The sequence below is a fragment of the Lupinus angustifolius genome, chromosome LG20, assembly GCF_001865875.1.
Source record: "Lupinus angustifolius cultivar Tanjil chromosome LG20, LupAngTanjil_v1.0, whole genome shotgun sequence".
NCBI classification, from domain to species: Eukaryota; Viridiplantae; Streptophyta; class Magnoliopsida; order Fabales; family Fabaceae; genus Lupinus; species Lupinus angustifolius.
The window spans coordinates 4,108,104-4,219,117 of NC_032028.1; the positions used below are offsets into that span (position 1 = coordinate 4,108,104).

Sequence of the window (111,014 nt, forward strand, 5' to 3'; positions counted from 1 at the left end):
CTATATCATTCACAGATGTGAGGCCATTCTCAACCAAAAGACATGGAGTGTTATGTATCTTTCTATTTACTATTATTATTTTGTAGTTGGCCTTATCAGGATATATCAACTAGTGATAGGACAAATACAAAAATGTTTAGTCAACCAATCACCATAAAAAAAAGAAACACAAATGAAAGATAATCATAAAACATAAAGTGAGAATTTAAGGGTCTTAACTCTTAAGATAATCACTAATTGATAATCAATTGTCATATGCATTCAGAAAAAACTAAAAAATAAAAATAAGTTCTACCAGGATACATTAAGATTAAGACAGGATAAAACATAGCCTTTTACTGCTGGAAACTTGTCAGAATTAAGGTAAAACTACACACAGGAAGAATGAAACATTACCTAGCTGCTAATCCAACACAAACAGTGGATACATCGGGTCGGATATGCCTCATTGTATCAAATATAGCCATACCTAGCAAGAAAAATATGAGGCATTTCGTTTTTTAAATACAATATAAGAATAATACTCTTTTTCAGTCCACATGTACATCAAAATATACTGAAATAATGCAAGATAGAGTTAAATAAAATATTTATTACCAGCTGTAACTGATCCTCCTGGAGAATTTACGTACATGACAATATCCTGTTCAACATCAGTATATCACAAATTTGGCATATGACTAAGAGCTTGCACTACAAAACTGAGTTTAACACGGTAGAATAGGCTAAAGACAAACACTGGCTAATAATCATATCAAAATGAGTAAATACTAAAATATAAGCATTTGATGCCACATTCCATCGAAGGATCACTTTTTATGAACAAATCTTTGTTTGGGTATATGAACAAAGCTATAAAGGTAAACCTATGTTGCACTTGCATGGATACAGATGAGCATCTGACTATCTGGTACAATACGATACAAAAATAAGATACTTCTTTAAAAAAATATGAAGATATGGGTATGGCAATAATATTAAATATGATGACAGTTAGCTATTTTGTGCCATGATTTTGAGTACAAGATTACAAGAGTAGTATTTGTTTGAATAGTAAAACTTAGAAGAGACAGGAATTCCCAAGACAAACAAAAAATAGATGCATGCCAAAAATATGAAAGCAAGGGTATTGTATGAGTATGGATTTCGGATACAGATAGAGTACATATGAATACATCACCAGTTGTGGAATATCCATGCATCATAATGGTAAACCATGAGTTTTCAAAAACCAAAAGTTAAGAACAAACCTTGTTAGGATCAACAGCATCAAGGTAAAGGAGCTGAGCAACTATAATGTTTGCCATATCATCATCAACTGCTCCACCACAACGGATTATTCTCTAAATACCAAAATACATTATTAATAGTGAAACACAAAATCATCCCTTCAATAACACAAAATACTAAATCTTAAATAACAAGAGCTAAAAGTTGCCTACATATTGAAAAAGCTGGCTTATAACACTCTGGAAACGCTCCTGCACCATGGGGGGCGGCCCTTGTCCTTGTGCATAGGCAGGGAAATAAGGAGAAGATGGGACTCCCAAATCATCCCTTCAATAACACTTAAAGTAAGTCAATAAACCAGATTTAGTTAGAATCTAAAATGAATAATAGGATTAAATCTACCTTATGGACCAAATACCCCGAGGTGAACTCCTCTCGGGTGTCCAAAATTCATCACCATACACTGCCTTCGGAGTATATTTTTGGTTACTTTTTTTATTCTCTACTGAATTCTTCAATTTCCTGCAAACAACAGCAATGCTTCATTCACTGTATAAGAAGTAAATATCTTTGATAAAAGAGAATACTCTTGAAGAGAAATGTAAGTAGAACTATGCAAATAAAAGGTACAAAATAAGACACTAGGAGTATGCAGGTAGTGTGGATTTGGATAGTTTGGTTGAGAGCAGAACTCATAAGTTCAAACTTCATTGCCACTGCCACACCCAAAAAAAAAAAGAGTGACACTATTGTCTCTCTCAATTGCCTATTCAAACTCCTCAGTCCTCATTAACCAGTGATAATTTTGTAAAATAAAAACCTAAAACAATAATTGGTAAATCGTTAGTGTGAACCCACAATTTAGAGTGTTAAAGGTACTACTAAAAATTTGGTTAGCCAGTAAAATTCTAAAGCCCCTTTTACAGCAGACCCTATATTAATCATTTGTCTTAAGAATAAGCAATTTTTAGATGAATATGCAAGTCAAAAATGAGAAAAGAAGAATCCTTTTCACCCTTATCACTTAGAGAGAGAAATTTAAGGACGCCTTGTGAACTAGGTATAACCTAATTTATCAAAACCTAAATAAATGGGAAAAAATCCAACACCGCTAAATCCAAAAGCCTCGAACTGGAAAATTAGTAAAAACGCGAACTTGAGAAGAAATTACAATTACAATTAAGTTAAAGAAAAGGAAACGCAACACGAGATGAGGGTAATAAATAAACAATTGAATAGAAATGGGAAAAGAACAATACGTGGTGGAGGGGAAAGGGAGAGAGGGAAGTGAAAAGTGGTGAGAGTGAGAAGAGGAAGTGAAGGTTGAAGAAAGAGAAAGAGAGTTCAATCTAAGAGAGGATGTGGTTGAATGTGCCATTGCTGTTGTTAATTGAGGTTCAAAAGAATGAATGACTTATTATCTATCTGGACGGCAAATATAAGAATAATAGTGTTGGGATGAAACTCCAATGAGGCTGATTTCACAATCGGAATATATTGAAAACTGAAAAAATGATTCATTTTCAAAGGTAAAAATTACCTAGATGTTTTATCTTCATCTTAATAAAAATATTTTTCATAAATAAAATTTAATATTACACAATATTAACTTTTGGATTCACACACTATGTTTTTATTTTATTCTAAATAAAATCTTTAACTTGTTTTCCCTTTTCAGTTTAAGGTCACATCCGGAAATATTAATTTTAAACTACCAAAATAAAAGAAAACTAGAATTAAAAAACAATAACTTTGATGATCATTCTAATGGTTTCATATCTAGTAGTGGTATGGTTTAGGCTTACAAACATATAACCAAACACAAAAATTTATAATTTTACATAAATTGTTTTTACCAAAAGCATTTTTGTGAGAATCGTTTCTTCCAAATTCAAAACAAACTATCACAATACAAGTTTGTACTTGTACAAGGTCTTAATTCATTTCCATATTCATATTGTCTCTTAACCAGAATTAAAAAAATGCATAGCACGTAAAATTAGTAGTTTGTAATATGAACTCTCTAGCACAATCTCAAACCATAGTTGCCCTAACCTAAAGAATAGACCTATGAACTACATAAACATGGATGGTGCATCAGCCAAATATGAAAGATGGCAACAACATCAATCAACATAGAGTTTCAACAACCACCTTCTCCTGAAGACCTGAACTACCTTGTAGGATTGGAGAATGCAAAGAGGAAGCTTCGACTTTGAATCCTGATGCTTGTATGGGTTGGTGGGAGGATAACTGAAACAGTAGCCAATGATATCATTAGCAGAGGAAAAGCTTTGTTGCGCTCACATAGCCAAACAAACTTACAGATATCAAAATCTAATAAATATCATGAAATAAGTGTTTTATTTTAAAAAAGAGAGGAAGAAAATGAGAGAAACGAAAATTACAACTATATCACACTTGACACCCAAGTTCATCAATATTCATTCTTCTCATTCTCTTTCATTCGTAATTTATTTCCCAACCATATCTTAAGTTTTACAAGAAGACAGTCTAACAGTTCACAATATATCAAAGAAAAGCCAGGTACTTACAGGGTTTGGAATTGAATATGATTGGGAGGCCCATTTCCATAGGAAAAGTCACAGTCGTCCCAGAAGGACCCATCACATAAAAGAATATTTCATGAAAACTGAATGTTGTACAAAATATATGCAGTAGATAAGGGATGTTTTTAATGTTGCAAAACCTCAGTCAGTTCTTCTCACTGTTTCTTCAATTTCTCTTCCTGCTTCTTCCTATTGGAGTCTTGACCAAGTATTTTTCTGATAGCTTCAGCCTACAAAATATTAAAACGAATCAAGATGGACTTCAATCTTTATGCGTAAAATGGAACATGAGAAAGGAAATCGAGATTAGGAGAGAACAAAACTAACATCAGATTCTCTAGCAGCCTTCGCAACTTGCATTCTACACCTATGGGCGGCCTCAACTTTCTTTAGTTGCTGCTCCACTTCTATAAGCTTCTCATTTTGCTCTATAATTAAGATTAAACATTATGAATTAAGCTATATGATTAATTATATTCTAGCATGAAATTAATAAAAAAAATAAAGGTACAGATAAAAGCTTAATATTAGGTGGTGTAGGAGGTAGTCCATTTGGAAACTCTATTAAACTCGCAGATGCATCTTTGCTTGATTGAAGAGCTTGTTGACGTGTCATAAGATTTTTTTCCTTCTTACTGTCCATCAGCACATCAACAGATTCTTTCCTCTGTTTTTTGTTTTTTCAATCTTCAAGATCACCATCAGACCCCAACTCCTCTTCTTCCTCATAATCATTGTCCTCGTGAACTCTATCCAATCTAAATCTTGTCTTACCATCTTTCCCGACTTTGATGAGGCAACATTTTTCGTGTAAGAGACACTAGAAAGTTTTTTGATGTTTCTTGCTTAAATTTTCTTTGTCTCTGTACATTGCAGAAACTCTTGATGTTTTCAGTTTTTCCAAGTACCGAATCTCATCATCGACATCACTGAATTCACCATCAACTACACATCTCTTTGGTACTATTTTGCTCTTCCAAACTGATTCAGATTTTTCTCCTTGCTTACTTAATTTGTTCTTTCCAGACAATTTCCCCATCGAGGACTCCTCTTTCCCAATACCAAAACTACCCCTTGAGAAATCCTTCCACAGAAGGCCTTGTAGGCCACTATTCTTATCTGAAGCATTGCCGGATGCAATGTTGGCTTGAATAGTATGTGTAACACCACTCAACTTGAGTTTAAACTTTTTAACACGATTCTCATTCCTTAATCCATCCTAAGAAGCACCAAACTGCTCTAAACTCGACTTTCCAGGATTATTTCCACTATGCATGTCAGCATTTCCTGAATCTGATTCTAAGCCATGCTGCAATATTCTAAAACCTTTCCAATTAGCTGGAGCAAGAACACCTTCACTAGAGCGTTTATCATATGAACCACTCTGGCCAGGCTCGTTATTATAAAACGCATGTAAACCACCATCCCTTTTACTCTCTGTCTCTTCCTATGGGATTTATCATATTCAACATTCTCTTCAATAGAGACCTTGCTAATATCATCTGAAGGAGGCGTCAATGACAAGAGAGATAGGTCACAGCCGTCAGATACAGGCTGTGAATCAGGCCTAGCCCTACGAGAAGTTTGACTCCTCTTCCTCCTTGCAGCATTCCTATGGCCATCAAACAGGGGAGTACCGCCCAAATCTTCCATTGATAAATAGTTAATACACCATAGCTTCAGTTCCACCTTTCTCTAACACCGAGAGGACAACTTAGGCAAAATTATCATAAACCACTAAAATATCAGCTACAACAGAATTATATGAAATAATCAGTAAGACAGTAATCACATTGACCCTTCTTTACTGAGAAGATAAAGTATTTTCTCCTCCTATCGCAATAACATAAACTTGAAGTCTTATGGAGAACTTATTTGAATTTACAAAAACAACTTATGAAAATGGCTTATAACATTCCTTTAAAAAAATTAGCTTATTTAAGAAGCACATATGAAGCTCTTTTAGCCTATGCGTTTAGTTAAACTGTTTACCCAAACACGCCAAATTTAAATTGAATTTCATTAATTGAGAACCATGGTTCTGATTTTGTGCTGCAGCCGAATATACAGAGGGAATGAAGATCACAAGGGTTATGGCTAATTGAGGATGCAACACCAAATCATTTTGAACAAAAACCACATTTAAGGTTCAGATGCACTATATTTGCAAGTTTTAAGAGAGGAAATCCCTAGCTCCCTCATTAAAAATCCTACAATTAAAGGTTTAAATGACTAATTCCATCCTTTTGAAACTTAATTTTGATAATTTATTAATAAGAACACAAACAAAAGCAAACTCATGTTGGATCAAGTTTAGAAGAAGCATATAAGAACATAATTATACATACTTTAATGGATACCTCCTATATATTTCTTTAAAATTAATGACTAAGATGTGAAGAAAATTTAAAAAAAATTCCCAATAAATGGATACCTACTATATAAATATATATATAAATTGTGTTTAGGCGAAATCATTCAATTTCAGGCTCCATTATCCCCATGTCAAAAAATAAAAACCCGGTCCATTATGAGTATTACTAGCAATTACGTGGGAGTCTATGTATCATTGCAATCAGTAGAGGCAGTATCAAATTAATTGTCAAATATTCATTAAATATTAATACCAATTTTGTAATAAATGAAATTGATTTTTTTATACATTACCTAGACAAAAACATGGTGGCATTATAATATCATAAGAATTTTTACATAAGATTATATGTTTTTTTGTATAAATTAAAAAATATTAAGGATCAAATAAAAAGGTGGAAATTACTTGATACTCATAGTGTTAATTATATCATATTTTGTCATTATAAATAAAATAAAAACCAAATGTTGAACTTAAATATTAGTAAATAAAAAAACATTAAATGTAATTAAATATTATGAGAACCCCACATTTATTGCAATTCATTGCTTAGAAAATTATCACTCCCTCTACTCTATTAATAATTTATTAAACTATGTACATAATATGAAGAGAATAAAGTGTTACACTGTATCAAAAGAATAAGTTATATTTTTTAGCCAATAAAATTATAACACATATCATTTTTAACAATTTTCTACAAAACTATTTCTAAAAAATAAAATAATAATGTGTGTTATAATTTTAGTAACGGATAACTTATACCCTAATATAAATGATATTTTATTATATAATCTTAAATATCAAAAGATATAAAAATAATATGTTACGTATAAATTTGGATAAAATTCAACCAGCACTCAGTGGGTCCTATAAAATGACTAATGTAATATTTTTAAGGGGTTTCTCAACTTCAGCTATTAGATAAAGAGTTAAATGTACAGATATTGACAAACTAAACTTATTATTTTCTCAATATTAAATACTTATTTCCATTAAACAATTATTTTTAACTCTTTACACTCCCTAAGACCAATGTTAAGAAACATTATAATAATATATAAAAAAAGAAACACAATATTCAATCCCAAATTTGTGTCACTATCCAATATATTTATATCAACTAATATAACTTTATTTTTAATATATTTTATTTAATTAAATTATACATTTTAATTAGTCTGAGATACAAATAGTGACATACCTAACATCATATCTCCATTCCCAAGTATTACCCCCTTAATATATGTATTATCATTGAAAACCCCAAATTAATTACCTATTTAGTGAAAGAGGACATGCCCTTGACACATGTTACCGCATGCACCAAAACCAGTTACGAGTGGTGACACTCACCTACCTCCACTATCATATATTAACCCCTTCTCCCTTCATGGAAATTCATAACTTTTCTATATCTAATTCTCCTGTATTCAAGAGAATAAGATGTTAGGAATGAACAAATTTCCAAGAACGACAAATTCTTATGAGAGAGTGGTGATACTCAAAGAATGTATGCGCAACCATGCTGCACATTTGGGCTTTGTTTGCCGTGATGGTTGCCTCGAATTTATCGGCGGAGGCCGGCGAAGCGACGATGATAAAACAGGAGATGCTCTGATTTGTGCTACCTGTAGTTGCCACCGTAACTTCCACCGTAGAGTTAGTGTATATAAACCCCTACCCCAAAGTAACAAACCAGACAACAACATTAACAGTGTTAATGCAAATCCTTCTATTGTATCTCGCTCCCGCATGTAACAACATCAAAAATGTGTTTCATGCTGGTCCCATGCAAAGTCACAACGCCTTACAACGTAAAATTGTGTGTTTGGGGTTTCTCTGTCTATCTTTTGTACTGTTTTTGTTCAGCTTTGTCCCCTTTTGTTATCTTTTTATTTGAGGACTCTTTCATTTTGATGTTCCTTTTGGAACCATTTTATGGGTTTGAGTACCCTTCAAAAGTTTTTTTGGGTGATGAAAAAAGTTGCTGTCCCTTGACTTTTAATGGCTTAATAGTTTTACCTTGAATTTCTAGATCGATTGTCATCTATGTTATATCTTACATTGTTCTTTCTTCCCCTTTCTTGCGCGCCTCTTTATATATTTTTGTCGTGATTGTTTATTCATACAACTTGAAACCGAGTTCATGAAATTTTGCTGATATTGCAATAACAACAATGAGGAGAATAAATCATCCATGAAAACCAAATATATGTAGGACGTAATATATGGTCAAATATAAACTGTTTAATTATACGGAACTTATTATGCAAGACAAACATAAATAGTTTCAAGTGAATTAATTTTTTTTTGGAAACATCATTACGTGTACCCATAAGGATATGGATTTCTTATGCTCCTGAGTTGTACTATTATCTTCTCTCTTACTAAACTATTATTTAAAAAAATGGCTTGATTCTTTTAAGATAAGGCATAATTTCTGCATATGATTTTAAAACTATTTAAGAGTACAAGCAATTTGGGACAAAGTTATCTCTTTGGTTTTTATGTAAATTCTTTCACATGTGTATTTACAAAAGATAAAAACTAAATGAAAGGTGAAGATAATTTTATTTGTTATGAATTTTTTCAACTTTCATACAAATAACATTTCATTCATTTACAACTGAATAGTTAAACCAATGATTGTCCACTAAGGTCTAACATAACTGAATTGGCATTTCCCTCCCTTCCCCTCCAAAATCCAACTCCCAAACTAACCCTAAATAAGCTTTCAAAGTTTGATTTTTGTTGTGTGATACATTCTTATTCGTACTATGTTGCAAAACTTTTCACTTTACAAACAACATTGAAAACGTATTACTGTCCCATCACAATTTCTGCTCAATCTTCATATTTTCATAGTTTGGCTAAACTGATAAGAAGCAAACATTTTACCACACTATGTTTGCTTCTTTCTTGTTGAATGAGAATCATGATGAAGCTTAAAAGTGATACATGACCATTAATTAGGGACATAGGGTTTCCCACATTTAAAGGTGGTACTTACAATTCAATCATTAGTCCAAGATCATAACAAATATCACTCAAAATTTGCAAGTTTTATTTTCAAGATGTGATTATTGTTCCTAAATATCAAACTAGCAAATAGTATAAGACTCAACCTTGCTGTAACAGATTCACAGCAATTACAGATCCAATCCATAAGCATTCTCATTTGCTTTTTGACGAGGATTAGAAAATCAGCAAGTATTCAATGACCCAGTGAACATCCAGAAACAGTATTTAGTAGGAAAGTCAGGCACGGCTAAATCATCATTCCATTTTTTTGGTATGTTAAACGGAGAGAAAATTTACATATAGGTTTGCCGGGATATAAATCAAAAAGCAGAACATCCTCATTAACCCCACTGTTGATGCTGTTCAAAACTTTCATGTGTTGTCGCAAAACTTACAACATTGCATAAATAAAAAATTATACAAAAAATATATAAGTTAACTACAAGTATAATCCTCTTAGCCGTTGCTATTCTACATCTCTAACAAGGAAAATCTTTGCCAGCTTGATTCTAGGTGTAGCAATGTAAGTTAGCATCTTTAACTCTGGCATAAGAAAGTTCACAAGAAGTCAACATCATTTTCCTGATTCTCCAGAACAATAGAGGCCAGAGCAAGTCTATATGCTACTGATCTTAAATTCCTGACAAGTACATATATTTCCCTCCTCCTTTGCTTCTCGGGTATCTCCTTCCACTGCTCCTCTCTTAAATGAGCTAATAAAACTGCCTCACAAAAGCCCACTGCTACTAGTTTCTTGCTGCAAAGAAAAATATGAACTCAATGAGATTCTTTACAATACAGGTAGATATATATGATATTGTACATATTTTTAAGTTCAGACAAAGGACTAGAGTCCAAAAAGATAGATTTCACAACCTTCCTTGAACACAAGCTGTTGTGACAAAGCCAATAGGCCACCTATGAGATTCTTTGGCAATTGAATCATCTGGTATCTGCATATCCCATTTGCCAGAAGAATGCTCTTTGAAGTACAATCCTACAGCAGACTGAGTCGTTTGGAGTCCCTCTTCACTTTTCTCTTCACTGTAACAACATAAATACAAATACCTAAGAAATTGATATTACGCAAACTATAGTTTTAAATTTTTAATTTCCATTCTAAGCAACAGGAGAGAAACTGTCGCTTAGTTGTCATCTTGTTCCTTAATCTGTGACTAGGTTATCATCTTGTTCTTCAAGGGGTGGGGATGTCCTCAGAATTTATACACAGCATTGGTAAGATTCCATCCAGATTTCACTTTCTTTTGCCCTTACCGCATTCTAGCCTATAATTAATTGAGAGATTCACAAAGGAATAACTCCTAGGAAATAAACACTTACATGTTTTATATTATTATCCTATACCCAGACCAAACATGTTGCCACGACAACAGGAACAAAATTTGAAATAATCAGACTTCTTAATTTCCAATGAAGGAAACAGAAATAATTATTACTAATTAAATAGGAACTCATTATTTCAAAGGTAATTACCCTGAAGTCCACAAAGATATATCTGAAGGAAATGGTGCACAAATAACTGCCCCTTCTTCAAAAAAGCCTTCCTTGAATGGGTGAAGATGAACTCTAAGAAAACATAGCTTGTGGTCATAAACGACAGAGCTTCCATGGCTATTATCAAGCTTTAGTTCACCATTGAGAAACTTAGAGATTCTAGCCTTTCTGTCAGCATAAGGAAACAATAGCAACTGACCAGCTTTGGCTTCATCAAGGAAAGTAGTCAGCATGCAACCTGACCTTGCTACAGTCCCGTCAAAGGAATTATTCTTGGAGTCAGACTTTCGGGTTTTAAAGGTTCTCGAGGATGTGTTTGGCAAAGAGTTGGCATTGGTCAAGTCTTCCCTGGTCGAAACATCAGAGTTCACCACACTGATCTCTTTCTTGAAAGTAAGGCGAACAATATCCCATGGGGGCAAGATAGGAACTCTCAATTGCCTTTTAGAAGGAGGACGAAGTTCGGTTTCTTTATTAATCTCAGCAGCTTTAGCTTCCATAAAGCATGAGTATGCCTTACAATCTGGGAAATCTGAAGGGAACAGTGATAGGCCCATCTGGACAGAGTAAAGTTTTCATTCAATATTTTATTTGATAAATAACATTAAAAAACAGAAACTGTAATTTTTTTGTGAGGTAGGTGAACACTTACTTCACATGAAATCCAGTGCTTCTCTCGCAAACCTATTGCATGTGCTCCATTAGAGATGAGTGGAATCCAAAAGGCTTTGACCCAACTTAAGGGGAGTATAACAGACCATCTAGAAGATAATAACAGCAAATTATTAGACACAACATGATAAGAATTGTTTCGACATAAATTAATCCCTGCATTGCAGGGGAACATGCTTGATCTCAGCCCTGCATTAAAACTTAAAATTATGATGTTTATCTTATTTTTTTTCAGTATATCTTAAAAGTCACATACATATTTGTTTCTTTTCAAAGAATACAAGCAAAGGTACTTGATAAATGTTCAAAAACAACAATAGTAATTTCAAACAAAATAAAGGGAAATAAATAAAGAGGAAGAATTACCCTATAACCAATTCCTTTGTATCGTTTTTTAAAAGCAGAATAGGGCAAGAAGTTGAGCATTGCACCTTGGTTGAAGATTTTTCCTCCACAGGATCTATATCATCAAGGCAGAAATTAACTAAATGTTTACGGCGTTTCTCTTTAGAAAGGACACTATCATCCATTGGGGGATTGAACCCTCTGCTGGTAGCAAACCACAGATCATCAACACCAGACCAGCTCTCATCAAGTTTAGAGCACGATGATGAAGATAAGTCTGTATTCTTCTCCAGCATTCCCCCTTCCATATCATCAAGCTTTTCATAATTAATTTCTTGTGCATCACTCAGTTCCTCAGTTGAAATTGGGTCGGTTGGATCTACAGCCCTTTTTCGGGGCAAATCTCGAGGATCCATAACATTAAGAGATAACAATGCATGAGAAGAGAAATTATCCTCATTTTTCAGAGTGAATGGCCTATTATTCTGAGAAACAATGTCTTCTTCTGTAGCCACGTGTTTCCTTAATTGAAAATGATTATTTGAAATACTGGAAAGCCAACAAGAAGAAAATTTAAGCAACTTTAGATCGTTATTTAAAAAAGAAAAGAAAAAGGGAATTGATTTCTACTTTAAATAACAAACCCTCTAACAGGATGCAATATCTTTTGAAGAAGTTGAAATGTCCCTGATCCCATTAATTCTATTTTTGCAAGTTGACCCTCCAGTGAAACACAGTTAATTGAGATGGCGCTCTTTTCCATCTGAATAATGATTAGTGTAAAAAAATGTAATGAGTTTACAAAAAACATTCACTGTACAGTTTACAAAATTAAGTTATTTGACTTCAGCAGGGAAATTTATTCCTTGGCCAAGGAATGAGGATTTTTATCTCAACAAACATTTTAAAAATCAAATATAGGCAATCAACCTTTTAATTCTAATGGTAATAATTTCAGAGAAAACTTCTTAAGAAATGACAATATTTGAAGCATGATTACAAGGTAGTTAGAAACAAGGATGTAAGGTCGTATGAATCTTAGCCGTGCCCATATTATATCTAAACCATGCTCATTGTGGGAATGAAATGTCAGGGCAACTGACATGTATTATGAAAGCCTTTGACTTAAGCAATTAGAACAGAAATAGTATAACAAAAATAATTGCTAAATGATCCTACTAAATTCACTAAACTCCTCCATGTTTTCATCTTTATCAAGTAAAAATACACTTAGAAAAAATAAAATGAAAGAATAAAATAATAAAGAAATAAGTAAACCTCTTTCTGGCAGGCCAGTTTCAGATTATCATATCCTTCTGCAAAGGCAGAAGCATGTATCCAAACCAAAAGCCGTCTAAATGAATCACCATGCCGTATTATCTCCGATTTTTCACCTAAATCTTTCATTGACTCATCACAGCCATCTAGCTCCATACTCGTATTTTGTTGCGAAATAGGTTGCCACATATAGGTCACCGGAGCAATTGCTTGAGAAACTGGTGCTCCAATTCGATAGAGCTGCCAAGAAACAAAAATTAAATGAGTTTTAATACTGAGGAAACATAGCTCACACAAGTCAGCAGCAGGAACACCCACCATTGCAGACCCATAGTTGATACCAGAAACAACAGAGTCATTATGATTTTCCGGGCACGTTACTGGGGAGGGCTCCAATACCATTCTTAATACGGAAACTAAAGAATCCTGCGGGCATGAAGAGTCAACCTTAAAATAAAACTAACAAGACTAAACCATTACCCTTTGAAGCTGCAAGTGCAACTCAACAATGGTCATACATGTTCAAATCAAAACAGCAGCAAAAGAGGCAAAAATTAAAATTAAAATACCTCAGGGCCCTCCAATTGAATGGCCGTATAATAGCTAGCATCATGCACAAGCACCCCATGTTTAAGGTGTTTCAGGATTGCTCTTGAACCTTTCCCTCTGCACAATCAAAAATCATTGTCAGCAACATATTTCCAAACTAAAGACATGTTTTTTATGAATATGGATGGCATTTGCGTAAAAAGCTTAATTAAGCATTTATTCAAGAAGCTGTTTTGAAATGAGCTAAAAAGGATTGTTTTCATAAGGTTATTTGACACGTTTATTTAAGCTAAGAGTTTATAAGAAATTCAAAATAATATCTCCTTAAGCTAAAGAGGCTTATTTAATAGCTTGACTAATAACTTATTCAACAAGCTCAATTAAGCACTTGTTCAATAACATTTTTAAATTAGCTAAAAAATAGCTTAATTTCATATGCTTCAATGGCAAACTTATTGAAATAAGCTAAAAACTTATAAAAACGTCATAACTCAAGCTACTATCATAAGCCTAAATAAGCCATTATAAACTCTTTGCCTTTGAACATATCACAATATCATATAATAACCTCAAAGGTTAATTGAAAATGTGATCTACCTCCCATGAAGACCGAGAGGAAGGTTATAACCCCAAAGTTTAGTCATTGAGAATCGCTTCGCATGCCAAACATGAGTTCTGAGCCTCTTAGTTCCATCCCCACAAACACAAAAACCATTATCAGGGTTCATCTTAAGTTCATGTCTCCGACGAATACGCCGTGGAATCTTCTTTATCTCCTCATTATTCTCCGAAACAATTCCTGGGTCCTGTCTCTTCTTTTTTCTCGTAGTTTGGTTACGAAATGCAGTTGTTCTTCTTCTCTTGTTCCTTTGAGACCTATAATCATTGTTTACCCTGTTTTCTACTATAGATTGAAGACTCTGAAGTTCTGGTTGTCGCGTTTCTGCGTATTTATGCACATTGATTGCGCGTGGTGGTAGTGCAATTTTAGAGCGCTTGGTTCCTTCGGTGTTCATGCTTAAACAACACTGTCTCCTTCTCGCTCTCTCACGATATTGGTTTGTACTTTGTGTTGATGCACTTTTGATTTTTGAAGCGAAATTAGGTTATATCTAAGGGTTATAAAATAGGATTGGCCCAATAACATTTATTTGGGCCTAATAATTAATTTAAAAACAATTCAAAGCCCAATAGCAACATTCATTCCGGTAATGGAACCAACGTCTCCACCAGCCAAAAGAGAAGGCGTTCGCTTCTTCAACCGCCACACAAAGAAGACGCGCCGCCTGATATCATCATCCTCTCCACTTAGGATTTGTTTGGGTGTTGAATTTTGGAGGATAATGAAGACAAAATGAAGGTTTGAGAGTAATCTTACAAATGTATTTCGTTACCTTCGAGTTTTTCATTTATCTTTCATCCCCTCTAAAATCAAACTAACGGGATGCTTTAGTAGACATCCTATAGCGGCTTCTCGTTGAATTACTACTTAGATTCACGTGCGTACCCAATTCCTAGAAAACATAGTTTTGAAAATAAAATCATGTTTTGTCTAACGGCAAAGTTTCTTGAAGTTAAAACTTAAAAGCCATTTGGTAACATAGTGTTTTTTTAACTTGTTGAAAATATCTACGTTAAATTTTATTAGAAGTATTACAATAAAATTAAAATAGAAAGTTGAATATCATAAATTGTAATGATCCGTTTAGAAAATATTCATCAATAATAATATCCATTTATTTAAAATTTTCATCCATCTCATTCTTATTTGACTTTGAACGTTTTCCATAAAATCACTACCTAAACATGTTGTAGCGTTCCATGAATTTGTTTCAACATCAACATTTCTTTCTTCTTCATGCTAATGTGTTTATCCCGAATTATTATAGAATTTTGTTAAATTTCTCATCTTCAATTTGTGATTTGTGTATTAGAAAAAATTAAATAATTAATACCAGTTATTGTAAAGAACATGGATTAAACGGTTCACCATGTTTTTTAAATTTCAGGATATCCGAAGATCTTTATTCTTTCTTTTAATCTGGATTAAATGATGAAGTGTGATATTTTAACTGGGAAGTGACCTTTAATCCCAATTCTGAACAAAACCATGATTGAAGTACCACTATTTTTGTTATGTTTTTGTAGTAGTGTATGTGTTTTTCTTTGAAAAAGTAAATGATTTTGTTGAAAAGAATCACAAACAAACACGACCTTTAAAAAAAATTATTCTCGGTCCCCATCAAGGGCCTTTTATATCTTCATCGACTCTGTACCAAAAATAAATCTTCATCGACTAAAAAAATTGATATCAGAGGGCTCTATTGTTCTAAGTAAAGATGATTGCTTGTTATTGAAGACAGAATTAAGAAATGGTGTCGGAGCAAAAAAAATAGTATCAAGCAATTGAATACATCATTGCCTCTATTCGTGATTTGTGACTGAGATTATATTATTATCTAAGTTATGGTTTGGGTTCTAAAAGCATGAAATTTCCAGTAAGAATTGGTAGGTCCAGACCTCCACTTAAAAGTGATTCTTCCAAAACGGAATTAAAAATACTTTTGACTAGTGAGGTGAATGAAAGTATATGGAGGCTTAACTAATTTAGGTGGTGACAAGATCACATGATTATTATTTCTCATGATCAGTGTTTCTTTTGTCTAATCTTTATAACTAAAAGGCATGGATTTGGAACATTTCCAACACCATATTGCATTTCAAGTGGGTCTCACATAGGCATTTTGCTACCTTTACTAATGACCAAAAGTAGGTCTAAACGATCAAATAGGTACCTTATTTTATCACTATGGTGAAAGGGGAAAAAATCAAACCTAATATGATTTATAGCTACACTAATGTTATTTTATTGCGTGCTTCATTTTATTTGTTTTTGTTTTTACCACACGGTAAAAAAAATCCAATCCCACGTATGTAATTATTTATAAGACTATCAGAAAATGAAATGACAAGCCATCAATTGCCAAATCATTGATATTGGTGATGAGCTCATGGCGTAGTGATAAAAAAGGGGACCTTTATCCAAAATATTCAAATATCATTGTCTTGAGTTAATAATATTATGTCAAATAATATAAAAATATTAATTTTTATTTTTAAGATTTTTTTATTTAAATGATATTTTTTAATTGACCTAGACAATAAATAAGAATATGCCTAACACAACTCATTGTGTTATATTGATATATCTATTATTAGAGCAACAGGATTTAAGGAACATTTACATGTCACTCAAAGGATAGTTCTTTATCCTAATATTGATTATGCTAAAAAATAAAATTATTATTTTTATGTTATAGATACAACACATGTATGAAGAATATCATGTTAGACATTATTTGGAATTGTATATCATATATAAATAAATAAATAATATCATCCATCAGGTACAACGTAACATAGGCTATAATTTACCAAATTGTTTAAGTTTGATATCAATTATAAGGTTACATATATTTCTATGGAACACTTTTTATGCACAAATTAAATATAATAAAGTATTTCATTATATTATAAGATAATTTATCTCTTAAATTCACACAATATTTAATATGTGTCTTATTTCTCTTTATTTAAGAAATTTTCATTTTAAACTATATCATAACATAAAAAACAAGACAATGTCAAACACTCTGGATTTAAGGAAGTAAATTATTTATTGGTACGAAAGAGATATTTTATTCTCCAAATTTCATATTTTCAATTGTTCAAATCATTAATCTCCCTACCTTCCAGCTTTGTGTTGGAATTGGTAGTTGATTTTTTGGATTAGCAATTTCTGCTTGAAAAATACTTTCCTTATATTCTAATGAAGGTGTCGGCAGCAATACTCTTCATCAAAAGTTCATAGATGTCAGCAATGCACTCATGCAAATATACGTGCAGAATAGGAATACAGCCCACGACAAAGAATATATAAATTCCTACCCGATCATCAAGCACTATAGCACACTGCACCAAGACATGGGTTGTTCCTTTTCTTTCACCATGAATGCAATGTACTAAATTTTCACATTTTATACTCTACGACTGGAATATGAAAGCTTAATAATATTATATTAAGATGTATCATATGTTGGGCATTACAAATTAGAGTTATTATTGTGAAAATTTGATGACTAAAAAACATATAAGTTGATGAACATGTGGACTTAATGAATGTTTTAAATATACAATTAAACTGACTTGTATGTTTATTTTAAATAGTGAAGGAACAAAACTCTATGATATGAGGAAGTGCTCTCTCTTGAGATTGTAAGTCAAAATATGATACCACTCGTATTTCCTTCAAAATATGATATCACTCATATGTCTTTCGGATCCCATGCATTGAACTCCTTAATCCTGATTGCAAGGTTTGTCAGAAAAATTGCACTCACGCAAAAGGAAGGAACTAAGATTGTTTATATATGCATATACTATATATATATATATATATATATATATATATATATATGAGAATTACTAAGTGAAAATAATCATGATCTAAAATTTGTGAGAAAAATTGTGGTTAAAATTTAAAAGCATTAATGATCATACGAGTACTTAAAAAAGTCGTAGTCATATACTCATGTGATTATATATTAATATAGAAATTAAAAATTGTAGATCTTTGTCTCTATCTATTTGACTCTAATCCACGAGTGGCAAACAAATACAGATATTAGGGTATCAAATCTTCGTGTCTGAAGCATGTGCGGGTAAATCAAAATACACGAAGATCAAAACAATCAAACTCAGATGGTTTTATTTTTTAACTTGCCACCATGTGCACAACAGCACAAGAACCTTATTTCATCTTTATGTTTGGCTTTAAAAATTCATTAAAAGGCCAAATTAATTTAAAATGATGGTATATGATTGTTATTTTTTATTAAAAAAATCAATTGCGAAGTTCCTGCGCACCCACGAGTTGGATTTAGCTAAATGCCGGAGAATCCGTTGCCTTAAATCATGTCAATCTTCTAGAAGGTCTTTCCACATATTGATTGTGACATAGATGGAGAAAATATCATCAAGATTTGTTTCATTAATTTTTTTAATTTGGTTATGGAAAGGATAAGTTCATCACTCCAAGTGGGTCATTATTTTTTTAATCAAAAGTAGTAGTTAGGTGGGGTAAGAAATCTTGTATCAAATATACATGATCATGAATCATGAAGCATTGAGTGCTACCAATTAACCATTTATTTTCAGCTTATAAACCGGCAATAATGGAGGTGCTGTTACTGATAACTCAAACTCAAACCCAAAGATAAATCTTTATTTCTCATGACACTATTTTATTTTTTCTCTTCATTTATAGAGGAAAAATAGTTATCTGTTGAAGAGACAAAAAATGATAATAGTAGTAAAGGCAACAACAAGAACATAAACATTTACATTATCTATTTTTTGTAATGAGATCATTAAGATGGTATGCCACTCAATTCATCTATGGTTGTGTTATTGTGATTCCTGCTTTCATATGTTCCTGGTAACAGCTAATTAGTTGTTGGCTAGTGATAATAAGGTCTTATGTCAATGGTCAAAGTAGATATCAAATATGAAATGAAACAACAAATAATTAAGAAAAAAAGTGAATACTGATTTATATTAATTACTAATATCCACTGAAATTATTGTTCCATTAGAAGGGGATTCTTGTCCGCTTTCACATGCAATTGAACAGGAAAGGAAATATTCTTTAAAATAAACCCACCTTAAAAAAAATAAAACTCAGGCATGTGTCATGAAACTATACTGCGCAGAGAATAAAAAATTAAAGAGGGTATTAAGAGAAATAAAATAAAAGTGGGAAATATTAAAATAAATTGACTGAGTACATAGAGGCATAAATATCGGACAAGTAGCGTGGACTCGTGACTGTGGTCAATTTTTAGGCTTTGGGTCCAATGTGATAGGGCTTGTAAGAGAAGATTGTGACGTTTAGCAATATGACAAAGTGGTTTATGTTTTCTTTCTTTATTATTTTGTCCCTTTATTGAGTTCCCAAAACGTATCATAGAAGTAACCCTTATCAAACACCGTCACAAATTGATATCGCAATTATTTTATACCCTAAATTTCCGCCAGTCTGAAAATTTAGAAACAGAACCCGGAAACAGGGTTGATTAACTAATAGTGGTAATTTAAAAAATGCACGTTGTTCTTCGGCTTTTAGGTTAAGAATAATGACAACAAGGCCCACAAGCTAAATTCATTGCAATCCGAATGTTTTCACATACAAGATTTAAAATGAATTTAATAGTGAAAATCTATATATGTTTAGTGTATCATTTATTTGTATTACTTTTTTTTGAAAAGCCAATAATGTTAAATATGAATGGTGGATTATATAGTAATGATATATAAAACTCATACATTGTCAATACATACATTTTTTCTTTTATGAAAATAGTTTACAAAATAAAAATAGCTTACAAAATTACTAAATGATAAAAAAAATAATATATAATATAATCTCATTTAATTTATATTGGAAACCACGTTAAAAAAGTAATAAAAATAAGATTTAGAAAGAATTTAATATCTATGCATTATTAATGTAAAATTTATATATGTTTAGTGTATCATTTATTTGTATTACTTTTTTGAAAAACCAATAATTATTAAATATGAATGGTGGATTACATAGTAACAATGTATAAAACTCATACATTGTTAATACATACATTTTTCTCTTATGAATATAGTTTACAAAATAAAAATAGCTTACAAAATTACTAAATGATAAAACAATTAATATATAATATAATCTCATTTAATTTATATTGGAAACCACATTAAAAAAATAAGAGTGAAAATATGATCAATAAATAATATTATTATAAAATAAAATATTAACGTCCATTGAATTTTTAAAATATAAAAAATGAGAAATATAAAAATTAACATATAAAAAAATATGAAACGGTAGCGTACAATCCCATACAATATCAATATTTTTTCTTGGTGTGTGGTAGAAATTAATTTCACATGATAGTATGAGTTCATAATATTAATCTTCATAAAAATTTAATATGTATAAGTTCTACTTCTGCCCATCCAAGGTCGAATAGTCAATGAAGTTTGTTCAATGTTTTGGATGGTTGAAGTTTGTTCAATGTTTTGGACGGTTGAAATTTATTCCCTTTAGAGTTGTCAAAATAATATTATTTTTAGCAATAAAACACTAGTCTGGAGAAAATAATGGATAAGATAAAATTCAAGTTGTGGCCATGAATTAAAAGTAGACATAAAAGCATAAACATGTATTGGGTTAAATAATGCTTTAATCCAATTTTGTGTTTGGATTATTGATAATGATTTTTAGCTATGCTGGATGAGGTATTTGATCTTCTCCCTGGTTGTCTTGTACATTTGTTATTTTCTGCTCGTAATTTTCTTATTCTTTTAATAAAATTTTCACTTTATAAAAAAATGTATAAGATCCATATTTGATAACAATTTTTTTTAAAAAAATATCACTCACTTAAAATATATTATGCATGAGACATGAATATATGAATCATATTCTAAGTGTTGGCCTAAATTTATAGACATTTTATTTAAGAGTCTATAATAATTAAATATGAATGATAAATTATATAAAAATAATGCAATAACTCTTGTATGGTTAGTAAATACATTTATTTGTCAATATATAAACCCTAATTCTTTGACCAATGTCTAAGAAAAAGTGTTTATGCTGAACCCAGATACATCATTGAGAACGAGAGAGAACATCGAAATATAGCTTGCACTGAAAACACGTACTAAAGAAGTTTAACTCACCACATGCTGCGCAGAAAACAAAGTATTTGTATTTTTTAATTATGAATTTATTAATGATTGAAATAAAATCTGCAGATCAAGTACAAACATCACAAGGCAAACAGACGGGGTACATGCATGTTTAAGGTTGTAATAAAAAAATTGTACAAAATTGAGACACCATGTTGCAATATAGTCTTATATATACTTTAAAGGGGGATTTTAATGCATAAAAGGTTGTGATATATATGCTTATACAATGCAATGGCTAAGCAAATAACATATAACCTTATTATAATGTACTATATTAACTTATATTATTACGGCTCAAGGAGTCATAAGGTGGTCTCATGGTAAAGATGGTGGTCATAAAGAATGAGTGCAGGAGGTTGTGGGTTCGAGTCCCACCATCGTAAAAAATTACGGCTAAATGACCTAATATAACGGACAAAAATTCTCTATTCTAAAAGGACTATGTCCTAATGTCCCTAATTAACCAATAATATTTGTCGAAATAATACATAAAATATTAATTTATGTTTTGTATAAATAAAAGTTCTAATTAAGTAACACATTTTGATTGACATGCAAAATGATTACTTTGTTTTTTGATCTGCAATAGTTTATTAAAAAATAAATAGTTAGGAGAACAAGTGCTACTCCTATCTACAAAAACGTTAACTATTACAAAAATGCAACTAGATAAATTTCAAACTCATTCCAAAAAGGAGAAAGAAAACCCGGCGAGTCGAGCACTAAAAAAATTCTACGAATGAAGGTTAATAACGAACATTACCTCATCAAACTTATAATATTTTATGAATTTTTTTTAATTAAATGATACATTTTTAATTGCATAAACACAAAATGGGACAAAAATGAAGATATATTATCTCTATTCCCTATTTAGATCCCCTACTTAGAATTTCCCCCTAAATAGTATTCCCAAACTCAACCCAAAAGTTCACTTTTTAATGCTTTAATGGAGTAAAATGAAATTTTATATATATATATATATATATATATATTGTAATCCGATCCCTAGCTTCTATTTTCTTATTTTCCGTGTAGCAAAAAAGACCAAAATCTTGTAAGAATCAGAGTTGATCAGTTATTTTCCTGCTAGTGCTTGTAAACGGAGTTATGTTCATATACATATAGAATATAACACATAAATAATGTATATATATATATATATATATATATATATATATATATTTGCATGGGGTATACATATGTAATTAAATAGAATAGAATATTCAAGTGCATTACATTAAATATGTAATGATAACCTTTGAGATGTAAAAGAAAGAAATTTTCCACTTAAACATATATAAGCATGGATGAAGTGACTATGTGAGGGGTATAAGCCTATAAGGAATTCTCCCCACGTGAGATTTGAAAGAAAGGACGATCTATGAGGTCACGCATGGAATACAAAGCTGACCCATCACTCCGTATATCTTGGCCTCTCTTGCTTTCGCTAAAGGGAAACTACCCTTGGATCATGCCAATCTTTCTTTTGGATTTTCTACGTAACCCCTTTGCGCCTACACAATTCTTTTCCCTTCATTTTTCACAGCCTTAACATAACTTTGTTGATTTATGTGTCCTACATATATGTATGTTAAAAAGGACAATAGTTTGTGGCTTGATCAATGTCTTTACGAAAGTAATGTTTGATGGCTTGGTATATGCCACTTTCCAAAACATACTCCACAGGACACCTTAACTAATGATTTTGCCCCATACCCTCACAATTCAACACCACTATTATTATTTCCATTGTGAGCACCACATGAATGTCATTGTGAGCACCACAATTGATAATATGAGCATGTAATTAGAGTGAAGAGTTTAAGGAATAAATGAATAAGGGAATTGATGATTTGAATCCCACTCACTATAAATAGTTAAATATTAATATACTAATGTTTGTCTATAAAAAAAAGAATGTCATTGATATCTAGCACTATCAAACATCACAAAATAAGAGCTTATATTGTTCTTATTATATCATACGTATATTTTACGCTATGTATTTCAATTTTTTTTATAACAAAAGTGTATTATGAATACTAATGATTGAATTCAAGAACTCTTATTATTTACAGCTAAATTTAGAAAAGTATTCATTTAAAAAAATTGTGATATATGAAAACTAGATTATATAACTCGAGACATATTCCAAACTTATCCCAAATTATAAGAGATATAACTTTTAAAAACCAAACCAGTCAAAATGAGTTTCTAGTCTTCCTCGCCTTTACAATTACAAGGAACGACGAATGCTATTGATTAATTTTTAGTGATTAATTAATGCCAATGGATAGACAATTTTTAGTGTTGATTAAATTACTCTTTTGAATCTCAAGAGGATAGGATTTGGGTCACCAATTTCATTGATTGATTTCATGATTTCAAAAAGTTGTAGCTATGTCCCCCCATTTTTTCTTACATTATTCGAAAATTATTTAAGCTTGTTCCTTCCTAAGGACGACATGGGCAAAAGACTAATACGTGCGGCAAAAGTTTCAAGGAATGAAAAGTGAGAAAGGCAAAGTTCAAAAAAGAAAACTAAAGAAAATGAGCATCACATTGGAGGATTTTATGATTTTTTTCAGTGTTCACATGCACGCGAATGAACACTTTTAGAATTTGAAATTATAAAAAGCATAAAATATTTAATTTCATATAACGCCGTTAAAATCCAGAACGCGGTAACGTAGGCGGAACCTCGTTCACACTGTAAACCTGTTTCATGGTCAAACGCTACATATGAAAGCTTCGACCATAGCAAAATCCACAACATCACCTTCATGCATTGAATGCCACCGGCTAAGCTTCTTCCGTACCAGTTCAAAACCTACAATTGCCGGTCAACTCTTAGCTTAATTAGTTCATTCCACACACACCTTTCACTTTCATTTTGCAATCCCAAAATCACCACACACACTCTCTCTCTTTCTCTCTTTCAAATTCCACCAGCTATAAACTAGATCAACCCTACCTTCATCAGTGAGAAATGAAAGATTTTGATTTAGCTCTAAGCATTTGAGAGATCAGCTAGCTAAGTATTCACATATACACACATGGAGAAGAAGGATATGGTAGTGAACATGGAAGGTACAATAGGGAATTCTTCTTTACCTGGTTATAATCCATTTGGTAACGTGTTTGATTTCTGTGAAGTGGAAAAGAGCTCTTTAGGGTTTATGGAGTTATTGGGTGTTCAGGATTATGGTAATAGTCCTCAGTTTTTTGATTTACCACAACAACAATCATCAACTATGTCTGTGCCTAAGATGGTTCCATATGAGACTAATGGGAAAGAGTGTAACTCTGAGGTCTTGAATCATCAACCTGCCACTCCTAACTCCTCTTCAATTTCATCCGCATCCACCAGTGGAGCAGTTAATGATGAACACAATAAAGCTCTAGACCAAGCAGAAGAAGAAGGAGGAGAAGAAGAAGAGAATAAAACCAAGAAACTGTGAGATTTTTCTATATATATATATATATTTTTTTTGGGATTTTATTTAAATTATTTTAAGGGGTCTGTCAAACTTCATTTTTTAAAAGTTGATTTTACTAGTGGGTGATCATAGGATGGGAAGATTTTGGAGCAGTTTAGTATGAAGTATGTTTTATTTTATTCTATATATTACCTACTTTAAGCTTTGATGTTATGAAGGTATTAAGATTTGATGATTTTCTGGGTTATGATTGTTCATATTTGGGTTTTTTAGGTTGAAGGTGAAGAAGACTAATCAAAAGAGACAGAAAGAACCAAGAGTGGCGTTCATGACGAAAAGCGAGGTCGATCATCTAGAAGATGGGTACAGATGGAGAAAGTACGGTCAAAAGGCTGTGAAAAACAGCCCCTTCCCCAGGTAATGTCCACTACACTCTACTTTAATTTACTTGCTTATCCCTTCTTCTTTGATTGACTAAGACCCAAAAAGTTAAATACAAAAATAAATGCTCATGACATATTCAACATATTATTTGTGTTTGAACATGTAGGAGTTACTATCGTTGCACCAGTGCTTCATGTAATGTGAAGAAACGCGTGGAGCGTTCTTTTACTGATCCAAGCACTGTTGTCACTACATATGAAGGCCAACATACACATCCAAGTCCAATTATTCCTCGCTCAGGCCTTACCGGAGCTCCGGTAACACCGGGTGTCTCCGCCACTGATTACTTGACCCAATATCAGCAGCACCACCGTCAACAGCAACTCCTTTTCAATACATTGTCTTCTTTGAGTATCCCTTACAACACTTGTTTTCCTCAAGAGAGACTGGTTTGTAATCCAGGGACAACTGCTGCATTTCTAAGGGACCATGGGCTGCTTCAGGATGTTGTTCCTTCACATATGTTGAAAGAAGAGTAGATGATTGTGATAGCTCTAGCTCCATTATTATTTCTTAATTCTACGTGATCTATTTTTTCTGACTTTTTCTAAGAGACTTAATTAGGTCACAACTATAGTACTAGAATATAAATGTAATTTTTCTTTCCGGTGACGAACAGGTGGTGGTAAATGGTAATTAATATATTAGTGATCATGATCATATTCACATATGATTTATCTTTGAACAAAACTTGGGTACAATTCTTTTTCTGATTATGATGTTGTTTTTCAATTAAAGCTAGGTATGTATAATTATATTGGTATTATACACGTTATGTTTTTTATCGATAATCTGGAACATATATTATGTTTACTGAATATTTGAAGAATAGCACCAGTACGATTGTACCTAATTAGTTTTATCCTTCCTCTTTTTTGCACATAATCCTCATCATGATTATCACTGTAACGTGGTGGACTTTGATCCATTGCAGGAGCTAGAACCTCATGAAGTCTCTTACTGTTTAGTTCTGTTTCAATGTTTTCTCTTAAACCAAAAAGGGAACAAATTTTCATTGCTGAGTTGGGCTGTGTGAGAAAATGATAAAAAAATAGTAAACAGGACTACTGAGTTCTGTGCTTTTACAATCTCCTGATCCCACTCCTACTTTGTCTTGTATTTTTGTTTCTTTTGGCTGAGGGAATGTGCATTGATTTCAGAGGTACAAAACTGTTGATAGTTAAGGTTAAGGTTTTTCAACAGAAACAATTTGTATAGAAAAGCTTAAAAGCTTTTTGTTCCTGCAAATGTTTTTTCTTTTTTCTTTTTTAAATTAGGAGGATCTGGTTGTGAAATATCAATCCCAATATGGATCACTAGGTTATAAATAGGAAGAGTAATTCACAACCACTACCAATCCACTTTGAGCTGGTTGAGTAAATACCCTTCTTTATCCTGCACGCGATGCAATCCTTTCATGGATTTGATTCATTGAAGAGTGGTGGAGGAGAAGAATTAAAAAAAGAACAAAAACAAAAGGAGAAAAGCTTACTCAATATGGTGTAACCCTGTGGTGACTATGATAGGAATAGACATTGATAACGACACATATTTTAGGTTTATATTTATTAAGGCACCAAAACAAGGCATGTTCGTTTTCACATTTAGTTTGTACTGAGAGATTAAGACTCAGACTCATTGTAAGAAGAATAATTGAAGTTATAAGGTTATAGCCGTTTATGGATAGGTATAGGCCAACACAGTGTTAGAGGTTATACACGACACGCCACCGTCAAAACAAAATTATGGGTCCTACCTGCTTCCTTTCTCTTTCACTTCTTTAATGGCAAATGCCCAAATTCATTGCATCCAGTGAAAATCCTTCACTTGTTTGTTCTCCCTTCTTTTCTTCCAAACCCAAAATGGTTCCCTTTTTAATTTACATTTGCCTTTATTATTCTATTCCTTCACACCCTATAAGACAAATAAATGCCATGCAATATGTTTATGTCCCTGCCGACTCGATTGACTCAGCAATATATGTGTATCAACGCCATGGATACAAAGGGAAAAGGGAAAAGGGAAAAAGATAAAAGCATTTCTGATCCCTATAAAATACTTGTTTCTAGATGGTCGGAAAGAGAACCTCGAGAATCAATTAAAATTGGAGGGAGAGTGTGACACGAATATAGTGACAGGTAATTTTGGCACTAGGTCTAGTTTATTTGGGTTCACTCTTTGCATTAATTTAATTAAACATTTTTATACAAACTCGGATATTATGTAGGCTTAATTCAGTTGCACAAACAAGAACCTTGATTTATTTGTATGACAAACAAGCAGAATATGAGTTGATGTTATACATTAAAACATGAATCAATATCAGCTATTACACAACGGGAAGGTATGGTCCCACCACTAAAAGAAATGTTTGGTGAAAATGAAAATTTATATCCTTTTCAACACACTTCCCAGTGTGAAAATGAAAATTTAACAAATTACCCAGCTACCTTTTAGTAATAGAAACAAATGATGAAATCAAATAAAAACATAACCTCGAGAAATGTTAGAAGATTAAATCTTTTAAAATTTCAGAAGGTCTTATAATGACAATAAAATTGATAACAATCTGGGCTTTCAGTAGATCAACAATAAGACTAATATCAAACCTTTCTAAGAATAAGGCTTGTTCTGAATTCTCTTCAACTTGATTTGTTTTGCAGACAATAATAAAATGTCAAATGAAGTAGCAGACCATGACCACAGAAAGTTAAACATCAGATAACAGTCCAATCTATTAATTAAATATATAAGTAAAATAGTTTTTACTTTATCAAAATTATTTGTTACATATAACGATGTTCGTATCTTAAAGTAAGTTTTATAAGAAGCAAAAACTCTGTAAGAAATGGCAAGGGCCTAACCATCTTAAAGCCCAAAGTACCAAGAGCATTCAGAGGAACTGGAAAAAACTGGAATTTAGTTATCTACTTTGAGGAAATAGTGAGAGGGGTTATTATAGTCATTAGTGGTTAACAAAATTAGGATGAGCATCAGCATAATTGATATGGGTAAGGTTTATCTCTTACTCAATCCTAAATGTGCGTTGAATTATTTTTTTGAATCTGAACTTGATCCTAGACTTAAATCTAACATGATCTTAAATGTCGATTAGATTAGTCTTTGAACTTGAACCTCAATCTAGACCATATTAAATATAATGCATACACATTTTAGATAAAATATTCTTAATATTACTTATTAATATGAATATGTAATTTGACATATAAAATAATATATGTATATATATTATTAATCATCTATATACGATGAAAAAATTAGATAATCAACAATACTTTCAACCAAAATGTATCATTAATTTGTACACAATTGAACATAAATACATACAAATATGATGAGTGAATGAGCATGAAATTGGTCAACCAAATTATATTTGTCTCATACTCAATCCTAAGTATTGACTAAATCTAAATATTGAAGTCAAACATTAAATACGATTAAACCAACCCTAGACAAAACCAATAAGAGAGTAAATCATAGACACTTATGAGATATGAAAGATAGAAAAACTTCTATGGAGACATATGAAAGATAGAAAATATTGCGAACACATTAAAAATTTAATCCAATTAAAATTTAGTCATACATAATAACATCAAAAAACATAAATACACTTGTCTCTAAATATAATATAGCGTATGTGTCTTATGCAAAATTTTCTCAATCAAAGATCCTGAGGGTAGAATTACTACAGCAAATAGGAACATGCCATCAAATCATGCATGAAGACCATTAAATTACTGTGTATAATAAAGAAGAGCTGATGCCATATGTTGGACTACACTTCATTAGAAGTTAAAACTCAATCGAATTACATAAAAGCTCTAAGCTATTAATTAACGTACAATATTAAATTATAATAAGATTATAATCTTATAGTTGTTAAAAAATAAAAATAAAATTTAACTAATTTTATTAATATGTGAATTTTAATTAGAAAATTGAGTAATTGACATGTAATGGATAATGCAAAGGACCAGAAAACAGCCACTACTGTCTTTAGTTTGGAAGTGGGAGGAGAGGACAGAGTTAGTCTCTCTAAACACCTTTCAATCATTGACGTTCCCTTTGATTGAAGAAATATTTTATTTAATTTTATAAAAAGCTAGAAAAACCATTGGCGATTATTGTAGTAAAAAACAACCTTAATTTATTTTTTTATTAAATTTTTAAATGTCTTGTCGGTGCATGTGTCCACCTGCGAGTATCGACAGATTCCTAGTTAAGAATGTTTCTAGCATACCATCGATTCTAGGGTTCTACCCTTTGACTTAAGGTACCTCTCTCACCCTTCCCCTTTCTTCTTCATCGCCTATTTTCATTTTATTTGTTTAATTTCGTTTTGCTCTTTATCTCATTTTGAATCCATTGCTTTTGCGTAATCTGTTCAAGCTTTTAGATTTTAATCATTGAAAATTTTATCTTTGGCGTGATTGGCAGTTGGGTTTTTAAAATTGAAACCCCTTGTTGGTGAAATTGATTTATTTATTTCCATCAATTGGATCATACTATGTCAAGAGAGAAAGACGTTGAATTTGACCTAGAAAGTGGTGGTAACACGAGCGAAGAGGATTCAAGCAATAATCTTTGTGTTAGTGAGAGAGAACCCAAGAGTGCTTTTTCTTGGTCATTGAATGGGATTCTCAATTTTGATGGATCAGATAAGCGTGAAAGTGAGGTTGAGTTATGTAACAGCTTAACAAAATCCGATGATGTTGTTGTGGATGATAATGATAATTTAGAATTGTTGGTGGATAAGGGTTTGGACCATGTCCAAGACCAAGAACACATATCTCATTTGAGTAATGGTAATCATGGAAAACACAAGAGTAAGCTCACTAACCCAAGAAAGCCTCCAAAACCACCCTTGCCTCCTAGAGGTCCATCACTGGATGCTGGTGATCAGAAGTTTGTGATGGAACTTGCTGAGCTTGCATTGAGGAAGCGTTCAAGGATTAAGAAAATGAAGGCAACTAGAAAGATGAAAGCAATCAAGTCACCGCCATCGTCATCATCGTCATATGCTAATCTTTCTGCCATGGCTGTCACTGTTTTTTTCTTCCTTGTCATAATTTTCCAAGGTAAATCAACTGTTTTTTTGTTGGACTTATCTTTCACACACTGTAATTATTGTTTAATAGTACAGCATATGCTTACATATCAAATTAGTTCTGTGCCATATAAGTAGCCTTTCAGGTTTGAACAGAACAGCTAAATTATCTCTTCATAAATATTGAACTGTTGATTCATTTTTGTTACAGAAACAAGCATGTGTTCCTTACATTTAGGATGTGTACCTGTTTGTACATTAATTTGAAGCATTGAGCTGCCTTTATTGGTGTATTTGATTGGGTTTATTTGCATTGCAAATTGCAACTGTGGCCTCTTGTCATGATTTTTATCAATGGCCAATACTTTGGGTTTAATATACTTTATGGCCATCTTCTGTTCTTCTCATATTTATTGCTTATGGTAAGCTGTAATTTATCTAAGCATTTTATTGTATTACCAATTAGTTGATTTAGTTCTGCTCCTTCTTAATTTTTTTTTGAGAAACCATGGCCATTTTTTCTGAATATTACAGCGAAGATCTATTCAATTTTGAACTGGGACTAAAAGTTGTTAAGTTGAGTGTACCGTGAAACTTCATCATTACATAGATATATAGTTCATGTGATTAGGGTCTCATTTACTTCTATTGTGGCTCTGTTGTTTTTACTTTTGCCACTCTTGACATGGTAATAGTAGTAACAACTAGTAAGCTTTATTTTAAAATATACAGTACTGATTTGATGGTGATGTTTGTATTTCATGTAACAAGTAACAACTAATAAGCTTATTTATATTTCCCACTTTTGCCATCTCTGATTCAATATTTGTATCTCATGGTCACATTCCACTCTAGTTGTGACTCTTGCCTATGCTTAATGCTTATATATAGCTTTATGGTTTTGAGGATGTACCATGATACTAAGTATTATATATAGCTTTTTGGCTCTGAGGATGTACAATGATACTAAGTCATCACTTCACATCATACATGGTAGACTCTGTGGTATGAATACACATTAAGGTATAAGGAAGGCAGTCCCAAACATAATATGCATATTTTGTGAAAGTATCTGTGATTCGGAATTAGATGGATCCACCTTCTTGAATCTTGATTGAACATCTGGAGACACTGAAAACTTACTTTTGGAGCCAAGAGTTTGTTGATGTCCTTTGAATGCCTTGGAAAGTGCCCCTTCCTTTATGATCTCTTGCTTTGGTTACTGCCTTGCTGCCCTTTAAGGGCCTTATGTTGCTGCATAAATAAATAATCCTTCAGGTGCAACTATAAGGATAAGTAGACATCTAACATTGGCATTTATTAAGTAGATGGTTTAAACTTTGGAATTATCATGTAAAATTTATTTTTCATGATGTCATCATGCTTTTTGCATAAAGTTCTGTGTACAACTTCAAATTCTTAAGGATATGGCTTCTAATGACCATTAAATTTCGAATTTTTGGGTGCTTCTCATTTATTGTATTTGTGAAATACTCATGGCTAAGACTTTGCTTGCAGGAATTAAATCTGCAAGTAGTGCTGCTTTTGGGGTAACAGCTTCGCCCGAGGCATCAGATGAAGGTTTGATTTCAGTTCATTATCCGAAGAACTTCACTAATGAAGGTGATGCATCTGGCTCTCTATACACAAGGTCATATTTCCTCTTCCATTGCTGTATAATTGAAGACAAAATTTTATTTACTCTGGTGAACTGTTGATAGAATTATATCTAAATTGCAGCAACCTGATTGTTTTCCAAATGTCATATTGGCGCAGTTCTGCAGGAAAAGCGATTTGAAGTTTTGAAGATTCTTTCCCTCTTAAAGCGAGTTTAGGCTATTCTTTACTAGTTCGGTCATGTATGTTATTTTGTACAGCTGTTAGGAACCTTAGCTATTTGTCAAGTTTTCGTGTACAGTGACATGATTGGTATTGTTAATAAGAAAAGGATTTCTGCTTATGGATTACTTGTCTCTGTCTTCTTAGCATGTAGTAATATATACACTTAATGGTTTCTGCACGCAACTTTTTTCTAGTGATATTTTACCCCCGCCTCCATACTGTTGACCTTGTTGATTTCTACAAGGGTACTAGGATTGTGTAAAACCTAGGTGTAGTTAGTGTGGTGTTTACTCTGTTTTTCAATAAAATTACATGTGTAACAATTGTTACACATAGATGTTTTCATTTAACTGTTGTACGTGTTATTTTCTTTTTAGAAAATAATATCACAGAATACATAAAGAACCACTCCTAAGTTTTATCCAACAGGAAATTGTGCTGTTTTTGTGGCAACATGCTGATTTCTACAGGGTCACTTGGACTTTTTGTGGAAAGTGTAGTAGGATTTTTTGAGTAATGGAAGATTGTGTTTTGTTTGGATGAAAAATGTGGCCGGACCCTAGAAACAAATGACTACAAGGAAGCCTAGATTAGCAATAATATCTGCACACATTTATTTGCTTATCCACTCTCTTCGAACCCTTCATACACACTCCACATCTCTGCAATTTAAGCCTTAGTTGTGCTAATATTACACGAGAAACCAACAATATAGTGACCATCTTCTCTGTTTGTTTTGCTTGTTTGCTCATCCCCACAGTCCTATGCTTCCTCGTTGGTAATCTCAACCGCTGCCAAATTGCAAATGTAGGCATCAAAGGTCTCTAACTGCTAGAGGGCTCAACAAGTTAGTTACCCAAACATCATCAAGTGAAATAACTTTTGAAGCCAATTTCACTAGTTAAGTTCAAATGAACCCAAGACTGAAGAAGGCACGCACTTCTATCACTATGCATCATATGCGTCCACATTGCAATCTCTAAGAACATGGGTAATGGTCTCATCAAGTTGGGGGCTATGGTGACAAGACTTGTAGCCCATGCCCTACTAGGCCTTGGTTTGATTAGTCACTAACATTCTACCGCACCCTTCTAAGTTATTGTACTCTATATTTTTTAAGCAAGATAAAGGCACAATGTGCATTTGAGAGATACAATTACTATTTACTATTTCTCGAAAGGTTTGTCTTGTGACTAAGTTATTTACTATTTACAATCACTTTAGAATTACTTCCATCTCAATAGGTTGCTAGCTTGGGGTTGAGATTCACTATTTCAATGACTACCTAGTGCAAAGATTTTTATTTAGTGGGGGTTGAGAAGGTATGTCCAATTTTATCCCCACAAATAAGTATAATTTTCAAGGATTGATAGATAAAAAAACTTATTATTGGTGTGAATCTCTCTTTTCTACTATTTTAATAAGATAAAAAAATGAATTTATTGATACTATACGAGTTTTATATATTATTATTGCATCATCTATTATTTATGTCTAATTATTGTTGAGTCTTTAAAAAAGTGATTTAAATGAATATTAGATGATATAGTAACTAATTATATATAAATCTTTATGCTAATAGTGCATAAATATTACAATATTTCAAAAATCATATTAGTTAAAAAAATCAGATAACGTGTGAAGTTATTAGATTGTTTAGATTATAAAAACAGATCTAATTAACCTATTCATAGTCTACTTAAATTTTATTTGAGTAAAATTAATATTGTGAAGAAGATCTTTGCTCTTGACTTTGACAAGGTTTTAATGAAGACGCTAACATCACCAAAAAAAAGAAAATGAAGAATACTTATGAATACAAAAAAGATTAAAGCTTCAAGATAATTAGATTAAGTCTCTATATGTATTTCTATCCTAAAACTCTTAAATATGCAAAGTAGTAATGCTCAAACTATTTTTAAAGAAAGTTGAAACACTTTAAAATACGTAAAACAGTTTTCAAAAATAGCGTGTAACGAGTTACTTCATCTATCTAAGTAACAGGTTACAAGCGTGAGAAAAGAGATATCCAACTTAAAACTGATCAGAATAATCCATTACTGTATTTGAGTAACCGATTACTGTAACAGATTACCAGTGTTTAAATTCACTGTTGGACAGAACATTTGGGTAATCGGTTACTCAATGTTGTAATCGATTACTGAGAGTTGTTACATCAGTTTTTCAGAGTTTTCATCCCAAACGAAATGTCTTCATTCCAAACAATTTCTACTCTTTCATAAAGGCACAATGGCTGATTGGAAAACATATTTAAAGGCATGAGAACTCACAATGACAACAACTTTTTGAACAACTCTTTCACACTTTTCTCACAACTTTCCAATACTTTTCTGAAATAATTTTATGCACTTTTAAAGCAACTTGCACTCAAACTTTCAAAGTCATTTTTAGAATTGCTTGAAGTAAAATGTTTCAAAGTTTCATAAACTTAAAGAGAATTATTAATAAGTATAAAAAATAGTTGATTGGATTGCAAGTGTTATTATATTTCATATACTTGTAAAGACAATCTAAAGTCATCATTTAAATGCTTCATTCATTGTAATAACTTTCTTTCACGAGGTGTGAATAGAAAGAAGATAGAGTTACTTGGAAATGTGTTTTCCAAGAGTATAAATATTAGTGAGTGTGTAAGATACATAGAGATCTCGGGGTGAAATATTGTAATTACAACTCATAATATTTAGTGGAAAATTTCTTGTGGACAAGAAGGTCAAACAGTATAAAAATCTTTGTGTACTTTCTTCTCTCTTATATATTTGATTTTACTTATTAATTTTCTACATATATTTTCCACTGCACGTTAACTCTTGATTTTGCAGAAAAAATTGTTATAATTTTTAACTCAACTAATTCACATCTTCTTAGTTGCAACATCATTCTTACAAATTGAACTAGTTAAGTCGACCGAATTGGAGTTTTTCTGATTGACTCAATCCTCGCTACACTATTTATGAATTAAATTTGATAGATATGTGTATCACAAAGCACAAACGTTGTTTTTGGGCTAATCTATTCCAAATTTCCAATCTAGATAACGCATTTGCTCTCGAAGTTTGACCATTTGGAAAGAATGCGTGTATGATGACAGCAAATTGATAAGAGGAAAGAAATGCAGATGACTTTGTGAGTGGTTTAGTTATGGGAAAGCTGGATCCTTGTAAAATTCATGGAACATGAACACCAAACACACCCACAGGACCACATCATTCGAGAAGATGGTAGACGAGTTCACTATCCTTTTAACTTCGACATTAGTTTTTCTCCTTTGACAGTATGGCATATATGGTATTATGGTCCATGGATCATGGTCTCACAAAAACAATCAAATCTCACGATTGCATGGGTCTTATATATATGCATGTTATCCCCCTCCCTTTCTGTCATGGTTGACGCTACGATGATGACTACTCACCATCAAGTAACTAATGGATTAAAAGAAGCTATATATATATATATATAATCATTTGAAGAATATTCAATGAACTTACGGAGAGTTCAACTGTATAAATAGCCAATATACAGACATCATATATATCCTTTCTCTTCCAATAAAAAAAATATTGTTTAATTTAGAATACAAAATTGGGATTAATGCAGTTTTTGATATATGTATATATAGAGAGAAAGAATTTCATGTGTTTTGTTACATTCATATTTGGATATTAAACATCGGGTTTAGAAGAAGTCCTTCTTAACATTATGACTTTTAAGCGGATTCAACCTTTAATTATGAAGTTTATGTTCCAATTATATAAGGATAATTTTTTCCCAAATTATATAACAAATTCCAGCACGTCCTTTTTTAAAAAAAGGAAAACAAAAAATAGATCGATGAACATTGTGATTCTATCATATTTTTTCTCAAATAAGTGAGTGGATGAGTTTTTGTTGTATTTACTGTCCGGAATGTCAAGTATGAGTAATATGCGGTGAACATAATGTCTTATAAGTGCATGAATCAATAATTTTTGTAATTCTTCACTTACCTCCTTCCTTATAGATGTTGAGTATTTTAGGCTCCCCTATCGCCTAATAAGTAATATTAAAATTATTGGTTTGATTGAGGTGGGTCTGTATGGTTATGATGGATAGTAATTTGACTATTAGATGATTTTATAAATCTAATGCTTTATTCTCACATTTGAAAAGAATAGTTAATTTAAAATTGAATAAACTTATATACATGATAACCGAATGGTTTAAATTAATATAGAATGTCTGAGTTGGTTCCGATGAGAAATTTGTATTTTTTTTCTGCTAGACTCGTTAATCAATTAATGAGTATAATTAATTGATTAATCAAATTATTTGTATAGTTAGAATGTTTTTTATTTTTAGAAGTTTAGTTGGTTGACTTGTAGTTATAAATAGCAAGTGCATTATTTCAAGGAAAGTTAAGTCATATACTCTTCATTTCAATTACTCTCTCTTTATAATTTCATTTTTCTATTAAATCAAAGTAATACACACTTACCAAAAATATCAAAGTAATATACGAAGAATTTATTCTGTTAGTGTAGTTTGACCAAAGAATTATCAAAGTAGTGTAACTTTTTTGCTAATTACCAAAGTAGTGTATTTTTATGGAAATCGGCTATCACATAGCCGTTTTGCATTTTCTTTTTCTCTTGGTCCCACCAAAATCGGCAACCCCGGTGAAGTTTTTATTTTTTATTTTTAACTTTTTCCTGCAAACTCGGCAATGAAGAAGGAGTTTGTCCTTCTTATTTTAACATATATGCCTAAATCGGCAATAGTGGTGGAAGTTTTGTTTTTAATTTTTTCTAGCAGGATTTTGTTTGTTTGTTTTTCACGTGTCCTAGCAGAATCGACAATGTATAAGGAGTATCTCTTTTTTTAATATATATGCCTTAATCAACAATGTGTGTGGAGTTTTATTTTTTTTTATTCCTTAGAGAATTGTTTATAGGAAATGGGTTTTACTTTTTATTTTATTTTATTTCTGTACCCTAACAAGAATCGGCTATTATGATTGAATTTTATGTTTAAAATTTTAGTATAATTTTTATTTATTACTAACCTATTAAACTAAAAATTTAAACATAAAACTCAATCAAGATAGCCGATTCTTGTTAGGGTACAAGTATAAAAAAAAAGTAATACTCATTTCCTATAAACGATTCTCTAAGGAATAAAAAAAAAATTAAAACTCCACATACATTGTTGATTAAGGCATATATTTAAAAAAAAAAAAAGGAGATACTCATTCTACATTGCCGATTTTGCTAGGACACATGAAAAAGAAAAAAAATAAAAAACAAAACCTCCACCACCATTGCTGATTTAGGCATATATATTAAAAAAAGAAGGACAAACTCCTTCTTCATTGACGAGTTTGCAGGAAAAAGTTAAAAAAAACTCCACCGGGGTTGCCAATTTTGGTATGACCAAGAGAAAAAAAATATATAAAACGGCTATATGATAGCCGATTTCCATAAAAATACACTATTTTGGTAATTAGTAAAAAAGTTACACTATTCTAATAATTCTTAGATCAAACTATACTAACAAAGTAAATTCTCAAGTAATATACACATACTTCTTTTCTCCTACATCTTCTATCTTCATTCATTCATTCATTCTCATAAGTTAAACAGATTCTTCACTTAAATCATTAATTAGGTGTAGATCTCGATTCTAATGCTTCAGGCTACCATTTGGCCGGCCTAACATAAATAACGTTGTAGTATTTTAGAACCATACATGCATGCTTACATTTATTTTATTTTATTTCTCTCATCAGCCAAGTGAGAAACTAATTTCTCAATATACATCGTTCATTTAAAGAAAATGGATCCTATGAATTAACAGAGGGTCCAATACTTGATAAGATTGAGATATGTGAACTTTTATAAAAATTGATGGTGCAAATTTTAAAATATTTTTAGCCAAAAGAATATTATAAATTATGAAATAAATCTAGACCCTACATTCCAGTATTGAAGAGAATCTCAACCTACATGTATTTAAATAGAACGAAGATCATTTCCATTAATGTAAAGACAAATATCACATAATAACAAATAACAAACAAAAGATAATATGTATGACGTTTTTATGTTTTTATTTATTATAAAATTATATTTTTTTTATTAAAAATACCAAGAAAATAAATATTTGCAAAGATCCATGTTCATTTGATCAATGTTACATCTCAATGATATCATGTGTGCTTACATTGAGACTGAGATCACATGTCCCAAACAATATCTCGTTCTATGTTCTAAGCTAATCAAAATGTGATTTTTTGTTTTTATAATTTTTTATTCATATTATAAAATATAATAGACTTGGGACAGAGAATGAGACCCAATTAGAGACAGATAATTTATATCCCTTCCATGGAGACTTCATGGGAAATCATGAGGCATTAATATTATTTCAGAGCTTGTATTAAAAAGAGGGCATGGGCTACTCTCAGTTATATCAACATCAAAATCTCACATTTTCCTTTAATTTTCCACCCATTGACCATATCCAGTTGCCAACGCCCACAACAAGCTGCACACACCCAAACACATTGTTTTTACAGAAAAAATTCAAACCGTGTTCGGCTTATCCTATTACTTTATGCGTTGACATGTTCAATTTCTTATCCACCTCTCTTCATAGACATTATTAGAGTATGAGATATGAATGCACTTGAGTTTCTTATCCACATCTCTCCATAGAGTATCAGACTGATCAAATATTCATTTCACAACACTTGATTTTTTGGTAAAAGTGTATGTGCTTAAAAAACGAATTTAATCCTAAGAGAACCCCAAGGAATACGTCAAGAATTCAATTTAATAGAAACTTAATACTATTTAAGATATACAATACTTCCCATGTCCCATTTTATTTATCATTTTTAGATAACTAACACATATTAAGGTAATTATTTTAGCAATTGAAGTAAGAATATTCTAAAACAGGTAAATTATTTATATTAAAGTTAACAGATTGAATGATTACCTAATATTGTTTTATAAGAGGAAACTCTACCGATGGGTTGTAAACATATTACAATTTACTAAACAAATTAAAAATGTTCTTGTGCAACAAGTATTATTAAGAAAATAGATCTCACAACAACAAAGGAATAAGATGTTGGTAGGTCAAATGTTCATGTGATCACTAGCTGGCCTAAGCAAGTCTGCCATGGTGGCCTAATAAAATCAGTTCTTTTATAATTCTAAACCAAACCTTTTTAGTCGGAGTTCATTGGTCCAAAGTTACTATCAGTTGAACCAGATAGTGGGTTTTGTCACTTCAAGTGCTATACATTCATATTGAATGAGACTACTTGAGGGGGAAGTGATACCAAAAAACAAAGAAAATGTTATTTACAATTATAGTTGTATCTTTATGTTTATCATGATAAAATGAATTTACCCTTAAAACTAAAAGAAAAAACTCAACTTCCCTCTTTATTAAAATAGAGAGGAGTCTGACCAAATGGGAAGGAGTCTTACCCATTCATATATTATAGCTTCCTAGGAAGCCAATCTTTCAATAATTGTGATGGCTCATTGGTTATCAAATTTGATTGGGAGCTCACTTCCTAGATCGTCCTCCTTCAGGATGCAGTAGAAAGTGATTTCAATATATTTTCTATACCCCTGGTACTTAATCTAACTTAACTTTTTTCCATCAATTTTTTTTAATAACTCGAGAATCATTGAAGGAGAGTAGTGTAACTATATTAAAAAGACAAGATGGGTGTTAGGTTTAATTACACTTCAACTTTATGGAAGCCAGTATGACTCTTTAGAAATTATTTCACACCATGTAAATAGGAAGCTGAACTCATTTAAGCCATTCCTAAAACTTTGGCTAAAATTAAGTATCAATAAAACCTATTTAAACAGCCCTTCCAAAACCTTCCTTGAAAGCCTTGAATATAATAACCTGTCATGTCTATGAATACTCCAAAACCTTCCTTGATTGAGTTATTTCCGAAATCAGCATTTATCTGGACTTGGTTATTTTTCTATAATAGGTGTATATACCAGTATACTATGCATTAGTTAAGACGTAGTCGTTCAGAAGAATCTATAAAGGATGTCCTCAAGTGGGTACATCGTGTCCCACAGATAACGCAACGTTTCCTAATCTGATAGAGACATTTGATGTTGTTAAGGCTTATATGAAAGTAAACATGCAAATGGGAAATATATAACATGCTTATAGAAAATATATGTAGTATTCTCTTATATACAAGGCTTAAATACAATTTTAGACTCTATATATATTCTATGTGTGACTTTGATCCCCTATTTAATTGGGCAACTTTGACCAGTTTAGATTTATAATGTGCAAAGCCTAATTTCCGTTCAATTTTGTAACGCCTTCATTAACGCCTTTACTTGCATGGTATCCCACTGTCTGATGTGACTTCCATTTAACATTTATTTATGATAATTAATATCTATAACTTCATCTCTTTCCACTTTCTCTCCATCATATCCCATCCGCCACCAATAAATTCTATTCTCCAAATCTGAAAAGCAAAACTAAACATAGAGACAATGTTATATATAAATGGGTAACATTTATTTGACAAAAAAAAAGAAGAGAAAAAAGAAGACAATAATGAAGTAATCATCCCTTAACAATGATCACAGTTACTGCTCTCAAATTTTCAATTAAGGCAAAATTATGCCTGTCTGAAACTTGCATAAGCATTGCAACATAATCTTATGAAAGGACCAAAACAAAAAAATTTGAACTGATATTTATGTTCAACCAGGGCTTATTTTTATGATCTTTTACAAAATAAGAAAGAGAAAGCTACTCGTGCATTGGGAAATTGGAAAGCCTTTGGTCAAAAAAATTCTTGAAAATAAATAGTAATCCTAGTATATCTAGTTATAAGTTATTTTTATCTAATATAATATATACTAAGAAATATAGTTAGAAGTAATTATCACTTTAAGTTTATTAAAAATCAGGTAAACATTCTAAACTTATCTTTATGCAGTTTTCTCTCTAATCTAATCATCACTTTACTCAAAATAGAAATGCAATTATTAAGGGTAGTGGAAAACTAAACCATGTCAAGTTGCTTCTTAACGACCAAGATGGCACAAGTGTAATAATATTGAAAAATATGGGTTTTGATGAATCCATAGTTGACAGTCCTATAAATACAAGGGGTTTCACTCCCAAGAATGGCAGCAGCAGCAAATAGTACCTAAAACATTTTCTATTGAGTCCAATATTGAGATGGCTAAAATGTTCAGAGCATTTTTCTTCAAGTCTCTTTTCTTCTTTTGGTACCGTTTTCTCTTTAGGCAACTTAAGAATCTCATAGGCTTTCACAGAAGTGTTAGCAATAATTCCTATGCATTTGCAACACAATTTAAATACCAAAAGTTCCCTTCATTGCTTAACAGATCAGACCTCAATGACCACACTTTGATCTTTGATGTAGAAAATGCTTTGTTAAAATCCTCTTCTCTATTCCCATACTTCATGCTTGTGGCTTTTGAGGCAGGAGGGTTACTAAGAGCTATTGTTCTTGTTTTGCTATACCCTTTTGTTTGTTTAGCAGGAGAAGAAATGGGCTTGAAGATTATGGTCATGACATGTTTCTTTGGGATCAAAGCAGATAAATTCAGAGTAGGAAGGTCTGTTTTGCCTAAGTTTTTCTTGGAGGATGTTGGATCAGAAATCTTTGAGGTGCTTAATAAAGGTGGCAAGAAAGTTGGGGTTACCAATATGCCTAGAGTACTGGTGGAAAGTTTTCTTAGAGAGTATTTGGAGATTGATTTTGTTGTGGGTAGAGAGATCAAAGTGTTCTATGGATACTATATTGGGTTGATGGATGAGAGAAAAACATTGCAGGCACTGGAGCAAGTTCAGGAAGGGAAAGGGTGCTCTGATATGATTGGAATTACAAGTTTCAATAAGGTTATTGATCAAGAATTATTGTCTAACTGCAAGGTTTGTGTTAATTACTTAATCATATTTATTTTTTCGTTTTTAGAAACCATTTTAAGTGGCATATCTGATCTACTTTAAGTTTTTAGTCTTTGGATTTACCATTACTATAGTTAAGAACTTAAATTTAAAAGTATTCATTTTATACTTGAAAAATAACCTTAATTATATTTTTTGATGAAATTTTTATTCTTAAATTTCTTAATCGGTATCTTTAATACGACTCTTTCATTTTTCTATTCTGTAGCCGTAATAATACAGATTAAAAAAAGCAAGTTTTCTAATTGAAACACGAATTATACCACTTTTAAATATTGTATTAAAAGCTTTGCCGGAACGGTATACTTGTGGGACATCTTGAATTCAAATCTCTTATATTTTTCCTCTATTGTCAAAAAAATATATTAGCTTAATGGATAGTATGGACCCAGACAAAAAAATCTCATCTAATTTTTTTTTTTTTATGAATTCACTATGTCTTGTTTTTTTTATTAACCTGGGGGATATCACAGCCCCAATGAATACATTGTGTTATTTAATTACATTAACAATGTCACAACAAGTCCCATGTAAAATCCCAGCAGTTTTCTTTACCTGAATAGTCGAGATAGAAAATAGAAAATTCAAAGTTGTTTATGTTTTAGATAGTATGCTATTTGGATCTTCAAACTCATACTTTGTTTGTCTTTTTTATGAACAAAAAATAGGAAGTGTACGCAGTGTCAGAAGGAGACAAGAGAAGCTGGCAAACCCTACCTAGAGAATTATACCCAAAACCACTTATATTTCATGATGGAAGATTGGCTCTAAGACCATCCCCAATGGAGTCATTGGCCATGTTAATGTGGCTACCATATGCCATAATCCTAGCCATTATTAGAATCTCACTTGCCCTATCGCTTCCCTATAAAATCTCAACCCCCTTGTTAATATTCACCGGTATCAGATTCACAACTTCAATACCCAACACCAAAACCTCTCATAAAGCAAAATCCAATGGCCATATTTATGTATCAAACCATAGAACATTACTAGACCCTCTTTATATCTCATTCACATTACAAAAGAATTTAATTGCTGTCACATACAGCTTAAGCAGAATGTCTGAGATATTAGCACCAATTCAGACCGTGCGTTTAACCAGGAATCGTGATCAGGACGCAAAAATGATGCAACAATTGCTAAAGCAAGGGGACCTTGTTGTGTGCCCTGAAGGGACCACTTGTAGGGAACCTTATTTATTAAGATTCAGTCCTTTGTTTTCTGAGATGTGTGATGAAATTACACCAGTGGCTATGGATAGTCATGTTAGCATGTTTCATGGCACAACCGCTGGTGGGCTTAAGTGCTTGGACCCGGTTTTCTTCCTCATGAACCCTGCACCTGTTTACACGGTTCAGTTGTTGGACCAGCTGGTACCTTCACTACCACAAATTAATGTTGATGATGGAAAAGAAGGTTCTAGATTTGAAGCGGCTAACGATGTTCAAAGACAAATTGGTAATGCTCTTGGGTTTGAATGCACTAAACTTACTAGGAAAGATAAATATTTGATTTTGGCTGGGAATGAAGGCATAGTTTCTACCAAGAGGAGTGGTAAATCTTAGTGGTTATACATTGTTACATAATCTTTGTAAAGTCATAAAAAACTATTACTTAGTGATGAAATAGAGTGAATGTGTACCAGCTCTTGATTTTATTAGCTCCACCCATAGGCTAAGCTCGTGGGCCACGAGAAAATATGTTATTATTCTTTGTCATTTATTTGTTTCACTATTTGTATTAATTCCCATCTTGTAGTACAAAAAAATGTTGATTCTTATTCACTTGTTCATGTTGATATTTATCTATACTCTTTATTTTGCAATTAATGTAGCTGACTACCGCCTAAGCAGGTACAAAAGGGATAGAGATCATCCAGAATGATGTCTTACTCCATATATCAAGTTAATCAGAATACTATCTTTTATCACTTTTTGTTTTTTAAAAATATTTTTTTATTCGCATGTTAACATATGATTTATTTTGGACAGAAAATAAAACATAATTGGAGACATTCCCGTATAAAGCATATTAATGTCAATGTCTCAAGGGAGAACGATGTGTCAAAACTAGACACTCAAAATTTACAACTGGTTGTGATTCATAATGTACGCGGCTTTCTCGAACACGTCTTTAACACTTGCAATTTTGACACGTTTGTTATGTGGATAAATCACTTTGTGCAACTAAATCTCCTTTTCAGTTTTTACATCATTCTTAAGTAGGAGGACAGTAGTGATTCTCTCTATTCATTAAGAATCAAATATTATAAAAAATAAAGAAAAAATAATATGATAAAACATTTTTATTCTTTCATATATGATGGAATAAAACTTTTGTTACTAAAAATACAAGAAAAATCAAGTATTTAACTCTCAATGGATGAAGAAAGTCCTTGTTAATTTATAGGATGTTAAATAAGATGAAGTTTTCATATAGAGTAGCTCAATTTGTTAAGTGTAGGTATTAACTTTACGTGGATATATTGGATTTAATCCAAGTTAGATTTTATATGTGGTTTCTGTCAAAAATTGCTCCCACTTATTTAATTTTTGTTAATTGGTGTAATGACACAATAACTTATATTTATTTTTATTATTGCTGATAAAAAAAAAAACTTATATTTATTTATCTTCTTAAATGATCATACTTTTGATCATTCTATTATATTGGGTTAACACCCCATTTTAATGCTTTTTGTTTAGCAAAAAAAAATTGTTAAGAATTTTGTCATTTTCATTTCCCACCCCTTACCATTCTATTATTAGCCTCCTTATCAAGAAACTTATTGGTATGCATATAGGAAACATATTAATCATTATTGTACTGGATTCTCAAATATGAACATAAATTTCTAATTTATTTAATTTAAAAATAATAATAATAAATTCACATTGTTAAAAAAATTTGGTGTCACCTGTTAGGATATGAGCCTAATATTAGTGAGGGTTTCTTAGAGTTTTCCTATTTTTGTGGATAAACTTCTTTTACAAAATTGGAGATTGAGTTTTAAAATGTGGAACTTGATCTTGTTTCCATTGTATCTATTAAGGGTTTGAGTGCTTACTTTTTTAGTGTTAATTAAGCTATTGGCGCCCTGCAAGTTAAACAACTTTTGGATTTGGTCCTTACTTTCATTTTCATTGCAATCAGTCTTCAAATGATAATTGTGGACGTGACTAATGGTGTATCGTCACATTAGACTTGTCATGTGGGAAAATTTGTGCAATGTCACCACTTAAATTGATGACGTGGAAAAAATATACAAGGGTTATCCCTACCCACCAACCCAAGACTAGTCATTTGTTGGTGGAAAAGTTCTTCTTTGCCCTATATACCCAATGCAGAACTATCACTAAGTTTTGAACAATTTAGTAGTGCACTTTTATGACGTTTTTTTATCTTTATTCTCCAATGGCAGAGAGCTGGATACATACTGTTACGAGAAAGACTTGTCTTGTAGAAACATATGTATGTGAGACAACCAATAAAATATTGGCAATACATTAAAGATTGAATTTCAATTAAAATTTAGTCATAAATGATAGTATAAAAAAACATAAATACACTTGTCTATGTGTATCTCCATGCTAAGTTTTTTTTCTTCCATACTCTATATACCCAATTGCTTGTTCAAAGCAATTACAGCAGCTAGTGTTCTTTGCAAATTGCATTTGGATTTTGTAACAAATTAACATACGCGATGCATCATGTATGTTAATTTTCGACTTGATGCTTTTTATGCCGTCTTTTGAGTTTTGTCATTTTTCAATATATACATTTTTCAAGCATTGCAAATTTGATCAAAGATTAAATTGAGACTATCGATGGTGAGGAATAAACTCACTTAATTAAATTATTTATATAAACAAACAAGCAGACTTTATTAATGAGAAGCAAGTAAACATGTGGAGAAAAGTGGTAATTCAATCCACATATTGCTTCAATTCTAAAAGTAGTTAAGTAAGCAAAAGCCATATATATCGAGGAAATGATTGTGCGGATTTGTCAACAAATTTAAGCTTATACCACAGTACTCAATTAGTTGTTTTGACTTGTTTATAAATTTAATTTTTATACATTATTAGTTGAAGAAATTACATTATTAATTAGTCATCCGTACATTTAAGAGCGACTCTTTCTTAAAATGATTTTTTTAAGAATATGATAATATGTTGATTAGAATATAGAAATGTTTATCAGGGTGAAAATAACAATTAAGTAATTAACTAAATATTTTCCCTAATGACATGTATGATGTATACAAACTTACAAAGTTTAATTAAAGCAAACCCATTGTAGCAGGTTTTGGTCACCATAAATTGCATCTGTTTTCTTTACACTATCAGGAGCAACTTTTGTTGAAACCGAACTCTATAAATATTCCCATAAATGCTGGACTCTTGAAATGCGCAATATCACGGTCAAATCAAACAGATAAATTAAAGCCCTGTGAGGGGAATAAACTCAGACACTATTTTTTAACTTGACTAACATTCCTGTGCTCTCATAGTCATGGACAGAAATAAATATAGATTTCAAAATTACACCATTTCACGTGGTTAACAAAAATTATATTCTAGTGCTCCTATTGGCTGTTGTGGTGGGTGACATGACGGGTTTGTTTATGGATCCTACCCATAGTTTCTTCATATATGTCTTATTTTATGTTGCTTATATTATCTATCTTACAAAGTCCTAACATAGGAAATGCACCTGTTTTTAATTTTTCCTATCAAAACCGTGATAGCAACATATAAGAACTGTTGATGTAACCCTATTGATGCAAATTGGTGGATAAATGAAGTCAAGTTGGACCGCTATTTCTGCAACATTTATAGTGATCTAGTTAGAGAGTTTGTGCAGTCCTAAAACTAAGAACCCCTAGTCTTTACTTTTGAATGTGACTGCAGGCTTGGTCTCGCTCAACTTGTGATTTGACTGTGAAGGAAGAAAATGCAACACATCCATGCATTTAATACCCTTGTCATTGATAAGTTGACTATCTTCATGTTTCATACGTAAAAGAGAGGGTGTGCAATTTATAAAATTACTCTAAATATAAATCTTTACCAAAGATGGGTGATTTGTGTGTTGATTGTAAAATAAACAAAGTCTATGGGCTTTGGAATATGTGTGGATTGTAAAATAAATCAATGCATAAAAAACTATAAGGAAAACCTACATACTTGAGATTAATTTCTCAACACTCGATAAGAGTATACACTATCGGGTTTAAATAAACAAAGCTTTTCATCATAGGAATATATTAACGTTAAAACATGAAAAGAATAAACTAATTCTTGGCATATAAATTAATATTTAATACTGACATAATAAATATAAAGTTGAAGTGTTTATGATGAAACAAATAAATCACTCATATGTGTGATAAAACTTAAGGTATAGGTTTGCATGCAAGTTTTGAAAGGAAAAAATAAAATGTAAATGAAAAGGGAAACTATGGAAGAGATGTTACTTCAGAATGAAATGAAATGTAAGAAAAATACCAATTTTATTGGTTATACTATAATTTAGAATTTTAAGAGTATGTTAAGTTATAGTAGATTTTATTAGAGCATATTCTGATCTTATGAAAGAGAATTAATCTATTTTGATATTTATGATCTCAAAACAATTGGAAGAGTTTTTCTAAACCCGTTATTCATGTCCATGTCATCCACCCAAAACATGTCTTCATATTTTTGGTGTGCCTTTTGTTTGGTCTATTAATAATAATAAAGAAAAGTATAAAATGCAATTGTGTATGTCCTCAAACATGGCGGCTAGGCCAGTTTTGGTTAGGCGGTGCAACTTTGAGTTGAGCGATGATGATAGTAGTAGGTCTTTGACTAGCTGAATGAAATAGACATTTTAGGAATATAGGAATTTGTTTACTCGTCAACCGCCAACCACACCCTATAACATAACCTTCCCCGGATCATATTTACCACTTATTATTTCTGGTTCTATAAGACTCTTCTCCATTAATGGGAAGGTAAATTATATTTTGTAGTGTATTTTTAAGATCAAAATTGTAACTTCAATAAAAACTGAAGATTATAAATATTGTTATATTTTAATTTTTAGTGTATTTTTTCACAACATGTCTCTTCAGTAATGGAGAGATGTCTAATCTTCCTTGTTGGGTTCAAAAACTGCACTCATTCTAAACAACAACCAATGGGCCTGGGTTTTGGATGAGAGGAAACAAGTGACAACAAATGCTCTTAGGAATTTGGAGACAGATACAGATGCCAAGTGTGCACTTCTAACTGAACTCTTAGTTATAGGAATTATTAAAATGAAAAAAAAAATCGTTGAATGTTGAATTTCATCCAATTTGTTACATATAATTCGAAATATATCTTTATAGTATTATAATTTTTTCACAAATAATAGTGGTTTATAATGCCCGTGATATGTCCTACCATATCGTTTTTTGTTTGAAATTTTCTGTATTTGGAATTTACACTAATTCGAATCAAACTGATATCGAGCATGGGTAGGAATTTAAGTTTTTGTCACGTTATTATATTTCACATTGAGAGCAAACTTTATACTTGATTCACAATCACAAAAGGCAATATCTGTTAGAATTGGGTATATCTACAACACACCAAGCTAGCTCTTTAAAGATAATAATGTAAACGCTCCTAGGGCAATTTTTATTCCAAAAGCAAGAGAAGTCACGAAGGTTTTATGACTAGGGCCAAAACTAAATCAACAACCTTGAAGGTCACCAAAAACTCAATTGATCCTAGAGATTAATTACATGGAGGAAGGACATTTATGTACTTAGGGTCTATTTTAAACTCAAGTTATTTTTATTGTTATGAATAAATGATAATTCATTCTCATGTAGGCTTAGGAATAAATTGATTAAATCAAAGAAGATAAAGTTAAGAGGTTGGACAACTACAATCAAGGATTCAAGTAAAGATGGATTTTTTCTGACCAACAACTTAGTCAAACATTATCTTTTCAACAAACCAACCAGATTGGATTAGATCTTATCTATTTGATAATTTAGGATTTTAAATTTCATTATCTTCACATTATCTTAGGATTAGTTAGGATTTTCATTTGCATTTCAGATTTGATTAAATAAGATATTATCTTTTAGTATTCAAAGATAATTAGGATTTTATCTTTAAACTTATCTTTAGTTTATTCCAGCCAAGGCATATTGCCTATATATAGCTTTGGCTTATTCCTTAATAAAGCAAGTTTAATTTTGAGAAAACCTCGTGTTTATTTTAGTTGAGAGAATTCTCCTAAAAATCCACATTGTTGGCCACCATTGATGAATTCTTATCAAGCTTCCTAGCTCTTGGCGAATAACACTAGCTTATGGTGAATAACACTAGCTTATCAAGCATTCTTGCTTGTGGCGCTTCCCCCTTCTAATCTTTTTCATTTCCCTCACCAAAACAACCCCAAATTCCCCATAATTCACCAAAACCAAATTACAACTTAAAAAGCGCAAGACTTCAAGCTAAAACAATCCTAAGTCTAAGGCATCCCCCTAGAGGTTGTCATCAAGTGGTCATTAGAGCTACATTTATCTTGAAGAATGTCAAGTCCAAAGAGGACTCCTACAATCTCACCAAGGTCAAACTCTGTGACCGTGAGACTCCAAAACATGATGAATGCACAATTCCAAACTCTTCAACAACAATTGAAGGAGTTGAAGATTCATTATGATATGAGGTTGGATGAGAAACATGGCAACCCCAATGGTCATGAAAGAAGAAGGAGGAGGCCTAGAAGAGAGGAGAGGTCGAGACATGAAAGGCATGAGAATATGCATAATTCCTCAAGTTCCTATGATAGTGAAAGGAGACATTGCAGTCGTGGGCATGATGAACCAAATTGTGGCCACAGAAAGAGGCATGGAGATCATGGCAGCCCTGGAAGTGGTCATGTTAGCCCAACCCGTGGGCAAAGGAGACATAGAGATGGTGCAAGTGGTAGTCTAAATCGTGAGCCTAGAGGAGATCTGGATGGTGTTATGATCAAAGTCCTTAGCGTTTTGGGGATGAGTGATCCAGAAGCTTATTTGGCCTGAGAGTTGAAGATGGAACAAGTCTTCAATTGTCATAACTATTCAGAGGCTAAGAAAGTCAAGGTGGCAGTCCTTGAATTTCAAGAGTATGCTATGGTTTGGTGGGATCGGCGCCAAAAGGATAAAGTGAGATGTGGAGATGTAGCTATTGACACATGGGCCGAAATGAAGAGAGTAATGGGGGTGAGGTTTGTACCTCATTCTTACCAGAGAGATGAGCACAACAAGCTACAAAGACTAACTCAAGGATCCCAAACAGTGGATGAATATTTCAAGGCCATGGAGTTAGCCTTGCTTAGATCCAACCTCAATGAGGACCGTGAAGCAACAATGGATAGGTTTCTTCATGGATTGAATCCAGAAATCCAGGATGTGGTGGAATTGCAGCCCTATGTAGAACTAGATGACTTAGTTCAAAAAGCCATTAAAGTAGAGTAGCAAATTAAGAGGAAGAAGTCTAAGTAATCCTCTAGTACTTTAAGGTCCCACTCTTGGAAGGATGAGCTGAAAAGGGAGAGCCTTAAGGCCAAGGAGGACGTGGCCATCCACAAAACCAACCAACCGTGGATGCTAATGAAAGGACTAGAAACGTGAAGTGTTTCAAGTGCCTTGGTCTTGGTCACATTGCCTCACAATGTCCTACAAAAATGACAATGATGACCACTAATGGTGTTATTGAGTCCTAATCTGAACCATCTAGTGAAGAGGATTGTGATGAGGATGTTTTCATGCCTGAAGGTGACATTTCGATGATGATGAGGCTCTTGGGCAGCCAAGTCAAAAGGCATGAGCATGGCCAAAAGTTCAACTTGTTTCACTCGAGGTGCTTGGTCCAAGGCCAGGTGTGCACCTTGATTATTGATGGTGGTAGTTGCGCAAACGTGGTTAGTCAAAGGCTAGTGTCAAAACTAGACCTTGAAACTAAACCACACCTCCCCCTTATCAACTCTAATGGTTAAGTGATGTGGGAGAGTTGGTTGTGGATAGACAAGTCATGGTACCCTTCTCCATAGGGCAGTACCATGATGAGGTCTTATGTGATGTAGCCCCTATGGAGGCTAGCCACATGTTGTTAGGGAGACCATGGCAATATGAAAAGAAAACTAGCCATGATGGTTTCACCAACAAGGTTTCATTTATGCACCATGGTCACAAGGTGGTGTTAGCCCCTCTGAGTCCTAAACAAGTCCATGAGGATCAAAAAAGGCTAACGACTAAGATTGAAAAAGAGAAAAAGAAAGGTGCAGCCAAAAAGAAAGAGGTGGCCGAACCTACTCAAGGAGAAGTACACCCTCCCAAGGCTGAAATTTTTTCTACACTTCGCCATTCTTTGAAAGATCTTGGCAAGGATAGAAAGAAAGTTAAGATTGAAGACAATTCGAGGACAAATTCACTTGAAGGGGGAGGGGATAATGTAAATCCTCCTAGGGCAACCTTTGATTCCAAGGGCAAGAGAAGTCATGAAGGTCCTATGACTAGGGCCAGAGCCAAATTAGCAACCTTGAAGGACACAAAAGACTCAATTGACCTTGGAGATTACATGAAGGAATGACATTTATGTCCTTAGGATTTATTTTAAACTTAGATTATTTTTATTTTATGAATAAATGAGAATTCATTATCATGTAGGCTTAGGAATAAATTGATTAAATCACATGAGATAAAGTTAAGAGGTTGATCATCTATAATCAAGGATTCAAGTAAAGATAGATTTGTTTTAACCAACAACTTAGTCAAACATTATCTTTTCAACAAACCAACCAGATTGTATTAGATCTTATCTATTTGATAATTTAGGATTTTAAATTTCATTATCTTAAGATTAGTTAGAATTTTTATTTGCATTTCAGATTTGATTAAATGGGATATTATATTTTAGTATTCAAAGATAATTAGGATTTTGTCTTTAGTTTATTTCAGTCAAGACATATTGCCTATTTATAGCTTTGACTTATTTATTAGTAAAGCAAGTTTAATTTTGAGAAAACCTTGTTTTTATTTTAGTTGAGAGAATTCTCCTAAAAAACTCATTTGTTGGCTGTGGCCACCATTGATGAATTCTTATCAAGCTTCCTAGCTTGTGGCAAATAACACTAGCTTATGGTGAATAACATTACCTTATCAAGCATTCTTGCTTGTGGCGCTTCTCCCTTCTAATCTTTTCCATTCCTCTCACTAAAAGAACCCCAAATTCCCCATAATTCATCAAAACCGAACTATAACTTAAAAAGCTCAAGACTTCAAGCTAAAATGATCATAATTCTAAGGCAGCCCCCTAGAGGTTGTCATCAGATAATCACACCTAAAAAAATTGGTATGTATTATTGCTCTAGGTCGATCACGAGTGATATATGTTATTCCATATCCAATCTCATACGTTGTCTCTTTATTATTATTGTTGTGTTTGCTTCATTATCATTGGTTCGACACAATATAAGATAAGATTTTTGACAATAGATCTTTGTTCTTGGTACATATCTATTAGCATAGTTGCTGGCAGTTTGCATTTGGCATGTCACAGAAGCTTGTCATCTTCGAATATATAGTTGGCAATGTGATACTTTCACTTGAAGCCCCAATGCCATAACTTCATCAAATTTTCACATTTGAATTTCCAATATGAAGCAAAATATCATCCACATCTATTTAAAAAAAAATCTAATCAAATTAAAAATAACGATAATAATGATTGAAGAGTGACCGTATAAATAATTTTTAATCTAAAGTGCATTGAAATTAAATTCTTAATTTAAAAATATGAATTTGATTAGAAACCTTTATTTTTTGTCAACAAAGCTCACCCACTTTAAGTTAAAAAAGAAGACGTAAATGAAAGTGGATCGAAATAGGCTGAACAATAATCAGCTATGAGAGAAACCTAGAGCACAAGCCCGTTTTGATAAGGCATAAGATCCAAATACATGACCCAAATGGGATAAAATATATTAACAGAACACTGCTCATAAAGGTTGTCGTTTTGTGGGGCTCTCGTGTTCACCGTCGTGCTATTTTTTACTGTGTAATGCAGAAGTGCAACATTTAACACTTCGCTTATAGTATTCTTATAACGGAGTTTGATGTCAAATGTCATTGTTGGGTTATTAGGGTTATGACTTATGATGGTTACGGAGAGGAAGAGGAAAGTGAGCCTTTTCGATGTGGTGGACAGCACCGCCGTTAAGATGCTCAAATCGAACGGTGGTTCCGCCGTTAACGGCGTTTGTAACAGCTTGATTAATCGGTGGAACGGGAGGCCTTATTCGCTTTTGCATTGTTTATGTGGTGGTTATTCGCGATATGCTATTTTTTTCTAGATTGTGATTGTTGAATAAACACTATGATTTTAACGGTGTTTTTGTTCGTTTTTTGTAGTATCAAGGTATCCTCTACCTTTTTTATAATGAACTCATTTTTTTTGGGTTCGTAGCAGGAATCGAACCCATGACTTTTTGGTAGGGATCTAGCGGGCTTTACACCAAATTGTTGTTGATTACTGTTTAAATTAATGTCAGATTGCATTGTTTAAACTTTAAGCATTGCTGTGTATTGGAAAAAATAGAACTAATTTCCCTTTGGTAAAATGGGAAATGCGGAGAATTTAACTGGGAAAAGTTCCAAGGAAAATTCCTAGGCTGCATTTGGACTAATGGAAATTGACAGAATGGGTGGAATAGAATGATACTAGGTTCTGCCGTTTGAACTGTTTAAAATAGGATGGAGTTGAATGAAATTTTGGTATACCTCTATATATCTCTTTCTTCCTAATTTGGGGTTATGGGATGGAATGAGATAGAACCAACTTATCATTCACTCCGTTTTATCCTAAAGTATTCAAACCATAGTATGGTGACTATGTTTATCCCATTCTGCTCATCATTAAATATTCAAAAATAGCCTGAACGACATTATTCAATCAGAGACATTGCCAGTATTAGTAATTTTATTTACACATCTATTGTCTCGTAAATTGTGCTGTCACTGCATGTACCATAAGATGTAATTAGTCAAAAAATGATTAATTATTAATATTTTAACTTCAAACCATTTTTTCCAGCAATCAAAAACTAATGATACTGTGACACAAGTTGTGGGAACATAAAAACTTACGGTTTATCCTACTTATTTTGATGTTCTAGCCAAATTATCCTCCTCTGTGATAATCGATTTCCTTATTTAGTACTCAATTGCTTTGTCCAGCCTAAGGAGGCACAAAAAGCTGTGGATGAAGCGAAAGCTAGGTTTGGGCACATTGATGGAGATCATCTCACGCTGTTGAATGTATACATGTCTACAAGCAAAATAGTGAGTTCTTATTTCTGCTAGCCTTTTCTTTTGTTTTAAATTTTTGCTATTTATAGTGTGTGTACTAATTGTAGGTGAACGGATTTTCGGATGAGGATTTATCTTGGTGCTATGAAAACTTCATCAATCGTTGGGCGATGATATCGGTTGGTAATGTTAGACATATGTGGGGAATGGTAAGTTTTTCCTTTACATGTGAATTATTTTTGTTGTATCTCCATTTATTTCCATGTTGACAAGCTCATTGAAATAAGTTGGAAAAAATATATTAATGAGCTATTTTCTTAAGTTAATTTCATAGCTTAGTTTAGTTCAAATAAGCTATATGTATAATCTTACAAATGCCTCCTTTTATTTATTTATTAAAACTTAGAGTAACATCTTGTTCTCCCAAATCCAAGTGAAAGAAAATTCCCCTCATCAATGAAAGACTTTTGAATATGATGCACACAGAAAGAGACACAATTCAATCTAAATTCCACTCTTTGATTTAGCTGGTAAAGGGTAGGACGACGTTTGTTAACTATATTGATGTAGACCTTGTGGTTCTTTTTTGTGAATATGATGCACACAGAAAGAGACACAAATCAATATGAAGAAATTTTTTATTGTTTTTCGCCTTATTAGAAATTGGCCTAGTTCCTTGTACCAATTTTAGTAACATGTTTTATATTCTTCGTCCTTGTTCTGTTGTATCTTCAGAGTATTGGCTCGTCAAATGTGTTTCTTGGATTTAGTTTCCTCAAAGGTCAGATGCCTCAGAAATGTGGCGATGCTTTGGTCACATTTTATGACTGAATATCTTTAATGGTGCTACTGGAGTAATTGTTTTATATGGATCATCTTATTATGGCTAATCATTTTGCAATTTTTAAGTAGTGTTTTACTCTGGCAATATATCTTCTATTCTTATTAGAGTTGCTTGTAGATGCAACTTTTATTAGTAACTTCTATAAGCTTACTCTAATAATGCAATTTTTTAAGGAATGATTGCATAACTCTATCTAGTCCTTGTGTAATTCCTTATTTTCTTCCCATTGAAGATGTAACTTTTACCAAATATGTCCCTTCTTGGTAAGGGGTAGAGGACTAGAGATCCTATCATAATGGTGAGGGGTGAAGGCAGAGACAATTGTTTTATAAGTGCAAACAACTTTTTATTTTCATTTTTCATCTAGTTTCCCAAACATACAAGTTTAATTATAAAACAGCTTAATAGTACACAATCAACCCCAAACATGCTCTATATAGACCGGAGTTTGAGTACGGTAATAAGTAAGAACTGATACATGAGACTTTAAACCAGGCTCATCTGTCTTGGAACCTCAAAGTTTATGTTTATCTCCACTCAAACTTTGATATAGTTCATCTATTTCCACCTGTTACAATTTCAACAAGTTTGCCACCAATGTTAGTATAAATAACTAGTTATAGAGATTGCAGTAACCAGTAAGAGTAAGGGAATAATAAGAAGAGGATGTCAGGATTACCTGATAATACTTGAGCATGTTGTTTCTTCTCTTCTTCAGTGTTGCAGTCACCAAGTCTCTTCCCATGTCAAATTCCTGTGGGTCTAATATGACCCCTTTTATATGTTCAAATCCCCTCAGCTAGTCCATAGTCAAAGTGAAAAATTAGAAAGGAAACAAGATAATCAGATATTCAAATATGTAGTACCTAAAAGCTAAAACTATAAAAGAGCATTAAGGTTTTAAGAGCATTTGATAGCTAAAACTGGATGTAAAGTATAGTGGTGAAGAGCCAGTGCTCTATTTATTATATTTTTTATATGTAAATTTCACCTTGTTTCTCTCAGCAGTAGACTTGAGCTCAGATAGCACATATTTCTTCAATTGGTCAAGAGAACAAAGTTTGGAGAAAGAAGCAATGTGGCCATTTGAATATGCCCATTTATTGGTAATTTCTTCATTTGGAACTACTACTGCAATCAGCACTGACTTGAAGCTATTCCCATAAACCCAAATCTTCACATCATAAAGAAAATAAATCAGACTAATCAAGATTGAGAGTCTAAGGACTGAAGTACCGAACTCAGTGAAAATACTTACATCTTCAACTATTGGAGTGATTCCATAAATTTTAGATGAGAATGAAGGTTTCAAAGTTATCTTTCAAGTGTATTTCATGATTCTCGAATTTCTATTCCTCCTCTACAAAACTCAATTTACAAACAAACACTTGATATGCTTCACTAGTCCAATACACTATTGTATCATCTAATATCTAATATAAAAACATAGAATACAAAGGGAGAACCTGAAGTATTATAATGGATTAATGGACATTAAAAGTACCTAAAAATATCCCACGCAGTGCTGAAATCAGGATCCATTGGAGGAAACCCATTCTTGGAGAGAAGGTTACGGTATACTGGACCAGCAGATAATTTGCCATTTTCACCTTCCCTTCCTTCCTTAACCTTAGCTGCAAAAGCCTTCATTCTCCTTTGTTACAAAACCTGAACAGTATACAAGCATCACCCACCAAACACTTATAAAGAAAAGGAGCATTAGTTAACTCCCTCAAATTAAATTCTGCCAACCCATTTAATATCTCTGTAGTTTTAGTAAAAATTTAATGTAATCATGCAAGTATGCTGTCAGTGTTTGCAATCAAAAACGACATTAATGAAAGATCATACCAAAGTGACTTCATTTTCCATTCTTGCTTAAAATGGAAGAGACAAAAATAGTATTATGACTTACACACATTGAGACTACATTTATGATAAAACAAACCATAGAAAGTTCAAAAGGGTGAGGGACATAAAAGTCAAAAAAATCTCATGGATGAACATGTGTACCTCGCTGTTACTTGCATGTGCTCAAATAAGTGGAAGTGAGAGTATAAGTAATAAGCTTGAAGGTGAAGAACAAAGTTGGCAAATTTATAGAAAAACAAATGCATTTGGAAATTGGGTAGTTGAAACAAGTAATGAGTTCGACCTCTTGCATTATGATTACCCATTCTGTTGCCTCCATTCCATGTGACCATGGGGTAGCACCGTAGCAGAGCTTACAGAAAAGTGAATTGAAGTGCATAATAAAAGTGAGGTTTATTATTTGTAATAAGTTCGGACATGTATAAATTTGATGTACATATATTCTCTTACTTTATGTTTCTCTTACCGTGGATAAAATGACGTATAAATAAACAATTAAATGTCATAGACTCTGCCTCTCCTTCATCTTGAATGTAAAACTTTTGTAAATATATATATATATATATATATTAATAGTATATGAATTTCATATATTGTATATACATCATTCAACATTTATGTTTAGTTATAATTAATTTTTAAAAAATAATATAAATGAATAATTGATAATATAGTGAATGTGTATATTTGTCGTTAATTCTTTAAAAATATACAATAATAAGAAACTCATCCTTAAAAACTAATAACTTATTTTAAATAGAAGTTGATGACTTTAAAATCTTGTTAGTGTAATTTTTTTATAATATTAATATATTATTCACTATTGATATGTGTTACTTTTCTTTGAAAAACAATGCTTATTAATATATGGATGTTGAATGATTGACTCACAATAAAGGAACATTTACATTTTCACTATATACATATTAAATTCATAGAAGATTTATATTTATTCATGTCATAATATAGATTTGTTTGCCTACTTAAAATTTCTTACTTTGGATTTTCGTACTTATCTTTAGAATTCTTTTTATTTTAGAGTATTTGGCCTTAATAATTAAATATTTTCTAATACTAAAATATAAGTTATTTTTTTAACCACTAAAATTAAGACATGTGTATTATTTTTTTATTTTTTAGAAATATTTTTATAGAAAATAATTAAATATTACACATGTCATGATTTTAGTAAGTGAATGAGATAATTTATTTATTAATATGAGGAGATACTTTACACTCTTATTCTAACTAGAATTTGGTTTTTGTTCTCCTCGTTAAACTTTTGGATGGAAATAAGGGTGGAAACAGGCTAGACTTTGCCTTAAACAGACCGAGCATGTATAGCATATAGGAGTCTGGCTCTGGCCTGTTAGCCTGTTTAATTTTTTTTTCAAAGTCTAGGCCTGACCTGTTTAAAAGCCTGGTCTGGTCTGTTAGCCTGTTTAAAGGTCTATTATACTATATTATATTGAAATAGATGATCATGTCTATATTTAAATAACAAATATACATACTTTTAAATAGATTTTTATAACCCTAACAATTAAATTATATTTTTGTATATATTTTTATATTAAAATTACATATATAATAACATTACTTATATATTAAAATTTTAAAATATGAACATTATTATATAATATAACCAAATAATCGGCATGTTAGGTTTAATAGGTCATTTAGATGGCCTAAAACCTAACCTGTTAAACTAAATAGGTTTCTAAAAAGTCTGAGTCTGACCTGTTTATGAAAAAAACTTGGTTTGTCCTAACTTGTTATAGGACAGGTAATAAGCCTCTGGTAGACGGTCTAGTCTGTTTCCACTTCTAGATGGAAATGCTAACACGAATGCACTAAATACTATTTACAAATAAATAAAAGTATGAGAACTAAAATCATAATGACTCATAACTCATAAAAATTCGCTGATTTTAGTCTCACTGCCTTTCTCTTTTTTAAGTATGTTGTCTTTGATCATAGGCTAAAAATTAAAAAACACATAAGCTAAACTCAGCGGATGACTTTAGAATCAACTAAGATGATCAAGCAACAATGGAAATATTTATATCCAATTTTTGAAAGTACTCTTCAAGAGTTTCCTTCTTCTTTCTTTAAAATAATAAAAAGTTCTTTAGTATATGTTGTTGGGTACATCTTAAGAATTACATTAAAAATGTTTTTTATGGAAAATTTGAGTAATCTGCTTTAAAAATTATAATTCCCATCATTTCCGGATGAAATGTACACTCGATGGAATCCTTTATTTGTGCTCTAAAGCTTACTCTAGGAAAAAAAAATGTGTGTATTGACTATATGAATGATAACTTAAAATAACATTTATATAAGGTTGGTGTAAAAATTTATACACAATCATTATATCATTTATCACATTTGAATTATTTTAAAGGAATTAATAATGATTAAATATGAATGACAAATAATACAATAAAAGTGTACTTACAATGTGAACATATAATTATTTCTCATAGTTTTATTCCAAGTGAAAACATTTATGTTTGATAGGGTAATTTTTTTTTAAAAGCAAGTTATTTCATATGCTATAATCAAACTTAAACTGTTACTTTAAACATATACTATACAAATTTGGTAACTGTGACAAGTTCTTACGGCTTTCCTGAGACAGATTTGTACTTGTATAATAATGTTGATAAGATTGTGTCCTAATCATTTATCGTTCATTGACACGTTGACCAATTGGCTTTCGCCCAAGTAGTTCTGTTGATAATAGTACTAGTACTATGCATTCATGTCATAATTCCTTACTATTTGGTCAGTGGAAGTAGTTGGAGGTAGTTTGAAGAGTGACTTTAATGCTAGAGACTACACCAGTACTGCTAGTTAGTAGCTAGTATTAATGATGCACTAGTTAGGTTTATCATCTGGACAAAATTCCTTCATGTTTGTGTAATATTTTTTAATGAATTCATATACTAGAATGACATGTGGCACAAAAATCAATATGACTGTCCTAATTTTACATTATTTCTTTAATAGAAGGAGTAGAAAAATGTTGAAATTGGAAAAAAATACTACTCACCTCTCTTGTTTTCTTGTCCATACAGCCATACTACTAGCCAACAAAGCAATTGATTTTATGTGAAAGAGTAGTCACAAATGCATTATAATGTTCAAGTTTTAATATTTAATTTAAAATATATATATTACATTAAGAAAACATTTTATTATTAACAAATCATTAGTCTATTGGTGTAATACTTTATTAGATTCCAAAAAAGATAAAAAAGATCAAGAATTCAATTCTCATAATTTGCTATTGTTAGAAAAGGTAGCAACACAGGCCGAAAGTGATTATTAATTCATGACTCATATATACATGATAATTATTAATTATTTAATTAGTAATAAAACATTATCTTTTCTATTTCTCTCATACCACATTATAAAATATATTATACTTCTTACATCTTTCTTTCTCTCATCTCTACTCCTCACCAATCTCTCTTCTTCTATTTTCTCTCATTCAACTAAAGAAAGCATTCAAGTTGATCAATTAGTTTATTAATAAAAAATAAGTAATTTGTTGGTATTCTTGATTATGATATTTTCTAAAATTTCGGGTAAAAAATGAAGGTACTTTAATTTATTAAAACTTTCTCTGTATTTAACAAAGTTAATATATGTACATCCAGCCTCCTAAAAAACAACAATATTACAAAATCAGGTGTGAAACAATTAGACAAAAATAAAATTAGGGCAAAATAATATCAAACTGGGCTCCCATTTTTCATGGCCCGAAGGCCCTCACCCCTTATTCCCCACCTTATTATGATTGAGCCTTCATTTGAAAATCATATTTTGTTCTAAACTTATTATTCTAATCAGGCACCTATGTTATGTGACATTATCATGTGATATAATTATACGTACATTATACTTTTCTGTTTTCACTGCAATCATAAGCCATGATGCATCCATCAACAACTAAAATATGATGTCGATCATTTCCACAAATATCACTTGTCCATAAGCTACTGTCAACATTTGTATTTGTTTTCCACGTAGTTATTCTTCTTACAAAAGTGTGTATTATATTCTATTATTTTTTCCCTTGCAGGTAGATATATATCAACTACATCCACCATACATCGTGATATTTTTTTCTGATAAAAATGTGTCGGCAAGACAAGATGGGAAGAGAAAAATGAATCTTTTAACAACTAATAATTGATAAAATGAATTATTGTCATCTTAGGCATGATTATTAGAAAAAAGACTGATATTTTCATAAATGACATCTTTTCTGCCGGAAGAATCTTTAAGTATAAAAAATAAAAACAGATTGAATATAAAATAAAATGAAATATAACTGTTTTCTTCAAATCAAATTATTTTATTATATTAGAAGTTAAATTACACATGATTTAAGACATTCACATTATTTATTATTGAGAAGGGTGTGTGTTTTTATAGTCACTTTTCGGAAGTGAATTATCTAATCACAACCTCTAGTACGAGGTAGTATACCTTGTCAAAGATAAAAAAACAAAAACAAAAAAATGTGTAGAAAAAAACAGAAATGAAATATGCTGCTAAAAAATTGAATAAGTAATTAATTGAGATAAACTATCAACAATACTTACTAACTAGATTAGGTTCATGCTATTTCGTTAAATTTTAGGACACTGAATACGCTGATTACTCGTTAGGTTGATGATCAGTAATCTCTGCCACTTCATAAATCACATTTCTAGAATGTTTATTTACACTTAAATAAATTTTACTTTATAATATTTAGGTAACCTTACATAATATATATCAAAGATACCCGGATAACTACATCATATATTTATCATTTCTCTCATATTTCATTAGACCTTTCAATTCTCCATAAATGAATGATACTTTTAGAAATTAAAGTTAATATTTATCTTGATAAATTTGAGTTACAATTGTTTTTACTTATTTTCTTAATACTTGAAAAGGTTCCGTACTGTCATTCTGAAGGTTCTTTACATATTCTAAACATATTATATATGATTTATATATCAGTACTTCTTTAAAGTTATTACATGAATGATAAATGATGTAGTTAATAATACAATGTAATTCTTTTACATATAATGCACAATCATTAAACTCTTATATAAAAAAAATCATCAAACTCATTTAATTAAAAGTTTCTATCTCATATATCAAAGTTTAGAAAAATTCAACATTGTCAAGTATTCCCTTTATATGCATCAATAATAACATACTATATATTTTTTAGATTATGAAAAATTAAGATATTTCATTATATATTTAATATTGCTCAATTGCCCTCAAATTTTGAGACAAATGATTTAGATGATATATAGTTATTAATCAATATATGGATAGGGATATTTAGATTGATAAAAAATGATTAATCGTGTAATAATTGACATATTTTAATTTGATATAAATAGATCTATATACGTGTATATATTGAGATTATCTTTTGTGCCATAAAAGAAAACAATTTTGTGATGGAAAATGACACATTTAATAAAATCAAGAAATAATAATGGGTTTTGTTTTTCCACATATGCCTACCATACCATTTCTAGATAGTTTGTGATCAATCTTTAGTTCTAAGATTAAAATAATCCATAAGAAGGTGGCTACTAATTATTTTAGTATTATAAAATCAACACTAAGTATGATTTTTGGGATTATTGGGCCTTGTAAGGTTAAGACTTAAAATATCACTTCTACATATCTTTAAGATGAATTTAGGCAGATTGATTTTTCTCTCAGGCAAAGTAACCATTGCTGAAATTTAGAGTAAATTATCCCTTATTGTGGAAACATATGTTGTAATTAATTAGTTATGCATTATATTTTTTACTATTAATAACTAACAATGATTAATGAAATGATAAAGGATAAAAAGTTAGTGGAATGATAATTAGCAATGATTAATGAAATAATAAAAGATAAATAATTTCTTCCTGAAATAATAATTAGATAGACTAATGCATATGTATGTTTAATAAAAAGTCCTAGAGTTTGATTTTTTATCATCGTGATAAATTAAATAAGATATGTGTCATGATTTTAGTAGTTAAAGAAGATAATTTATTTTCTTTTTAAAAATATATTTTATTTTCCTTTTATAAACCAAAGCAATACTCACACAAGTATAATATTAAAAGAAATAAATTGCTTCCAACCAATAACACAAATATAAAAAGCAAGATCGATGTTGTGAAACCCGAACCAGATATAAAATCATATGGTTCTCATAACACCGGGGCAAGACTACAACCCTTATACATGGTACTTGCCTTCATAGCTTATAATCCCACCTATTCTGCCACAGACTGATTTTATAATATGTCATTAATAGATTTAGTCAATCGTAGGTCTTGATCTAACCTAGTGAGCCCTCATGATCAAACGCACATAAAATCAACAATTTTTTTATTTATGAAAACTATCATTCCCCACATGATTACGTATTTCACCTGAAAAAAAATAAAAGTCCAAAATAAAATACACTGCCGGAGAAAGGCAGCATCCAGATAAAGGCTCAAGCCTCTACCTACTGCTATTGCAAGGGGTGGCAGGTTATATAAAACTATGATTGGAGACCAAAACGGCGTTTTTTGTCCAAAACATTTCGGCGAATAAAATGTTTTCAATACATTTTAAAATTGTTTTGATGATTGCAGTTAGTATATAAATATATCACCTTGTCATCATCCTTACCACCATAAAAATACACCCACTTGATGAACATTATTAGTAGATTCTAACAACCACGGCTAGTAGCAGAGACGCAGCGTCATTCATTCACGTCATCACACCTGTAGCATATTCTTTAAAAAAAATTATGAACAGAATTTTGGGGTGGGGAAAGTGAAGGGTTTAAGGGACAGAGGATTACACCATTATTAGGGTTACAAATTAATCCAGCCGGGCAATGATATGTTGCCCTCAAACATATCTTAAAGTCTATATCTTGAACTAATTATAATATAGTAAAATAAAAAAAGTCATGTTTAATTTTTCAACTGATATGACATGTTATAATTGGTACAAAATAGACTTAATGATATGTTTACGAACAACAAATCCTTCTCCAAACTCGAAGGCCTAGCCCTTATCAATGCTAAGCACTTTTTATCAATAAAAGTGTAGATGATTTAGATTTACAAAAATCAAAAGGATTACAATTTGTTCATAACTTATAGACCACTTATAATATATTTATATATTATTAAAGTCTTTACTCTGATAATAAAATAACTTCCGTTGACAATGCTAACCATTTATAAACTTGATTCAATTGAATAATTGATGTACAAATAGCCCTCTTCCGCAACTTAAGCTGAATTATTGCTATGTTTAGTTTATTATACTTTGTTGCAGTACTCATTGGTTTGCCTTAATTAAGCACTGCCCCGGGTGACAATGTCACATGGCAAAATGCTCCCGTGTAACTGATCCTAAAAATTTAATCAAGTTTTCTTCTTTTCTTTCTGATTTGCCTGTGTTTAAGATACAACGTTCAGTGCTGCAGAGTTTACTAATTTGTATTCCACTTTTGCCCGCGTTTTGAGGTGAACCATGCATGCATGTATCCCATTTCATTCAACTCTTATGATACGGGAAAACAATTATATATCCTGGACCAACTTAACTAAGAACAACTTCCGTGTCGCCTAATTATATGCTCCCTATATTATTAAAATAGTAACATAATAAAAGAGAGACGTGTAAAGTGTTACTATTGATTGCGGCATGCATATAACAACCTTTATGAATCAAAGAAAAAAAGCACACAAAATTAGAGGATAGACCATAAGAGTTATAAGGTAGTTTGATAGTTAAGGTATAGAGGTTTAAAGAACGGAGTTGAAAATATTATGAATTCAAGTCTCACCTATAATAAATTAAAAAATGAGTTATAAAATAGTTTGATAATAAAAGAATAAAGTAAAAGAGATTGATGGTTCAAGTCTTACACAAAATAAATAGTATTATATTAAAATTTATTAATAGAAAAATGATAATATTAATATCGATAAATTAAATTGTTGCTATACCAGAATATCAGATAATAGAAGTGCAAGAGAAAATAATCGCTACCACAACATCCCAGAGAAATGCAAGAAAAACCATGTGATCACACTTTGGTGTTGAACATTATATATATGTTCTACCCCGGATAAAACCGAGTGCTCTCTAACTCGTTCTAGACAAAACCTACATTCGATCTTGATCATACTAACCTGCCCAGGGTAGGCCAGACCCACCTCAGACAGGCCCACTTATATGTATGTCATAATGCTCCTGACACGACATAAATGCTCCTGACACAATATAAATGCTCCTCCGACCCATTATTAATGCGTCGTTGACTCGCACTCAGTGTCAGCTAGTAGGCTGTCTGTCACGCTGCCTACACATTATACTTGTCCCCAACAAATCGACAAGAGCAGATCCGCAGGACAAGTAAGGACGATCAGAGTGCATCCCCTGTACCTGTTAGGTACTGACCAATAACCAAATGTCATCTCAGCACTCATTGGACCCTGTAAATAAGGGAGATCATACAAGGAGTATAATGAATTCCTCATTCTCTCATTTATTGCTCCAACTTTTCTCTTATTTACTCTCCTTATCTCTCTAGAATACTTAATTGACTTGATCGTCGAAGAAACTTTTCAGGTACCTTCCCAGACGGATTCAGACGACATTACGATCGGATCACATAATCCTTCATCTTCAGTCAGACATTCATCATCTACCACTCTGTATCCATTACCGACCATTCCCTCTTAATACCAAAGAACAATATCATGTATAACTTAGATCACAGCCGTTGGTGATCATACCCGTTTATGTTAACTTTAACTTACAAGAGCGGGGACTTGATATTGTTGACCTGAACAATCATCAATTACATTTGTGGAGCATACAAATAAAAAAAAATTGACACATGTTTTAGAAATCTAAAAGCTGAAATTTACCAAAGAAATTACTGGAAACTATCACAATCTGTACTGGCAAGACTTGTAAGCAAAAAATTAGGAATAAATGAATAAAAATTGAATGAGTTAACATTCTCTTCATTAATAAAAAAATAAATACTTTTATAAAATAAAAAAAATATAACTTTTAAAAATACATTTATCTTTTTATTTATAATAAAAAATAAAATTATACTTTTAATATTAAAAATAAATAGAAAAATATATATTTGTGTTATTCAAACTGAACATGAAGAGGTTTTTTCTTTTTGTTACACCAGCCTCGGGTAACACAACTTGACAAGGGTTGCGTCCACGATTCAGAAGAACATGATCCAAACTTAAGAACCCACCACCTCCACCTTATAAAATTAAAATATAATTAATTAAAAGCAAGATTGACCCTCCTTCGGGCAACAGTGCCCAGGTATATTTATCATATGTTTGATGAGATTAATAATGAACTTTCCGGTTCTTTCAATTTTTAATTTAAAAAATGAAATTAAATTATGATCGTTTGAGCTACAGAGGAACATGTTTCAACAAAAACCGCCTGAGAGAAAAAAGATATCCGACAATGTCTTATGCAAACTTTAGAATGCGCAGATGGCTAGATTCGTAGTATGTAGTTGTTGGTGAATAGAGTCCCCACCATCATCCATACTCACTTTGACCGGATACAACGAGTCATGCTTCTCTTCATTAATGAAAAGGTAATACAAATTTTTCCTTTAATTTTAATTATAAATTTATGTTATCATAATAAATATAATGTAATAATATATCACATTTTTTTTTATTTTTGACACTACTTGCCTCTCCATTATTAGAGAGAAGTATCATTCACTTATAATACTATTACTCTCGATATACCTATAGCAAAAGAGTTTAATATATATAGGGTAAAGTTTTTATACACATTATCCGTATCAATTTTTATATTACTTTTATATAAAAGTCAATTATTATTAACATATAAATAATATGTATTTTATTAATAATATTTTTTTTACATAAGTATATAAATATTAAACTTTACTAGAAATATCTTTACCTTTGGTTATTACAGCTGGCAAATTCAAGTACATCTAACTAATGAAACATATCATCATCACACTGGATTAATTAACGTAGGCTAATTTAGCGTAATCAATTATTGAAAATGTAATTAATATGAACTATCCATATTTCTAACATTTTATCTATCACTATTTCACTAATGAGCATTGTTATTAATATTATAGTGGTCATTAAAATGATTAGGATATTGGATGGTAATATACTAGTTTAACCGGTGGTTTATTAACTAAACCACATATTGACAAAATTAGATAAGCATATTAATATATTAATATTAATGTTCAGAAATTAATAAAAAATAAATATTTTTTTTATTTTCATTAAGAAATTAATTTTAAATAAGGTTTTAACTAGTATGATTACATGAACAATATAATTATTTTATCATACTAATATAGAAACTAGTTTTCCGATTTACTAGTTCAACTTACTGGTACGAATCGGTATTTATAACTGTCGTGATAACTCTTAGGTATTACACTTTAATACTACGGTTTCTATATAATTAAAACGATATTTTATTAATTATTAGGAAATATAAGTTACTCAATTTTAAAACCGTATTAAAACTTACAACTACAACTCTCTTGAATTAAAGTTTCACTTAAGAGCCTATTAAAATTAAGAACATGATGTAGTTAGAACCAATCTTATCAAACTAGAGCCTAACATCAAATCGAAAGATGTTTTACAGTATGTTTAACCGATTCAAATGATTAAACTGTCTGATCGGACCGGATGATGTCATATATAATTTATCATTTTTATATATAAATATATTGAAATATATAAATACAAATTTTATATAATTAATATTAATATTTATGTATAATCATATTGAAATAATAATTTTCCATCTTTTTTGGACAAGAGTAAAATAAAAGATTAGGTAGTGTTTTATTTTTTAAATTTTTTAAGTGAATTGCCCAGTTCACTTCTTGGGTTATTTCGGTTCAATCGGGTTTAATGTGGTTGGACCAAAAATTTCCCGGTTCAAAGTGGTGCAACCCTCATTTAGTTAAAACTACAAAATCAAAGTCGTTTTCAAATCCGATCAGCGGTCAAACTTGTCGGACCGTCCAGTTCGGTCTGATTATCACAACACTAGTTAGAACCTCATGAGAGAATTTTGTCATGTGATTCTATCTGCTCAAAAAATAAAGGAAATACAATTTTTAATAACACATTTATCATTTTGTTTTATAATGAAATTATGCTTTTACTATTTAAAACAAAAGAAAAAACATGCAAATGTTCTCTATTAATCGAATAATTTCTTATTGTCGAATAGAATGGTAAATATGTCATGGATAAGCCCTCTTCTATATTTCTTCATCAATTATTATTCTCTCACCATTTTTATCTCCATCTGTTCGTCCAAAAAAGTAGTTGTAACAATCATTTTCCTTGAAAATAATCGTGGCTATAAATAGCAAAAACACAAGATAAAGGAGCTGTAAAGTACAGGCTTACGTGTTGAAGTCAAAGTTTGAAAGAGTGAAGAAAGACGCGTAACTTAGATGGTTGATGCAGAGACACAAATAATAGATATTAGGCCACACACGGTTCTGATGAAAAGCGTAGGTAGCAACCAAGTCCAATTAAGGCGACAGACAGCCGCGACCATTAGTCCCAAACTTTCCTTTCACCTAAACCTAACGTGCCCACTTCCCACCTTAAAACCTCACTCTATTATTATATTAATAAATAAACTTAACAGTATAAAAGTAGCTCTTCCTAAAAAAGTAGAAACCTGAGATCTTCTAGTAATTAATTCACTGCTAGTGACTTGTTGAATCCTTTCTGTTGACACTAACTCTTGTGGTAAGAGTACTGTGTTCCAAGAATTTCTTATTTTTCATGTAATAAGCCAATAAAACTTTATAAAATAATATAAAAATATTAATTTATGATATTATAGTTTTTATGTTCAATTAAATAAAAAATATTAATTGAATAAGGATATTTAGTGAGATTAAAATGGGATAGATGATTTTCATCCAACTCTTATAACTATAATAAACTTAGTTATATGTTTAATAATTTTTGTTTTAATTATATATTTCATATATCTAATATAAATGAGAGTTAGGTTGAGGCAGCAGACAGCATAACTAATAAATTATACAATCATGTAAATTTTGACTTTAAGTTGTTTAAATAATTGTTCTTGTACCAATTCACAGATTCCTTTCTTCTATCAATTCATAAAAATTAATGTTTTTTATTTATTTTATATAATCCACGCCAACAAAAAGAAGAGTATTTTCATTCCGAATTAATTAACATGTGAAATTGTTATTTAACCACAATGGCCCCATCTTCGTCATTCACATTATAATTTCATTAATTTTAATATAAAATTTTCTAATTTTATCATTCCCTCTTTCTTTCTCATTTCCTCACATCCCACCCTTATATATAGACGATACATGATGCCACTTTTTCTTCAACCAAGATTCTATTTCCCTTAGTTCCATATATTATTAGTCACAACATATATCATTTTCATATAAACTCCATAAACAATACACATACATATAGCAATGGTTGTGCCATCTCCAATGATTAGAACCAAGAAAACAAAGGCAGTGGGAATTCCAACGATTGACCTTTCCATGGAAAGATCAGAGTTGAGGGAACAAGTAGTGAAAGCGTGTGAGGAATATGGTTTCTTTAAGGTGGTGAACCATGGTGTTCCAAGAGAAGTAATTTCAAGAATAGGAGAAGAAGGAACTCAGTTTTTTGCTAAACCAACTTCAGAGAAGCGTAAAGCTGGTCCTGCCACTCCTTTTGGCTATGGCTCTAGAAATATTGGCCCCAATGGTGATATGGGTAACCTTGAGTATCTTCTTCTTCATACTAATCCAGTTTCAATTTCTGAAAGGTCCAAAACCATCACAAATGACCCTACCAAGTTCAGGTACTTCATTTTCCAGCTAACAATTTAATTCTACTACTCTTCCATTATCATTCTTTTCTCTCAAAACTTCAATACATAACCACATTCTAGCTTGTTTCTGACTCTTCAATTTTGTTTGATATTTTCTCAATATTTGGAAGTTACATTGAACATTGATTAATCTAAATGGAATTAAATTCTATGCACATCTATATTTCCATTTAACATACTTGGATTGGAAAGTTTAATGGATTTAACATGTGTACAACATGTAAATGTTTTTTTACATTATCAGTAAATCATCTACAATTTATATATTAATTATTATTAAAACTCAAATAAAAATAATATAAATTAACAGTGGATAATATCCTTACAGTATAAAAACTGATAATAGATTTTTAACTAAAGTTTAACTGAGGAAGATTTAACACTTACATGTTGTTTTCCAACTTGCAATGGTATTAGGTATCCTAGAAAGTGACATCTTTCCTTTATATTCGAACTGCTAAACAAATTTACAATCCATTAAAACATAATAGTTTAGCAAGCAAAAAAGTTGTGTTTTGAAATTGGAAAAAGTAGTTGACTCATACCATTATGCATGAGAAATGAGTTTAAAATTAATATTATAATCACTCGTATAATTGAGATGGTACTAAATGAAGGAATGAATAATAACTTTTATTTTACTCAAACAACATGTAAGGATTATTATGAAATATGAATAAGCTCATTTTGTTGAGATATTATTACATGTGCTAATCATGTTCTCATTAATTATTATATATTAATAATTTAAAATTAGATAAATGTATTCCGATTAATAATAAATATATGATTGAAACAATACCGCGTGAATTATCTTCTCTATACAACTTTATTGAGTTGACTCCGTGTAGTATATAGCATTTAATAATTATTCCTGCTTATTTTGTGATTTTTCTATTTAATACGTGGATATGAATATTAGGAGTTATGATAAGAAATAAATGGACACTTTTATACTTATACATAAAGGTAAAAATGTTATATTATTATATTTTATGATAGAAATATTAAATTATATTATATATTTTTTCTTGTTTTAGATGTATTTGTCTTTGACCAAACTAGAATATTAGAGTTGAAAAGTATACAGCAACACTTGCCACACAAGAAATTAAAGCGTTTAATACTAAAGAACCAAAATTTATTTGCAAGTCGCTGGCTTCAACTTTTAGAATTCTAAAATATGTACGCATTTTAACAACCCTGATTGATTCGCAAGGCTCCGGTTTCAACTTTTAAAATTAACATATGTACGCATTTTAAAATCTCATCATAATCCAAATATAATCTATAATCTTAATGAAATTTTAAAATGTGCAAAATGCATCTGACATCAAATTCGCAAAACTATTTACATGGAATATTTTTGTGGTGCATTGTTTTTAATCATTTTTTATAAAATGGAATTAGATCAGCGTCACGTCATATTTAAATTATTGACACAACTTTTTCTTTGTTTGTCATGACCAAATACGATGCATACTTATTTGCAATATTTTTCTCATAGATTTTTAATTAAATAAATGGTGTCAAATCTCCATCAACTTTGTCGAGGTGTTCTTCAATTTTAATGTCCATATATGTTCACTAATATCAATTTTCGTTTTGTCTTGTGAGGGATGTGAAGAGCAATGGAAAAAATGATGTTCTCATTCCCTGTTTTCTACAATCTGATATTGCATCTACTTTATAACTATTGGTTAAATAAATGAGTGTAAAAAATAATACGAGAATATTTTTACTCCATAAAGTATGAAGCCTTTTACTTAATTTGCATGGCAAATTGGCAATATTACATATATGGGATACTTTTTGGTAAAATGGGGCCTACGTTCTATTAATGTAGGCCCAGGTACGACAATCATGTTACATCTTGGGCTTACCATCAGCCATTATGTTAAAGTACTGAACCTTACTTTCTTCAAGAAAATCATGCACTATCCTTACTTTTGTCTTTATATTTCGAAATGATAACAATTAGAAAGAGTTTCTTATCTATATATAGCCATATAGGAAGAAAATGTTATCAATATAGCATGAGCTGAAAAGGGCCCGAGTACAAAATATGGCCATAGTTCATGAATCATATTTTCCTAGGGTATTATTTACAATTAGTGTACTACCTAGCTACTCTTCCTAGGGTATTATTTTTTCATTTTTAAAGGGAAAGTTTTTTACCCTAAGGGATAGAGGGCACATTATATAGCTGGTGGAGTTTAAATCCATGTACTCACATTTTATATCTCACTTATATGTTTATATCGACCAATGAGATGATTATCATTTTTCTTGAAGAAAATATACCATTGGGAAAAACAATGTTAGAAAGAAATCAATGCAACAATCAATTCGAGAATATATTAAGAAATATATTTTAAGGGTTCTAAGGGTAAAGTAATAAAAAGTGGGAAAATGTAAAGGGAATGTAAGTACATTATCTATGAAAGTATTAAAAGATTTAGTTTCTAACGCATGTATACTTCTTTTAATCTTTACCCTTGGCTTAATTGTTTGAAAAACGGGTGAATTGGGTTTATATGATATGAGGATATAACCCACCATGTGTCTTTGCCGGTTTGTTTTTTGGTATTATGAGAAATGAAACTTGAGTATTTTCATTCCATATATAATATAACTCTGCTTTTGAAATTCTATTGCAGTTGCGTGGTGAATGATTATATAGGGGCAACTAAAGAACTAGTGTGTGAGATTCTTGAACTAGTAGCAGAGGGTTTGTGGGTCCCAAACAAATTCTCACTTAGCAACTTGATCAGAGATGCACAAGGTGACTCACTATTCAGGATCAATCACTACCCTTCTGTGAGCCAAAAGGGCAACAAGAATTGGAACCTATCCAAAGATGACTCGAAGAACAAGGATAATAAAAGCAACAAGATTGGCTTTGGGGAACATTCTGACCCTCAAATTTTGACAATCTTATGGTCCAACAATGTAAATGGCCTTCAAATCTCTACTCACGATGGTTTGTGGATTCCTGTTCCTCCCGACTCTAATGAATTCTTTGTCATGTTTGGCGATGTCCTTGAGGTTAGTTCATAATCATCTCTATAATACACTCATAAACACCATTTTTTTAAAAACACATTAGCATCATCAAATCATAATTCTCTCCACTTAAATAATGTCTTTATATAGTTTTAAATTTCGGTAATAGTCAGTAATAATTATTGTGTTTGTCAAGACCATAGTAACAAAAAGTGACTAATATGGTCACAATTATAGTTATGAAAACTACCAAAGTTATAACATACAGCCTCAATTATGGTCATCAAATATTAAAATCTTGATTACCACTTTTACTAACTATTGCATAACCTTTATGTACAAAAAAGGTAGTTCATATTGCACAAATACCTTGTATAAATTATTTGTATTGCTTTTGTAGCAACAATTGTAATAAAATGCTCTAATTATGTTTTTCAGGTTTTGACAAATGGAAGGTTTAGAAGTGTGAGACACAGAGCAGTGACCAACAAAATGAATCCGAGAATGTCAATGATGTACTTTGCAGCACCACCACTAAATTGGTGGATAGCACCAATGCCAAAGATGGTGACAGCCCAAAATCCAAGTGTATATAAGCCCTTCACGTGGGCCCAATACAAGCAAGCAGCATATTCTCTCAGACTGGGAGATTCTCGTCTTGACCTCTTCAAGGTCCAACACCAACAAAAACAAGATAGCCATCAAGAACATGATTCTCCCTGATGACACTCATATATATTACTATTATTGTCCCTGGCAGGAGTTATTTATTCCTTTCAATTCTTTGTTGGTTTTGTTGGAGTGTATGTATGAGTTTGAATACAAAAAAGAAAGAAAAGGATTTGATAGAGTTTTAGAAGGTATATTGGTAGAAAAAACAAGTCCACTTAGGTGGTGCCGTTGTAAAAGTTAGGCAACCTTTTGTAGTCAAGGGAATTTTGACATGATGAATTTAGTAATTAATACCTTGATTTGATATTTAATTTTTCAGAAAAGTGTATACAACCCTTCTAAATTTAATGTCTTTTATAAAACATATAGATAAGGGTTAATAAGCCAAACATATCTTGTGTCTCAAAATTATTATATCTCTAAGTTCCTAATTAAGTGAAACTTCTTTATTGGATTGAGATAGAAAATTGGGACAGTACAAATAATCTATCCCAATAGGCAAGTCTCATAAGATTACAGTCAATCCCCCTAACCAACCAGAGACCAATGTTTTGTTCTATACTTCTATGTTGACACATAACAATAAAAGGAAGGTCAACTTAATTTATGCATAGAGCAGAAACCAAATATGTTCTCTTTATTGATAAAGATAACTATTGACCTATCAAAACCAACACTCACTGAAGTCTTCAACAAACTTTTGAAGCTTCCCTTAATCGACTTACTTCATTTAGGTACATTTTAGAAGAGTGGAATTTTTGTTTTTGTTCTAGTTTGTATTTATAAGATATTTTAATATTGTACCTAATAGATAAATTTGTTATCATAATACTCTTATTTATTCAAATAAACAATTTGAGTAAAAATTGAAATAATTTATTTTCACCATACAGGTCATGACTTATGACTAAAAGTTATAATATGTTTTTAGGGCATTGCCATTTGACGATTTTTTGGCTGAACAGATAAATTCAGATGATGCTAACACTTCACAATATGGATCAAGAGCCAACACAAACTGTGAATATTATTTAATTAGTATTTACAAAGAATTAAGTCACTCAGAGTTGTTCCATCAACCAATAAAGTATGTGGTTATTAATTTCTGTGTTAATGCCAATGGCAAATGGTAGGTATAGCTAGAAATTGACCCAAAAGAAGTTTTTTGTCTACGCTAGTTTGGGTAGACTCAATTCCGGAATTGCATTGTTGGTGGATGGTAGTTTTCTCATGTAATTTTTGCCTTGATCTTTGAAGTAGTATTAAGAAATTTATATAAATCAAAATAGACTAATAGTTCAAGGATTCTTGAGATGACATTTGATTGGAGGAACAATCACACATAGATTAGTTACTTGCCATATGATGGGATATTCATGGTTATACCAAAAATAAAATCATCATTTTCATTTACATTTGTTCATAAGAAAATATGGTTTTAAACGCTGTTAAACTTAATTTTCAGAACAAATGCTGAAGTGTCCATCTGAGCAAGATAAATTAAATTCCTACTCGATGGCATTAATGACAAGCCATGTGCCAAGATGGTTGTTGAAGCTTGGTCCAACAAGATCAAGCAATATACTTGCTCACACGGTTTGCACTCTCCTTTATAGGCAGTTCAACCCTATTTAGAAAATGTTATTAATATCATACTCACTGGTTGAGCAGTAAATAAGGAACATTAACTGCTATTATACAACGAATAATGATCCTCTTCATTAATGGAGAGATAAGTACATAATTTTACATGTGTTTTCAATGACAAAAGCAAAAGATACCCATCAATTTCGGTTAAAATCAGTGAACTGAAGGAGTTTATCTGAACCGGACAATTCATTGCATTTTTTAAAATTAACACAGTAAAACGACATTATTTGCTTAAAAACAGAAGAATTATGCGATGCAGACAAAGAAAAAAAAGTGCAAAGTTAACATGGGACAAGTTTCACTAATTTGTAATAAAGTACCAAATTTTTAATATGTTTTGTATATTAAGTTCTGCGGTGACTTGGTTTTACAATTTAAAGTATAAACTTGCTAAAATATGTGTGTGTTGGATTTTTTATTTTTGATAAATAGAAAATGAAATATTGATATTTCTCTTTTTGAAAATTTGTTATAAACACATAGAAATAAATCATGCCCGATTTAATTGATATATGATTTAATTAGTAAATGAATTATCCATTAACCAACCAATCCCTAACCAAATTAATAATTGCTAAGATTGTAACATTACTCTTGTACATGCCTAGAGATGGTTCTGTTGGCCTACTTTGGAAAAAGAAAACATGCATGGAGGCCGTGAATGACATAAAAACAATGTCACCTTCTGTATGTTTCTCAACCAATTGAAGATATTCCTTTTGAAAGCTAAAAATCATTATAAGTTTTATCTTTATCAAAAGTTTACATTAGGGTGACCTTTTGCATGAGGTTCTTACCATTAAGTTACTTTCGGGACATGCTATTATCGGAGATTATGGGGATTCCGTAAATAAGTGAACTTAAATGATTTAACGATTTTTATTTAAAATGTATTTAATAATAAAAGATGATGTTTAAGAGGGTCTTGAAAAGAGTATGTTGCTAGGATTTTTCCCCTTTAGCATGAAAATAGTGAAAAGGTTAACTAACTGTAAATTTATGATTGTTTAATTTCACAAGCAACCTACAATTTCTCTAACAAGAAAATGAAACTTTAACCCTGAAATTTTAATATTATAAACATATATAAGGGTGAATAGCATAGGTTGAAAACATATACCTCTTCTCTCCTACATCTATAATGGCATCAATTTTGCTATTACTAGAAGCCTTAATAAGATGCTCTCATCATGAATTTCTGACACAAGACCGGAACTTGAAAGAGAAAGAGAGAAATCACTTTACACCCATTATTAATGTGAAGAAACAAGGTAAGGAATCCACCAGCTTGGATAATTTTGATTGCTTCTGGAGTTTGTTGAATGGTCACAATGAAGAGACCAAACCCTGGAACTTAGCTGAGTGTTGTTGCATTTGGCCATGAAACTATTTTATGTCATGTCTCCACCTTATCCTAGCTATAGCATTATTCATTTCATATCGTGATCTTGAAGATAAAATTTGATGCTTTTGTTCTGTACTTTGATAGTTATTAAGCTAGTGTAGCATTGCACATGCTTGGTGTTTATGGCAATGAGGCATTAGTCTTCTTTCAATCATAACAATGTCAAAACGAATAATGTTAATCAATAATCATAGACTTTTCTCATGTGATTATAATTGTCCCATCTCACATAAATTGGAAGAAATTTGGCATTAGTCATGATTACCTAAGATGATCATAGGAAGAGGAAGACTAAGAACTAGGTAAAAGAAAGAAATATTTATATATCAATAATTTATAATATATGATATCTTAACATTATTTAATATATATAGTGGAACCCACCTAAGACTAAAACTTGTTGATCGTAATTGGCTCAAATTCCTTTTTTCATACACTTTAATTGTGCCAAGTGGATAATCATAGAAGATAATAACATATGTTTTTTAAAAATTAAAAATTCCGGTTCAAAATTTAAATCATGTTATAGAGTATTCCAACACATATGAGAGATGTAAATCCCTGAAAATGTGTGAAGATTAAGACATGAATAATTGAATTATGTGTTAACATTGAAAAAGCTCTTCTTTTTTCTATCGGTAAAAGAAAAAAATTATTAGAAAAAAATAAAAGTTAGAAGAGAGAAAGAAGAAAAAGCTGGAAAAAAAATAAAAACATTAACAATGTAATATTTAATCAAGCTCTGGGGTTACTAATCCAGTTGGAATAGAGAATTGAGTTTTTCCTCCATTGCCCATTAATGCAAAGTCAAGATTTTACCTTTGTTGATTCCATGAAGAGATGACTTAACTGAGTTAAAGATAAGGTCATTCCTAACTAATCAAATTGTCCAAATTGTAACTAGCCAGATAACAACTTTCCGATATTTATTATCTTTCACCCGCCCATGTTAGTAGTAAAGTGGTGGATTAGAGCACGAGGAAAAACAATGTTGATGTCCTACCATTTATAAATAAGTTGAGACTGAGTAAGTAAAGTTGCACATAGAAAAGAGGTAATGAGAGAATTCATCGTTGCAACATAAAATTCCTCCATCCAATGAAAAAGCTGAAGGGCACATCCTAATGGGTTATGGGCTAATAAGCAAGTGTCCCCATCAAACAAGTTCATCCCACTAAAACACTTGGCCTCTTCATCTGAAAGCAGTCATGCCCATGGCACCTCTCCCAGTCTACTTAGGCCCTGGACCATTGCACATGTTTAACTGCAATCTCCATAATATACTCTACTGCAAATATAACCCAAACAAAAAACACACAATGGGCCCTACACTTTAATTGAGAAAAGAGTGTCATGTTTGAATTATACTTCGAAAGCAAATTCATACTTAAGTTTTAAACTTTTAAGTTTAAAATAATTGTAACTCAACCTTCTATATTGGAAAAAAGCCTTGAACTCTCGCTGATCTAAGTCAAGCCGACAAGACTCATTTAGTGTAATTATTCAGTTGTGATTATGCGTTGATCAAAGTGAAAAGGGTTTGAATTCCTTTAAGAAAATGATCTTGAGTTGAAGAGTTGGATTTACTGCATGAAAAAACCTCATTTGCAAAAATCTGATATTAGACGTATGACCATCCAATCTCTTGTCTTATTATTATAGTGTAATCCATTATTATCTTTCTTTGTTTCGTTTTTTTTGTAATTATCTTCTATTAATAAAATTTTCTTTGCCGATAAAAAAAACGTATGATCATACTTTGAGATATTGGTCTCTCATCTATGGGATAGAAACATTATAAAAATATAAACTCTACTCAGAGTTGGGTAAATTATATTGAATATAGTTTTCATATATACCCAGTATTCCACAAAATGCTAACTTAAAAATAGAGAGAGAAAAATCATTGTACTCCATAAGATGATTTAAAAAATAGTAATAAAGAAGATACTCAGCTAGCTTGTCATATGTATTTTTTTAAAGTAAAAAATTTATTAAAAAATTGAGGAAGTACATTAGTACGAGCTAAATTTTCACAGCACATTAATAAACCCTATCCAACAATTATAAAAAAACTCAAATTCATTCCTTAGAACCCCATATCATTTAAATTCGCTTACAATTATATTATAAACAAAGAATTGAGTTGATAGTCAATTCGAATTTTCCTTTTATCTTTGTCTTCTCTAATGAACTAATGATCAATGACTAATGACGTATGATGGAGTGCATAGACGGAAAATTAAGTCCAACTATTTCACTAATTAATTCAACAATCAGGCTGCTAAAGTGGAACATTTGCGGGTGTATGACCTTATACATGCAATACCAAAATATTCAAACATTCTTAGACGTTAGAAGGAGTCATCGCAAAAGACATGATTGTTGACGCTTTTTGCTCATGTAATTATATATCTCCCACTAATAAATGAAAATGATTGATTCTAAGTCCAAATACAAGACATGCCAACTCTGATTTTCCAAACCCGCTAACTATTTTCAATCCAAGTATACGGAACCATAACAAAAATGATCCACAGAGAAAGTGATATTAACATTGATGACCCATTCAAATATCAATAGCAAATTAACATTACAGGAAGAAGGTGAAATTTCAGGTAGTTTTATTTGAGAATGAATGAATGAGATTAAATTCAAATGCGTGGTTGAATAAGGAGCATAAGTGCCGTAACAAATAATTATGTGATACGAATGCTTGGCTAGGCGTTTACTCGGTATAAAATCCAATTTTGAGAGTGCAAATAGAAATTCATCAGAACTTGATAACAAAAAGAATGTTATTTTTACAACAACGTCTTATGTCAACGTTTGACAATTTTATCTTTGAGAAAAGAAGGGAGACCAAAAACTGTTATTTTTATTGCTTCTCTCTTTAAAAAATTGTCAAATTTGATATGCAAAGTTATTATTAAAAAATAAAATAAATAATATTGGCAGATCCGGAATAAAAGATAGAACACTAAATCACTAACTTTAGTGTAGTAAAGAATTAGTGGTCAATTTTTTTATCAGGAATCCTTTACCAGAAGTTCGTTTGGCTTCCACCAGTATACCTAGTGATTAATTTTTTTGGTAATAACTAATAATGTTATGGCTAAGACTGTTTCACCTTCACGCTCAAAATTATGTTTTCACGTATCCACTATAGAATATACTAACAAGTAACAATGTGAAAAACTTTTAAATATTTCTGTCATGTATATAAACAAAAACTTATTTTAAAATTTTACTTTTTGTGTATGAAAGCAAAAAACAATACTAAATTAAGATTATTAATATATGCTTAATTCGTTAGGCTTGGAATTGAATTGGAGTTTGGAGGAACTAAGAGATACTCATTAGTCATTAGTGATTGGATCACTCTTGTAGCATAGTTTTAAAATGGATCCTAAGTTAAATCAGGATATGAGGTCACCCATGACCTATTATCACATGTGGCCATATCAGCATGCTACATCCAAAGGAAAAGAAAAGGATGAGAAAAGCTTGGTTAATTTAGAGTTGACTGCACAATTTTACGTGTGAACAAGTCTTGAGACTCAAATAATTTACCAAGAATGAAAAGCTTCTGGTTTCAAAGGTTGCGGCACTTAGTGCTTCCAACGAGAAACCCATCGAATTTAAATCATATATATAACTCCCTGCCTTCTTTATCTTTTTCCTTCAATCCTAACTAACTAATATATATAATTTCTATATGATTTCTTTTTATTTTACATATTTATCATTTATTTCTTCATTAATTGTCATTAATATGACTACACTAATTATATTTTATTATAAAAATAGTTATTAATATTAAGAACATAGCTAAAAAAACTGATCAATACTTTTTCTTTAACTTCTGAATAAATAGAAACAAATATTTTCTCTAAATAAACAAATAATAGGGACCGGGGTAGTATAATATTAAATTACAATACTGATCCAGTGACCCAGTCCTAGTCTTCATCTTTCAATTTATTAATGCCAAACTTCCGCCACGTTTTTTTTACTCTCTTCTGTTTCTACATGATTGCTTAGTATACTATAAAAGTCAACTCATACAGACACCTTGCTAATGGGTAGTAGTGTATCTTGCTAGTTTCAATTTACTGATTAGGTTTTGTATGTTTCCCTAGAAGCAAGCCTAACTCTTTGTGCTAGACAAAAAGGATCATACTAACAAGGAACTACTTTCTTATTTGATTCAAAATAATATATTATAGGAGTTTCTTTATTATTGGAGATGAGTCTTATTCTATATTATATGGAATGAGAGAAATATAACTACAAACTATTAATTATTGGTTACTTAATAAATTAGTATAATATTTATATTTTTTTATTGTCAAGATTTATATACATTTATTATATTATTAATCATCTATTCTTATTTATTTTTTGAAAAGTTAAATATAATAATTACATTTTTTTCTCATAATAAAATTTAATTTAAAAGGAAAACTTACATAAGGTAAAACCAATAAATTAAAAGTTAACCCAAAGCTTGGTTGACTTTCCCAGAACAAAAAGTAGCAGACAAAGATTGGAGAAGTCTCTTATTTCTTTTCCAACAACATACCATATATGAGTATTGCAATTACAAACAATCAATCATAAGTCACTTAATAATACAATTAGAATTAGAGTAAAATTTATATAGATACGTCTTTATATCAGTTTTGTTTGGTAGTATACGTGTATTCACATATCCATCCATGTGTCTAAGTCTGTCTTTTATATTAGCTATGTCACTTAAACTTGTTACAGTAAAAGATGTATACACTGTTTGTATTATTTACCATTCATTCTTAATCATTTTAATTCTTTACTTTTGACTCAACTGAATGGTGGATGATTTATTGAATGTGTGTATAAATATTACACTCTCAATTAGTCCTCAACAGTATCGTTAGTCATCAGCAAACAGCTGTTGCAAGAAACATATATTTTCATCAGTCCACATGTCTACACCACCAAAATCATTGCCAGGTTCAACTTCTGAGTACTCCCTCTGCTGCAATATGCATGGGGTGGATGTGGATCCCTTTTCAAAACTATCTGATAATGACCAGCTACCACCACCACCCATCAAATTTGAAGGCACGCTATCTGAAGAAGTAGGCACTGACAACATGCTGGGCATGGTTACACAAGGTTCAGTGTGGGCTTTAGTGTTGCTACAAAGAGTAGTTATTTGGTCTTGTCTGCCAAAATTAGAGGCTTGAATCTGCTCCATGAGGCGTGGCATCCATACAAAACGAATGGTGTCCCTGAACTTCTTGCTGTTTACATCACATTTGAGTTGCTTTGCATGCTTTACTACTCTTGTCCTCCAATAGTTTTTTATTTCATTGTCCGTTCTCCCAGGTACTTGTTCTGCTATTTTAGACCACCTTCAATAAATAAATAACACACCATTAATTATTCCATTATACGTACGATTGCATCATGATTGCCTTTTGGTTATAGATAGTGTACGTACCGATTGCCCCAGCGTGAATGAAGGTCGAGAATCAGAAGCTGTTCATGGAGGGTGATGTTCCCACGTCGAACATTTGGACGTAAGTAGTTTAACCATCTTAATCTGCAGCTTTTGCCAGTTCGCTTTAGACCTGAAGTCGAAACTAAATGTTAGCTACAATATTTAAACATATATAAGCTATGGTTCATGGTATATGGTGTTAAATAGATTAATCTATATGCATGAATGTTTGCCTGCAATGCCAGCGATGGAGTTCCAGTGACCTTCACCGTGGACGTTGACGTAGTTGATTAGAACAGAATCCTCTTCCTGTGTCCATGGACCTTTCTTCATTACAACCTCTTCTTCCTTTGCATATGCTGCTGATGAACCACAATCTGATAAACCCCTCATCATGTGAACACTCTTTGTGTAGTCTGTGTCCATAATAACTATGTGCTAAACTTGATTGTCTTGCTTTATCTGTGTTTGCTTTGTAGTAAGAGAGAATAGCTTATTCCATTAAGCATGTGGTAGAGAATGTCATTTATATAGAGATATCAGTTGAGGCCTTGAAGGTGCGTTGGATTTAGGAGGATATGCACTTTAAGGTTTGAGTATTAGTCAAAACTAAAGAAAGTAGGGCTGCCAAAATCAGTTGCAACTTGCATGCCCAGAATATAATGTAAATTACATAAGACATTACATAAGTTTTCTAAGGTTTCAGTGTTTTTTTATTTTGACCTTGCTTTGTTAATGCTGACCTTTTGACTTCTCACACGCTTATATGTTTATTAATTTTCCTTTGTCAAACATTCCATTTGCTAACAAAGTTGTCAGCATTTGGACTATGAAATCAAATAAGATGGAATCTGTGGATATTTTTAAGATGGAAATACTTGTTTTTTTCCTTTTATTTTTTATGGGTAAAAGTATCATAAAGTAACCTTTATCTTTATTTCTATAGCATTTCCCACTCACACCCTTACAAGTTTTTTCTAATGCTAATTAACCAGCTTTTCCTAAAGGATTGATTCAAGAGTATCGACAGCTACAAACTCTGTATTTATTTGATTGACTTTTAAATTTTTTTACCTTCCATTGGAGCTGAATGTAATCATTTCCAATATTGATTTACTTGTTTTATAGTGGTATGACTCAACCAATACTCTTTCTATACGGGTTAAGGAGGACAATTTTTCCTCTATATTTTAAGAGTAAAAGTATAATATTATTACAAATAAAAAGAATATAAATGTTAATGCATTACTTTTTCTTTACTTTTACACACGAGGAGACTCACTCCTCTAGTTTTATAACTGCATCACAAACTCAATATTTCCAGAAGATAGAGTTGTCATGGGCATACAATCTTACAAAGTGTTGGGTCTTGATAGTTTCTAACATTTTTTCATTAAAAAAAATATTAGACAACAGTGGAAAATGATATTTGGAAGATGGTGTACGATGTTTTCAAGTATGTTTTCTCTGATTTTTGCATTATGGAGATTTTTATTGTTTTAATTCCACAAATTAAATAACCTCCTTCATTAAGGAGTTAAGGCCAAGTAGTTTGTAGAATATAGTGTACAAGGTGATCACTAAGGTTTTGGTGAATAGTTTGTGACTTTTCTTAGATTATTGGTCCTTTGCAAAGTGATTTTCTTCCATATAGAGGCACTAAAAATAATATCATTAGCTCACGAGTGGTTCTCAACTGCAATTACTCTCGAGTGGTTCCCAGTTGGAAGGATTTCAGCCAAATAGAAGTACGATAAGGAGATTTGATGTCACCTTATCTGTTCGTAAGATGTATGGAAAAGTTGTCCAACCTTAACGCAATTGTCATTTTGCATATATGTGTTGCTCTGTTGTAAAGCTTCTAATTCACAAGTCTGGATGGTTTCATGAACTCAAAATGACTTTTGCCAAGCCGTTCAAAGAATGCGACTAATGGAACGAACTCTTGATGACTTTTGCCAAGCTGTTCAAAGACTGTGACAAATGGAAGGAAAACTAAACTCATGAATATCTGCTCTCAGCGAGTTGTTAGCAACCTTAAGAATTATTTGGGTATCGCAATTAACCTTAGGAAGATTAAAAGAGATGTGTATAACCCATCGTCAGAGAAATTTCAGAGGCGCATGACATCCAGGAAATCTAATCTTCTCAATAAAGTTTGTTGAATATGTCTTACAAAGTCAATTATCTCATCAATTCCTCTCTACAAGATGTAGAGTTTAGGAAGGTGATTTCGGTCGCCAAGTGTCAACTCCGGAGGAAGATAGTATCTTCCTCCTCGGAAAGCTTACCAATAACTAGGAGATAGTTACAGTATGTTGGGTTCAAGATAAACATGCCTCAAGAACTTATTATACAAGCACGAGTTATTGGTGACTACAAAACCATGAGTACAATAATGGTCCTCCAAAAGTTGTATGGGGGTAGGTTTGGAAATGAATGTCCGTGAGAAAGTGGGATTATGTGTATGTTTTCTCGTCTAATTTCATGCGTTTAACATAATATAGTGAGGTCACGAGCCTGCGGTTGATGTAGAGATGAAGATGACCTATTAAACATTTCTAGAGATATAAGGAGTACCTTTCCTTTTTAGCAACACTTTGACCCACATAAAATCGCTTTCTCAGACAACCATTCCTCAGTCGGTTAATTACATTTACCATGCGGTGTGCATAGATTAGAGAAACAATTCTACCCCAAGTAAATTAGGACAAAGGTGATGTCGTTCATAATTGTCAGCTGTGAATTTTAACATTGGCTTAGAATTTGAGAGACTGTCATGTTATCCTTGAATTTCATTATTATTTGGGGTGCAAATTATTACTGGAGAAAACTCAATTCATACCAAAACAAATCTCAATCGTTATTAACAATATTCAGTACTGACTGCCAAAGAACTAAAACTGTTCATCTTACATTTGTTCCTGAGGAAACAACTCTGTTACCAGATTTAATAACAAGTAGGGAAGAAAATTTATGTATAACCATAATATCTAGAATTTCGCACCTCTAAGAGCTCTTGGAAATCATTGAGTTGGATCTCTCTTCTATAATTTTCATACCCATGTTATCAAGTAATTTAAGACCAATCAGATATAAACCATGAAAACACTGGTGGAGAACCAATTTATAAGGAATTTTAGCAAAACTGGTAGAGAACGAATAAATATATATACGTAATTTTAAAAACGATGACAAATGTATACGATCACACTAAAATATCAAAGTTTGGAGGCCTCAGTTAATTTGTAAATATCATATCTAAATGCAGATAATCATCCAATGTAGGCAAAGTATTAAATCATCACTGACCTCACCCAGATCGAATTAGGACAGCGAGTTATAACTTTAAGAAATCACATTGCAACAAACACAATACGGTTAATAAATTAAAAGGCACAAAATAATAAAAACGAATATGGGGAAAGAGTTATAACACTCAGTGGTGGCAATAAGTTTTAAGGTTCGATTCTGCCAGCGGATTTCCTCAAAGATTTCAGAAGAGGGAGCTTTTTATCCTCATCGTGAAAACTCTTTTCCCCAAACAAAAACTATTAAATCAATTAAAAACTTAATGAAGAGATAAGATAATTTTCAAGAAAGAGATCACTCAGTTCAGCGGGATTGTCGACACGCAAAGTAATCTCATAAGAGAGAGAACCCTACATTCCAGTCTGTTGAGCTTGAATATTATGTGGTCATCACTGTGATCTCTTTTTCATTGCAAGATACAAATAATTAAATAAAGAACTTGAAATTGAAAACAAATAAGAAATTAAAAACAAATAAGAAAAGAAAACAAATTGAAAAAATACAACAGAGAACCCTGGAAGTTGAAGATGGAGATGTGCCTCTCACAAAAGCTGCGTTGAGAAACAAAGCACGAGCTATTAATTTATAGGAAAAGTGAATTAGGGTTTCTGAGGGAAAGTAAGACTCGGTGCGAGAGAATAGCGCCGTTACCTTACAATTTTGAATGGACTAAACTAACCTTCCGAAAGTTTTCAATAATTAAAGGATTGTTTGTTAGTTTGTTACATTAGTTTCTTGATATTTTAATTTTAATCTCATAGATGGACCAGTACTAGAGAGGCCAGTGCAGAATACGATGATGACACGTAGCAATTTTTTTTTTTAATGACTACGATTACATATTATTTTCTATTAAAATTAAATAAAAATTCTTTAAAAAAATTTCAACCTCATATTCTAGTACTAGTTTCTCCAGGGAGAGGAGTTGAACTCCTCATAGATGAGATTCTTATGCTTAGAAAAATATTTAGATAACAAGTTTTATCCCTCAAGTCAATTACTTATTTCACTTTATTCTCTTTGTTTTTGCTCTCTTAAATCTCTTTATTTTGTGTATGTTTATATTATTAATGTTCATAAACAAAATATTTTTCATTGGAGATAATATGATAGTGTTAAGTAAAGGTACATTATGTGATTGTTGGGTATAAATAAATTTTGTAGTTTTTACTTATTAAAAAAAAAAGTTATAACGCAAATATGTTCTACTTACATAATAAACTCAACTTATTTGTTAGAAACAAACAAACAATTAAAGTATGTTTAGTATAAATTATGGTTTTAGTTTTATTTTATAATTTCTGATATTATAAAAAAAGTTATGTTGGGTACCTTAGCCAAAACTAAATATAAGCTAATTTATTTTGTTTAAATTTGGTTAAAATTTTACTTTTTTGGAGAATAAATTGCACAAGATGGTATTAATTATTTTTTAGGTTGTGATTATTTTGGTTGTTTTTTAAATATATATTTTTTAATACAAAGGCAAGTTTTAAATATAATTTTTTTATCATCATAGTATTTTTTACATTTTCTTACTAAACCACAAAGGCTAAAAACGAAAATGAAAGACAATAAAAAAATTATTATCAACATAACAAGCCTTTTTAATATAGAATTTAGTGAACAAGTGAATGAGGATAAAGATAATAATAAAGTTAAGAGTAAAATATGAACTTACATTTAAATAAACCAATTTTGAATAAACATGGTATGACCTTTCATTTTTACCATATTGTACACAAAATAAGTTGAGATTGTAATATGGTTATTGAACATACTTATACTCCAACTTTAACTTTATTTTAAAAAATTAAGCAATAAAATTACAAACTTTTAAAGATACCAAAGGAAATGCTATCAATTGTTTATGAGTGGGGATTTAATTAATCTAAGAGTAAGTATTTTAAACTTACTCCTCATCCTAACTATCAATTTTAGGGATATCTAATGGTGTAAATCTACTCACTAATTCAAACCATTAGATTTTTCTAGAATTCATGTTTAAGATAAGGAGTAAGTTTAAAACTCTTGGAGTAAGTAGATCCATCCTTATTGTTTATTTTAAGGTACTTAATTTTTCTATTGAATTTAGGCGTGTAAGTGGTTCTTGTTTAAACTGCAAAACTGATGGAACAGAACCAAACTGTAAAATATGGTTTGGTTTGGTTTGGTTTAGTGGTTCGGTTCGGTTATTTTTTAAGGGACCGTTTATGTACGGTTTGGTTTATGGTTTTAGAAATTTAGGAATCATTGGAACGAAAATGAAACGTATATTAAAGAAATAGATACTAGGGAATGTTGTTTTATTAGTGTTTAAATTCTTCAACCAATTTTCTAGCTTAAATTATCAATTTTCGTGTGAATTGTAGTATTATATATATGTTACTAAATTGATATTAAGTTAGTATTTTATATGTTATTAGTTACTAAATTGTTTTCTAGTGTCTTAATGATTTGGAACATATTTTCCAACTTTTATGATATTGAGTTTGAAACTAATATATATCATATATTATTATACATGTATTGTTATATGTGTTACTAATTGTGAAATGTTAGACTATAAATGTAACTATTATATATTTTACTAATTGATATATATGTTACTAATCATAAATTATATTGTTATATATGTTACTAATTGTGGCCTATAGTAATATATGTGATAATTCGCTCTTTTCTCCGTCAGTTACATAATTGTTATATATGCTACTAAAAACATTTGAGTTTCAATTTTTTTACACATTTATATATGATTCATAATTTTTGATAATAATAGTAGTAATGTTTATCCTTTTGTGGATAAACAATACATCTTATAATACATTTTGAACTTTCAATTGATGCAAGATTTTTTATATAAAAATAATTGGAAAAACCGTGGAACCGAACTGAATCATTCAAGAGCGGTTTGATTAGGTTCGATTCTTATAATGAAATTTGCGGTTAATTGAGTGAAACCGAACCATGTATTTTTGTTCGGTTCGGTCACTAAAATGCACAAAAAACAAAACTGAACTGAAATTTTACACCCTTAATTGAATTGTCCATTTTTCCTTAAATTTGGAGTTATCTTTATTCCCATTTACTCTTCACCATACTTCATGTTAAAAATATGTGTATTATTGTTTTTAAGATTATTTTTTATATTATTTTTTATTTTAGTTTTTTTAGCATTTGTCATGTAATAAAAATATATTTTTCACCAAACTCTATATTAAAAAATTTTGTTAGGATTTTTAAAATACATATAGTGGAATTTAAATTCTCCTTCCTTTTAAATTTTTGTCATAAAATTTAAAAAAAGTATAGTAATTTATATATATATATATATATATATATAATAAATATTAAAATTATATTTTAAAAATATGTAAAAATTAATCAAAATAATCTCAACATAAATAAATAATCTCATACTCTTTTTTATAATTTATTTCATAAAAAACAACCTTTCAATAACAATTAAACGAAACAGATTAACTTTAAAGTACCAAACATAAAAATATTGTGACAATTTCATCTTTTTTGTTACATTTGAAATTAAAAGACAACAACACACCACTAGAAAAGAAATAACCTAAAAAACAAGCACAAAACCATAAGCTTAATTGCGCTTGGCAAGAAAATTTGTCATCCCACTGGCTTCTCTAAGGACATGTTGTCCCTTGGCCTATCAATTACTAGAGAAAAGAGTTTGAATATCACATAACCATAAGTTTGAATACTCGTGAAAACAAGGCACTGACCTCATTGCATGCGGAAGCCACCTCCCGAAGCCAATTTCAAAATCAAATCTTATAGGGAGAAGTTCTCCCTACAACACAAATCTCTTACCAACATACTGAGAGAAACCCATTAGTCAGTTCTCATGCTCGTTTCTAATAGCCCACCAAATCCACTTTGTTAGCTTGAGCAGAGAACTCTAATGAACATTAACCTTTATAAAGTAACGTGAAGGAGCAATCGAAGACATATATCTTATTGGAATTGAATCACGCCTCAACTCCCCAAGGTTATCCAAAAGGAAAAGAGTGGCATTCTTAATATTCTGTATTCAAATTCAATACTCAACTGCTCATCCCTCATAACTAATGATTTCATGAATTGCCAAATCCACCACAACACATTAAAGAGTATTATTGGTACCTGCTGCAAATTCCTGCAACGAAGCTACATAATCATTAACAAATAAGTATTGTTTAAAGGGAACTTGAGACGATGCCATATTTCCAAAGAATAAAGGCATTCCCAAATACAAATGAAAAATCATTGTTGATACTATACCTTGCAACAATTCTAAATGACATGAAACAATACTTATTGGCTGAGTCACGACTAGGTCGCTCTCTTTAACACATTTTGTGGCACTGCCCAAAATGTTTAAGCAAACTATCAAACACGACCTTTGTTATCGAATTTTTAATGCATTATAAGAACCGATCTCGAATACAACCACCACAATATATGATTATGAATGCATTTTCCTGAAATACCCACAATATAGCTACTCGTGTCAATTCTCAAAATACCCACAATATGGCTACTCATGCAAATTCTTTTCCCACGATACTGACTATCAATGTCAGTTCTCTAAATGCCTATAATTTGACTATCTAAGCGGCTACTAGTATCAGTTCTCGAACTTCCCACAATTTGATTGTGTATGCCAATTCTTAGTGTCACAGAAAGAAAGGGAGAGGAATTTTGCTGGAAATGTATCGACGAAAAATATGAAGGAGAAAGAAAAGTTGAATGAAAATGCATTCAACTTGAGGCAAGTTATAATGAGAGGAACATGCCTTTATTTATAATGTGATATTTTCTCCATGTTCCTCATCTCTACAATGTGGGACTTGAGAGTTTTTTTTATTTCACACCCAAAAGTTCTCACTAATGGCTTCCAACAAACCAAGTTCCAACAATCCCCCACTTGAAATTAAAAAATGATTTTCGAGAATTTTTGTGGTCTCAATAAGATTGTGCATAAACAAATGTGTCATGCGACTTGAACCTTTGCATAGTGAATAAAATTCAGATTTTATTAGAGTGACACGTAGTCTTAAACTCTATCTCCAGCATCAAATCACACACAACCTTTTTTAATGTGTATTCTATAAAGTCTGTGCGTTAAAGGTCAGACATGTCTATCCCAGTATAGTGAACGCTCTAAAAATATGTGCCCCAAAATTTCATAGGAAGCGGCTCCACTTCCACATTCACATAGGTGAGTCTATCAAGAGTACTCATATAGCCTAGGTACTCCACTCCAATTAGAGTATAGATATCATTAAGTGTTTAACTCATCCTTACATATGTTGCACGAATCATGTTTCTCATAATTTTATAGCATGTTTATTCTCATATCATTTAACGACTTGTTATTACTCATTGAATCTATTTATTGAGATCTTCAGTCAGTTAGGTCGGGTTACCATCATGGGTGATCCTCGTTCTAAGTGCAATAATCTCATACTCTTATAAGTATTATGGACTTTCTCTCTAATTAGTCCTTTCGTCAAAGGATCTGCCAAGTTATTCTCAGTGCGTACATGATCCACTCTAACAGCTCCTATAGAAAGTAACTTTCTAATGGTGTTGTGTTTACGACGAATTTTTTGTTTCTTATCGTTATAAAGCAGTTCTCAATTTTTGCAATAGTCGCGATACTATCGCAATGGATCGACACAAGTGAGATCGGGTTTTCCCATATAGGAATATCTACAAGTAAGCTTTTCAACCAACTTGTTTCCTTATTAGCTATTGTTAGTGCTATCATCTCAACTTCCATGTTGGTTGAGCTAAAAATAGTATGTTTCTTGTTAGACACTAGATAATTTATCTCATCATTTATGACTTCTTGCCACAAATCAACATACAAATATGTCAAAACTTCTTGGAGAGTCGATGGATTCTCCTCCAATGTATAGACCATGTGATTAGGTCTATACTATCTAGCAGTTGTTGTTCTCATACTTCTAGGTTTTATTTCAAGTCTTTCATTTTTATTATTATCTCTAATTATAGGTGATGTGTCCCCACTATTCCTTTATTTAAAAAGGAATTTCTTTTTATTGAAATCATCATTATTATAATCAATGGTCATTTTTGTGTTAAGTTCATAAAACGCGTACGTCTTACTATTTACAACATACTCAACGAATACACTTCATAGGCTGTGTGAGTTTAACTCTTTTGGAGTATACCATCAGAAATGATTTAATGAGCAATTCTACGTATCTCATAAGACTAAAACTCTACTTATATATTATCAGTCATATGATGCTTGATGTAATGACTAACATTGTACTTTTTAGTCTCAACTTCCTCACTATCATATTTCTCTTTTTTCTCAAGTGCATACCAAATTAATTTGGTAGACTTGTACAGATTATAGTAATCATATATATCATATGACAACCCATTCATAATAAAATTCATACAAATGTAATCATTTTCATTCCAGATAGTTATATCAATAGCTAGTTTATCATTTTTTTTCCAGCTTTGTCGACAACACTATGATATCAGTTTTCAGAATGTGGACAACTTTTCTCATAGTGAAGAAAAATTTCATCTTATGTTGCCACTGTTAGGAATTTGTCCGATCAAACCAAAATGGTTTGTTCATATGTTCGGTCCAGTAATACTATCTATGAAAGTCATTGCAGTAGAAACGTCTTAAAATTGTTGATAGCGTAGATTGCAACATTTCTAAATGGCACGAAATAATATTTACTGACTGAGTCAAGACCAGATCATTCTCTTTAAGACATTTCGTGTCACTGTCTAGAATGTGCAAACAAACTATCAACTACGCCATCCCGAGGATAAAATAGCTTAGATATCTATTATCGAATTCTTAATGCATTGTAAGAACAAATTTTGAATACAACCACCACAGTATGGCTACCAATGTTAATTCTCGAAATACCCACAATATGGCTACCCGTGCCAATTCTTTTCCCACAATATTGTTACTAGTGTCAGTTCTCTAAATGCCACAATTTGACTACTTAAGTCAATTCTTTTCCCACAATACTGATTACCAGTGTTAGTTCTCAAACTTCCAACAATTTGACTGCCTATGCCAATTCTTAGTGCTACAGAAAGAAATGAGGAGAAGTTTGTCGGAAATGCGCCGGCGAAAAATTTGAAGGAGAAAGAAAAAGTTGAATGAAAAAACATTCAACTTAGGGCAAGTTATAATGAGGAGAAAATGTCTCTAATTATAATATGAGATTTTTCCATGTTGCTTATCATTCCAATATTGGACTTCAAAGTTGTTTTTTTCAAAACTTTCTTATATAAAAATTGTAAGTTTTTTAGATTTCAAACCCAAAAGTTCTTTAATCATTAAACAATTCTCATACCATCCACCACAACTTTACAAAGCAAATTAGTTGGAGGGGCCTCTCTATATATTGGCCTAAAAAATACGTTCCCTTGTAAGCTTCCAAACCCAAACTAATTTTAAAAGAGTGCAACATTCATGATATTTACAGACACATAATATATCATCCTATATTAATTTGATTTTTTTAAATAGTAGATAATAATTAAAATAGATACAGTGTTAGTGTATATATATTTTCTTAAAATATTAGAATAGGAGAATTTATAAAATAAAACTAAATCCATCAAACTATAGCGTTTTGACCAGGGAAGTGTTGGCTAGTACTCTGAGGCTATGCTAGATTTCAAAAGTTGATTTATGATAATGATAATTCTTGAAAGGGGCCATTACAAAAGATTAATTCCATAGCATTTTGTTGAAGGTGAAGGCGTAGGTAGAACTATAGAAGTACTCACACTAGCGGCTTTTGTTGAAGGTTTAAGCAAGGGGAAACCGTCTAAAGGTAAAACCCTCCAGTTCCATAAAACTAGCGCCACTTGCTGAGCGAAAGTCTGACTTTGAGACTGCAACTCTCGGTCATAACCATACAAATATTTTCAATGTTGCTAAGGCGTTTCTCACTCCAATCTCAATTCCGATGCGTCTCTTCTACACTTCCTTCACTCTCTCGCTTCTTCAACTCCACTACAAACACACACCCTGATCCACAAAACGAGGACGTTCAAACAGTTTTCAACATCATCAGCAGTTCCACCTCATTGGAACACATGAAAGAATCCCTGAAATCCAGCCGTGTTTTTCTCTCCAATGAATTAATCGACCAAGTCCTTAAAAGGGTCCGATTCAGCCACGGTAACCCTTTACAAACCCTAGATTTTTACCATTATACTGGTAGAAGAAAAGGGTTTTATCACACTGCTTTTTCCTTTGATACCATGCTTTACATTTTAGGTAGAAGCCGCATGTTTAGTCATGCTTGGGATGTTATAGTCGAAGCGCGGAAGAAAGACCAATCTATCATAACCCAACGCACGGTTATGGTTTTCTTAGGTAGAACCGCGAAGGTTTGTTCTGTTAGACAAACTGTTGAATCGTTTAGGAAATTCAAGAAGATGGTTCCTGAATTTGATACCACTTGTTTCAATGCGTTGTTGAGGACTTTGTGTCAAGAGAAGAGTATGAGTGATGCAAGAAATGTTTATCATAGTTTGAAACATAATTTTCGACCGAATTTGCAAACTTTTAATATTCTTCTCTCCGGGTGGAAGACTCCTGAGGACGCGGAAGGGTTCTTCAATGAGATGAGGGAAATGGGGGTGGAGCCTGATGTTGTTACATACAATAGTTTGGTGGATGTGTATTGCAAGGGTAGGGAAATTGAGAAGGCTTATAAGGTGCTTGATGAAATGCGTGAAAGAGATTTGTCACCCGATGTGATTACTTATACTAGTATTATTGGTGGGTTGGGGTTGATTGGTCAACCGGATAAGGCTAGAGATATTTTGAAGGAAATGAAGGAGTTTGGGTGTTACCCTGATGTTCCAGCGTACAATGCTGTCATCAGAAACTTCTGCATTGCGAAGAGGCTAGGTGACGCTTATTATTTGATGGATGAGATGACGAGTAAAGGTTTGAGTCCAAATGCAACTACTTACAATTTATTCTTCAGGGTATTTTTCTGGTCTAATGATTTACAGAGCTCTTGGAACCTATATCAGAGGATGATAGTTGCAGGATGTCTTCCAAATACGCAATCTTGTATGTTCTTAATAAGGTTGTTTAAGAGGCATGAAAAGGTGGATATGGCAATGCAGTTATGGGGTGACATGCTGGAGAAGGGTTTTGGGTCTTATACCTTGGTCTCTGATGTACTGTTTGACTTGCTTTGTGATACAGGAAAGTTAGCAGAATCAGAAAAGTGTTTCTTGGAGATGGTTGAGAAGGGTCAGAAGCCAAGTAATGTTTCTTTTAAGAGAATCAAGGTTCTCATGGAACTAGCAAATAGACATGAAGCCCTTCAGAACTTGACCCAGAAAATGGCCATGTTTGGGCGACCACTCCAAGTTCATGATAGTTCAAGGAGCCGACACCAGACATCAAATTTAGCATGAATTTTTTTAAGGCCCCTTTAGTTATGCTTCCAAGTTCCAACTGAATATGACAAAAAACGGTACACTGCACAGTAAGAGGTCTCAATGCTGTGGAAAGAGGGATGAACAGTTATTTAGTTGATTCAATTTGTCATGGTTTATGCATTCTATATACATAATGAGATCTTGCTGGCTCTCCTTGGACTGTAATAAGCATTGCTGATCACATGAGTCATCATCTGTCCTTCCTTGTACCATTTTTGTCCTTCACTGTGTCCCATGTAATTGGTTTGGAAAAAAATGAGAAGTGGTTTTTATGAAATCAATCTCGCTAGTAAAGTCTTGCCATTCAAAGGAAGCCTCTGCTTTGGCCTTCATTTTTTCCTTCTCTCAATTTTCTCCAAACTATGCAATTCCCTTCACCTTGGGTCGTAGGCGCTCCACAACATCGAGTAAAACATCTCCATCCCCTTATCATCTTCCGCGTCATCACCATCATGTGCTATGCCTCTCTGTATTTTCCATATGTTCAATTGCGATGGAAAGAAAAACTTGCAACAGGAAAAGGAAGATGGGTGAAAGTTGTGATGTGAGATAGAGTGTATCTCTTGTTGGTTGAGCAGTGGGGGATCAAGGTGAAACTTAAAGTCCAGGTTGGAGTTGGTCAGTGTTGTTTTTTTCGAATGCTTTTTGTTTCAAATCTTGTGTGCATTTTTATAAAGTCAAGACCAAATTCATGCATGAAACTTTTTGTATGTTGAAATTTGGTCAAAAGAGACTATTTTTTTGACCAAATTTCAAATCAATCTAAAAATCATCTTTAATCATATAAACATAACACATGAAGCCCCGACATGCTGTAATTGCCAGATTATCTTAATATATAAGCATTTCATTTTAAAAAACTAAACTAAAATTTCAATGTAATTGAAAACATAACAAATGGGGGAATGATAATGGACATGCATTGTGATATCTGTTTTTCCACCGGTTGATATGTTTATTTTAAGTGTTTAGATTTTATTTTCTCATGGAGAAATGCAAAGTGCAATGACCTTTGTTTCTTTATACAACACTCTAGACGTACGTGTATTGCATGTTTTAGATGTGATTTAAAATTAAAATTTTGCAATAGAAAAAAGCTTTAAGAATTTAAGCCGACAAAGAGGCCCAATACCCATTCTCTATATTCATTGAATGAGGGCGCCATTCTCACGTAAGATCAATAGCGTGGAAGCCCAAAGGAAAACACTTCAATCAAATTGGCCGGATGAAAACTGTGCTGGATTGGAGTGGCAATAGAAAGGGTCTGACCCAGGGAGAAATTGTTAAATGGTGTAGGTCCAATAAACAACCAAATTCTTATAATTAACAATATGTTAATGACTTGAAATTAAATATATCTATTATAAATAAATGGTTAAGACGTGGTTGAAATCATTGATCCTAAACTAACCATGTAATAATTTTTCCCCAATGGATAGTCCCATTCCCCTTCATATATAATATAATGCATTTTCCCCCTTTTATTTTCAATACTTTTTTCGTATATATCGTCGTGGCATACAGTATACCTAGCTTGAAAATGTTTCTTAATTTTTCATATGTTCATCTACTTTGCTAGTGAGGACATTTCACGTGCATGTGAGCTTTAGCACTGATTTTTATTGGTTTTAGAACTAGCGTGCATAAAGGCCACCCTACTTGCTCGTTTCCCACTTACTCTTTCGTATTCAAATTTATGTTATATGTTTGAATGTCCATATTATAATACTTATACGACACTTTAGCGTTCGTTCTTCATATTTGGACAATTATTCGTATGGAACATTTTACATACATTTTTAAATACTTTAACTGTATTTTATAATTACTCTACTCATTCTTTTAGACGGCGACAAATGCTGACTTTAAAATATGATTTCTCTACATGAACTTAAAGATATGTATTTTACACTAGTTTTATATCTTATATTATGATAATGCCGTGTTCTATAGTTTTTGTAATTTACTATATATCCTTATTCATATATAGTATGTCATTCGTGTCTTTTATTGTATTGTATCCGTACTTTCTAGATAATGTATTTAGTTATCATGAGACATAAATCTGTAGTGGGTATGTAGGTGCCCTTCCTTAGAGTAGCCTAGATTCCTTTTTCTACCTTTTTCGCTAACTTTGGACAGACTTTCATGCGACATGGCCCCTTATGAATAATTTAGTAGCTACGGGCCCTTCACCTATTTCTGAATTTGAGAAAAGAAGGGGCTATACCTATTTCATCACCAACCCACGAATTATAAACAATTTGGGATAATACTTCTCACGTACACATGTCATTATAAATCTGTACATTTTTCATCATTTGATTACAATCTATCTATTTTTGTCGATATTTATGTTCCAACTCTGTAACATACTTATATAAGTTAGTATCAGCAATATCATTTTTTTAACAAATCTGAAAATTATTCCTATAACGCTTGAAGTACAAAGATTGTATACAAAATGATCAACAACATTGTGCTGCAAGCCTGCAAAATAATTACTAGACTAGAAGAAGATCGCGTGTAGAGCAGAAAAAGGAGTTAACAGAATGGGAATGGGCCTAAAAGCTAAAAAGATTATTATTTAACCCAACATTTGAGAAGGAAATAAATATATTCTTTTCCCTTGAATCCCATTTTGGAAAGGACAGTAATTTCTTCCCATCCAAATATTTCATGCCTTGCATTCTATGGTAAGTAACAAAAAACAATAATAGCCTCTGTAAAGCATAGAAAAAAGGCATGGTTGGTGGAATGCAATTGGATTTAGCCCGTGCACCGACTCTAACTTTTTCAGTGAATGCATGAGTAACTTCCTTCTAACATATAGGCACTCCGACCCATGATTTGAGGAGTGGCTAATGCGCGTGCAAAATTGAAAAAAGCAATTTGTTACACTCTCCACTCCAGAAACCAACTTAGAAGTAAAGGCCATGGTCATGGGTAAAGTCCACTTTAAATAACTCATGCACACTGATTATTATGTAATTATTATCATTCCCTTTTTGTTTTGCTTTATAGATTCCCCTTATTATGCTGACATTGTTTTTGTTTGTTTATACTTTCATGAGTTAATCGCCTTAATCTTCCTTTTAAGATAAGATGCCAATTGAGTAATTAGAATCTTTTGGTATCTGATTCATCCGGAACCAAATTATTATATTTTCATGGGAGACAATTTCTGTGCTTTTGTTAAACATACATAAAGTTCTATAAAAAGAAACAAACATAAGACTTGGTTTACTAAAACAGCGGCCAGCATGGTATCATAAAGACATAAATGTTTCATATGTAAATTAAATCTAGATTCAAATGCTTTCATGTTACTTACAAAAATTTCTCATCAACATACAAATGAACCACTTAGATAATTTAACTAGCAATATTTTTACCTGGTAATAGGTCATGTAAAGTAAGGAATTAATTAGAATGCACCAAGGAGGTGCAAAGGTGTTTTACACTGTGAACTAATTATGTATCAACACATCATCTTGCAAGATTTGAATTTTATAACAGAGTTTGTACACCTCAGCTATCATATTAAAGGTTATTGAATTTTACACTTTAAGCTGTAAGTGCATGAACCTTTTTTCTCTGTATAATGACTATTTTGTTAGTTGCTATGTAACTGCTTGGATGTTGCTATTTGCTATGTAAGTGTATTAGTTTAGTATAGACGAAGGAGAACAAAAAAGTTTGGCCTGTAGTAATCTATCAATATATAATTAGATATAAACTTATCTCCAGGTTCTGCCAATGAAAATTATGTAGACAAGTGGCTTTTTCAAATGCTCTTCTTCTTTTCCTCTATGATCCACGGATATGAACTTCACTGATAAACAACAACTATTAATGATTATTCAAACCATAGTCTAGACAAAATGATTAATGAGCTGCTTTTGTAGTAGAATATTCGAGTTCAACACAAGTTTTGGTTTGGAATGAACAAGACAAGGGGTATATTAGTAGATGAACCCATGACTATTCAAATTACTTGAAATAACTATGGGACATAGTTAACAATTGGGGAGGAGCATCTAAAAACAACTCCTCAACAATCACAACATATAACACAAGATCAAATTACACTACTTCTTAGTTACTTCCCTAGTAAATAGTAATTATCAACATACACACATTCTTGCTTTACAATTACACAGTTTAGTAGGTCAGCAATGATATATTTCATTGCCTACAATGGACTGAGGAGGAATACCCTCCATCAAGCAAGAGACCGGAGGAATGGTTAGTGTGTCCAAATTTCCATAAGCATTCCAACAGAAAGGATCAAGAACCATATCTCCTTGAGCCGGAAGAAGCTCAATATCAGAGAGAGTCAAGTTGGTGCATGGGACAGAGTCACTGCAAGCAAAATGCATAGGTGGATGCCTTATATCATAAGTTCCCTTTATGTTTGTGTAAAGTATATCTGATACAAACACTGCAGAGGTCTTGTTATTACATTCCTTAGAGAGGCAATAGAATTGGTCAATTATAATTGGATTTTTAACACTATCCATTTCAATGTTACTGAATGTCACTCCTGATACTGATCCTGATCCTCCTTGCCATGTCTTTATTCTAACTCCATTATCTGAAACTTTTATAACTGAGTCTCTCACTGTAATGTTTGAAACACAGGCTCTAGAGTCGTGATTTCCGAGACTACCGATGCTGTATAAAATTAACAAGATAACTTAATCAGCTAGAGAAAATATATGTAAGCTCAAAGGGTAGTGAACTAGTTCAATAAAATTCATTGGAATTGATTGAAAGTTACCTAATACCATGACCAGGTCCACATGTGATATTCTTTATATCAACATCATAGGAACCAGATCCAATGGACACACAATCATCACCTATGAAAGGACAATTCAGAAAACATATATTGGTAATGCATTTTGATGCAATAGATGAAGAGTATTAGAAGACTTTTTTAGTAACTAACCATTAGAAACGACAGAATTGTATATCCTCACATCATTGGTATTTTCTATGTGTATTCCATCAGTATTGGGGCTAAGCGCCGGAGCTGTTATGTAAATTGATTCTATATGGACACTTTCACAGCCATCAAATCTGAAATGGAACTGAGGGCTGTTCTTGATCCTAAGTCCTTGCACAGTTAAGTTGGAACTCATGAAAAACCTTAAGGCCTGCAACATGCAGAGTTATATAATTATGAACAACATTTTCAATCATTATGCAGCTCTACAGAAAAGGTTGTGTTTTGAGAACTTACAATTGGGCTATCACAAGGTCCTGGAGCTGTTGTACCATTAGGTCCCTGTGAGTTGTGACATTTACAGTAGGTATCAGTTGCTGCTAGTAGCACCAATTTTAATTCTCTTAATAAACTTGAGAAAAATGATATTCTCACACTCTTTTAAGCACACCACTTTTACACCAAACTTATAATCATTGATCAAAAGACTTTTGCTTTGAAAGTTTGAAATATCACCATAAATGATTATAACTTAAATTAGGTGTAAGTGTGTAACAAGGGTATGAGAAAAAAAAGTGTAAGAATATCATTAGTCTAAACTTAATTAATAGTAAAGACTCAAAATATATACCTTATGAGGCTTGCAAGGAAGGTCCCACCATTTTTGTCCTCTACCATCTATTAAACCAGTTCCTTCAAGTGACATTCCAGTGATTCTGTAAAAAATCAGCCATTGACGCTTACTAGTATTGTTAGGCCAAGATTCTGGTCCATCAGGTGGCATAAGAGTGCCATCAACCCTTAACATTAAGCTACCTTTACAAGGGCCTGTGAAGATATTAGGGTGAATAACAAAGGAGAAACCACGTGGAAGATGAATAACATTAACTTGTAATTCACTTTGGCAAGCAGCATCCCAAGCCATTTTCAATGACTCAGTGTCATCACTTATTCCATCTCCAATGCCACCAAATGCTCTTATATCATAAAAGCCAGGTTCATTAGTGTAGTTATCATTACTAGCAGGGCCAGGAGCTTCAGCAGGAGGGGAAGCTATAGAAGGTGCATATGTATGATGAGAATGTGAGTTATTGTGTTTATGGAAATGATATCTACCTTGGATGCATAACAATGAAGTAAGAAAATATATGGAGAATATTCCTATTGGTAAAATACTAGAATGCCCCATTGTGAGTATTCACTGGCACTACAAATGAAAAAAGACTCGAATTGTGGAGTGTGGACTAATTAGGAATCCTGAACTTTGGGGAGTTGACACAAGTTGTTGAAGCTTGTTTGTTTAAGTATCCACTAGAGCACAAGTTGCAACAAGTTTAACTAAGTTTTGTACATGCAGAATGAGAAAGGGTGAGTTACTATATATAATAAGAAGCCATAGTGGAAAAGAGCATAATATTTTTTAATGGGGTTGGAAGTGGGAACCGACAAATATACCTAGGCAATGTATATTGGCCTTTCATTTAGAGAATGTGGAATGTGGAGTCTGCATATAATATTTAGCTATTCTGAGATGAGAATAATTGAAAAATGAGAGGTCAGATGAGTATGTAGTCGATAAGCCTCACATGTTCTTCCCATAACTATTATTAATATTTTTCTGTCCCATAACTATATACATTGGGATGTATGTTAGAGCTGGAACAAGTTTTAAGACTGAAATGTGTAGTTGTGTGTGTCTAAATGAACATCTTAAAAAATAAATTTCTAATGAAGATTTTATCACTAAATTACTGGAGCAGCATAATCACTGCAGAGGGAGGTTTTTGGCAAATGCCATGAATTCCACGTACACCTTAATGCATAACACAAATATCAGGTACAGTTAAAGAGAACTATATGCATGAGCATGTCCTTGATTATCTTGTATATATCATATGTATCTGGTCCCCAATTGTGATGGGAAAAAACTATGATTATAGCAAATCATTCATAATGTGTTGCCAATTGAGACCACAATTTACCCTTTTGTTAGCCTTTATGACCATAATTATAACAGTATCTTTGTATCTCTCCACAATTGTCTTGAGTTAAGTGAAGATTCTGTGATCAGAAAAGTATTTAAATTTTGCGTATGTTATCTCTAATAAACTCTGGAAATTTTGTTTGAGTATTTCTACTCGTTAGATGAATAATTTCTATTATATTCACCTTAAGAATATATATATATATATATATATATATATAATATATAGAATTTAATATATATACATCGACAATCGACAGTGTAAGTGTTTTTTACACTATCAACAAATTTTTATCATTGATATGTTAACTATCATTGACTTTCAAATAAAAGTATTACAAATCAATGTTGTATAATATGCTTTACAATGTCAGTGTATAGCTCTTAAACTCTAATATCTATCCACCGTCAGCCTAAAGATTTATAATACATAATATATCATTTATTTATATTTTTTAAAGAGTCATTGATGATTAAATATTAATGATAAATGTTATAATAATACCATATAAAACTCGCACATTATCAATCCAAAAAAAATCTACCAATATTAATATTTTCTATACGCAAAAGTAAATTAATCGAGTGCAAGGGTACTTGCCAAGAGGGAGATTAGAGACAAAAAAACTAAGACAACTCAAAGGATCAATATACAATTAAGAGAAAGGCATAGCGTAATATTGTATTAAATCATCTCCAACTTTCAATTTGGATCCAGAACCTGAGTAATTAAAGAAACTGCATTCTCTCTATACTCAACAGGAGGAAATTGCGACATATGCTTTAATTTTCTTTTTAACAATATATATTTTAAATTATTTTTAAATAAAATATATATATATATCATGATACCAATCTAAATTTTACATTCCTGATAGTACTGGTGAGGATCCCGACATTTAATCAAATACTCCAAAATTAAAAATAGTGTTTCTCATCAACCAAATAGATGATCTTGTAGCAAACCAGAACTTCCTCCATTGATTAGCCACTTTCCTAAACCTGATGATCCTTGAATGCTGTCTAAAATGCTCCACGCAGTTGTACAAATATTAATACCGATGAACGATATAATTGAAGTTGTTGTTCTCATGCTCAAAAGGAATGCACAATAGTTACCTAGCTAGTACACCGTATGAACACGGGTAAGTAGTTTATTTCGTTAGTATTTCATCATTTTTTACATTTGACATATTCTCTATGACGAAATGAAGGTGGTAGGTGGAGAGGATTCTGATTGAACTTTCACATGGTGACTCAGTTTCCTTGCTGAAAGTGGATAGAGTTATCTGTTTCTGCAAATAAAATAAAATAATTATATTGATGTGGTGTTTTGTAAACAAATACAATATCTTATATATCTGTAACCGTCCATCCACTCTGAAGTTGAAAATTTATCTCTATTGCTTTGCTGCTTCCACTCATAGCACTTCATCTTTCTTTAGCCGCCCAATACCACTATAGATTTCTGGTCAGGTTTCTTCGATTTCTTCTGTCACTCTGATTATTGCTAATCATGGCGGTTTAGTATTTTTGTCTGACTCGGTTTCACTTGGCTCCTCAAACACAAAGCCATTGTTTTTCTATAATGCGACAAAGTCATTGTTTTTTAATTCATTAAGCTGAGTCGGTTTATAATGCCCAATAGTGTTCCATTTTCATAAGATACCACATTCAGCGGATCAAAATTCCACCATAAAGTTACGGCTATGTGTCTACTGTATTAATCTAAAAACTACGTTTAGCAAGAAAAAAGTTGCGGCTTAAAAGTTAAAACTCAATCCAGTGTTAAAGAAAAAGTGGATCTCAAATAAAGTTAATCATTTAGTGGTTGTCTTGTGCAGTTGTGCTATGCTACCCAATTTGCCAATTAACAAAATATTCGATGATAGATCCCATTGCCATTAGTGCTACTTTCTCCTTATCTCATATTGTAAAGGGACTGAAATAAGTTTAGTGGAATGGAACGTTAAACTAATTTTTCAGCTTAAATAAAAATCACCTAACTCATATATGATTTTTTTTTAAATATTAATAATAAATGTAGCTAATAACTAAAATTTATGTATTAAAGATTGTCAACATATATATATTTGTATATAAATTGAAAACAATTTTTAATATAAAAAATGAGAACAATCAATATATATCATTTGAATTCTCAAAACTAAAAGATAAACATAAATAACTTTTATAAATGATCATGTGATCATCGACTAACTTTTAATTTTAATTATTTGTGTATAGATTCTTACCCTTATCCTGCGAAATGAATATATATTTTTTCAAGGATTATGTTAATTTTTATTCGAATAGACTTTTTTTAGGAATATGTTAATTTTAATATCAAATTTATTATTTCTGTATTCCTTAAAAAGTAATAACTCAATGTATATGAAGAAATCTAATTTATGTTGATTGCTTCCAATAGTTAGCAGGTGGATACCTCTTTTTTTTTTGTCATTAGGTAGGCGCCTTTTTCAGAAAGATTTAATATGTATACATTGACGGTGTAAATATTTTTTACACTGTCAGACAATTATTCACCATTAACTCTCAAACAAAAATAATACAAATTAATTGTAGATGATATATTGATAGTATAAAAATTTTATACTATCAATGCACAGATTTTAAACTCCGGAAAGAACCGAGAGATAATGGGTAGTCACATTTTCAAGTGGAGTTATCCAATGATGAGTAATTTATTTTTATCATTTTGGGCCACAAACGAGAGAATGGTGATAATTGGACCTTTGTTAGAATGTTTATCTACCCCTAGCGGTCCGAAGCTGCTATTTTGTTGCTATCAGAAGTTCAGAACTTTGTAGAATGAAAACTTCTTTTTTACATTTCATGTAAACTTTCAAAATTATATATTGATTTAAAAATGTAATTAACTTAAGCCGCGTATTTAGAAATACACTCAAAATTTATCAACATTAATTTTAAACACGAGCTAAGAAAGAAAAGAAATGCATCAGTATCCAAAACAAATTTATTAACGAGTTTAAAATCTATACATAAGAATTAATATATGAATGTGAATGATATACTGACAATATAAAAAAACTTACATTATTAGTGTATACATGTTAAATTTTTTATTAATTCCTCATAGGTTTTATATTCTCTCCGATTTGATGTGGTTATTGATTCAAGGTATTGGACTAATAAATTACTGGTTAACCATGAGGTCATTGGATAAATTGATTTAATATTAAAAAATTATGAGAAAATAATGTATGCACTAATAATACAAGAACTTTCTACATTATCGATGCCCTCATAAATTAACATTGTTTAACAATTTTATATTTTAACTTTAAAAATGTTATCAATGCATAAGACCTGAACTCAATAGTCATCAAAGAATATTTTAACGCAACAAAATCTCACTTAATAATTTTAAAACATCATCAAATCAGTTTAACCAATTGAGTCATCTGTTCTATGCTTAAACTTATTATACTGGATAAGTTCATATTGATTTTAATGCATGATCAATTAAATGAATGATTTTGATCAGACACATCAATCAGATACCCAGATCCCAAATGGACTAGACAAATTTAACAAGTATATTGCTTTGTATCTAAGAATCATTAAAAAATAAAGTTTATTATTTTCTTTTACATGCTTCACAATTGAATTAATTAAGTTTTTTATAACAGTGATGATCACAAATTTAGAAAACACTTACATACACGGTACACCTGTTATGAAAAAATGTTTAAAGCAATATAAGGTTATCCATGCTGGTCATTTATTAGCCACCACTTTGATCTTCCAAAGATAATTGGGACATGAACATTGTAAACAATCCACTTTACTCTCTCTTTTTTCCTTTCATAAATTGCGTTGAAGCATTTGCATATACCTTTTTTTCCAGAATTCTGTGGAAGCATCCATGAATGCATTTTTTAAGAGGTTTAGGTTTAATTTTTCTCCCACAACTTTTAAACTGCTATCAATTGAATAGTTTTAGGAACAAATTAAATAAATTTAGTCTTCAAGCCTTTTCATTAATTTTTTTAATGAAAATAGCTTATATTCTTAGTTTTATGATAAGTTCTGGAGGAGAAATTGAAGTTGCATAATTGCGAAAACACCAAAGTCGATAAAAGAAAGTTGAGGGAAAATTTTCTACATCAATAATTGTCGAAGTCCAAAAATTTAGCCTTTCTAAAATAAGGAACCAACAGAGAGGAGAGAGCATTCATTGAACACATGGTTTTGGAATTTAATGTTCAAAACCCGTTGAGATGAAAGAAAGGGATTCATGACAAAAGTAGTGAATTTCCATATTACAAAACTATTATGGACCAGGTAAGCTCAAACCTTTATGCATATTGTTCTGTATTTTTCACAACCCTAAACTTGTCATCTATAGTTAATAAATCAAATATCAACATAACATTAATCTAATAATATAAGATTATGTTAAATCTCAAAAAGATCAAAAGACTAAAAATTCAATTTCTAGGATCGATACTTGTTATGAAAAACAATTATATAGTCATAAATGAATTAGTTCCTTAATCATAGAGTGATGAGATACATTAATACTTAGTACAAAAAAAAGTTAATAAATCCAATAAACTAAGAACACGTTTATGTAGACAATCAGATAAGTGGGTTAGCTAGTTGGACCACCAATATAACCAAACCCACTATTGCCAACATTTATTACTTCCTCTCATTCTAAAGCTGTAGGTGCTTCCCAAGGCTAGGTTGCGTCTTGAGTAATGAAAAACAATGGAAACATTTGTTTTGATACTACTTCCGTTTATATATTTTTTAGAGTTTAAAATCTGTGCATTGACAAAATATCATTCATCATTGATTTGTATTACTTTTGTTTGAGAGTCAATGATAATTAATAAATCAATGGTAGATGATTTAATGACAGTGTAAAAAATACTTACACTGTCAGTATATACATATTAAATTCTATTTTTTATGCTTTCATTTTGTTCTCATTTTTTTTTCATATCGTTAAAAAAATTATAAATCAATGCACATTTGTATTTTAAGCTTCGATCATGTATTTATATATTACTTCCCCTTTTCTCACCATTTTTTTATTTTTCTTTAATATAGTTTGGAGGATTTAAACAGAATTATTATAATCAAATTATATCAATTTTCCATAATCTATTAATCTTATAGAATATATTCAAAACCTTAAATATTAAAACACATAGACCAGAATGATCATATCATCCATTTAGGAAGAAACAATAGTGAAGAAGTAGTAAGTTGGATAGCTTATATGTTTTCAAGATGTGTTTTTGAGGGGCACCGTCAAGAAAGGAAAGAAGACTTCCAAATGAATATTAATAAAAGATAAGTATATTTTATGGCTCTGAATCATTTTTTTATTTAATCCTCTCCAAAACTCGTGTCACAAATATAATATAAAAAATAATCATGTGAATTGTGGAAGGTACATAATTATTAAGTACCATTGTACCAAACAATTATATGGCATGTAAAATGCAGCTACATTAATAAGGATAGGACCACCACAAGCTCATTTTCTTGAAGAGAAAATAAAAACAGCAAGCTATGTGTACTTTGTAAGATATTATGTATATGTGTCAAGAACCTATTCCTCAGATATCCAATCCAACCGGATTTTTTGGACGAATGTCACAATTCCCATGGCTTAAGGGGATGAATTGGTGGAAATAGCTTCTTTCAATTCGACACGCTTCACTACTGCTTCAATATTTTGTCCACTGTTCCTTTATCAAGAACACAAACAAATGTGAAATGTGTTTTTTACTCTCTCTTTTTAACCAAGACAAATCACAAATGTGTACTTTTTGAGTACATCATTGTGTTGTAGTCGTCTAAATTATGTAGTTTATATGTATAATTTTCTTTAACTCCTCTTTCTATACTTTTTCTGCAAACAATAGAGAGAAAGAGAATCATTAAAGAAAGATAATATAAAGCTATTGATTAATTACAATAAATGTCATTGCAAAATAAATTCTTTTGAACATATTAACATCAATTTAGTGGTTTTCCATTCCTTGCTTGCTTGGATTTTTTTTAACGTTGTTATTAATTTTTGTTGTTGATGTTGTTGCGTTTTTTATTATTGTTGTTGCTGTTTTGTTGCCAATTTTTTTAGTGCTGCTATTTTTATTTTTCTGCTGTTATTGATGCTCCTGTTTTTTCTGGTACTTTAGTGGTTATTTTTTTGTGCTATTGTCGTTTTTTCAGGTTATTATTCTTATGTTTTTGTTGCTGTTAGTATTCGGGAGCACATTTACTGTTCCATAATCAATGTTATTCTATGTGTTATAAATTATGAATAATCAGAAAAATATTTAAAAATTAAATTTTAATTTAAATATATGTTTTTCAACCAATCATAAAGTCATGATACATGGAATGACACTAAGTGTGGGACACCACATGTTATTCTCATGTACTAATTAATGTTGTTGTATAAATTTGATTTCTAAAATTATGAATGGTAGTGTATGTGAAAATGTCAGATAAGTAGAGTCAATTATTATATATCAATGTGTTTAATTTTATTTTTTTAAAACTTTGTTGGCTCGATCCAAATATAGGAATTGCTCGTATAAGACGAGCTTAGATATCACCCAAAATGAGATTGGATGAACTCATCTGATAGGCCATTTCGATAACTCTAGCTCCATGGGTAAGTGTAAGAAATATTGTTATTTTGACTCTTACATTATATTTGGGTGTAGTTATTAGGGAATGAGAATGAGAGGTACCAAATGGTTAGAAAGAGAGAAAGAAAAGGGAAAACAAAGATAATTATCCCCTTTGTTTGAGTATAAAATTCAGATGAAAGATTAAACTAATGATAATATCAAAATATTTTTTTATTTTTCCTTTAAAAATATAATTAATAGTTAGAAATAGATAATAATATATAATTTTACTAAAAGTATTTAGGTAATAAAACCTAAAGTGAGAGAATTATAAAAATAGATATCTAAAGAGATGTAGAGCCACCACAATAGTTGGTCTTAAGGTTGTTCTTAACAGAATAAGAATATTCTTACTGTTTTTCATCGTATCATTCTTATTATGTGTTTTTTGTTCTTGAATAAAAACAATTTTTGATTATTCTTAGCCGATGGAAAGTGAAGAGATATAAATATATTGGGGAAAATGTAGATGTTATAAGACCCAAATAAAATAAGCATGATATTTGTCATTGTATTAAAAAATATGTTATTCTTATTTCATAGAAAGTTGTAATAAAATTATAAAATAATATATGAGACCCAAATAAGAATGAACTTTTTATTTGAAACTCGAGATGCTCTTACGAACCTTATAAAACTTTCAAAACTTTCACATCTCCTTCCTTGAAGTCAGATGATTTCCAAAGCCATCAATTCATTTCGGTTGCAGAATCGGATGTTAGGACTTAAACACATGAGGAGAGCTCAACCCAAAAGACTAGTCTATTAGGTGGGAGAGCCTCATGACTTAAATGCAACATTGAGTTTGTTATTCTACTCAATATGGGACTCCTAACATTGTCGTCCCCTTTAAGAGCCGACGTCCACGACGACTTTCACTCTATTGATACTGACCTGATGGTAGCCATTTCTCTTTTGGCGGTTTCACCCACCTATCAGTTTTCGATAAGTACCTTAATCCAACCTATAAGTAGGTATTTTCATATCACAGCTCTCAATGAAAGACACCAATTGTTAGGACTTAAACACATAAGGAAATCCAACTCAAAAGACTAATTTATCAGGTGAAAGAACCTCATGACTTAAGTATCAGATTAAGTTTGTTATTCTACTTAATGTGAAATTCTTAACACCGGACCTTCAAAAAGTAAAACTACACTTGTAAAAGGTTTAAAATAAAATTTACTAGTTTTCCAGGGTCATTGTTAGGTCAATTCAATCTAATCAGTGCACTTTATTTATATAATATTATATTAGATTTTTTTTTTGCTTTACCATGAATCTGAATCAAGACTTTTGTGGTGTACGTTATTGAGAATTTTTTTAATTATTTTGACCAATATCTCTATGAAATGTAAAGAAAATTCTAAACAAATATACATTTTATTTTCTTCTTATATATTCTCCATTCCCATACGTAAAGATCCAAATTCCAAACTTGAATTAGATTCTTCAACACACGTCTCTCTTAATATTTTTTCTCGTAACCAATATCACATCTAAAAATTCTAAATAGAAAGGCTTAAAAATAGTTGATTTGACATTAGAATTAAACGTTGGTTTTTCTATAAAAAAAATGCAATTTTCACTATACGAAGTATGTCATTCGATATTGGATGACCTAATCTTTTTCGGTTAGTCAAATATTCATGAATTAAATGAATACAACTTGAACTAAACATAAAACTCGTTAAATAAATAAGTTAAACTCGAGTCAGCTATAATTCATCTCATTATACTCATAAGTTATTTGAACTATATCTATAATATATATAAACGTATTGAATCTTTAAATTTATATATGCTAATTAGTTAATATTTAAGCTAATAATTCGAATGAGTCAAATTATAGGTTGAACTAAACAATTCTAAAAGAATTAAACCAATTCAAACTAATGAGTCAAATTGAATCAAAAACTCAAATCAAGTTTTGAGTACAAGTTGAGTCCAAGATCAACATGGTTTTAGTTTGTTTCCAATCATATGAACATAATTTGATATACAACATGCTAAATTCTAATTTTGTTTACTATTTGTTGCACCATATCATAATGTCATTGATGGTGGGAATAATAACAGTGTGATGATGGTAGCACTAGC

At 31.4% G+C, this 111,014-nt stretch overlaps 9 protein-coding genes, 2 long non-coding RNA genes and 1 pseudogene across 11 annotated transcripts in view; 6 read left to right on the forward strand and 6 right to left on the reverse strand.

Moving 5' to 3' along the window:
- The window catches only part of LOC109336469 (ATP-dependent Clp protease proteolytic subunit 5, chloroplastic-like), a 4,345-nt gene extending 1,652 nt beyond the window's left edge, over nucleotides 1–2,693 (reverse strand). Inside the window, exons 1-6 of the mRNA XM_019573082.1 lie at nucleotides 2,490–2,693; nucleotides 1,633–1,752; nucleotides 1,443–1,557; nucleotides 1,251–1,343; nucleotides 598–643; nucleotides 397–469 (exon numbers count right to left, since the gene is read on the reverse strand). Of these exons, the coding sequence (XP_019428627.1) occupies nucleotides 397–469; nucleotides 598–643; nucleotides 1,251–1,343; nucleotides 1,443–1,557; nucleotides 1,633–1,752; nucleotides 2,490–2,608 (566 nt within the window). The 5' untranslated portion in view covers nucleotides 2,609–2,693. The remainder of the gene's footprint in view (nucleotides 1–396; nucleotides 470–597; nucleotides 644–1,250; nucleotides 1,344–1,442; nucleotides 1,558–1,632; nucleotides 1,753–2,489) is intronic.
- LOC109336468 lies at nucleotides 3,112–5,545 on the reverse strand (annotated as a pseudogene).
- On the reverse strand, nucleotides 9,693–14,643 carry LOC109336588. Its single transcript, XM_019573274.1, has 10 exons — nucleotides 14,155–14,643; nucleotides 13,578–13,674; nucleotides 13,327–13,434; nucleotides 13,009–13,248; nucleotides 12,375–12,493; nucleotides 11,752–12,279; nucleotides 11,366–11,474; nucleotides 10,693–11,270; nucleotides 10,075–10,242; nucleotides 9,693–9,955 (listed from the first exon to the last, which is right to left on the reverse strand). The coding sequence occupies exons 1-10, from the start codon at nucleotides 14,571–14,573 to the stop codon at nucleotides 9,757–9,759; spliced, it is 2,565 nt and encodes an 854-aa protein (XP_019428819.1). The 5' UTR covers nucleotides 14,574–14,643; the 3' UTR covers nucleotides 9,693–9,756.
- On the forward strand, nucleotides 24,169–25,924 carry LOC109336810 (probable WRKY transcription factor 23). The gene is made up of 3 exons (XM_019573645.1): nucleotides 24,169–24,826; nucleotides 25,083–25,226; nucleotides 25,360–25,924. Exons 1-3 carry the CDS (start codon nucleotides 24,426–24,428, stop codon nucleotides 25,730–25,732), a joined length of 918 nt encoding a protein of 305 aa, XP_019429190.1. The 5' UTR covers nucleotides 24,169–24,425; the 3' UTR covers nucleotides 25,733–25,924.
- On the forward strand, nucleotides 29,755–32,511 carry LOC109335410 (the record flags this gene model as incomplete). Its single annotated transcript, XM_019571545.1, has 3 exons — nucleotides 29,755–30,355; nucleotides 31,843–31,975; nucleotides 32,065–32,511. Coding segments are annotated over 3 exons (792 nt in total), but the record flags the coding sequence as incomplete, so codon positions are not given.
- On the forward strand, nucleotides 41,389–43,976 carry LOC109334985 (probable glycerol-3-phosphate acyltransferase 3). The gene is made up of 2 exons (XM_019571000.1): nucleotides 41,389–42,141; nucleotides 42,846–43,976. Exons 1-2 carry the CDS (start codon nucleotides 41,422–41,424, stop codon nucleotides 43,743–43,745), a joined length of 1,620 nt encoding a protein of 539 aa, XP_019426545.1. The 5' UTR covers nucleotides 41,389–41,421; the 3' UTR covers nucleotides 43,746–43,976.
- On the reverse strand, nucleotides 42,422–42,918 carry LOC109334986. Its single transcript, XR_002106164.1, has 2 exons — nucleotides 42,809–42,918; nucleotides 42,422–42,464 (listed from the first exon to the last, which is right to left on the reverse strand). It is a non-coding gene; the product is annotated as an uncharacterized LOC109334986 (long non-coding RNA).
- Nucleotides 69,701–74,236, forward strand: LOC109335111 (gibberellin 2-beta-dioxygenase 2-like). The gene is made up of 3 exons (XM_019571183.1): nucleotides 69,701–70,217; nucleotides 72,908–73,295; nucleotides 73,692–74,236. Exons 1-3 carry the CDS (start codon nucleotides 69,841–69,843, stop codon nucleotides 73,974–73,976), a joined length of 1,050 nt encoding a protein of 349 aa, XP_019426728.1. The 5' UTR covers nucleotides 69,701–69,840; the 3' UTR covers nucleotides 73,977–74,236.
- LOC109335635 (transcription factor MYB108-like) lies at nucleotides 81,889–83,114 on the reverse strand. The gene is made up of 3 exons (XM_019571791.1): nucleotides 82,702–83,114; nucleotides 82,469–82,598; nucleotides 81,889–82,379 (listed from the first exon to the last, which is right to left on the reverse strand). The coding sequence occupies exons 1-3, from the start codon at nucleotides 82,892–82,894 to the stop codon at nucleotides 81,896–81,898; spliced, it is 807 nt and encodes a 268-aa protein (XP_019427336.1). The 5' UTR covers nucleotides 82,895–83,114; the 3' UTR covers nucleotides 81,889–81,895.
- On the forward strand, nucleotides 93,569–95,971 carry LOC109335011 (putative pentatricopeptide repeat-containing protein At1g02420). Its single transcript, XM_019571042.1, has one exon. The coding sequence runs from the start codon at nucleotides 93,740–93,742 to the stop codon at nucleotides 95,249–95,251; it is 1,512 nt and encodes a 503-aa protein (XP_019426587.1). The 5' UTR covers nucleotides 93,569–93,739; the 3' UTR covers nucleotides 95,252–95,971.
- Nucleotides 99,153–101,477, reverse strand: LOC109335237 (polygalacturonase At1g48100-like). Its single transcript, XM_019571353.1, has 5 exons — nucleotides 100,858–101,477; nucleotides 100,524–100,568; nucleotides 100,230–100,437; nucleotides 100,059–100,140; nucleotides 99,153–99,952 (listed from the first exon to the last, which is right to left on the reverse strand). The coding sequence occupies exons 1-5, from the start codon at nucleotides 101,413–101,415 to the stop codon at nucleotides 99,448–99,450; spliced, it is 1,398 nt and encodes a 465-aa protein (XP_019426898.1). The 5' UTR covers nucleotides 101,416–101,477; the 3' UTR covers nucleotides 99,153–99,447.
- On the forward strand, nucleotides 101,338–101,502 carry LOC109335238. The gene is made up of 2 exons (XR_002106186.1): nucleotides 101,338–101,416; nucleotides 101,465–101,502. It is a non-coding gene; the product is annotated as an uncharacterized LOC109335238 (long non-coding RNA).

Coding starts and splice junctions, on each gene's coding strand:
- LOC109336588 (XM_019573274.1), bottom strand. CDS start 14,573: ATGAACACCGAAGGAACCAAGCGCTCTAAAATTGCACTACCACCACGC. Junction 12,494..13,008: donor AACTGGCCTGCCAGAAAGAG/GTTTACTTATTT, acceptor ATCATTATTCAG/ATGGAAAAGAGCGCCATCTC. Junction 9,956..10,074: donor ACAGCTTGTGTTCAAGGAAG/GTTGTGAAATCT, acceptor TTTTCTTTGCAG/CAAGAAACTAGTAGCAGTGG.
- LOC109336810 (XM_019573645.1), top strand. CDS start 24,426: ATGGAGAAGAAGGATATGGTAGTGAACATGGAAGGTACAATAGGGAAT. Junction 24,827..25,082: donor GAGAATAAAACCAAGAAACT/GTGAGATTTTTC, acceptor TGGGTTTTTTAG/GTTGAAGGTGAAGAAGACTA. Junction 25,227..25,359: donor AAAAACAGCCCCTTCCCCAG/GTAATGTCCACT, acceptor TTGAACATGTAG/GAGTTACTATCGTTGCACCA.
- LOC109334985 (XM_019571000.1), top strand. CDS start 41,422: ATGGCTAAAATGTTCAGAGCATTTTTCTTCAAGTCTCTTTTCTTCTTT. Junction 42,142..42,845: donor AATTATTGTCTAACTGCAAG/GTTTGTGTTAAT, acceptor AACAAAAAATAG/GAAGTGTACGCAGTGTCAGA.
- LOC109335111 (XM_019571183.1), top strand. CDS start 69,841: ATGGTTGTGCCATCTCCAATGATTAGAACCAAGAAAACAAAGGCAGTG. Junction 70,218..72,907: donor AATGACCCTACCAAGTTCAG/GTACTTCATTTT, acceptor ATTCTATTGCAG/TTGCGTGGTGAATGATTATA. Junction 73,296..73,691: donor TGTTTGGCGATGTCCTTGAG/GTTAGTTCATAA, acceptor TATGTTTTTCAG/GTTTTGACAAATGGAAGGTT.
- LOC109335635 (XM_019571791.1), bottom strand. CDS start 82,894: ATGGACACAGACTACACAAAGAGTGTTCACATGATGAGGGGTTTATCA. Junction 82,599..82,701: donor CTCCATCGCTGGCATTGCAG/GCAAACATTCAT, acceptor TTTCGACTTCAG/GTCTAAAGCGAACTGGCAAA. Junction 82,380..82,468: donor CATTCACGCTGGGGCAATCG/GTACGTACACTA, acceptor TATTTATTGAAG/GTGGTCTAAAATAGCAGAAC.
- LOC109335011 (XM_019571042.1), top strand. CDS start 93,740: ATGTTGCTAAGGCGTTTCTCACTCCAATCTCAATTCCGATGCGTCTCT.
- LOC109335237 (XM_019571353.1), bottom strand. CDS start 101,415: ATGGGGCATTCTAGTATTTTACCAATAGGAATATTCTCCATATATTTT. Junction 100,141..100,229: donor CAATTCTGTCGTTTCTAATG/GTTAGTTACTAA, acceptor GTCCTTTCATAG/GTGATGATTGTGTGTCCATT. Junction 99,953..100,058: donor GGACCTGGTCATGGTATTAG/GTAACTTTCAAT, acceptor AATTTTATACAG/CATCGGTAGTCTCGGAAATC.